This window comes from Cornus florida, unplaced genomic scaffold, assembly GCF_030987335.1.
Source record: "Cornus florida cultivar Cherokee Brave unplaced genomic scaffold, ASM3098733v1 CherokeeBrave_3.0.0_Hap2_Chr05, whole genome shotgun sequence".
Classification (NCBI taxonomy): domain Eukaryota; kingdom Viridiplantae; phylum Streptophyta; class Magnoliopsida; order Cornales; family Cornaceae; genus Cornus; species Cornus florida.
Window position 1 is genome coordinate 62,982,032 of NW_026775575.1, and position 144,179 is coordinate 63,126,210.

A 144,179-nucleotide genomic window follows, 5' to 3' on the forward strand; every position below is an offset into this window, starting at 1 on the left:
TCTGATTTACTTAAAAGTAGGATATTATTATTTCTTCTTTTGTTCTTAGTATTTAATAATGAACTTCTGGATTATGGATTTTTGGTTAAGGAGTCCTTGAGTTACAGGATTCCCGAGTTGTAACCGTTTAGAAGTTATTAAGGGATTTATTATTTATTAGTTTTTTCAGCGTTTTATTTTATTCTTTGTTTCATTTTGTAATCTGTGCTTGTTTAAATACTTTAATTGATTTGATATTCCCTGATTTTGTACTCGAACTTGATCAACCTGTATTCCGAAATTATGGGGTATCACACCTTACATCTTTTATCTATTCTCTCTCTAATCTTTCACACCCATCTCACTTTATAGAGTCTTCAAACCCAATTCCTTATTGGACAAGTATTCTCTAACTTGCCTACAAGGAGTTACCATATTAATTTTCAACTTTAAAATAACAAACTTTTAGCTTACACGTCTAACTGGTTCAACTTATCTTGAACTAGTTTAATTAGGGTTACAATCATGTCCAATTGGTTCAAGAAAAAGTTAAACTAGTTCCAAATAACTTGAAGCTGATCACTTATGCCCGAATGTTACTCGCACATTGAATTCGAGCCACAAAGCCCAACAATCTCCATCTTGGCTTGAATTTGGTCTTCACAAACTTCTCCATTGCTCCACCTCGAACACGAAATCTCTTCATAGCTTCACCTCAACTGAAGATCTCTCCACCTTAAACAAAACACTACGATGAAATGAGAAACACTAACATCAACAACGTTTTATTTCAATAATTCTAGTTATCCTTTATATTCGTGCAATGTCCTTGCAATATATTTAATTTCATCACTCACTTTCTGTAATGTCCCAAATTTTATTGGATTTTTCGGCGTTTTAATTTTATTTATTTCTTATACCTCATTTGCATGCCACGTGGGTCACGGGGGTCATTCAGGACTTTTTCTTGAGTTTGGGAGTTTTAGAAATGCATTTTGATCATTTTATGTATGTTGGGATTTATGGGATCATTGTTAGAATTTTCAGAGTTGGGACGACTTATGTACTCGGGGATTTCTTCCCAGTTTTTCATTTCTAATTATATATATATATATATATATATATATATATATAGATGATATTTTGAGAGCAATGTAGGAAAGTGGAGTAACTTTGAAGGACATTTAGGTAATTTGAGCAAAAGTTATAACTAACCATGAGTTGGCACTTGGCCCAAGGAGAGCCATGCATTCATTTTGAAGACTTTGCTAGCCTTTCTTCATCCTCATTTTCTGCCAATTGCTTTCTCTCTCTAACATTTTCTCCTTCTCTCTCTATATCTATATAAACATACACATCTTCCATGTTTCAAAGCCATATTTGAGAGTTTTAAAGTGAGATTTGAGAGAAGACCAAGAAGGGAGATTTGTTCTACTCGACGAGGGCTTTCATTTGACACCAGACTTGAGGGCAGTAGGAGGATTTCGAAATTTAGGGGCTAGTTAGCGTTTGTTTGGCTTGCATTCTTGAGCTAGGGATTTCTAATGCATTAAGCTTTGCCTTTCATTGAGGAATTTTTCTATGTTTCTTCATTAAATCCATGATGAATGCATGATTATGAATAAGTTGTTAGTTGAATGATAGCTTAAAGAAAACATGCTTGTATGCAGTGTAAAATGTGCCTTATGTGCTTATGAAATAGACTGAATTGGTTAATGTGATGTTAGAGATCTCCATTTGACTACTTATAGTCAACTATTCTCCCATATTTGCCTTGAAATGACCATTTTGCCCTTGTGTGTCCTTTGGTAAAGGTAGGGCCCGGATAGCGATTCGGGCATCTGGATTTGGGCCATTACACTTTCATTACTTTATTTTTAGCACTTTACTTTCAAGTCCAACACTTTAAGTTCCTTTCCTCTCAGTTATAAGGAAACTCCAAATTCTTTATGAAAGGCAAGAAAAAGCCCAAAAGGTAGTCATTCTTGACCTCTTCACTATTGTCTAATCTTGTAATCTTTCTACTGGAATATTGTTAAATACATTTCAATAACATCTCCATACATGCTAGGAAATGACACTAAACAAATACTAAAAACTAATAGCATTATTTTCTCTTTTATAATTTTAGAATTAGTTTTTCTAAAAAAATAAAAAATAAAATAAAATCATCTCAAATATGTTTAAGAATGAATTTGTCGTAATACACTTTCAAAGAGTAAAATAATTCTGATCCAAACTTAAATGCAATAGAATATGATGAATTAAAAATAATATTTCTCCCATAGTATAAGTTTGGAACCTAATTTTCATGACATTAAAATTTCGAACTTAAACACTTTTTGGACTATGACACCCCCAAGTATGGTTAACTGAACAAAGACACCCCTAACCATGATAAAAGTACGTAATTGCCCTTTGACTTATGAATTGACACACGTGCCTTTATAACCTTCTATTAATTGACCAAAATGATCCTCAAGAATGAAACAACGAATAAAAGCCATCATTTCAGCGATGGCTTTACTAGAATTTTTCTAAAATTCTAACAGGTCAATATATATATTAAAGGAATTTAAAGACAAATAGGGGGAAAAGGGCAAAAAAAAAAATTTATGAGATAACTATAGAAAGTAATTGTTGTTGGTTTCCTTGATGGAGTCGCCACAACCAACAAAGCTTGAGAGTTGTGTGTGTTTAGAAGGTGGCCAAGTTTTACATTTATAAAAAGCCACTACTACCTTTCTCTATATAAAATATAGATAGGGCGAGTAGGGATCGTCCCAAGGGATTTGATGGTGTATCGAATTGTGAACTATGGTAATTAGGGTTAGTAGGTCGAGTGATCACACAATTGGTTGGTTGGTTGATTAAGCTAAATTGAATTCAACTAAATAAAATAATATGAGGTAAACAAGAGAGAGAGGTCTTGGGGTGTAGAGATCACCACCAAGCAATACTGTTCTATACTACTAACAAGTGATCAATTGAGGGTAATGGATGTGTTGCAATATGATAAGGGTGTGTGTGTGCATTAGGTTGATTCAATTGGCAAGGATGACAAATCAAGCAAGTATTGTCTAAACATCATGTGAAGAGCACAATATATCTAAATAATAGAGCATATATTGTCTAGACAACATGGGGATAGCACAATAGATCAAAACAAGTCATTAATCCTTCTTTAAGCTCACAATCCACATACAACACAATATTAGAGGAATATGCCATTTGGACTCACAAGCATGGAACATCAAACATCAAGAGTAGATTGTCCTCCCATCTAACATTATACTACCACTACACTAAATCTACATTACTAGCATGAAAATAAAGCTATCTAGACTAGGGGAGAGGCACAAACCATCAAGAATAGGCATAAACCATCAAATGAACCAAAATAGCATTCATTAAGCATATCATCTTGATAATCTCTAGATCTATAACATCAATACACATAGACATGCATCAAAAACACTAAATCTAGAGATAAGCACATGAATATCCTACTCTATCATACATAGACATATGGATAGAATAGAATAGTCAATTAGAAGCATTAAACCATACAAACCATGAAATAATCAAGATTTATATATACATGAATATCAAGATGTATCATACAACACTAATCCCTCAATAATACACAAGATTATAGTATAGAAAGCATGTTTGGGGCTAACTCTAGCCCCAAGAAGATGTCTAGCCACTCATGGTAGTGATGATCCAACCCTCAAGGGCTAACTCCATGGCTGTTCCTTGTTGGTGAAGATCTCCTCCAATGGTGCTCTAGCTTCCTCCCTTCTTCCTCTCCAAGAATAGCCTCCAAGATGATTTTCAATGTGTGACAAGAGACTCTAGACTCCTCTCCAAAAAGTGTATCATATTCCTTATATAGGTAGGTCAAATACACCCTATGATGAGCTGTGGTCGTGTAAGGCATATTCTCCAATGATTGGGTGAAGGACGGAATAAATGAGCTGGACTTTAACTTTTTCTCGCTGGAGGAAGTTCGATCGATAGAACCTTAACTTGGATCGATCGAAGATGGGTTCGATCGATCGAACTACATCTTGGATCGATCGAACTACATCTTGGATCGATCGAAGTGGTCTAACTCCTCCGGATAAGGACAAGGCTGAGATATTTCGAAGATATTTATGGGGAAAAGGACAAAAGTGGTTGGTAGGCGTACAGCTGTGGATAAGATCAATCATTTGAATAGGACAAAATAGGGTTCGATCGATTGAAGGTGATGTTGGATCGATCGAACTTGGAATTTCAGCAAAGGCCAAGGTTGGATCTATCGAGAAGTACTATGATTGATCATAAATGTTCGATCGATCGAACTCTAAGTTGGATCGATCGAACTTTTCAGCTGCACAACTTTGATTCCTTTTTGCTCCTTTCTTTCTCCACTTTGCTCCCTCCTTTGGTTTATCTCAGGATTGCTTCAATTAAGCTCTTATTTGGCTGAGTTAGCTCAATTTTGGGATTAGTACCTGAAAATATAAATAACACGTAATAAGTCTAAAACGGCATAGTAAGATAGATAAAGGTACTAGAATGCTAAAGCTTAACGGGTTTAAATTCGCACTTTTCAGTGCTCATCACACCCCCAAACTTAAATATTGCTAGTCCCTAGCAATGAACTAAGAAGTAAAAGAACGAAATGAACAACTAAACAAGTATAAACTGGAAAGCAAGTAAAATGATAACACCATTTTCGCAGGGAACACGATTGCATTTAGCATATGCAACAAGCCTTTTAAACCCCTAGGTTACCCCTAATGGACGAGTGAAGTCTCGTGAGGGTTTCCAGAAATGGTACCCACAAACATTAAGCTCATTCTTTCAAAAGAGGCACCAATATTGCAAACAAGCATTGGGAGAAAACTACCTCAAGTATGTAATTTTTCAACCGTTTCCAAGCAATCTCCCAAAATCTCAACATCAAATAAGCAAGCATGGTCCTCCACACATCAAGAAAATGATCATGAAAATCGAAACAAGTCTAGAATCCATGTGAGAGGTCCGGCATCAAGTGTATTGCTATCTTAGCTAACTAGAGAAGTAATCACATCCTTACCCTCAAACTAGCACACAAATCTAGTACCGATCATCAAGATAAGAGAGTGGACCTTTTATTAAAGCTTTATTGTTCTAGGTGCGCTTATTCTTTTCACTCTATTTTTTTTTCTTTTTTTTTTATATTTATTGAGGATCAAAGATGGAAGTATTGTGCAATGTGTTGATCTCTTAAGCTTTCTAGAAGATTCATGTAGCGAGCTTTAGGTCAATGACTCCCAAACCAGATGGCTTTAGGGCATTAGGTGTTAAGACACCCCAACGGACTTACAAACTCAAATCAACTAGGCTACAAATCAAGACAACAACCATCTAATCACTTCCTACTTCTCACCTTTTTAGAGAAATCCTCACTTTTATTGCTTTTGCAACTTTTTTTTTTTTTTAATTTAATTATTAACCTAGAGTTTGGGCCCTCCACCTTTTGGCGCGAGAAGTTCACTGCTTAATGAGGGAAGAATCCCGGCTACTCAATGAAAAGGGGTTGTTATCAACCTTTATCAAGAATGAAAGCTTTCAATGCACTACTAGCCCAATTAGGATATAACCAATTCAATAATCAACAAAGCATGTACCCCACAATTGAATGCTAGCGTGCGCCGGTGCTAGTGTAGAATCCTAGAATGAATCTCAAAACAGTCACAAAATCAGGATGATGTGGACCACAAATGCAAGCAAGATATCAATCTTTTGAAAAAAATTACTCCTAAATGGCATCCTCAAGGCATACAAGGAGTATTGGACTCTCAAGTCAAGCAATTTTTAAATTTTAAGCAATATAGTCCTCAAAAGATCAAAATCATAGCTAGAAATGGACCAAGTATAGAAATATCCCTCAAATACACAAGACATGCTCAAAATTTGAATTTTAAAGTAACACTGAAATATACACCAATACCCCCAAACTTAAACTGCACATTGTCCTCAATGTGTGAAGAGAACAAAGGAAAGAGTATACCAGTGCTTTAGACATGAATGATCGGGATAGAAGTATCCAAAGTGGGTGGCATGGCCCCCCCAAACTTGGGATAAACTGTGGTCCTGAAAAGTTTGCACTCGGATAAACTCATTAGATAACAAGATAGGATAATCAGTGCACAGTGGACATGCAAGTGTAAGATAGGATAAATAGAGAATAGAGAGAGAGGTGTAAGAGTGGTCCTGAAAAATTGGGCAGCACTCTCTCACTGAAGTCACTGTGGTGTACCTGATGGAGTCAAACATACAAATATGAGATACTAAGAGACATCCATAATCAAAAAGCAATATATAGAGAATATAAAGTGCAGGTACATCAATAAAATAATAAAGTCGACAGACCGGCCGCAAAGTATAATACAGTAACAGTAACAGTATAATACAGATCCAGAATAAAAGAAATGAAAGCATAGAACAACTGGAAGTGGAGTCTCAGGAGGCCTGATCGTGAAGATCTGCAGTGGCTGGAGGTGCAGGTGCGGGTGCAGGTGCAGGGAGTCGACTGGAGAGATCGGCAAAGCAAGCCATGACATCCGCCCTGAAAGAGGTGAACTCAGCTCGGTGGGCAGTGATGTTGGCTCGCATGGCTGCTACGTCCTCCTCCAGTGTCTGCAAGCGTGCTCCGAATCCGGGAGTGGGAACTGGAGACTCCGGCAGAGATGCCTCTGAAGAAGACTCCCGAACTCGCTCCTGAGCAGCGGCTCGATTACTGGTATCATCGGCATCAGCATCATCTGCAGTATCGGCATACTCCTCCGCAGGTCGCTCCAGGTCAATGTCCATGCGATCGGTAGCCGGACCGACTGGTGTGTCGTTCGCTGCGATATCTGCTGCTGCTGGAGGTACCGGCTGTGCCTGGGCTGCCTCCTCCTCCTCTAGTTCAGCTGTTGCCTCTACAGCTGGCTCCTGAAGACTCCGAATAAGAGCATTGTAGCTCTTATTCCAGTCGCTCCTCCTATAGAAGCTGGACCGTGCAAGGGGCTCCTCATCTGGGGGCACTCTGTAGCGCTGGTCAAGAAGGATCTGCGTGATGAGGTGTCCGAAGGGCAGGACCTTGGACCGCTTAGGGTCCTTCCTGGAAATGAAAGAATTATACAGCAACCTCATCACGCTCCAGATGAGGACTGGGATAGATACCCAACAGCCCGTGTAAAAAGCGTAAAGAGCTGTCAAGTAGTCATGACGCCTCTGGATCTTGTGGCCCGCCATGTAAATGTTCTGGAAAAGAACTGTGTCAATGAACCAGAGGTCGTCAGGCAAGAAGGTCCTGGTGGCGAATGTCTGACCACCGGCATGATGGCCTGTCAAGGAGACAGCCATGTCAGAAAATGAAGGCCTATGCAGCCTCGGGTATGTCTCTGCAAGCTCAGGTGGACACCGGTGTGGGCACTGGCAAGCACGGGCCAGAGTGTCAACTGTGATGACAATCTCGTGGCCGTCCAGTGTAGTGATCATCTCTGCGGTAGATCGTGGCGAGGGCCGGAGATGCTGAAAGAATAGCCGCACCAGTCGCGGGTATACAAGGCCGGTGACTGGGGCAAAGATGGCTGAGAGGCCCCGCTGCATGATATCCTGATAGCCAGACCGGGTCAGGATAGACTCGGAGAAGTACTCAGTATCGAAGTATGACTCCTGAGCCACGGTCATAGCTGCATATCTCGGCAGCAACTGGTCACAGCGCTGAGCCGGTAGAGGTGGCTGCGGTGATGGCATGGCGGCTGCATCTGCCTGATGGCGTACAGGAGAAGGTGATGGTGTGAAGGCTGGAGGAGCCTGGGATGTAGATGGCATGTGGTCAGCTCCCTCCTCAGCCTCGTGGGATGGGGACTAAGGGGGAGTAGCCTGTGCAGGCTCCGCCTGAGCATGAGATGGCTCTGCAACCATCTTTATCTTGGGCCGTATATGTCTGCGGGGTCGCTGTGGCCCCGAAGATCTCCTGGCTGTACTCTTGTACTGCGGAGGCATGATCTGTAAAAAGACAAGAAAATTTCAATATAAGTCAGTGCCAGATATATAAGAATTTAAGTGCATAATATAAATATGTATGTCAAATAAGATAGACAAAATACGGATGACATGAATCTATGATGATGATGATATGTGAATCATGCTAAGCAATGTAGGTATGAAATGCATCCAATGTGGAATATCACAGGCATTGTGCATATAAAAATAGCATGAAGACGACACAAGATGAATGGAGTGTGTATGTATGATCTGTGAACTTTAAGTTCGATCGATCGAACTTTAAGTTCGATCGATCACAGAAATTTTTGATCGATCGAAGTGAAAAATGTTCAAAAGTTGGATCGATCGAAGTGAATTGGATCAATCCAACACTTGGATCGATCGAAGCATAAAAGTGCACAAGATTGGATCGATCGAAGGTAGTGAAATGAAGTTCACTACTTCGATCGATCGAAGAACAAGTTCGATCGATCGAACTATGCGAATGCTGAATCTGAGAAGTCGCAGATTTGTGAGATCTAGAGCACGGGGCCCACACAAACGTGTTTGTGGGCCCATCTACACACCAAACATCCCATCCTCAACACCCAAACATTCCCCAAATGCCAAATCAAATCAAAAATCCCCAATTTTGGTTCGGCTGAATGCATGTGTGAATATGTATATCATAATCATGAAATTGATGCTTCAAAATGGATGATTAATACACATACAACATAAATCAATATAGAAAATCATGAATCATGCATCGATTAAACTTTTAAATCAAGAAATGGCTCGCGGTTTACCTCAAAACCGAGAGGGATGAGATGAGAGAGAGGGTGCGAAGCCGCGGTGAAAATAAGGCTCTACCTTGCCGGAATTGGCTCGCCGGAGATGGGAAAGATGATTGGAATGGAGGTTGGCCGGATTGAGATGAGATTGAGAGAAGAGGGAGACTAGGGTTTGGTTTCCTTTTGAAGTTGGATCGATCCAAAGTGATCGATCCAACTCGGTTATATTTTTAAAAACACGATATGCAGAGTTCGATCGATCGAAGATGGAGTTTGATCGATCGAACTTAGGTCTCCACTCTTAATGGCATTTTTTTTGAAATTTTGGATTGTTTTTTTTTTTTTTTTTTTTTTGAAATAAATTTTGAAAAATCAAAGGGAATTAAATTAATGAGATGCAAATTTCGATCGATTGAAGAAATATTTCGATCGATCGAAGAGGATAAAGAATGTACAAGTTTAAGGGTTCAAGAGTTGATACGTGCTGGAACCTTGGATCGATCGAACTTGGAATTCGATCGATCGAACATGAAAAATTTTGAAAAGTCCCGAGAGTATGCATTTTGGAATTTGGATGCAGGTCCAAAATTTTTCTAAGTGTTGGGACTCATGATCGATCGAACCACATGTTGGATCGATTGAAAGGTAGTTCGATCGATCGAAATGGTTTACGATCGATCAAACTTTTGAAAATTTGGAGATCCCGAGAGCATGCATTTTGGAATTTGGATGCAGGTCCAAAATTTTTCTAAGTGTTGGGTGCAAAATGAGATCTGGATCGATCGAGTCCATAGTTGGATCGATCGAACCAAAGTTCGATCGATCGAACTAAAACTTGGATCGATCGAAATTATGCCTAAATGCTCAAAATGACTTGAATGCTCATGCAATCCCTTACTCAGTTCCTTCCAATGTATATAAACCACAAAAACGGTATCTATACTTCGCAAGAATAAAAAATGCAAGATAAAAATGAGGGAGGAATAGGGTTTTGACATCCTACGAATTTGGGTGCTAGTCTTTAACGTCTCTAGCAAGACCTTGGACTCTTTCAGCCCGGATCAAAGATCTTGCCATGCATCCCCTCCTTTTTGGGATGAGAGATGTTTCGAGTTACTCCCAACAAATGGTTCTTAGAAGAACTTGTTGGGGTAAACTCAAAAGACGTCTTGAGTTCCTTGTCAAAACTTTCCTTGGGCTTCCACGCCCTTTCACAACAAGAGTTCGAAATCACTTTTCTTGCATGCAATGCTGAAGATGAAGATAAAGGCTTTGAAACATTGTTCATGCACAAAAGCTCATTCCTTTCACAAGCAAGATCATGATATTCCTCTACCACATTAACCTCTTCTTCATATTTGTCAAATGGATTGGGTGTGGGGTTAAAGATGTTCAACTTCACTCTCATGTGCCCAAAAGAAATCTTCATTATCCCTGTCCTACAATTTATGTTGGCATTTGAGGTTGCCAAGAAAGGACGGCCAAGGATAACCGGAATTTGGTTCTTTGGATTGGGCACCGGTTCAGTGTCAATGACAACAAAGTCAACCGGGAAGAAGAACTTATCAATCTTAATCAACACATCCTCAATTATCCCCCTAGGCTTCTTAATGGATCGGTCGGCAAGTTGTAAAACCACCAACGTCGGTTTCAATTCACTTAGGCCCAATTTGACATAAACCGAATAGGGAAGAAGGTTAACACTAGCCCCTAAGTCAAGAAGTGCCCGGTTGATGACATGTTCACCAATGACACAAGATGTTGTAGGTGCACCGGGGTCCTTAAACTTTGGCAAAGTGTTGTGTTGTAGAATGGAACTCACTTGTTCGGTTAAGACCACTTTTTTTTATGTTTGGCTCTTGTTCTTCCGCTTTTAGGTGCATAAGTCCTTTAAGAATTTGGCATAAGCCGGAATTTGCTTAATTGCATCCAAAAGTGGAAGATTGACTGTGACTTGCCTAAACATATCCATTATCTCATTGTTCTTTGTCTTTTGCCTTTCTTTTGAAATGGACCCTTTCAAGGCGTCCGGAAATGGAGCTTTTTCAAAAACTCTTTCAGCATTTTCTTTCAAAGAATTTTCAACATTGGACTTATTCGATTCATTGGATTTCAAATCACTTTTCAAAGAAGAATCATGAATAACATTTTTCAAAGAACTTTTCTCAAACACATTTTTCAACACTGTTTTCAATGAATCTCTTTGGAAATCATCTTTTAACTCACAATTTGAGGGCTTCTCATTCTCAAAATCATGCACATGCAATGAAGGAGGAATAGTGTGTGGAACGGGACGGGTGACAACTTGAGGTTGTACTGGTTCACTCTCTTCTTTAGGCATTCTAACTTGATTGTCTACTACCCTATCACTTCTCAAGGTTGTTACCGCATTGACATGCTCAACATTATGCCCTTCCAATGAGGATTTGGTTTCTACAACACATTGTTGTTTGATTGGGGCATTCACGTGCGTCTTTCCCTTCTCTCTAGCATTAAGTGTTTCAACTATTTGCCCTACTTGGGTTTCTAGCTTGGCAATTGATTGAGAATGAGAATGCAACAATTGAGTATTTGCTTCTAGGGTGCCCAAAGCATTTAAAACCTTTTCCTCAAAAGCGAACCTCTAGAATTTCCTTGAAAATATGATTGGTTAGGAAAATGAGAATTAGCAAATTGATTTCCTTGTGAGTTATATGGTCTTGAACCTTGGGATCCTTGGTTTTGAAGTGGAGGTGGAATGTATTTCCCTTGAAAACCGCCTTGGGAAGAGTTCGAGCCCTCCCCTTGGTTTTTCCAAGAAAAATTAGGATGATTCCTCCAACCGGGATTGTAATGGTTACCATAAGGATTGTTCACTTGGTTCACAAATGTTGCATTAACTTGCTCAATGGGTTCATTTTGAATTTGTCCATAAGGACAATTAGAAGTAGAATGAAGAACACTAAAACAAGTCATACATGATTCATTTTGAGCTCTAGGAGAATGATTAGGAAAGGAAGACACTTGATTCGCCAAGTTTTGATTGATCAATTGATCAAACTTTTGAGATAAAGACTTCATCTCGGCGGTTATATCATTTGAGTGGTCAACTTGATGTAAGCCAACACTCTTCCTACCTTGAGAATTTCTACCATTCCTAGATGACAATGTTCTATGCAAAGAGTTTTCACTCATGCTCTCATAAAGACGCCACACGTCTTCCTCTTGCCGGTCTATATAAGAACCTCCCATTGAAGCATCAACCATGCCTTTATAATTGTCCGATAAGCTTTCAAAGAAGAATTGGACCAATTGCCATTTAGGCATGTCATGGTGAGGACACTTCCTAAGCAATTCATTGAAGCGTTCCCATGCCACGGGGAAAGTTTCTTCCTCCCCATGTGTGAATTCCCTAATGGCGGTTCTCATAGCATTGGTCTTCGAAACCGGATAGTACTTTTCCAAAAATTCTTGTTGCATTTCTGCCCAAGAAGTTATAGAAAAAGGCCTAAGGTTGTTGAACCAATACTTCGCCTTATCTTTAAGGGTGAATGGAAAAAGTTTCAGCCTTGAAACTTCTTCCGGCATGTCCGTGTATCGAACGGTAGAACAAACTTCAAGAAACTCATCCAAATACTTGTAAGGTTCTTCACTAGGAAGTCCATGAAAGTTAGGTAGCATTTGGATAGTTTGTGCTTTAATCTCATAATGGTGTGCTCTAAATGGTGGCAATTGAATGCATGTGGGTGCATTATACTCATTAGGCACATAGTGATCTCTCAATGCGAGTGGTGGATTAGCAACTTGAGGTGCAACATGGACACCTTGGTTATATTGAGCTTGATTAATGATGGGGGGTTATGGTGCATACATTGACCTTGGAATTCCCATTGGAATTTGGCCATGTTGTTGAGGAGGTTGATGAATGTATAGCCTAGGCATGCCTAATGGAACTTGCATATTATCATTTTGCACATTAGGGTGAAGAATGCCTTGTTGGTCTATGTGACCAAGGTCTTCAACATGATCATTATTGAGAGCATCCATTGGTAGATTGGTTCTATGTGAACTTCCTCTTCCCCTTGGATTCCTAATAGTGGATTCTAAATGCAAATCAAGAGGGACAAGAGTAGGTCTCAATGAACGACGACCATGCATGCACAATGCAACACGAATAAGCAACTTTCTCAACAATGCAATTAAACTTCACAACCACAATTTTCAAATGCAATGTATGTCAAATAAATGCCTCCACGTGGGCCCCTGATTTAACTAAGGAGATTAAGTAAGAAGGTCTCATAATAGTCCTTTAGCACTTCAACTCCAAATTTAAAAGCTTAACTTAGCAAAAAAATTTTTAGCAACTCTTCATTTTAAGCATTTTTCCTTTGCTTTGCTTTGCTCCTTAGCTTGGAAGTTCTTTGCTAGCTCCTTGCTCAATGCACCTTATTAATGAAGAATAAACTTAATAAGTAATCAAAAACAGAAAATAAAAAGAAAGTAAAGACACGATCAAAAGAGTACTAATCCTAATTAAATTTCACAATTCGACGTTGCCAATTTAAAATCCCCGGCAACGGCGCCAAAAACTTGTTGTTGGTTTCCTTGATGGAGTCGCCACAACCAACAAAGCTTGAAAGTTGTGTGTGTTTAGAAGGTGGCCAAGTTTTACATTTATAAAAAGCCACTACTACCTTTCTCTATATAAAATATAAATAGGGCGAGTAGGGATCGTCCCAAGGGATTTGATGGTGTATCGAATTGTGAACTATGGTAATTAGGGTTAGTAGGTCGAGTGATCACACAATTGGTTGGTTGGTTGATTAAGCTAAATTGAATTCAACTAAATAAAATAATATGAGGTAAACAAGAGAGAGAGAGGTCTTGGGGTGTAGAGATCACCACCAAGCAATACTTTTCTATACTACTAACAAGTGATCAATTGAGGGTAATGGATGTGTTGCAATATGATAAGGGTGTGTGTGTGCATTAGGTTGATTCAATTGGCAAGGATGACAAATCAAGCAAGTATTGTCTAAACATCATGTGAAGAGCACAATATATCTAAATAATAGAGCATATATTGTCTAGACAACATGGGGATAGCACAATAGATCAAAACAAGTCATTAATCCTTCATTAAGCTCACAATCCACATACAACACAATATTAGAGGAATATGCCATTTGGACTCACAAGCATGGAACATCAAACATCAAGAGTAGATTGTCCTCCCATCTAACATTATACTACCACTACACTAAATCTACATTACTAGCATGAAAATAAAGCTATCTAGACTAGGGGAGAGGCACAAACCATCAAGAATAGGCATAAACCATCAAATGAACCAAAATAGCATTCATTAAGCATATCATCTTGATAATCTCTAGATCTATAACATCAATACACATAGACATGCATCAAAAACACTAAATATAGAGATAAGCACATGAATATCCTACTCTAGCATACATAGACATATGGATAGAATAGAATAGTCAATTGGAAGCATTAAACCATACAAACCATGAAATAATCAAGATTTATATATACATGAATATCAAGATGTATCATACAACACTAATCCCTCAATAATACACAAGATTAGAGTATAGAAAGCATGCCTGGGGCTAACTCTAGCCCCAAGAAGATGTCTAGCCACTCATGGTAGTGATGATCCAACCCTCAAGGGCTAACTCCATGGCTGCTCCTTGTTGATGAAGATCTCCTCCAATGGTGCTCTAGCTTTCTCCCTTCTTCCTCTCCAAGAATAGCCTCCAAGATGATTTTCAATGTGTGACAAGAGACTCTAGACTCCTCTCCAAAAAGTGTATCATATTCCTTATATAGGTAGGTCAAATACACCCTATGATGAGCTGTGGTCGTGCAAGGCATATTCTCCAATGATTGGGTGCAGGACGGAATAAATGAGCTGGACTTTAACTTTTTCTCGCTGGAGGAAGTTCGATCGATCGAACCTTAACTTGGATCGATCGAAGATGGGTTCGATCGATCGAACTACATCTTGGATCGATCGAAGTGGTCTAACTCCTCCAGATAAGGACAAGGCTGAGATATTTCGAAGATATTTATGGGGAAAAGGACAAAAGTGGTTGGTAGGCGTACAACTGTGGATAAGACCAATCATTTGAATAGGACAAAATAGGGTTCGATCGATCGAAGGTGATGTTGGATCGATCGAACTTGGAATTTCAGCAAAGGCCAAGGTTGGATCTATCGAGAAGTACTGTGATCGATCATAAATGTTCGATCGATCGAACTCTAAGTTGGATCGATCGAACTTTTTAGCTGCACAACTTTAATTCCTTTTTGCTCATTTCTTTCTCCACTTTGCTCCCTCCTTTGGTTTATCTCAGGATTGCTTCAATTAAGCTCTTATTTGGCTGAGTTAGCTCAATTTTGGGATTAGTGCCTGAAAATATAAATAACACGTAATAAGTCTAAAACGGCAAAGTAAGATAGATAAGGTACTAGAATACTTAAGCTTAACGGGTTTAAATGCGCACTTTTCAGTGCTCATCAGTAATAATTCTAGGGGGACACAAAATTTCCTATATATGTAAAGAAATATAAAAAAAATTAACATATATACTATAATGGGTGGGGCTAGGGGGATACGTGCTCCCACTGGGCACACACTTGCTCCGCCCTTGCCCGCGTAGCTCGTGTCATGTATATACCACGTTCTAATCAACTTTAACCCTTTTACCCATAATAGAGATAATTAATGATGGCTTTTATTAAAAGTGTGACGCCCACACTTGGTTGGAGATATTAAAAGTGTCATAATAAAATGTTGATTTTTATTTGCTTTTTTATTTTTATTTTTGAGGGTCATTTTGGTAAATTAATAGAAGGTTATCAAGGTAATTTAATGATTCACATGAGTCAATTAAAAAGTCAAAGGACAAGTATGTATTTTTATCATGATTAAAGTGTCTTTGCTCAATTTACCAAAACTAAGGAGTGTTATTGTAAAAAAAATGCTTAAACCCAAACCTATGAATGTTAGTGTAATTTATCCTAAATAAAAAAACTAATTATAAACAGATAAACTTGATATTATTAATAATTATCCAAATTCTCAATTTATAATACTTATCCAACCTTTTGCTTAAAACAAAATCAAAAGATAAGGATGAAAGATTCCAAATCTCGGTTACACGTGCTGTTAATCGAGTGGGGAAGAATGGAAGTTTTGTACCTTAACGAGTCCAAGTAACATCCCCCAACCACGCTGAACCCCGTTTGGATCCAAGCTTCGCGTATTCAGGTAATTGGTCTCAACCGTATCCACCACACGCATCGCGCCGTAACAAAGTGGAAATAACAAACACTGAATTGACGAAAAAATCATCCACTTTTTCCTAAATTACAAGAACAGCCCTTGTGATTTGTGACCATGGATGATGTTACGTGTTGTGTAACTCGTGTTTCTCACATATCATACGATTATATGAATGTGTATACAAAACTATACAACACTTTAAATGCCAACAACTGTTACCACATAAACATGATTATGTATAATCATTATATTATTATTTTTTTTTCCATGACAATAAAATTTTTCTTTCCTCTTTTATCCCTATTTCAGAACATGACACAGAATTTTTCAATATAACTTTTTGAAAACACCATTTTATAAGAACATGTAAGAAATATATTATTAAAATTTATACAGTTGATAAGTATTTTAGTAAATAAATTAAAATATATATATTACCGTAAATTCATTATGGTCCCATTTGGCATGTATTTTGTTCCTGCTGTTTTTATTTTTTGACTACTACAGTGTCGATTTTGGTAACAAAAATATGTTTGGTGTGACCTAATTTTATTTTACACATTGTAATAATGGCCCTAAATCAAAATATCAAAAAATTATTTTTTTTTGTTTTAACAACTGTTAATGGTTCAAAACCATTGTTTCTGACATTTTCACAACAAAAATAACGTTCCCAGATGTGCTTTCGATTTTTTTTTCAAAACACTCCTACAGCAAAACCAAAACGCCAACAAATAAAACACATCCCAAACAAATCCTATATAAATAAAGATGAGAAAGCCTTTTTAATACCCTTCTTCTTTTTTTTTTTTTGGGTTCCCTCTCCTTCAAACCCGTCCAATCCACATTATACTTTATAAATTTTCTAAAATTTTCATTTAAATTTCATAATGATATATATCTTATATGGGGTTTATAAAATTGTCATCCCACCAAGAAGGGGTGATATTGCCATATAAAAAGAAAATACGCGGTGGTATTAGAGTTGGTTAAGGGACATATAAGTAATTTAGCTAAAGAATCGGTTCCTCACCACGTAAATCCTTATTTAAAAAATAAATAAAATATTATATTATATTTTTTTTTATTATTATTATTAAATTTTTGTTTCTGTATTTCTTGGTGTTTTCTCCTTGCTTCTTCCGCGGGTTTCGCTGTTATATGCAATACCAGCAATCTTCTTCTCTCTCTAAAACACACTCTCTCTCTTGTTTTCAACGGCATCTCTCTTTCTTAATAGCTGATCCGAATATTCGTCCCTCCCTACAAATCCATTTTTTTTTTTCTTCTCTCTCTATTTATTCGATATTATCTTTGTTGGAATGGTGGTGAGTTCATTCCTTTTCAATTGGTACAATCTCATATATGTATATACATCCATGAAGTCTGATTTTTTAGGGTTTCAAATTGTACTATTTGATTAACAAGTTCTGGATTTCGATTTGCATTCTGAGTATGTTTTTATTTCAATTTCTGATTATTATTATTTATTTATTTTTGTCAGTGTTGGGTGTGTGTTTCTTAATTGCTTTTCTCTAGACTGTTGATCACAATTTATTTGATTTTGTGTTTTTTTACCTTTCAATTACAACTCTTGATTGATGCTGACAAATTTCAAGAACACGATCATTCGATTGTTTGCAGTAATAGTTTGGGTTTAAAATTCTCTCTTTCAGACTCTTGTTCGCCGACCAGTTTAGATTCTGTTTCGGATTCAAAATTTTCAATCTCTCTCTCTTCTTCTTTTTTCCAAATAAAAAAAATAAAAATTGGGGAATTTATAGACCCATTATATTTATTAAATCTTGAATTTGAAAGCCTGTCTTATTAATTTTTAAATATGATTACAGTGTCAGACTCTAAAATATAATCTTTCCGAGTAAAAAATTATATTGACAATTTAACCTCTGGTGCTATCCCAATTGCAGGTTTATTGTTGTCGTGTTAAAAGATAACCGGGTTAAATTTTTCTTCAAATTATGATCTCTGTATATGTTATTTTATTTTTTTGTTTTTTATTTTTTATTTTTTGGCATTATAGTTATATATCCATTATTTGAAATATGAATATGAAGAACCATTTATAATTAAGCTCAAGAACCAAATTTTCAACCTTTTCTCATTTAATTATTTTTTTTATATCAAATTTGGTGAATTTTATGTTATTGAAGGATGGATTTGACTTGGTAGAATTTCTGTTAAAGTCTTATTTTATTTTATTTTTTAATTTTTATTTTTTGTGACAGAAGGGCATTATATGAAGTATATGGAAACAAAATGGATGAGTTTTTGCTGGTTTTGTTGGACTGAGTAGAACTTCTGCTCACTGAAGTTATAGTGGAAGCTTTGTGAATCTCAGTGGTCGTTTTTAGATGATACCATTTGATTGCAGCTTGTAGAGGCTGCAGTGAAGCATGTTGATTAATTTTTGGTTGATGTTGAATCAATCCTTCAATGAGAAGTGGGTTTTTGATGACATTTTGTACTTTATGCTACACTTTACCCTGGATATATGTCTACAAGCAAATGAAAAACCTTCTGTTTCAAGTGTAGAAACCTCTGTTTGGAGGTTGGAAGTCCACTGAAAGATTTTTTTTTTTTTTTTATCGCTATCTGCAAGTATAATAATGGAAAGGTGAGTTTCTTGTTTATGATTCGTACTTAATGATTTTCCTTTTAGTTGTGCCTTCTGATTTGTGTTTTATTATGCATGGTATTTTCAGGTATAGAATATTAGAAGAGCTTGGAGATGGAACTTGTGGTAGTGTATACAAGGCTATCAATATTGAAACATCTGAGATTGTAAGGGATACTTCACTTAGCAAATTATCAATTTTTATTTCTGTAACGGGTTATTCTTGTCTGCAAATGGATCTGTATACAGATGGCCTTTTTTTAAAAAAAATGTTAAAGAAAATCTCTAAATATAGAGTGAACACACAGATGACTGTGATTGTTCTAGAACTTTGTAAAAGTTTTTTTCAGTTATGCAAAACTATATATTTCTTTTCTTTTTTTTTTCCCCTCCTGTTTTTGGGTGTAAACAATGATTGAAACTAATTGAGCATCACTGTCTCACAAACCATTGATTATGTGTACTTCTATGATCAATGGATTTATTGGGTTCATGAGATATATGTTATTATGTTTGCCCGTTCTTGTATCCTTTTTAGCACTCATGAAAAATTAAAATTCTAGATGTTTTTTTCAAATATGAAAACCCATGGTCAAAACGTATAAGGTACTGAATTGCCCTAAACTCTCATATTTTCTACATGGAAAATTACATATTTGAGCCTTTAATCCAAGTAACTTTTTAGTGCTCCTTTGCGATCCTCTCCTGATTAAGGGTTGCATAATGGGAGTTATTAGAAATAGTTGCATCTCAAAATAAATTTTGAAGATTATATGAGCTGAATAATTAACATTACCTTTCTGGAGATGATGTGGATGGTGTAGGGTCAGTTGCCCAGTGTGATTGTTTGGTGCCCACAACAAAGCCTAATACAACTTACTACGAAGACTTTTAGGAGAACTTTCAGTAGATGATGAACTTCAGATCGCAATGTAGGTCATGAGTATGTTAACATACAAAAATAAATTTGAAAACTAACATTATGTAATATAACGGCAATGAAAGTGATAATTATGAAAAATTGATATTAGAATGAAATAATACTTCATTCAACAACTCTTAATCCTGGCTGTTTGGGATCAGCTTTTGTGAAGCCGTATCTTTGGTCAAATCACAGGGAAAATATTTTCAGAGAGAATAATATTAATATACAGTGTGTTGATGTGCTTATGATCTAGTAAGAAACATGAAAGGAGCCCTGAATTGAATTGGAAGACAGAAAGGGCAGTTTACTGTTTTTTCTCTTCCTGTCTTATTGTACCTGAAATAAAGCATACAAGAGAGAGAGCAATGAGTTAATAAATTCATGTCACATTGTTTTTGTTATGACAAACGCAACGAACCCAAGTTGAATTAATAATCACGACAAAAAAGTAACACGCCACACAAAGAACACAGATTTATATATGGTTCCGCAACAGCCTAACATCCACGGTTAGGATCCGGTGAAAGTTTTCACTATGTGTAAAATCGGAGATTACAAATTTTCAGCCCCTCTCTGTTTCTGTACGAATATCAGAGTCTCTTTTGTCTACCACTCCAAACCCTAAGTGCCCTTATATATCGGGCTACAAGAGACTAATTAGGGTCCACGACCCATGAGCAAAAAACGGGTCAAAAAAATTTGATGGACTTGGGCACACACAAGGCTCATCCAGCTGCGACCCGGCACCAAATTCGGGCCACAATATCACAGTTTTCCTCCTTCGTGATGGGTTCGTATTTGTTACTCTATGGCTGAAACTTTATAATATTTGCTTTATTTCATCTTTTGCCAGTAGTGTTTTTTTGTTGTTTTGTTCTTCTTTGAAAGTTGGTACTTTTGGGGCATTTATCTCCATAATGTGATTATTCACACTACTCACTTGTTTTTGGGACTTGTACACATGGTGGAGAATGACCCGCGATTGCTTTGTTAACTGTGTATAGCAATGATTTAAAGATGGTTATATTGATTGCAGGTTGCAGTCAAGAAAATGAAGAGGAAGTTCTATTACTGGGAAGAATGCATGAATCTTCGAGAGGTCAAGGTTAGATGGTAGAATAATGCAACATTATATACCAGTCTCAGTTAGATATTCAAGTCCTGCATATTGACAAAGCATATGATATCCATGGTGGCAAGGGTATGTGTGTATTTTAACTGATACAGGATTAATTTAATTTTTAATTGTTTTTTCTTTGCAGTCCCTACGTAAGTTGAATCATCCTAACATCATAAAGTTGAAGGAGATTGTCAGGGAACACAACGAGCTGTTCTTCATATTTGAATACATGGTACCATTTGAGCTTTTATCCTATTTTCAGCCGCTTCTTATGTGATTAGATTGTTTTTTTTGTGCAAAAGAACCTGGGTTCTTTGCTAAGCTTCCTTTTCTTTTCTTTTCTTTTCTATTCTTGTTCTTTTTTCTTTTTTCTTTTTCTTTTTTTTTTTTCCCTTTTTTTTTTTTTTTTTTAGCACATAATAATTACTACATGATGCTGTAGGCATATAATATTCAGTTCCGATTAGATTGTAGCATATTTTTGGACTTCATTAATGCAGCTTTTTTGTCAATTTTAACTAATGTGAATTCAAACTCATACATTATGCTGTATTATGTCATTTTTCAATGGAAAATATTTATGTGGCAATAAATGAAATTAAACTATTCAAAGTTGTTCTTAGCCTGATGGTTTCTTCTTTGGCTTCTATGTCTTGCTCTGAAATATTGATATTGAAATAAAGTCATCAATGATTCCTTGGTGTGATTTCAATTTGCTTAACAGCTGCTTCATTCTGGGCTTCATTTTCTTCAGGAATATAACCTCTACCAAATTATGAGAGAAAGGCAAAGACATTTTCCAGAGGAAGAGATTAGAGGCTTTATGTCTCAGTTGCTTCAAGGACTATCACACATGCATAAAAATGGATATTTTCATCGAGATTTAAAACCTGGTATTAAATTCACTTCAGTAGTCTACTTTGTGAATTTGTGGCATAAGATCTCTATCTATGTATTTATGAAATGAAGATTTTTCTGAAAACAATATAATCAAACATCTTTTCTGCCTTCAAGAGAATTTGCTGGTGACAAATGACATCATTAAAATTGCTGACTTTGGACTGGCTAGAGAAGTGTCATCTATGCCTCCTTTTACTGATTATGTTTCCACTCGGTGGTTAGTTGTTCTCAATCCTGCTGTTATAACCTTTTTGTATACATGTTTTCTGACTGATTATTCACTAAATTATTATAGCTTTATTTTGTAATTTGTTGGGATTATATCTTTGTGTAAGGTACCGTGCGCCAGAAGTCTTGTTGCAATCTTCATCATACACTCCTGCTATTGGTATGCATTATTTCATGTCCTTTGAATTGCAGAAGCTTCTTATTTCTTATTAAATATTAAAGAAACCGCCGCATTGCCTCTTATCCCAATTTTTGCAATGGGTCGGCATGTTAGATTACATCGTGTAAACGCTTCCTATTTGTCTTGAACTTGTGCCATTTGTGAAGCAGGCATTTTCTTTCTTTTTTCTTTTTTAGCTTTCAAGCAACCGAAAAATTCATAACCTATATTAATCCCTTTTGCTTAGTTTTGAACAGTTGACCTATTTTTAACTGAGACTGCTTAAGTGCTCCCTTACTCCATACCATCAGATTCCTAGGTCATTCATCATTTATTGCATGACTGTGTTGGTCATGCATTAGAACATGGATATATTATCCAAGACAGTTCCAAGTGTTCAATATTTTTGGAAAAAATGACCTAACATTGCATTAAATTGGTTATAAGATCCCAATAAGGTAGTAGCTAATATTATTTAATCATCCGCCCAATTTGTGCTAGAGAAGCTTATTCTGAAAAAGTATTCTTCAGTTTTGGCTTATTAATATGGTTTGTTGAGATTGTTCTAGTCACTGTTTGGTGTATTGATTTCTTTTTATAGCTGTCCTATGTCCGAGAAACTGTTTTACAAATAGCTTCTGGAACTTGATTGAGATTATTCTAGTAATTGTTTGCTTTCCTTGTGGACTGATGACTAACAAATGACATAATATACAGATATGTGGGCAGTTGGTGCAATACTGGCTGAACTTTTCACTTTGTGCCCCATATTTCCTGGTGAAAGGTGATTTTGTTTCCCTAGTACAGAGTTCATTCAATTTTCAAACATGGATATAATTCTTCTTCAGTTGACTAGTTAGGCTATTTTAACCCACTTGTATACGCACTTATGTTTGTAACTTGCAAATGGCCCTATATAACAAACTTTCACATGGATAAATGACTGTTTTGTGACTTCATTGAGATCATATATTTCTATTCATTTATTAGATCCTGCAGTTGTTGAGTTCTTTTGAACCACACTCAGCTGAAAATTTTGAATTAGGCTGGAGATAAATTAAAAAATCAAAGTAATCCTAATTCATTGAGCTGAAACTAGTGCATAGATGCTTTGTCCTATTCCAGCTTACAAATCTAGTTTGTTTCATGTACAGCGAGACAGATCAATTGTACAAGATATGCTGTGTTCTTGGTACGCCAAATTGGACTACCTTTCCTCCAGTGAGGAACATCACACAATTAATCAATATTAGTTATTCAGAGGTGAGCTTTTATTTGGACAGTGATTGGTTTCTAAGCTTCTATAATTCTCCTATGCTTCAACTACTATTTCTCTCCCTATCACCTCGTAATTTACTTTTTCATTTTTTTTATTTGTTCTGTAGATAGTGCCTGCCAATCTCTCAGATATAATTCCCAATGCTAGCTTGGAAGCTATTGATTTGATTAAGGTGGGTGCTATATGTACAATCTCGTCTCCTTTGCTAATATCCTAAGGTTGATTTGCTTCTAATTAACAGAGTAAACTCTGATGTGTTTCAATATTATTTCCATCTTGACCATGCATAGCAACTTTGCTCATGGGACCCACAAAGGAGGCCAACTGCAGATCAATGCTTACAACATCCCTTTTTCCATGTAATATGAGATCTCGAGTTCATTCTCAGTTTTCTTATTATAGTGTATTACATTTTCTGACATGTACCAATTGACAGGTTCCTATGCTTGTTCCTCGTCCACTTGGGGATCCACTTCAGCTGAAGCTAAGTGACATGGGTGAGATATTGGACTATACTGCTGGATATCCTGTCCACCTTACATAATTCAGTATGAAACATCGTGTGGTGCATTTTTCTTTCTCTAAATTGTTATTTCTACAGGAGCAAAGCCAAATCTTGAATTGAACTTATGGGATTTTGGCACGGAGCCAGATGATTGTTTCCTTGGCTTGACGCTGGCAGTAAAACCTAGTGTATCCAACTTGGGTAATAGAATTGTGTCTTGGTGTTTCAAAATTTATTTTATTGGTACGTTTCCTAAGACATGGATGGGGACATTAGTTGACGACTGTGGTTATGAAGAAATTATTAGATGGTCCTGGACCAAATGCCACTAGGTGATCTAGTCCGATCAAAACTCATGTTGAAATTTCTTTTTAATATTAAATACACCCTTTGTGTCCAATTTTCCTAGTTGGAGTGTTTTAATTGGTTTGGACCAGCTTATAAGTTATTAATTAAATGTCCCAACACACCTAAAAGATGAAAGGGAGGCAGGACCACCACTGGTAATGGCCCCCCTTCCCCGTTAATTAAATCAGGTTATCTGAGAATCATTCTTGATTGTTTTGAAATAAAAGCAGTCTTTGTTGTGATTTTAATAATGTCTGCGCTTGAAGAGTATAGCTCTCTAGATTTAGAATTAGTTGATTGCCCTTTTCTTTTGGTTTTCTGTGGTAATCCTCCCTTCTCTAGATGTCTTTGCACTAGTGTTTTGACAGACTTTTTATCTGATATATGGAATCTTCCCTGCAGACATGATTCATAAGGTGTCTACAGGTACAGCAGAGGTGAGTGTGTAGGGCTGCATATAGAAATGCTGCTGTACATACAATATATTGTGACGTGTTTTTTATTATATTCCTGATCATGAAACAAATTTCTTTCTTATATTCTAAAAGACTGAACAATATGCAGGATATACTGTTTTGCTCTGGTTTTCAGGATCACCCACAGCAGTCAGGTAATTGCTTTCCTATATTAGATGAGCATTTTTATTTTTTATTTTTTCGGTAAGTATACTAGATGAGTGTTGCCCAAAAGGGGACAAAAATAGATCTCCTTTAAGCTTATAATACATGAGAATTTCAAAATTTAAGAGTTTACACACTTGGCATCTTTAAATCTTGAAAGTTGTTACTCTCAAGAAAAAAGTTGCTGTTCATGCACCATTAATTTGATCAAGATCCATACTTTTTATGACTATTTTTAATAATAGACTTCACATCCAGACAAAGGACACAAGTAAGGGTTGCCATAGTCCTTGTTGTTCCTGAAAAAGAAAGTGAAAAAGTCTCAAGTCCTCTCATCAGGGGTGCTCATGTTAGTTCATGAATTCACAAGCTTAGAGGTTTTTTTATTTTTTATTTTTTTGTTGAAAGGTTGGAACTTTTCTTTTTTGAATTTATTTTTTATTATTGTTCACATCCCTCTTCATCTTTTTTCATTTTCTTTCTAAAAATGGATATAAACAATCGGGTTAAAAAGGTTGGTCTAGTACATTCGTTTTTGTTCTAGTATTTAAAATAATAAGGGAAGTTTAGGTAAGTACATTTTGTTGTGACTTTCACACTATCAGAAAACACAGGGTGTTGGAAATGCAACTCCAAAATATTCAAACGTGGAAGCACATTTGTGATCATGATTGTGATTATTGAACATATATGTTACCAGCATTGATGGTTACAAAAAAAGAAAGGGTTTTGCACTTTTTATTTTACTAAATTGGTGTTTGGCATGTCAATTCCCAGCTAGGAAGCACTGACACTTCTCTTAGGGGTGCCCATGGGGTGTATTGGACACTCGAACATGCTTGGGACAAACTGATAAAGTTCGGACACGTGTCCGACATGGCCAGAAGTGTCTTGAAATTTAATTAATTAATTATTATTTTTGTCTGGTTGAACACAACAGGTTTGGGTCACTTTTAGGACACGATATGGTAATTTTGTAATAGAATGTGATTCCAGTGAAAATTTAAAATATATTATTGGTTAACTAAAAAAATAATAATAAATTTTAGAAAATAAAAACATGCATCTAACTCAATTCCAAATTAATGATTTAATTCATGATAATGTGACTAAAACAAGTAAAAGTTAAAATATATTATTATTATTATTACGTATTACTGCCCTATCCCCTTTTTTTAGATTTGTCATATTTTTATGTATCACTGCCTATCCTTTTTTTTTTTAGATTTGTCATATCGCCGTTATGTCCAGTATTTGTATCTTGTTGTATCTCGTATCCGTGCTTCCTAGATTATCAGTAAGAGAAATATCTACATATCATAGGAAATGTACTACAATGGTAAAAGAGAGTTGGAATTAAACTTTTACTTGGCAACTCTCAAACGTTTACATGGTATCTCTCACTTGGATTTGAGAACACTTCATTAGAGGATGAAGGTGCAGCAAGTGTGTTTATTATTTATTTATTTATTTTTGGAAAAGTAAGAGCTAGTGTTATTATTATCTAAAAATGCCTCTAATTGATGTTGTACATGTTTTCAGCTAGTTAATAGAATCACTCATTTACCACCGGGTACCCGTTCCCTCCAAAAATAAAAAAATTGAAAAAATAGTTAAATTTATTTTGTCTTTTAAAGACATAAAGAACCTTTATTCACTGCATTTTGTTTCGTGAGATTGAATTTTTTTTTTTTTTTTCAATTCTTGTTTCTCCTAACTAGCTCTCTGCTTTTCAGTTTTTTGGTCACTGCTTGCTCCTGATCACAATAGAATTACCACACCAGTAGATTCTTCCTTGTCGTTATCATTCAGGTCAGTTCATAACATTCTTCTTCTTCTTCTTTGTTAGAGGTCAAGGTGGTTTATTACTTTATAAAAAAAGAAAAGAAAAAGACAAAGAAGCGGTTTATATGGTTGCCCCGTTCATTTTTAGAACTCTGTTATAGCACACCTTGTATAATAATAATACTAGTGCTTGCACAAACTTATTTGCGCGCACATTTGAATTTCATCTTTTGTCCAAGTCACTCGAAGCAAAATCATTATATAACAAAATCGTGTATGATATTTATGATGCAAATGTTATAGTCGAGGACATACCAGATAATAATTCAAGTGTATAGTTCTGTTGATTTCGTCCATGACCTTATTATACCGTTTATTCATCTCTCTCCCCATGGCAGTCCGACTCCACATTCAACAATTGGAGTTCAGCAATCAACAGGATTCTCCATTGCATCGTTGCAGCCTAATATCTTAGACCGATCGTTTTTGGCCATGTCCTCCCCATTCCAGCAGGGTCATTGCCTGTGAATTTGGTTGAGTTAGTTGCTGGTGCATGTGATCAAATAAGGAGAGGCCTTGTAGAGATTACCTGTAATTATTCCATTTGTTTTTTTCAAAAAAAAAAAAAAAAAATGGCTACGAGGATTATGTAACTATCTCTCTGTTTTTTCATTTTTCAGTTAAATTTTTTCTTTTTAATTCCTCCTTTACTTGAGGAAGGGGTAGAAGAATCATAATCATACATGCTACATTGATGTAGTCGCCCTTAATTTGCATTTATGCAAGTATATCAAGTTTCAGGCAACAAATTGCATTGGGCCTGTTTGGTAATTGTTTTTGTTTCTTGTTTATATTTTAAGCCTAACCATAAGTTGTGTTTGTTAAGTCTATCAATAAACAAAAACATTGTGAATTGGCAAAGTTCTAATTGTTGTCGGACCACTTTGCCTACCCGGGACAGACTCCAACCTCGCATTGTACTGGGTCTCGTTTTAATACAAGTTGTATCAGGTCGAGAGCTTTTCTTTTGATTTGATCTAAAAACTTAAGCTGAACACAAGTTGTATCAGGTCGAGAGCTTTTCTTTTTATTTGATCTAAAAACTTAAGCTGAACAATAGGATTTTATTTACTACCCTTGGTATTGGCATATAATTAAGGGTAAATTACAGAAAGAACACCTGAGGTTCTCATCTCCTACACTAATATTGAAGTAGGCGCTAAGTCAGGAAGGTCTAAGTTAACTAGTTAAGCTTTAGAGATACAGATGAATTTACCCATATGACCTAAGTGCACAAAAAGGTTCCATTAAAAGATCTGGAAGGTAGTTGGTATGTGTAAGTTACTTGTTTGCCCTTCCTCTTTCTCTTTTTTTCCTCTCTTATTTTTATATGCACGTTTACACACACAAGAACACAATCATAAAAATTCTTCCACACTTTTCACAGTAATCTAATGGTCACATTTCAAACTCACCTATATGCTTTCCTTTTAATACAAAACCACTATCATTATTTTTAGTTTCCAAATTTAATATTTGTCAATATAATTAATTATAATAATATAAGGTAAGTACTAAAAATAAAAATAATGATAGTATAATAATAATAGTATTAAAGAAAATATTAAGAAAAACAACTAATGTACAAAGAAAATCTGAAATTTTATAGAATAATAGTATATTTTGTCGTGAATCTGCTCATTACGTCAATAAATTTTTGTTATTATAGTAGAACTATAAATTGTTATTATAGTAGAACTAGAAAAAATATATTATGCGATTTATTATAACTGAGTAATTGAGATGTGTTTACAACTAGTTAGAATTTGTGACAAAGTATTAGAGAAAAATAGATTGAATTTTTAATTTTTAAATAGCATGCATTTAAGGATGTATACAATAATTTAAATTGTAATCTATTAATTTTTTTATGAGTGAAGTGTAGTGATTTGATCACAGATTACATTAAGTTGACCAAGTAAATAAGAAAATCTGAAATTTTATAGAATAATAGCATATTTTGTCGTGAATCTGCTCATTACGTTATGCGATTTATTATAACTGAGTAATTGAGATGTGTTTACAACTAGTTAGAATTTGTGACAAAAGTATTAGAGAAAAATAGATTGAATTTCTAATTTTTAAATAGCATGCATTTAGGGATGTATACAATAATTTAAATTGTAATCTATTAATTTTTTTATGAGTGAAGTGTAGTGATTTGATCACAGATAATAGAGATTTAATTTTTAATTTTTTATTATTTTTTAGTGGATGTTTCATTGTTTTGTAATTTTTAACTTCTTTTTTACACTCAAGCAGACAATGTCAACTTTAGTATCATGGATGTAATTTCTAACACTTAAAAAAAAATTTATGGAAAAAAAATTCTAATTAATGGTGGGACATGATTTATTCTAATTTTATTTTTTTAGTAATTACCTTTTATTGCTATAATTAATTGTCTTGGTAAATATTAAATTTAGAAGTTAGAAAGAGTAATAGTAGTTTTGTATTAAAAGAAAAGCTATACGTGGATTTAGGATGTGACCATTAAATTTAATCTAATGGTTACTATAAAAAGTGGAGAAAAATTTTCTTACTCTAAAAGGAGCAAGAGATCAGTACTCATCATACACATATATGCATATATTTCTCTCTCTTTCCTCTCTTATATTTATATGCATATACACTCACACAATAATACACACACAAGAACACATACACATATAAACATATATTTCTCTTTCTTTCCTCTCTTATTTTTATATTCAATTATACACGCACAATTATACACACACAAGAACACAATCATACACACATATACATATATATAACTCACCACTGTCGAGACACAGTCTCTCTCAAACCACCTCTTGCTCCATCTGCTGAATTCAGACAACCCTGCTAGCCTTGGAAAGTTAAGGTTTTGATTTGATACAAATATTTGTAGATAGATATATGTATTTTTAGGTGTAACGTGTTTGTATATATATATATGTATTTGCATGTGTAACGTCTCTATATATTAACCTGTTAATATAGCCATTGTCCAGCAACAGGCCCTTCTCCTTGATTAATAAATTAGAGAGAGAAGTTGTTGAGATGAATAAATTAGAGAGAGAAATTCTTGAAGTAGAGAGAGAGAGCAACGTCTGGTAATGAGAGGGGGGCAATGGCTATATTGATATTCAAGTGGTTATGACAATGATAAATAAGTGGGACAGGTGATCCTAATGGAAGAAGGGTATTTTTGTCCAGGTGAAGGCGTAATTTAGTTGACTTGAATGGACAATTTGGTCTTCTCAAAATAAGAAGGTTAATTCTATCCAAATTTTTTTTATCCCAAACTGATTTTACTCTCAACTAACAACTCACAACTCACAAGTGAAGATCATTGTGTAAGGTCAATGAAACCACATGGATAATTGACCAATATCTGGTATCACCTTCTATTGGTACGCACTAGATGAGAACCTGAGGGTGCTTTGTGTAATATACCCTATAATTAAAGATGACATACTTCTTATTAAGTAGGGTATAAGTGTATCTATAAATTACTAGTATATACAATGTGTATGCAAGGGTACTAGTGTATTCAGCAACATGGTGGTATAATTTTCATTATTAAATTAGAGAAATTATACAATGACGTCACTTTAATAATTGAATTTGACTTTATTTTATATATATAATGTCCGTGGCATTTAGGTCCTTGCAAAATTTGTAATTATTCTTCTTTTATTAAAAAAACAAAGAAGAAGATTTGGTTGGATTCTGATGCCGTGATAAAGTTTGTCTGTGCAAGTAGGCGTCCGCCGCCCAACAAACACAATGCCAAGCCCACACTGAAATACAAAGGGTTGCTTGTTTTTCAATGAGGAATCACATAAAACCATAAACCATGGCAAATATAGTACTAGAATAGAGTACATGGGGAATCACATAAAACCACTACTAGAATAGAGTACATGTAAATAATATGAAGAAAAATATGAAACAGTACATTTTTTAATTCTTGTGGGTCCTACAGTAGACTCACAAATCCGAGAATTGTGTTTGTGCAAATAGTTGTCGTGTCTCGTAATCAAATGTTGTACATACCGTCCATGGTTTTCATGCCCTTAACCAAATCTGTGACAAACTTATTCTGAATCTCCTTGTTCAAAAGAAACATTTTCCATTTTTCCTGATTAGCCCTAACAGATTTTCCTGGTTCTTTGTCAACCTCCACCATCAACTGTCTCAATGGCATGCAAATATCCTCTTTACAGAAATACCCATCTTCATCCCTCCTATTTACCTCCAACCCAGCTTTCAAGTCCCCAGCCACAAGCTTAGAGTTCAAGAACTGGTCCCCCTTATTAGTCAACATTACCAATTGACAATCATTTACTAGGGTTTCTATCACTGAGCTGCGCCCTGCATGGCACAAGCAGCAGCCCACGCTAACGTGCGCCAGGATGTGCTGTTGCTGCACCCACCCTGCATAAACTACACCTCTATCCTTCACCCTCTCCAAAAACCCTTCAGGCAGTGCACTGTCCAACTCCGCACTGCCGTCGACGTCGGCCGGAAACTTCAAAACCATAAAGAACGGTAGACCTGTGAGTTCCAACCCTAAAACCAGCTCTCTTATCTGATCATCTTTGAGGAATGCTTCACTTCCAAATGAACAGAAAACCACCGACTTCGCCGGAAACTGACCCAACCACTTATCCCATCTCTCCTCGAGCATGCCGGTGGGTGGCTCGGGGATGACCGGACCGGCCAAAAGGACGGGCTTATCGAATTGGGTGGTCACGAAATCGATGTAAGGTGCTTCCATTTCACGGCATGACTTGACAAGTATGGCATCGCACCCTTTGAGGCATGTGAGGACTCGATCATATACCGAAGAACCACCATGGAAGCTCTTGAAAACATAGAGGAAGTCTCGAGCTTCAAAGGTTCTCAGTGAGGTGACTGAGGTTTGAGGGAACCCTGGTGGAGGTCTCTTCATTTCTTCAAGAGTAGGGCTGGTTTTGAGCTGATCATGATCACTTAGCCTTCCGGGGATGGTAACAAAGGCGGTGCAGAGAGCGCCGAATATGGAGAAGAAGATGGTTTTGATGCCGAGTTGAGAGGCTAATGGTGGAAGCCATTGTTGTCCAAAGTCGTAGAAGACAAAATGGGGTGTGAGTTCGGACAAGAGGATCTTGATTTGGGGTTGCATTTGGTCCAAAGCAATCTTGAGGAGTTCAGAGGTTAAGGGTGTCGTGTCGGCAGTGCTGTCGAGGCCCGGAGGGAGGCCGTCAACCGGTGGGATTGTGAGAGGGATGATTTGGGTGGTGGGAGTGAGGTTGAGGGTGGTCTTGATCCGGTCGATATTGCCGGGGGCAGAGAAGAAAGAGACCCGGACACCATGAGAGGAGAGCTTGTTGGATAGTTGCACAAATGGATTTATGTGACCAAATGCCAAAAATGGGAACATAACTACGTGAAGCTCGAGCTGATTCACTACATTCATTTTCACTCTCCATCTCTCTGTCTCACCCTTTTTGTTCCAGAGTGTCTCTGTGCGTGTGTGTTTTTTTTGTGTTTGTGAAGTTGATGATTGTATCTAATGATGAGTTCTATCTATAGGATGCAGCAACCTTAAAAAAAAAAAAAAATTTATGAGTTGTGCAAGGCTGTTAGAAAACAGCGCTTTAACTCCTACACCAACCATTAGCTGCGCATTAATGTCTCATCAGATTACTCCTACTTAGTGATGGCAACGGGGTAGGTTGCAAAGAGTTTCTCCATCTCTGTCCCCGTTTAAATTTGGCACCCTTAAAATCGCTCTATAATTGATTATTTTTTCACCCTTAATTTCCATAATTAACCTCCTTGCCCCATTCCCGCTTGCCCCGCCCCCGCCCCACCACTGCCCTACCCCCGATTAAATTTGAGGGTTTTTTTTCGAATTTTTATTATTACAAAATCAAACCGTGAAAGAGAATCAAAGTAAAAACTAGATGATCAAATCAAACTGTGAAAACAAAACCCAACTATGAAAAGGTAGAACTTGTTACTTTTATATACATATATATATATACATATATATATATATATATATATGACTAGGGTCTTAGCATTGATTGGAGATATGTGGCCGGAAAAGAAGAGAGAGAATATGGTGAAGGACTAAAGGAAGTCGCATAATGGTGAGGGACTGAGAAGTGTCGATTCGCTTCATTGCTCTGCTAAGGCTGTGGAGATATGTGGCCGGAAAAGAAGAGAGAGAATATGGTGAAGGACTAAAGGAAGTCGCATGATGGTGAGGGACTGAGAAGTGTCGATTCGCTTCATTGCTCTGCTAAGGCTGTGGAGATCTGTGGCCGAAGAAGAAGAGAGAGAAAATCTGAAGACGGTGAAGGAATTCGCTTCATCGCTCGGCTAAGGCTGTGGAGATCTGTGGCCAGAGAAGAAGAGAGAGAAGATCTGATGGTGAAGGTTTGAAGGAGGCCATAGGACATTTCGTCGCGTCACTCATAGCTTCTTTCTCACTTCTCAGTCTCTCATCTCTCGACTACCGCTTTAGAAGAGATAAATGAGTAAGGTTTATTTAGAAGTGTATATATAATATAATATGATATATATATATATATATATATATAAATATAAAATATGTTAAATTGGTAAGTACAATAACATGGTAGGGGCTAATAGGAGTAACTCCGTATGTAGGGCGGGGGTACCCCTCCCCCGCCCTCACCCCGAATCTGGCCGGTTTTTTTCTCAACCCCCATCCCCACCTCATTTAAATAAACGGATCTCCAAATTTGCTTTAAACGGGGCAGGGGCGGAGCGGTTCATCCCCACCGGGTTGGGGTAAATTGCCATCCCTACTCCTACATTAACATTGTGATTTTGTCAAATTTTAAATTATTATACACTAAGAAAGCGTTTGAGACTTATTCTTTTGATCTCCCTATTTTGTCGTGTATGCTCACTAGATATGAACTGAAATACCCTTAGGTCTACATTGTCCTCAATTCTTTTTTGGCAATTATTTTTTATTTTTGATTATTATTATTATTTCTCTCTTCTTCCCCCGTCTTCTGCAATTTCTCTCTCTCCTTCCCATGTCTCTTTATCTTCTACAATTTCCCGCCACCACCTCACTCACAGCTACCATATTTCCCGCTACCACACCACCGTACACTTCTCCCCTGAGACCCTGTGTTTGGCTATTTTTCTTTTAGGTGCGTGCTAGGGTTTGTTTCGACCCAAAATATTGAATGGATAGCCAAACTATTCTTGAATGCGACCAAATCAACAAATCGGCCTCTAGATGGAGTTAGGCGATTGTTGGACGGCAAGGATAACCCATTCCTACAGGTTCTTCAGTGCCTCAATTAAAAGGACTTTTGACAAAACAAAATAAAATAAGGGCTAGAATTGGATGAAGGGAAACACTAACTGCATAAGCATTCATCAATCCCAAAGAAACTTATAAAATAACAATTGATGAAACACTTAAGTTCTAACGTCTATCTTATTTTATAAGTGAAATTCTTACACTAGTGATACAGGTCAATAATTGGATTCTAACAGCACTACTCCTAAGGAAAAAGAAGTACAATGCAAGAAAAATACTAAGTCTAAAGGCTACATTGTAAGAAAAATAATGCAGAATTTGTGTTGGTTGGGGACCTTTTGCACAAGGCCCCCCTTGGTGCTATTTATAGAATAACTCAGCGGCAGTTGCTCTCAGCAGTGGAGACTTCTTTTCAAATTCAAATACTATATTTGAATTCGAACCTCTTTTGTCTGAACCTTATCCATATCTACTTCAAAGGTATGTGTTCTTTTAATCTATATGTGGCACCCAGTATATGGAACTCAATCCTTCAATGACGTGGCATCCTTCTCTTGAATTAACCTCTTGCATATTTGCCAAGTGGACAAATTAATTAATAAATCACCACATGTAAAATTAAATTCCACTGATAGATCTTAACTTGGAATAATCCTCTGTTGCTACAACCAATTGTAACAAAACTAATCTTCCAATCACTAAACACCAGGTGGCTAAATCAAACCTTTTTCCAAATCAATCAACGTCATGTGGCCGAATAATTTTAAGGTGAAAACAATATTTCTTCAGCACTTTCTGCCACGTGCTAGTTTCAACACCTCATGCCCATGTGTTCTTTGTCTTCTAAAAACTCTGTTAATCACTTTGGCTGACTGAGAGTGCTGATTATTACTGGTAATCGTTATTTCATAATAGGGGTTGATTGCTATTGTAAATCGGCCACTAAATTTCGACCCCTCATAGGTTTGGCACCTTACAAATATTGATTCAGCCCTTCACCGACCAACACATAGACATTTTCACTCTGATTTTACTCAAGAGTATTATTAAGTGGCCGAACATAAAATTTTATTTTAGGGTGCAAACACCTAGCTCGCAACAGTTATACCAAGATGAAGAAGAAGAAGCCAATATTGGGTTAGTAGAGAAACGAAACACGATCTTAGATCATGTGACTTAGTTATAAAAATTCTTTCATCTGGGTTTTTCAATTGAAATTATACCAGAATTCATAAATTAAGTACGGTATTCATAAATTTAGGCTGACAAAGATTTAAGTCCAAGAAAAAGAAAATGGGAAAAAAAAAAAAAAAAAAAAAACCCCCTTTTTCATTTCTTCCACATTTTTTACACATGCAAATTCAATTTCCAAACAATATCTTATGTTAACCAGTGAAGAGATTAGTTTACAATCAAAACACTAACTAGCCCTAGTATTCAAAAGGGATTATTACATATAAATGGTGTTAATGGTCCATATTTACCATTTAATAAAGTCAAAATTAATTTCATAGTTTCGAAAACAATGAAGTTGACCAAAATGATGACTTAGACATAAAAAAACATTGTTTATTTGCCAATAGGTACCACTTTTAGGCACATGGGTACCACTTTTTTTTGCATGCAGGTACCACTTTTTGTCATCAGATTCCACTTTTATGCTGTACAAAAAAATTGTACATGCGTGCACAAAAAGTGGTACCTCTATGCTTAAAACAAAAAGTGGTACCTGCTTACACAAAGGCGAAGGAATAGTATTTTTCCATGTCCACATAAACATTTTGGTCAACCTCATTTTTTTTTAAACTATGAGACTTTTGACTCCATCAAATGATAAATATAGGTCATTAGTACATCATTTATATGTAATAATCCCTATTCGAAACCCTATAGCTAACAACATATATAAAAATAAAAAATAAAAAATAAAAAATAAAAAAATATAGTTTTCACTGATTCCACAATATAAAAGTAATCAAATGAAGATACAAAGACTGTTGGGTTTGTTATTTGAACCCAGTGGACGGCGATGAGGTTTTTGTGAGGTGGTTTTAGCTATTGATATTATGATGTCATGGCCAGCACCGATGGTGGCACCAGTGGAGGAGCGATGGTTGATGATGGTGATCTTAGGCCTAATGGAGAGTGGAGGGACATTTCGAGGGGTGTGCTCCTCTTTATGGCGTGAGAAGAATTAAACTTGGGGAGAGAGATTGTTGTAACCTAATTGCCATATTTGGAGGGTGATTTGTGCGTCTCCCAAGGTTCACAAGTCCTCTAATTTAGATTGATTTCTTATTTATTGAAGAATAATGATATGAAGACCGAAGAATTAACCCCGAATAAGCACCAAATTTGATGTATTTTTGTCCACCTCATCTACTTAAACAGTTTTCAAAAAATAATTATTTAATAAATGACAAGTATATCCTTAATGTTTCTCCTTTACGTTCTCTCTCTAAGTTTCTATCGTTTCACTTTTCTCTCGAAAATTCTATTCATTTTCTCTTTCTCTGATTTGGGTTCTGAATTTATTCTTTCATAGTTCTGTGCAATCCTTTTTTTCCCTCTCCCTATAAAAATTATCGCATCTCTTTCCCTTTGTGAAATTCTCTCTCAGATTTGATAAGAATTTATATCTTCTCCATATCTTTGTTCTTCCTATTACCGCCACCATCCATTTGTTTAATATCTCAAATACCTTCAAATTTGTTCCTACTCTACCATGGCCACCATCTTGACCCATAACCCACTACAAGAAATATGGGTTTTAGTGACAGTCCTTTAGGGACAGTCTTTAAAACTGTCCCTAAAACCTTCTTTTTTGGCACGGTCTTTTTAGACTGTCCCTAAAACCTTCTTTTTGGCACGATCTTTTTAGATTGTCCCTAAAACCTTCTTTTTTGGCATGGTCTTTTTAAACTGTCCCTAAAACCTTAAATAGCCCATCCCCAATTCCAAAAAAAATAGTGCGGCAAAACTTGGCGCTTAATTCCTTATTTGACGCTTTTGTAAGAGAAAAATTATAATATATAAAGTTATTTTATTTAATAAAATACTGAAAAACTACGTCGTTTAATATCATTACAGATCCATACACGTATCTTCAGTTCCAACCCACCTCAAGCCCTCACTCCCTCTTCCACCCTTGCAGAAGACTGAAGCTCTTCCACCTTCGCAGAAGACTGAAGCTCTTCCACCCTCTTCCAGCAGCACAGGCCGAATAACCCAATCGTTGTGACATCGACTCTTACTCTTCAGGTACAATATTTTTATTTTTTCAAAATTTTAGGGATTATGCCTCTTTCTTAGATTTTCAGAGAACCCCCATCTTCGATTTGACATTCATATAACCCACTTCGGTTTAATGATCCTTATCTTAGTTTTTTTTTATGCAAATACATGTTGTAGGGTTTCAAAATTGCAAAAGGCCTAATAATCGAAGGGGTAAATTACAAATCTGGAGTCGGCTTGTGGTCTGAGTCTGAATCACTGTGGGAAATATAGGTTTGAGATATCACGAGTTTGACTTGTTATGTGCTTGTTAAAGAACTCGTTATGTGCTTGTTAGACTATGAAATCACTTTGACAGAATTTGAATCCTGAATTCTATTTCTATTTTGTTTGTTGTATTGTGTTCAATTTAAGAAAAAAGTCACATTTGCAGAAGCGATTCTTTATTGCTTTAAAGAGAATCTCAGGCTTAGAGGAGGCTATCAGAATCAGAAGGTACACTATTCTGATGGAACTTTATAAACCCTTATATATATATATATATATATATAAGTTCTTTTTGGTACCATCATCATCTCTGTTCCACACATAAACCCAAATCTCTAAAATTCATCAAAATTGGTCTATTCATTTGTCACAGTGGCTTATTAACTTGGTATTCTTCAAAGAAACAAAACAACATAAAAGAATAAAGAGATAAAAAGATTTACACGTGTAATAAGATCTTATGAACTGATATATAGTGACAATAAAAGACAAAGGAGAGATTATTTTAAGAATGAGATTGATAAATTTTAAAAAGAGAAAATGGAGGGTATGTAATAAATATAAGGATAAAAATGAGAAAAATATGTCAAAATGTAAACAATAAAAGCTGATGTGGCCAACCACTTCAAATTCGGTGTTAATTCGAGAATTCCTTTTCGGTTCCCCTATCGATCATTACTCTTTATTTAATTATGGACGACAACAACAATATGTGACATTTATTATGGATAGTGGGTGAAGCCAGGATTTCAGTTTGTGGACTGGGCTAAGAAAAAAAAACAAAACAAAAAGGAAGAATTATTTAAACAAGTAGAAGAAAAATTGAAAAAAGAGAGGGGAAAAAAAAAAAAAAAAAAAAAAAAAAAAAAAACAGAACTTATAAGGAAAAAAATTAGAGTTTAATTTAATAAGGAGAATTTAACTTTCTTTTTAAAATTTTTAAGTAGATAGAAAGGAAAAGAAACAGAAAATTTTTAAATTTGTTAAGAGTTTGGTCAGTGTGAAAGAGAAAATTTTTAGAAGTAAATTTCTCGCGCTTAATTTTCCTCAAAATATTTCTCGAAAAAAACACAAGAAAATTTTACTTTCCCGTGAAAGTGGTGCCTTCATATCTTAGTTTTCTATTATGCCCATGCCACTTAGGTCAGTTCCCTTCTATTATAAATTGCTTATATAATAATGTAATACTATTTTAATTATATATGGTTTTATATGTGCATACAAAATTAAAATTTTATTATATTTTTTTCTTTCCATAATTAATAATGATTTAGAGTGATATATATATATATAAATCTGAGCAAAGTGTTAGGTGAAAAATTAGGATTAGTGTCTCTACACATACAATTTACAATTTAATAAGTACATGTACTTTTTTATACATAGACTTCTCTCGACTTCAGGACTCTAGATAATTAGATGCAGCAAACTAATTTAATTTTAATTATACATATATCAAATGTGGACTCTAAGTAATTAGATGTACTAAACTAATTTAATTTTAATTCTACATATATTAGATGTATCAAACTAATTTAGTTGAAACATTAATTGTATTTCGGTTAAGCTCAACTTTTTTTTTTTTTTTTTTCTATGACTAAGAGTATATATATTAACTTCAATCTTTTTTTCCTAAATATTTTTTGGAACAAAATTATTTATTAATTAAACTTGTACATATAATCACATATATAAATTATTAAATATCAGATTCATTGTTTCATTTTGAACTTAAAATTTTAATTTTGTTCATAATTCAGAAGATAGAGTAATGTTTCAAAAGAGTACAAAGTAATATTATAACTAAAAATGTAGTTTTGGTAACTGCAATCACTTTCTTTTCACTTTCATACTTTTCAAACTCACAAAATAATATTTTCTCGCAACTTTCTTGAAAAAATTCTTGCTAACCAAATGCATGATGGAAACTTGATTTTCTTTTCATTTCTTTCACTTTCACTTTCCATCATAATTTTCCATCTAACCAAATGGACCTTAGGCTCCAGTTTGGTTAAATGAAAATAAGTAAGAAAATAAATAGAAAATGAAAAGAAAGTGAAGTGAATAAAAAGAAAAGTAAGTTTCTAACATGCATTTGGTTAACATGAAAATTTATTCAAAAAAAATGTAGAAAAATATTAGTTAGCTAATTTGGATAACATGAAAGTAAAAAGAAAGTGATTATACATACCAAAACTACCTTTATGATTTCAAATGCTAAAAAAATAAATAAATTTGTGTTTAATTTACTTTTCTTTAATTAAAAGTATGATCATGCATATAACAGAAAATATAAATTCAAATATTATTTTTAAATAAAAAAAATTAAAAAAAAAAGCACATAATTTTTTAAGCTAAATTCACACAATTTGAAACCTACTCATGACCTGACTTGGTGTTGGTATTTTGGTACCCACTAGTTTAGTTAATGGACTTTTTTTTGACAAATAAATAAATAAATTTAAACTGGGTTTACTGCAAAATGTTTTAAATGCAATATTGCATTTAGTATTAATATATACCATGTGCGCGCGCGCGCACACACACACACACGTACGGTACCCTACCCAAGGGTTTATTCTCTTTGGTCCGTGAGCTAAGCTTTAAAGCATTCTCAATACAAAATGATATTTTTCTATACCAAAGTTATATGTTGAGATGAGTAACAGTGTCAAAATGTTATATTTTAGTAATTCTGTTCCAATGATGCATTTCATCCAAAATGTTATTTGGAGTGTATTATTTTCATTCACCTTCTATATTTTGAGAAACGGTACCGTATGAAAAAAAAAAAAAAAAAAAAAAAAAAAAAAAAAGACCTCTTAAAAAATTTTGAGAGCTGTTATATATAGTAATATTTTTAACGATCTCAAAATATAAGAGACCTTTTGAAAGCCAATTGAAATGTATTATTTTCATTCACTTAATATATTTTGACTTTAAGAGGCCTTTTGAGAGAGCATTGGAGATGCTCTTAGCCTAGCAATCTTTCATTGGTTTGGATCCAGGCCTAAAAATCTTCGGCCCAGTTAGTTTTTACTTTATCCAGTGGGCCTTTGTTCTTGACATCTTGAAAAAGCTTTTATTTATACTTTTGCGTACTCAATTTTATTTTATTTTATTTTTCTTTTTTTTGGAAAGTTGCGTACTCAAATTTTATTTTCATTTGATCTTGTGGCCCAAAAATACAAATTTCTTGATTCTTTCTGCACTATAAAATAATTTTTTCACAAATGAAGTGCAGAAAATGCAATGCGTACGGTTAGAGAAAACTAAATTTTCTTACATTTAAATTGCCCAAAAAATAAAAATAAAATAATCTATTTCTTTTTAGTGTTTAAAAATCTTCTCCTTTTTTTTTTTTTTTTTTTTTGGAAAGGTATTGCAATTGACTCACATACACTGCTGAAGCACGAACCCAAAACATTCCTTTAAAAATTATGAATCTGATACTTGATTACTAACCCGGTAGTAGAATCCAAATTCATCCCCTTGTAATATTTTGAAATGTTGATTTTATAACATTTATTTTGAAATTTCTCTAATACATTGATGAAATTTCACCAACATAGTAGTATAATTAATTTCATTATTAAATTAGAGAAATTTAATAATTGAATATGCGTGGGTTCCATCATTAATGATCCCCTGCAAGATTTTTGTTGGATTGTGATGAGATGATAAAGTTTTGTCACAGCAAGTAGGTGTCCCACACTACCCTTCAATAATTGACTGTTCTGTAAGGGAAGGGTTGTAACTTGTAACTACTCTTGATTGATTTTCAAACTAGAGACTGGCAATAATTATGGGATTACATAGTAAGTTTCTAGGCCTAGACTTCCAATAGGGGCGCACACAGTTTCAGTTCTCACGATTTTGGTCAGAACCGAAACTGAAATCGTTCACAACGGTTCCTAAAAAACGGAACCAAAACCAAAACCTTATAGTGTGGAACCGAACCGGAACCAAATCGTTTTTCCCATAGAACCGTTAACTGTTGATTTTTTTCCTTTTTACAGTGTTGTAAGTATGGAAGAAATAAATTAGTTGAGGAAATGGTACCTGTCTGTGCGCCTGGGAATAAAAAAACCGAACAAATGTGAAATTCATAGATTTTAATACTCTAAATTTGAAATTCATAGATTTAATAGAGAATATGTGAAATTCACAGATTTTAATACTCTAAATTTGAGGAAATAATCAGTAATTCTAGATTAATTGACAGTTAGCTCAAACTCATCACGGAGTGTTTGAAAGAATTGCAATTACAGAGTGGTGATACTGAAGAGCGCAACTTGTGAATTGGGCGAAACAAACAATGAGGAAGAGTGGGATGCATACAGGCTCATGGTCTCCTTCCTCACCTTATTACAGACAACGTTGCATGCAATAGAGAAGCAAAGAATTGAGAAATTTCTCACCCTATTACAGACAACGTGGTCTACAAAAAAAGCAGAGTCAATAGAATTTAGCAACACTTCCTCAAAAAAAAAAAAATTATGATTCTTTTAATTTGTATATATAAACAAATGAATATACAAATGTCCCAAATACAAAAGAACGTTAGAAGAATTTGTAGACTCTTAATAAACAGGTTTTTTGGGGGTAATTAAGTATCAAATACTGAGTTTGTGTTCACGAATTCTGTACCTGATTAATTAAAAAGTTTTATGGAAGATTGCTTTGCCCAGCATACATACACAATTGTAAATGCGCACGTATGTTAAAATACTAGAATTCCTTATTTTTCAACGAGGAATCACATAAACCACAACCATGGCAAATATAGTACTAGTAGTACATGTATATACAATGAAGGAAAGCATGAAAGAGTCATTTTATTCTCTTGTGGGTCCCATGCTAAGACTCAAATTCGAAAGCTGTGTTTGTGCAGTTGCGACTGCAGCTATCAAGTCTCGTAATCAAATATTGTGCATACCGGCCATGGTTTTCATGCAACTAATCTATTTCTTACATAGATTATCATCAGGCATTAAATCAGAGACACAAAGAAAACTAATTTTTCTTACATTTAAATTGCCTAAAAAATAAAAATAATCTATTTCTTCTTAGTGGTTTCTCTGTGTCTCTGATTTAATGCCTGATGGGCCATCGATGTTGCAACAAAATTCTTTATTTATTTATTTATTTTTTTAAAAGGTAAATCAATTGACTCACCTACATTGCTGAGAGTCGAATCCAAAATATCATTTTGAAAAGTATGAGTCTGATACCTTTAATTACTAACCCGTTAGTAGAATCCAAATTCTTTCCCTGCAATATTTTGAAATGTTGATTTTATAATATTTATTTTGAAATTTCTCTACTACATTAATGAAATTTCACCAACATAGTAGTAGTAATTAATTTCATTATTAAATTAGAGAAATTTAATACTAATTGAATATGAGTGGATATCCATCATTTAGGTCCCTGCAAGATTTTGTTGGATTGTGATGACATGATAAAGTTAGTCAGAGCAAGAACGCGTCCCACACTTCCCATGCTTCAATAATTGATTGTTCTTACTTTTGATGGATTTTCAAATTAACAATAATTATGGGATTACATAATACTGTACTCTCTTCTAAAAAGAATCTGTTCTCTTTCTTTTTTTTTTTTCAAATTGTGACTCTTCAATCTGTAAGAGTAATTTTTCAAAAAGAAACACTTTTTTTAAATAAATGAAATAAGATTCTAGAGCTAGACTTTCAACCAACACAATGCCACACACACACACTAAAATACTAGAATTCTTTATTTTTCAATGGGGAATCACATAAACCACAACCATGGCAAATATAGTACTGGAGTAGTCCATGTAAATACCATGAAGGAAAACATGAAAGGGTACATTTTTATACTCTTGTGTGGGTCCCACACTGGACTCACAGATCTGAGAATGGTGTTTGTACCGCCGTTGCGATTGCAGGTAGCATATCTGGTACTCAAATGTTGTGCATACCGGCCATGGTTTTCATGCCCTTAACCAAATCGGTGACGAACGTATTCTGAATCTCACTGTTCAAAAGAAACTTTTTCCATTTTTCCTGATTAGCCCTAACAGATTTTCCTGGTTCCTTGTCTACCTCCACCATCAACTGTCTCAATGGCATGCAAATATCCTCTTTCCAGAAATACCAATCTTCGTCCCTCCTATTTACCTCCAACCCAGCTTTTTAAGTCCCCAGCCACAAGCTTATAGTTCAAGAACTGGTCACCCTTTTGAGGCAACATTACCAACTGACAGTCATTCACTAGGGCTTCTATCACTGAGCTGAACCCTGCATGGCACAAGTAGCAGCCCACGCTAAAGTGCGCCAGGATGTGCTGTTGCTGAACCCACCCTGTATAAACTACGCCCCTATCCTTCACCCTCTCCAAGAACCCTTCAGGCAGTACCCGGTCCAACTCGGCACTGCCGTCTACGTCGGCCGGAAACTTCAAAACCACAAAGAACGGTAGACCTGTGAGGTCTAACCCTAAAACCAGCTCTCTTACTTGATCATCTGTGAGGAATGTTTCACTCCCAAATGAACAGAAAATAACTGACTTTGCCGGAAACTGACCCAACCACTTGTCCCATCTCTCCTCGAGCACGCCGGTGGGTGGCTCGGGGATAACCGGACCGGCCAAAAGAACCGGCTTATCGAATTGGGTGGTCACGAAATCGATGTAAGATGCTTCCATTTCCCGGCATGACTTGACAAGTATGGCATCGCAGCCTCTGAGGCATGTAAGGACTCGATCATAGACCGACGAGCCGCCATGGAAGCTCTTGAAAACATAGAGGAAGTCCCGAGCTTCGAAGGTTCTCAGTGAGGTGACCGAGGTTTGAGGGAACCCAAGTGGAGGTCTCTTCATTTCTTCAACAGTTGGGCTGGTTTTGAGGTGATCACGGTCACTGAGCCTCCCGGGGATGGTGACAAAGGCGGTGGAGAGAGCGATGAACACGGAGAAGAAGATGGTTTTGATGCCGAGTTGAGAGGCTAGTGGTGGAAGCCATTGTTGTCCAAAGTCGTAGAAGACAAAATGGGGTTTGAGTTGGGACAAGAGGGTCTTGATTTGTGGTTGCATTTGGTCCAAAGCAACCTTGAGGAGTTCGGAGGTTAAGGGTGTCATGTCGGCGGTGCTGTCGAGGCCCGGAGGGAGGCCGTCGACGGGTGGGATCGTGAGAGGGATGATTTGGGTGGTGGGGGTGAGGTTGAGGGTGGTCTTGATCCGGTCGACATTGCCGGGGGCGGAGAAGAAAGAGACTCGGACACCATGAGAGGAGAGCTTGTTGGATAGTTGCACAAATGGACTTATGTGACCAAATGCCAGAAATGGGAACATAACTACGTGAAGCTCTTGAGCTGATCCATTTCTATTCTCCATCTCTCTCTCTCTCTCTCTCTCTCTCTCTACTTCTGTGTGAGTTGGTGATGGTATCTAATGGAGTACTTGGTTCTATATATGTATATTATTAGGATGGAGCACAAAAATATTTGTGGCCATAACCACCACGGGCGTGGGAAGTAGGTCAGCTCTCCCTGATCTTTCCGGGCACAAAATTATTATTTTTTAAATTGGTTGACATGACGCATTTGAACAACAATAAGTTAAAAAGTTTTTGAAAATTTACAAGGAGCATTGCTACGAGAGAATAATTTTAATAAAATAATAATTCTTAAACTTAATAGTCTAATTCTTAAATTTAATAGTCTAACCTAGAATTAATCTTTATATCCATTGTAAATTGGGCCAAAATTTTGATTAGCCTTCTCTGTTGTTAGACTATTAGTTATAGATAGTATTGTCCTTTTTATCGATCGAATACTTGTATAAATAAAAAAGTTTTAAGTGAGAAGTGAACAATATATAGATTTCTCCACCAAATTATGCCATCTAGCAACCTACCAAAATGTTTTTGCTTGGCAAAAATACATACAACAAAAAGTGGGGTTATAACAGGAAACTATATGAGAAGTACAGTTATAAATGAGTCCATTAATGTCTATGTCTCGTAAAGTATTGAATTTAAAGTTCGAAATCTTTTAATTACAAATAATTTCTTAAAAAAGTGTATAAATATCAAATAGATTATTTGTCACATGTTGTAGCACAATTAATGAGTTGATTTGTCGGTCTATCAATGACTCTTTTCCTTCTATGGTTTGTTCATATACAACGACTGCAATGGGATATTGGGCTATGATTACTCCACGTTTATATGTTAGATATAATTGTTCCTCTTAAACAAGGATTGAGTCAGAAAATTATGTAAGAGAAAGGGAGACGATAATATAATAGGGGCGGTAGTATGATTTTGTATGTATATATATATCAAAAAAATTGTAAATTAACAAGATGCATTACTAAAAAGAAAAAAGAAATTTAGTGGGGGCAATTGCCCCTACTAGATTCTAAATGATTCTGTGCTAGCTCTTAAATATTATTATTTACAACATGCTTAACTCTCCGCCAATAATATGAGTTTTAAGTTGCATTCCATATATACAAGGACAGCCCTGGGGTAAGGCGACCATTCCGAGCGCTCTAGCTGAGCCTTGACGAGCTGAGGCTTTTTTTGAGCCTAGACTTGCCCTAGCTTTTGAAGAAAGGTCAATGAAAATGTCAAAGATTTGGAATAATTCTACCAAACAAATGGACATCTTATACCAAAAAGGTAACTTTCCAAAAGCGCGCCGATGTCCTGTAAGGGCCCACTCTCTCACATGGTATGATATTGTTCTCTTTGGACCTGAGCCCGCACGATTTTACTCTTGAGCTTTATCCCAAAAGGCCTCATACCAATTGGAGTGACACACCTACATATAAGCACTTCATATTTCTTTTACCCCTGCGATGTGGGACTGTGCACCGGTAGCTCACCAGTGTGGTAACCTGATAGTGTCTCGCACCAGCCCACAGCACACCCGCCTATAAGGTCATCACAATCCACCCCTCTTGGAGGCCCGACGTCCCCGTCGGCACACTTCCGGCTGGGTTAGCTCTGATACCATTTGTAACGACCCACTCCATCACATGATATGATATTGTCCGCTTTGGGCCTGAGTTAGCACGGTTTTGTTTTTAGGCTTTACCCCAAAAGGCCTTATACTAATTGGTTTGACACACCTACATATAAGCACTTCACATTTCCCTTACCCAAGGGATATGGGATTGTGCCCAAGGGATGTGGGATTGTACACCTGTAGCTCGCCAGTATGGTAGCCTGTCAGTGTCTCGCACCCACCCACAGCACACCGGCCCAAGGGTCATCACAATCAACCTGTATCTTTTATTTATTTATTTATATGAATATTTATTTATCTGGTTGACTTTTTAAGGTATATTAGCGATAATATGTTACCTTTTAAAAGCTTGAAATTTTAAAAGGGATCCTAAATTATCTCACCTACTGAAATCCTTCTCTTTATATAAGTTTCAATAGTCTATTGCGTAAAAGAAAGAGAATGAGAGAGAAACGAAAATACTGACATTACATTGTATCTGAAGTAGCCAGAAGGGAAATCGGTGACCAGAGATTTGCATAGAAAAGAAGGAGTTACGTATCCAGGCAAGTTAATCTTGTTTTGTACACTTATATATATTTGTGACTTGGTCTATGTGTATTTTTTATAAATCATTATAGCATTTGTTAATGGGTTATAGTATATCAATGTCATGTTAGTTTAGGATGGCAGCATTATGAATAATAAATTGTATGGAATTAAACATTTTTAATATTAAAGTATTCGTTACCTGCTAGTTATTTGTATAAGATTGAATGTGGAATCATGTTGGTAGAATTGTTGTATTTGTGACTGGACATGTATGGATATATACACACACATATATATAATATATTTATACACACGGTGTAATTGAATACACTAATTGATGAAATTGTTTCCTTATATAAGTATAAATTTTATATATATATATATATATATATATATAAATGAATATATAAGAATCTGATTTGGTTTAATTTTATACTTTAGCAAACCTCTATTTCTCATTCATAAAAGCAGATATAAAATTAAACCAAATCAGATTCTTATATATATATATATATATATATTTTATGCATGAATTAATAGTTTAAGTTTTAGACTCACTGTAATATTTCAAATCAAAGCCCTATGACTATTGTTAGTTTTAAGGTGAATGTTGGGAATCAATTGAAGGTAAAATAATCTAAATAGTTTGAGAAAAAGAATACAGAGATGGTTGTGGGAAATAAGACCCACTTTATATAGTGTCTTCTACATGAAACCCGTACTCGGCAGCAGAGAGTGGGGGAGAGTGTGTTGATGTGAGATAATGTTTTGACTATTGGAAATTACCATTGGAGTACACTTGCCAAGCTCTGTTGGGCCCAAACCCAGGTTCAACAAAAATAAAATAATATATTCAATTATTATTTCTTTATTAGTTTTACATTAGAAAATTAAGAAAAAAATATTTTAAATATTTCAAAAATTATGTTAAATTCCAGAATATTAGTTTTTAGTATAATGAACTTATCTGTGCTGAAATCCAGATTTTTAAATGACTGTTTGTTAGTTTTACAAAATTTAAACCTGAAAAAGTATTATTTTTTTCAGCACTAAAAGGGAGAGTACAGAAAAACTATAAAGAGTTAGATTCTGAAATTTTGCAGATTCATGTATCTAAGGTTAGGCTATGCCCAGAAATTTTGTACTCTCACTAGTTGGGTCGTTAGAGTTCTTTTATTGAATTAAATGTGTATTTTGGTGCTTTAATTATTAATTAATAATGACTTTCATAATTCACCATAATTAAAATTAATGGATGAGATTGAATTAGTCGGAGGGGTAGTCAGGGACTGACCCTATGATGACTTTTTGGGTATGGTCAGGGACCTACCTATTTGGGAGTGCACTACCCTTTTATTATGGCCATGAGTCTAATGAGCCCTTATTGTGTGGACGTGATCAAAGATCATCTGGGGAGTAGACGTACAATCCAGCCACACGTGTATTTTTGGTAGTCAGGGACTATACGATTCACACTACTTTATTGGATGGGAGCTCGGGGCTCATGTGAGATATGTGGATTTATTAAAAGTAAACGATGGTTATTTATTGAATTTATTTTTAACTGAGATATGTATATTTAATTAATGCACTTATTGAGTTGCTTATATATATGGAAATACAAGGTAAGGTTAGCTTGTTGAACGATGATTGTGTTTAGTATTTCTTGCTGAGCTTGTAAGCTCACCCCATTATCACATTTCAGGTGCTTGTAGAGTAGGAACGTGATGGAGACACATGACGGGGACGGATTTTAGCTCGTTGCACATTTATTTATTTTTACTCAGTTTTCCTTTATTATGATCATTGTAATAAAGTTAGTGTTTTATGAGATCTTGTTTAGTTGATTTAGTGGTTATGGATGTTTTTATTGTGTTAGAAGAAATTTCACCTCTATTCATTATTTGTATAAATTTGTCAGACTCTCATGTTTATTTAATTGAATGATGGGATTCATCGTAATTCTTTTTATGGTGGATATATGTTGAGTATTGGTGAAAGTTATACTTTAGATTTTATATGTAGAATAAGTAGTTCTTGTGTTAAAATTTGGGGTGTGACATGTCCCATCAACCAAGAAGAAAACCAAACCTATTACCCTGCAATTATTAATCCAGGAGTCTTCTTGATCGGAATCCGATTGATCGGATTATAGAAAACAGCTCGGGAGGTTTGTTCTAAGTCCGAAAATTTGTCTTTTCTGGTTCTAAAACATGAATCTATGTCCCAATTGATGACTAGCTTTATTATGGAATAAGTATACACAATTTGGTTCATTAAAACACTTTCATTTTCTTACCTAGCCGTAGAAGGGATAAAGCACGGGGACACCTTAGGCTACAAAACCATTCGGTTTTGTTTTGATTTTCAGCTTGCTTCATCTTGGATTCTAAGGTTTGTTTTTCCTAGTGAGGTAAGGGGTTTGTAGATGATACGAGGTGGCAACTTTGTGAGTGATAAAGTACTTTAAGAACTTTGATCAATTAAGGGAAACTACATAGCCATGCTGCAAGTAATTTTGCAGCAATCCTTCTCTCTCTGACATAGCTTTCGCGATCAATGACGCCACAACCTTTACCTTAGACAACAATTATTTCCTTGAATGTCAAAAGCCAAAATATGCTTGAATATCAAAAAGGCACTTAAATAATCAACGCACAGATAGGGTTTTGGTTTTGCACAGCAACTGGATTGCCCATCTAAATGGGTTTTAACAGCAGGTGTTTGTATGGATCGCATTTGGTGAGTAGGAGAATGCAATGGGCGAGGAAGTAGAATAAACACACAATAGTTATAATATCAATTTATATATGTTAGACAATAATTTGTATGGTAATAATAATTTATTCCTATACCCTCCCTTCAAAAGAATTAAAAAAAAAAAGAATTTTTTATATTTAAACTCTAGTTTATTTTATTTATATTATTTTTGGGCTCATGTGCATGCATGTATTGCATATAGAGTATTATTGACTATCCCATTACAGTTACATCTACGGAGAGAGAAGTTTTTCAAAGTTAAATTTTTTTAGAAAAAAATTAAAAAAATTCAAATTTGAAGTTGATCAAATGTCGACAATGTCATAAGAGAAATTGATTGGATTGGCTATTATGTCTATTGAAAAAATTATATTGAAGAAACTTGATTGAAGTATTTTAATTAATAATTTTACAACTCAAAATGCAAGACAATTACATTTACTTTGATATGAAGTTGAATTTTTATTTTTGTGACTAAGTTGTGTTAAATATATATATATATATATATATATATATATATATATATATATATATTATGTAAATTGGATTATGCTCTTTATAAAGCACCAAGACTAAATTTTGTTTTGTGTATTTTCAACATTAATATATTTTATGTGTTTATCATCTCATTTTAATGAAAATTATGCACTCTTATACGTGTTAAACCTTACAAAGGGCCTCGCATTTGAAGATTCGCCTAGGGACTCTCAAAATTTTAGGAATCACATGGCCAACCTGCATATATTTATATGTGTGTGTGTGTGTGTGTGAGTTTTATGCTCTGTTCGATAGAAAGAAAAAAAAAAATTGGATGGAAGGAAGAAAAGAAAGAATAGATGATACATCCCACGAAAGAGACTGTGTGTTTCTTTTCTTCTTTTTTTCGATTGGATAGAAGTGAAATGAATAAGGTCATAATTTACTATATTAGTTAGGAGAGAAGAAAATAAATTTTTTTAATTTTTTTTATCATTATATCCAATAATATTTTTAATATTATAATTTATAGAGATAGTAATATAATTTAAAATTTCTATAATAATCTACTTATTTTTCCTCATTTGCAAGCCATCATTCTTATTCACTTTTCTTTTCTTTTCTTGTATCATCTAGGTGAACAAAAGAAATTCATTGGTTCCTTCATATTTTATCTATAGACCTCTTTCTTCCATCCTATCTAACACACAGTTTAATGACATGCTTTGCTCTCCAAAGGAAAATGATAAACATTGTCAAATCTGGCCGCAACTGTTTGTCACGTGTTTGTCTAGAGAAATTAGATATAGGCTTATTCAAAGAATGCATATATATATATATATATATATATATATATATATATATATATATATCTATTGGGATCTATATGCCCTGGCATAGCAAATTCCTATTTGGATTAAAGTGACATAAGTTCATGACGTTTCTGAAATATTTATGTTTTTATACAATTGGTGAATTCAATGTATTATGTTTCGATTCATTATAGAATTGATAGTGTCCACTTGATTACAAGAAATATTTATATATATATGTAAGTGATGGCAATCAATGCATGATATATAAATAGTAATTATAAATTGTTTATAGTCGGTAATTATGGATGAACTTATAATTAATTCAGACTTGAACTGGATCCGCGTTAGGTTGAGATATATTGCGAGAGCCGTCGTATGCAATTACTCCCTATCATCGTCATGGCATTTGACTCTTGAGCATGAGAAAATTATAGACTCTTTTATTAATTAATAATTACTTTGATTTGTTCGGCGGATTTTTCGGGATCCTTAGACCGACACTTTGGGTAGTTATATAATTAATAGTTAAAGGGTTATATTTTTAATATTTACATCATTGTTACTTGTATTTATTTTGTATTGATTATGGTTGATCACAAAGTAAATTCGAAGGCCTTCGTGTGTTTTTAGATAAAATGATTTATAATATATTTATTTATTTAAATTATTATTTTTGTCAAACAAATGTTTTATTGTGATCGAACCAGAAATAATCAAAGGTACCAAAATAAATATATTAATTAAGTAGTCGGATTGATGGCTTTATTTATCCGATAACTAATTATGCATAGAGGGGTCAAAGTGTAATATTGACTTAGAGGTTATTTATTATTTAATTGGAATTCAATTAATTTCTTTTAGTGGAGTAGAAATTAATTTATGAATTAATTGAATTGGGTCCATGAACCGGGCCAATTATTAATTCATTGTAGCCAATAAAATAATAGGCCCAATGGATTCTCACTCATAGCCCAACTTGATATTAGAATCATATTAGATTTGAGACATGTAAATTAGAGATTGAGAAGGATTCGTTATTTCCTTTTCTTTACATTTATGTTGCCTATAAATATACATGGTCTATGTATATTTTGGTGGATGATTTTTAGAAGAAGGAAAAATGAATTTATTTTTTCTCTCTAGAAAATTGGGGTTTATGTTCTCATCTAATGGAGGCTCCCACAAGCCTAGTTTTCCAAGGTCATTCATGGAGGCTTATGAGTGATTCCTAAAGGCAAAACAATTACCAAGAAGATAGAGATCCAAGGAGAAGGCATCTGATCGGTTGGTCAATTAACATCAACCTTCGCAATAGCACGAATCATTGTAAAATAGGGCTATTGGTCGGGTAAGTCGAACCACTGGGACTGCGCTAGTCTAATACAACCTAAATGTCTAGAATCATTCTAGAATGATGAGGGAGGTATAAAAGGTTTGTGTTTTTGTCACTAAACTAAGAAATTGAAATGCATAAAACAATAAATTGCAATTAAATTAAAGGAAGTGAGATACAAGTAGAAAATACTAGGAAGATGAATCCACACTACACCCTAAGTATATGCTAGACTAAGGCTAAATTGGGGAGGTACAATGTATAAAATGGTCATGGAATATATATAGCAACACTATGTTACCATATACTATTGGAAAAGTTCATTAAATCATTAAACAAGAATAATCCCTCAAAAATTCATACATTTGAGCTACCTAAACTAAAGTGTAGCCCTCAACATATTCACTCAAGCAAGAACTATCAAGTTTATAACCAAATGATAAAGCACATGAGGTAGGAAACTAGCATAACCCATCAAAGGAAATTCCTAAGCAATGGACTATCCATCTTTCTAACAACATGCCTTGAAAACAAATCATAGTTTGATTCCCATTGTCACTATGAGAATGCAAGCAATAAGATTAATACAAAGATCATTAAGACAAGCAAAAGAAACTCGCATTAATCATTTAAAAGTGTTAGAGTTCATTACATGAGATGATATGCTCTAATTATGAAAATGCCAAAAGTATACATCATAATCCCCAACATAGCCTAATCTAAAACATAAACAACAAGGGGAGGCTTCATCACCTCCCTAGGTGTGTTTTAGTTACCCATGACTACAAGGAATGAAGAAGAAGAAGAAGCCTCCATCTCCATTTTCGAGCTCCTACTGTAGCACTCAAGAACACCACCCTCTCTGCTCTCTTCTCTCTCCTCTAATCTTGTAAAAAATATGTTAGATAGATATGTGTGGCCTTTGGTTGCCTTATCTCCTCCAACAAAGCCCTCTCTCTCCTCCAAAAACATTCCCAACTACTTCATAAGAGAGGGAGATTCGAATTGAGGAAACCAATGAAGCAAGTGGCTGAAAATGAGGAGTCCCGAGCTGCATTCTGGTCAATTTTCGAGCACTCGAAGGGTGGCCTCGAGCACTCGAAATTAGTGTAATGTGCAACATGCTCTTCTTGCTCAGCACTGACCCACTGTGGAAGAATGACCATAACTTTGTGCTCCGAACTCCAAATGCCAAACCGTCTGAATATTTGGAAATCTGATTCATAGCTTTAGAAACTTCATTTTTGGTAGAGATCCAATTCTCAAGTCTAGTTGGTCGAAAATGGGGATAAAGGCTGTACTTCAATGCTGCCAGGCAGTTCTGCGCACCTCTGGTAACAAGGCCATATCTCTCTGCTCCAACATCCGAATGATGAACCGTTTGAAGATTTGGAAAGCTGATTTAGGGCTTTACAAACTTCATGTTTTGATGGGAGTCCAGTTCTCGAGTTTCCTAGGTCAAAAATGGCAAGGAAATCCAGGTTCTACTGCTGCCAAGCTTCAGCCTTGAGCACTTTGCATTCAAAATTTCAACAAAACATCATTCTTGCTTCTTTTAAGCCAATGAACCTGAAAATAAACAAAAATGCACAAATGAAGATAATCTACATAATAAAATCAAATAATGGACTTAACTAATGCAATTTAGGGCGCTTGAATATGCAATATTCGACGCTTATCAGCATCTTGCTAAGGGATCTACAATAAGTGAGAACATTCACTTTAGAGGAAAAATTTAAAGGTTTACTCAGACCTTTGATATAAGTATTCAATCCATTAATTGAATGATACATCATATTTTTATTTTTGCATAAAACTTGTCTCTATGTGATGAATCAAGATTTATGAATTAAAATCCCTTGAAAAGTTTTTAAAACTTGTATATTTCCCAACAGTGGTATCAGAGCATGGTTTGATTCATCACTAGAGATCGTGATTTTATGAAAACCATCATTCATGGATCCAATTTTAATATGCATATATATTTATTTATTAATGTATGTTGATGTATGAATTAATATATTGATATATAATGATGTATGTATAATTGTGAATGGATGATGATGTGTGTTTGGGTCATGGATGAAGCTTATAGGATAATTGAATGTAATTTTATCTTTGGATGAATGTAATTAAGGCTTTGATTTAGCCGTTTGAAAGATCAATGATGTAATTTAATTTTTTCCATTGTATTTCAAGTTGTAAATATTTTTAAAGCCATGTAATATTCATCAAAGGATGCTATGAAGTTTCAAGAAGGTCCAAAAGGGTTAAATTATACTTCAGTAATTTTCTGAAATTTTGGGGATTTTTCTGGAATTTTTTGAGGCTTAATTTAATTTTCTGAGATTTTTTCTGATTTTTCTGGAATTTTTCGGCGTTTTTCCGATGGCCGGAGCATCGCCGGCGGCGAGAAAAGGCGTCGGAGGAGGCTGAAATCAGATGTGGTGCATAGAGGGTGAGCCTGGCGCGTGAGGAACACGCACCAGGAGGTGGCATTTGCATCACATGCTGGCGCGTGCATTGCACGTGCCAGCCAAAGTTGTATTACCTCCACACGCGTGGAGGCGCGTCCAACGGGCCCCTGGCGTGTGCCTGTGCTTGGGGGCGCGTCCCATGCGCCCCAAGCGCGTGCCAGCGCGTGGGGGTGCATGTCTTCACCTGGTGCATGCCTTAGGCGCGTGTAAGCGCGTGTGGGGCCCTCCGGGCGCGTTCCAAGTGCTGTTTTGCCTCCGCAAGCGCGTACCAGCTCTATACAGGTGTTTACAAGTCGGTGGTGGACCCTCGCACAATACTTAGAGCAATTAAATGTTAAAAGCTGATTCCATTGGCCATTTTATTTGCTTTATTTGTCATTTATTTAATTATGCGATGTATGAAATGCATAGAATAGATAATTGTTAATTAGTTATTATTCATGCATTGGATCCATGATATTTAATTAAATGACTTGATTTATATTTATTAAATTATGAAAATTAAGTGGATCTGATTACTAATTAATTTGAGGGCACTTATTGGGAAACACAAAATTATTTTTTGTAAATTATTTTTAAAGTGTGCTTCAAATTAAATATTAGTAAATCGTTTAAAGTTCAAATATTTTCTAAATTTAATTGGATTAAAATTAAGACGTTTTGCATGCATTATATCATGTAAATGAATAAAATGAAAACCCTAATTATGAATGATTAAAAATTGAGTGGGAGCGGGGATTTTTATACATTGCCCCATGGCCTTCTTTATTAACACCATTGTAATTAGGTTTTCAAAAATAAGGCCCCACGCATGATTTGAAGAGTCTTAATATTACAAGAATGGTTATCTCATGAAAATAATAATATTAAATGTTCATTGTAATTATTAAAAATAAGGCCATACGCATGATTTAAAGAGTCTAGATTATAATGACAAGATATTTAATGTTTTATTTTTCATTAGAGTATTAATAACGTTATACACTCAATCTAAAATCAATAGTGTTAGCTCCCCAACGGAGTGATCTATACTAGGTGATTTTAGAAAGGCTAAACATAATCGGGAATCATTTCATATAGATAGACAAGGCATTGTCTTAAGAGATATGGAAATGATGGGATTTGTCCGCCAATAGCAATAATGAACTTCGCCAACCGAATAAGTTATTGGCGTATTGGTTATTCGATTTTTCATGCAGTGGTTAAGGGACCCACATACTATTTTAATGGAAGTGCTCGCCTAATAGTAAATGAATCTCAACAATAGTAATAATGAACTCCTCCAACAGGATAAGTTATTGACATATTGATTGGTTGATTTATTATGCTACAGAGTTGAAGGACCCGCATTAATTAAAAAGGATTGTTCACCAATAATGATAATAATCTCTTGTTCGATTGAGATTTATTGTATTATGTGGTTAACAAGCTCATTTTAATTTTAAATATGCATGACAGTATTAATAATTCACCTTGCATATTGTATGAATGCATTTATATTCAGATTAATTATGTATAATCTAGTTTATCTGCTTGTTTACATATTCAATGTAACTGGACCTCATTTATAATGACTGGAAAATGAACTTAGATATTTTATTCACAACGTAAGGGTACAAAATGTATTGTATAATCCTATACCTAATTCATTTACTTTAAGATACTTAATGAGATGTTTTGGTGAGATTAGATAGAGTATATGCCTAAGTACTGTGTCAAATTTAAATATCATCAAGATAGCTTGAGGAACTCCAGTTTTAATATCAGATTTTGAAAAATGATTGTTTATTATTTAAAAATTAAACTGGAGGTCAATAGGGCTGACTTGAATGGTAAGTTTCAAATTGACATGATTATTGCCTTGTTACCAAACTGGTTCGGTTTTTAGAGTGAACTACATAAGGAATCAGTTTGAGTTCACACTTGCTGATATTCTTATAGAATTGGTAACAGATGAAGGGATAATCAAGAGTATAGGTGTTCCTATCAATCTAACCTAGTCTATACCATCTTCTTCTAGGCCCAAGTGGACGGGCAAAGCAAAGAAGAAGGATGATCATAGGACTAGGCTAGCACAAAACATGGGTATTCAAAAAGGTTAAAGGAAATAAGGCAGTATATGTTGAGGGCGAAGAAAACTGTTTCTTTTGTCGCTAACTAAAACACTAAAGGACGAATTGTCTAAGCAATGATGTGGCATAGGAAAATGTATATTTAATCATTGAGCCATGTTATGTGGTTGTATCTATTAATTCCTGATGGATAGATTCTGAAGCCACTAAACATGTTTGCAATTGTTGCAAGGATTTCAGGAATCCAGAAGCCTCGATAATATGGATATATATTTATACTTGACCTGATGTCAAGGTTGTAGCTAAGTCAGTGGGAGTATTACATCTGAAATTAGAGAGTATGAGGATATTAGTATTAGAGAATTATCATTATGCACAGAAGTTAGACGCAATCTAGTTCATGTTTCACTTGTGGTTTATAAAACTGTATTGTTATTTTGTAAAACTGGTTTTATAAAATTGAATAGATATGCGATTGCTTCTGGTGCATTGAAATATGGTTAATATACTATAATCACAAGTTCTTAAGATTTGCAAGACGTAGAAACTAATGTTGCATCTTCTAGATTGAATGTTAAGAGAAAATTTGTTATTCCTGACTCATTGTATTTTTAATGTCTATTTTTGGGTTGTTATCAATCAAAATGAGATTCAAAGATTGGTCAAAGAAGGTTTATTACCTAGTGAGGCAGAGGAGCCTAAACCAAACTTGTGAATCCTGTTTTGAAGGATAGATAACTCTAAAGGCTTAATCAGCCAAATGAAATAGACATAAAGAACAATTAGAGTCGGTACACACGGACACGTGTGGTCTTGTGAACATCCAAGCAAGATTACTCACGTTTTGGATAAATTTACCTGTTGCGACACAAGTCTTATACTTTTGGTATATTCCGAGAGGGTTAAGACTGATGTGGAGCACAGATTAGGTAAACTTATCAAGACACTTCGATCTGATCGAGGATATGAGTATTTCTTGGGATAGTGCAAAGACTATATGGTCAATGAGGTTGTTGTGTACCAGTGTTCCGCAATTGACGCTAAATGCATTTAGGTGTCAAATAGGAATAATAGAATTCCACTTAACATGGTTAGATCTATGATCAGTTATGCCACATTATCTCTTTCATTTAAGAGTTTAGCGTTAATGACATTGATGCGCATTATGAACTGCATTCCATCTTAGTCTGTCTCAAGGATACCGTTGAGCTGTGTTTTTGACTAAATCTTAGTTTGAATCGCATGCGCATATGGGGTAGTCTTGCACATGTGCGCTTGATATGGACAAGTAAGTTGGAAACAGATCATACGCATGATAGATTTGATAACTACTCTAAAAGTCACTAGGACAGATTATTTTATGATCTCAATGATAAAAGTTGATTGTTTACACTCACTGTTTATCCATAGGAGAATCATATTATGAATCAAATACCTAGTAGCATAGTGTTAGAGAATATGGTATGAGTACTAGATGTACCACATATGAACACACTTTGTATAGAGATTTAGAATTATAAATGAATTTCCTATTGATGCGTCAGCATCGTCTAGTACACAGATTCCTTCATCGGTACATTGATGTAGTGGGAGGATAATTATATAATCCGACAGAATCATGTTTTTAGGTGAGACCGTTATGGACATCCCTGTTAAACATGAGTTGGACCCAGTAAGTTACACGGAAGCGTGAACCGATATGGATACAGATCGTTTTGGCGAGTTAATATGAAATCAGAGTTGGAATCTATGTATTCTAATAAATTCTGGGATCTTGTAGAACTTTCTAGTAGGGTGATTCCTATGGAAGACAAGTTAATCTACAAAAAGATACCAGAAGATTTCTTAGTGAATAAATTATGAGTGTACAAGGGAATGTCATTATTTTTCTGATTCTATATATATTGATGACATCCTACTCATATAGAATGATGTGGAAGGTTTGTCATCAATAAAGAGGTAATTGTTCAATTACTTTTAAATGAAGGATTTTTCAAGATGTAAGCTATATTCCTAGGATCAAGCTTTTGCAAGATCGGGTTAAAAGGAAAATAGGCTTATCTTAATAATCCTACATTGATAAAGTTTTGACCAGGTTTGGTATGTATAACTCAAAGAATGAGTTTTTGCTTTATTAATATGGATTACTCTCTCTGGGAAGTAGTTTTACAAGACTAGTAGAGGAGATTGAGCAAATGAGACTGGAACTATATGCTTTGGCATATGGGAGTCTCATATATGCCATGGTCTATACCAAACAGGACATTCGCTACATAATAGGGATAGTCAGTAGATATCAGTCCAATTTTGGACTTGATAACTGGTCTGTTGTGAAAAATATCATTAAGTACCTAAGGAGAACCAATGATATCATACTCATTTATGGATGTGATGATATGGTCTTAGTCAGGTATGCTAATTCTGATTTTCAATCAGAAGTAGATACTATGAGGTTCATGACTTAGTGTATGTTCACTTAATGAAAGGGAAATCAGTTGGTAGATTATTAAGCAGATTTCAACTACTGACTCAAACCTGCAGGTGGAATATATTGCAGCCTTAAAGGCGGCAAAGGAAGCCTATTGGTTTGATCTCACTGATTTAGAGGTTGTGGAGCATGCTAGCCTGCCTATCGAGCTATATTGCGACAATAGTGTAAAAGTAGTCCAAACCAATGACCCAAGGTTCTATAGAGAAACAAGATACACTGAGAGGAAGTATCATGTTCTACATAATATTGTCCGGTAAGAAAATGTACTCGTGGCTAGAACATTGCATTGGAACACAACTTTGTTGATCCATTAACAAAGGTGTCATTGATCAATAATTTTGATTATCATCTGGATAACATTGGTGTTAGGTGCAATTTGAATTGGCTATGAGGGCAAGTGGGAGCTGTTAGGATTTATACGCCCTGGCATAGCAAATTCCTATTTGGATTAAAGTGACATAAGTTCATGACGTTTCTAAAATATTTATGTTTTTATACAATTGGTGAATTCAATGTATTATGTTTCGATTCATTATAGAATTGATAGTGTCCACTTGATTACAAGAAATATTTATATATATATGTAAGTGATGGCAATCAATGCATGATATATAAATAGTAATTATAAATTGTTCATAGTCGGTAATTATGGATGGACTCATAATTAATTCAGACTTGAACTGGATCCGCGTTAGGTTGAGATATATTGCGAGAGCCGTCGTATGCAACTGCTCCCTATCATCGTCATGGCATTTGACTCTTAAGCATGAGAAAATTATAGACTCTTTTATTAATTAATAATTACTTTGATTTGTTCGGCGGATTTTTCGGGATCCTTAGACTGACACTTTAGGTAGTTATGTAATTAATAGTTAGAGGGTTATATTTTTAATATTTGCATCATTGTTACTTGTATTTATTTTGTATTGATTATGGTTGATCACAAAGTAAATTCGAAGGCCTTCGTGTGTTTTTAGACAAAATGATTTATTATAAATTTATTTATTTAAATTATTATTTTTGTCAAACAAATGTTTTATTGTGATCGAGCCAGAAATAATCAAAAGTACCAAAATAAATATATTAATTAAGTAGTCGGATTGATGGCTTTATTTATCCGATAATTAATTATGCATAGAGGGGTCAAAGTGTAATATTGACTTAGAGGTTATTTATTATTTAATTGGAGTTCAATTAATTTCTTTTAGTGGAGTAAAAATTAATTTATGAATTAATTGAATTGGGTCCATGAACCGGGCCAGTTATTAATTCATTGTAGCCAATAAAATAATAGGCCCAATGGATTCTCACTCATAGCCCAACTTGATATTGGAATCATATTAGATTTGAGACATGTAAATTAGAGATTGAGAAGGATTCGTTGTTTTCTTTTCTTTACCTTTATGTTGCCTATAAATATACATGGTCTATGTATATTTTGGTGGATGATTTTTAGAAGAAGGAAAAATGAATTTATTTTTTCTCTCTAGAAAATTAGGGTTTATGTTCTCATGTAATGGAGGCTCCCACAAGCCTAGTTTTCCAAGGTCATTCATGGAGGCTTATGAGTGATTCCTAAAGGCAAAACAATTACCAAGAAGATAGAGATCCAAGGAACAGGCATCTTGTTAAGGGATCTACAAAAAGTGAGAACATTCACTTTAGAGGAAAGATTTAAAGGTTTACTCAGACCTTTGATGTAAGTATTCAATCCATTAATTGAATGATACATCATATTTTTATTTTTGCATAAAACTTGTCTCTATGTGATGAATCAAGATCTATGAATTAAAATCCCTCGGAAAGTTTTTAAAACTTGTATGTTTCCCAATAATATCTAGGAGAAAGAGACTATGATATGCGTATGCATAAAAAGAGAGAATGGTACAAGAACATAATCATGCTATCAAACTTTTCAGATGAGAATCAGTTCTAGCCTCTTCTCTGCAACAAACTTCTGGACAAAAAAAGAAAACACTAAATTAAATTATATTACGAAAATAATAATATTAACTAAATTATTATGAAAAAAAAAATTCTATTGAATCATTCTTTGTCCACTTTTTAAATCTGTCTGAGGATTTTACTTTTTAAGAATTCACTCTATTTTGGAGACCGAAAAAATGAGAATTTGGCCTATAATGAGGGGTCGAGTAGTTGTCTTTAACCCTTCTTTAATTTAGATATGAAAAATCTTGTAATAAGCCTCCTTAATTTGGCCTATGTGGAAAGGAGGACAAAATATAGTTGTTTTTTCATTACAAAATTTTTCAACTAATATTGCATTTAGAATAAGGATGGCAGTGGGCGGGGATTGCGATCCCCATCTCCATTCCTGTTTAATTTTTTCACTTCATATAAAATCGTTCCAAACCCGTCAGATTTTTCAAAGCAGCCTCATTTACATAATCGATTTTCCAAAATTGCCTCAAACGAGGCTGGTCCCAACGGGATAGGTACTTCCAAATATAAGGGTTTTAAGAAAACTTGGATTCCCGATAGATTTATTTCAAATTATACCGGCCATAAAACTTGAGAAAAAAGAGTCATTTTATATGTCAGTTTCCTATTTTGTCCTAAGTGAGTTATTTATCAATCCTCTTCTTTCTAAATATTTCACAGAAGTTTGTATAGCCTATACATTTACACACATTTATTTTTTTAATATTTAAAATCATAAGAATAATTTTGGCTAGTAAAATTATTTTCGTTTCTCTTTTATGTTATTCAAACTAACAAAGTATTAATATTTTTTTTTAATACTTTTTTTTGAAAAAAAAAAAATTCTCCTAATCAAATACACCTTGAAAACGTAATTTTACATTTTTTTTTTTTTTTGTTATTTTACTTTTCATCCTAAATTTTTATCCAACCAAACCAACCCTCCGTATATATAAATATGTGGATGAGGAGCGTGGGCAGTATATATGTATTTATATGTGTGTGTGTGTGCGCGCCCGCGCAAGTTTGATTTTGGTGGTTGGTCATCAAAGCGACCATAATACTCCCTCAACAACCACGTTTTCATTCCTCAACTGCCACGATACATGAAAATTAAAATAATGTCAGGGTCCCCCTACATTTCATAATTTCGTGTTAGCAGTGGACTCTTGTATGGGTGGTTGCTCTCTCTCCTCCTGTTGCTCTCTCGTTATCTGTCTATTTTTTTCTGTTAAAAAAAATAAAAACAAAAATGGTTGTCCATTGTAGTTGTACAACCAACTTATGGATGACATATATCTTAGGCATACCCTGCATTTATAAAATTAAGGCTTTGAAGTTAAAATCGAGTTTGTAAGGTGGGACGTGTAAAATATTTTATAAAAAATTAATGAATAAGTTATTTTTATTATATATTAATTTTATTTTATTTCGTAAATATTTTTCTTCAACCAAGCATTGTAAAGTATATAAAATATCTTTTAAAATAAGTTATGAAAAAAAAAAATTATAGTAATGTGATAACATATTCTCCATTAAATTTACATAAATTTACCTTTAATTTTTTAAATTAATTGTTTAAATAAAAAGATTTAAGTAAAAAACTTTAAAATAATTTAAGTAATTTCTTAATTTTTTAAGAATTTATTGTATGAAAAAGCAATTATTTTTAATTTAAGTAACTTATTAAATTTTCATGAATATATTGTATGAAAACGAACCCCCTTTTTTTTTTTTTTTTTTTTTTTTTTACAGTAAAAAAGTTTAAGCTGAGTATATTAAGTTTTATTATAATAGTAAATTCTTAATAATAAATTAATCATTTTAGAATATGATAATTACAAATCTATTTATTTTTTCTATTTTATGATAAATTGATACTAATAATAAAATTAAGGTAAATGGTATATATAGCTAACATTTAGATTTTTTTTTTTTAAAAAAAAAAGAAAAAAAAATTAATAAGAAATGACAAATTTAATAAAAAAATGGTAAAATGATCTTTTGTGATGTGATTGTTCTTAATTGTAACAAATTAATAGTTCAAGAGAGTAATTTGTAATTCAGAAAGATTATTTACAAAAAAACAATAATTAAGAATTTTTTTTTTTTTTTACACTTTGCTCCAAAAGTTTATGAATATGAACTTTCTTATCAACCAACCTTCTCCATGTCAACTGTTAAACATAATTTTTTTTTTTTTGTTAAGATACAACTATCCATTTCTTCCTTCTCATCTTCTTATTAGGGGTGACAATTCGTGTTCACTGGTTATAATCATATCGTGTCAATCTAAGGATGTTCTACTGAATAGCTCAACCCGAACACGATCTGTTTAATAATCGTATCAGAAACTCTCAACACTAACCCGATCTGTTTATTATATGGGTTACACGTGTAACTAGTTTAATGAATTGTTTAATAAAATCAAATATTTTATTATTTAAATTATTAATAATACTCTATCAAACATTAAATACTAGAAAAATATAAGTTTCAATCCAACCAAATTACTAAATAATCTCTAATCTACAAAAGAATAAATTATAAGAAACAAGTTTAGATATTTATTTTGGAACTTAAATAGAAATTTGTTTATGACACGTATAGTTAAACGGGTTATACGAGTTGAACCTTTCAACCCAAACACGACACGATTAACTAAATGGGTTAATCACGTCGACCTGTTTACGACCCAAATCTGTTTATGATCAACCCAAACCCGTTTAAGTCGTATCGTGTTCGAGTCGTGTTGGCGGGTCGTGTCAAACTTTGCCACCCCTACAATCATCTATATATGTGTGCCCTTACTTTTTTTATTATTATATATATATATTCTTATAATAGCACAAAATACCATATATATCTTTTGTAATATCATAAAATACCCCTCTGAGTTTGTTATCAGCCTTTAGGTGCAAATACAAGCAAGAGTTGAACTAAACCATGGTTTATATCCTCTAATTATCTTCTCTATAATTTTACTTCAACTAAAATTTAATTTTATAATTTTTCTTCTATTAAAATTTCACATACATAAGATTGGCCTGAATCCATATAAAGAATAATATATATATGTATGTGTGTGTGTGTGTTGTAAGATTATTTCTTATATTTGTGCCCCACGTGATTTAGACACGTGATTTATTTTTATTATTTGGTGATTAAGTAAATAGATATCATATTAATATTATATTATTTGATCAACTTATAAATTACCTTTTTGGTAATTAATTATTGGAAAAGTGTTTTCTTATTTATTCCTTACTTTGATGGAAAGTGGAATTAAGGTTACTAAAAAGAAAACCGATCATCTCTCTACCTTTATATGAAAGTGCATATATCACATCAATTATGTACGCTAATGAAAACAACACGTATAATGTTTATGTGTGCAAAAGGTCAAGAGAGATAAATCAATTTCCACGCTTTGCCTATTATTTGGAGTTACAGCTTAGTTCGTTATTAAAGGATCTCGACCTCGACGTTGGACTTGGAAATTTGCATTCATTGATCGAGGTATTTATATCTAACTATGTTTATTTATGCATTATAGGAATGCGAGAATAATGAAGTTCTAAGATTTTGGGATTCATATTTATTTGTGATGAATGGCTTAACACGAATTATTAAAGTTTACACGTGGTATCAGATCTTAAGATTTAGAGACTTATTATTTTTCTTTAACATTGCATAAATAATATTTAATATATAATGATGATTGATATATAATGATGATTGCATAATTGAATAATGTATTGTTTTGAATCCACACTGTGGATATATTTTTATCAGTATTTTCTGTGGGTTTGTTAGATCAATTTTTGTGCGCTGATTTTGGTTTCCATACATAGATTTTTGAATTTTATGTAATTACATAAAAGTCAATTACTTAATGATGCATGTATGCACATGTATAATAAGATAAAGAAGTTTCATTTTCGTACATGATTTTGAAAAGTAATATGTGTATTATTATATATTAATTTTAATATCAATGGATGAATTTTGTGGACACCAAACTAACTTGGTAATCTTGATTTTTGAGCTTGATATAATTGCTGAAAGTTTTAATAGTAGCTTGTTGCTATTTGACAGAAGTTCATTGTTTTATCAATTATTGTCCGATGATATGAACGATTTTATTTTTAATTATCTGAAAAATAATAAATAATTAAATACATAAAGTATATATATTTATTTATTTTATTAGAAATTAGAATTTCTAGAATAATATTTGAGTCTAGAAATTTGACTTTATTGGACATGCAATAAATTATTATTTAGTACCTAAACATACATACATGATGGAGAATCAATTTTAAATTGATTCAATTATGATTTTCAAGTCTGAAAATAAAAATAATATATTTTATTATATATATATAAAGTAAAAGGATATTTTTATTGAATTTTTGGACTATTAAATTTTTGGGATTGAACCTACTTAAATTTAAATCGATCAGTATGAGTATGTGTACATAATGTTAAATGGGAAAATTAATGGTGATCGAATTAGTAACTAGTTAATTTAATATTCATATTATGTGAGGGTTAGTTGTTACCAAAGTGGTCTAACCATAATGATTGATGAATATTAATTTTAGTAGTAAACATAATTAATGATGAATTAATCACTATGTAATGACCCGGGTTTTGATTCAACCCGTCACTATAGTGATGAACCGAAGATTGACCCAATAACGGATCCAGATGCGAAAGCAAGAAACAAAACGATGGTCTTCCAAGACATAAAACATCTTAAAGACCCTAAGATGACCCTCCATGAGGTCACGGAATTCAAAGAAACAAGGTACGGAAGCAAACGACCGGAAGAATGACAATTAAGCCCCTAGGGGCAAGGTAGTCATTTCTAAAAGTATGAATTCAGGTGTCATCGAGCACACCACTGGAAAGACAATGAAAAACTAATCAAGATGGACTCAAGAATAGCATGATTCGGAATCTGGACGAAGGAGAAACAACAAGATGAAGAGAAGCGAGCAAAACCTTTTAATTAAGGGCAAAGTGGTCAATTTGCAATTAAAAAGGGAGATTTGACTCTAAACAAGTCAAATGAGGTCCACACAACCTAATCCAATCGTTTCATAACATTCCAAAAGGTTTTAAGAACTTTGGACAAGAATCCCACGAAATGCCCCTTCCCGGTTGAAGTAAAAACTTACACCCTCTCACTAAAACATGAATAACTCTCACCACAAATAGATTTTGAATGCATGGTTGGTGTAATTGGAAAACTGACTTCAAGCTCATGAATTTAGGCTCAAGAATCACCCCATTTGGGTTAGAAATGAAGAAGTTATGTCCGTTTGAGGTCGGAACAATAGTGCTGAAACTGAACTGAAGCAACTCTCGGGATCAGGCTATTTTGGTAGACCGAAATAACCCATTGGACGACCGAAATGACTTAAATCTCTGCTGAAAACAAGTTTTTAAAGCTTGGTTGGTTTGGTACACCAAAAGGAACCATCGGTCGACCGAAATGAGCCATTGGTCGACCGAAATGACCCTAAATGCTGACTTTGGCTACTGGAAAGTGAAGTTTCAAGGTTCAAACAAAACCCAAAAGGCTTCGGTCGACCAAAATGGCATTTTGGTCGACCGAAATGACTCGAGAAAGTGCAAAATTTTCATGTTATGCACTTAAGGCTGAAAATCTACTTGAAATCCCCTATGGCATATTCAATTCACAAAATATGCAAGTGTGTGATGATGTGAACATGCATACAAGTGTAATATGGACATTTAAATATGTTACAATGGCCTACGGCCTCATTACATTCCATTTACAAGATTTGACATATCAAACCTCTAAAGTTGGAAAAATTACATTTCAAAGGTAAAACTTAAAGTTTGCATACATAGACTTGAACTTAAAGGTTTGTGGCCCTTGGCCTCATGTCACACATGTCAAATAGATTGAAAAGAGTGTACTTATGTACACTTTACATACATAGAATCAAGAATATAAGTTTTGTCATGTGAAGCCACAAATCACCCAAGCAATGAAATCTTCAAGTCTTGAGTCCTGTACCTGAAATATGCCCCAGTAACGTAGGGGTGAGCAACATAAAGCTACTCGTAAGAGATGAGCATGCATTGACCTATCATTTTACAATTTATATCATCTTAAGGTGAAACATGTTAAAGGGCTCATGCCACCTAGCGTCTATGTCAAGATGTGACTCAGGGAGCATCATAAGCTACCTTAGAGTATAAGCAATAAGAATCATGATATATATACATATATGAAACCAGTCAAGGTTGGAATAATCCAAAGAACATGACAAAAGGACACTAGAATACAAGGATCACATTATGAATGCAATTTACATGGTTGGAACATCTTGATTAACACAATGGGGATAATACACGAAATCATGAACATGGCATACCATCTATGCAGTTAAACAAGATTGGAGCATTTCATAAAATATGAAAGGATTCTTAAATCTTCAAGGTATGCAACACTTGACATTTAAGGAATGAAATCACGGATGAAGCATAAAGTCTATGCAATGGACAAGGATGGGATATTCCATAAAACACAAACAGGAGAATACATGAAATCAAGAACAGGACATAATATCTATGCAATTAAACAAGATTGGTGCATTTCACATAACACGACAAAGACAAGATGTGAAATCAACCAATGTGGAAACTCGGATATCGCCCGGATTAAAACCGTACTCTTGAGATCACTTTAGGGCTACTAACCCATGGGTACCTTTCCCCTAGTGCGCACTATAGTGTAGGAGGACATTCCCCCGTACTAAGACTGAGTCCTAGCCATGTCAATTCTTGATTGATATCTCCAAGTCCTAAAATCAACAAGTTGTGCAAACCAAGATAGTATCAAAATACAAGAAATGCATTAACCACGCTTCATGCACAACCAAGATTTTGGAACATACAAGTCATGCCCTAAGTTCTCAACTACAATGGCATGTGAAATGTCATGAAATCATAGTATGCATCTATATAGATTAGAACCAAGATATATAGCACATGCAATCCATTGAAGTAAATATACCACAAGTCTAAGATACATGATTCATTAAGTACATTAATGAAACCTAGATACAAGGAGTCACGATACTTGATAAAAGATAATAGTTCATGAAATTCAAGTCAAGTTCACAAGTTTAACAAGAATTCATATCAAGGCATGATTAATTCGATGGAAGCATATAAGAAAATTTAATCTACTTAAGGATTAAATTATCAAGATTACAAGGCAAGTCCAAATGTTTTACGAACAAATCATGTCAAGGATCATGTCAAGGCTAAGTCTAATGTCAAGTTACTAGTTCCTTTCATGCAAGACACAACCATGTGAGATAAGTTCCATACAAAGGAAGCAATTTAATATAAGTTTCAAAAGTTATCCGATTATTCTCGATTTGACACACGTGAAGGAATTTGTCAAGGAAATCGTGAAAACAAGTTAGGAACCTAGTCAAGTCCATGGAATCATTGAATGGATTTTAATTAATTCTATTAATTAAAATTTATAGTTTTTGAAAGTCTTCCAAATGATCTCAATTTAATGTATGTTATATAACATGTTAAAACTTGATTTAAAAGCACAATACAAGTGGATTCTAAGCCAGATACGGCCATGAGTATTAAATTTTAATACTTGAAAAATAATAAATGAAATGTTTCAAAACTTAATCAAATATTCTAGATTTAATATATGTGAAACTACATAGCATACACATCATGAATACCAAGTCGGAATTCCAATAGAGTGAATAGTACACTCGAAATTAATTAATTAATCAAATTAATTAAATATTACTAGATTTCAAAACATCTCCGATTACTCTCAAATTTACCTATGTTGAAGAGTGAATTAAAGCCTAAGCTAATATGCTAACACACATTGATTTCAAGTTAGGTAAGGCCATGTAAATTAATCTTTCACTAAGGATAAATATTAAATAAAATCCTTAATACTTATTCAAATATACTCAATTTAATATATGTTAATAACCATATTATGGAGTAATATAATATCATGCTACATGTTCAAAACAAGTTATGAGCAACCGGGAAAATCAAATCCAATACAAGAAAAATAAATAATAAAATTTCTAAATTTCATATTTAAGCACGTAAACAAGTGGTATAAGTATCAATATCATGCTATATAGCAAGAATTAAATCTAGAACATCCCCTACCTCAATTTGAGATGAAATCTCAAAGGCCCATAAAAAAAAAAAGTGCTCTGAATTCGACGATATCGAGAGGTTTTGTCGGGGACAACACCGTGAACAAGAATCCGCAAGAAGCCCCATGAAAATCTCAACTTGACCTCAAACCCGAACTCAAGAAATCGTCAGAAATGAGTTTTAATAAGGGCATTAGGTAGAACACGTCGAGGAGAATAATAAACGTTAAGGCCGAAGGATTTCTACCAAGGAAAAGTGGACCAAAAGAAGAGAGAGAAGGTGGCAGCTATGGCTGCCATGGATTCCGGCCAGAAGAGAGGAGAGAGAGAGAAAAATGTAACTTTTTCTCTTAAGGCCTCCTATTTATAGAAAATCTCAAAAAGTGCCCCGAAAGGTCTCCGCCGGGTCTGGAAAAGTAGATTTTGAGAAAATACGCTCAAACGGCAAAACTCCGTGAACGAAAAAGATTTCAAATGAGAAAATATGAATAACGGAAGAAACAACGTCAAAAACTGAGTCCCGAGCAGATAGATATGCCCCAAACAAGTTCGGCGGTAACCGGGGTTAGAAACTCTGAAACTGGAGAAAAACGACTAGAACGGAATTCTATGAGTACACGACTCAACGAAATGTGAAAATGAATCCCGTACGAGGATCTAAGCACCAGACAAGGTATTTTGCAATAACTTTCGTTAATTGCACAATGACCCCTACAAAAAGGGTTAACTGCAAAACTGCCCCTGAATGAAAATATCTTCCAAAAGATATTTTCTTAGATACCCCTAAAATAAAATATCTTCAACAGTTATTTATGAAAAACACCTCAAGAAAAGAAAAGAATTCCAAAGAATTGTGGATCCATGTCCTTATGGACACCGGAAGCAAGCAGAGTACTTTCTTGAAAAAGTGAAGATACGTATTTCGTGGAAACCACTCAAGATCAGGATATGTGAAGTCAGAAATCAACTTTGAGCATGAAAAGTGAGGTTTTGCCAAAAACTGACAAACGGGAATAAGACAGAATAGGGAAAAGGACGAAATAGTGCATAGTGTCCGAAAAGTGAAAAGTTGGAAATGACTAGGTCCCCAAAGGAAGTTGTCAATTCATGGAAATGAGTCTCAGAAATCATTTCTCAGCTCTCTAGATGACACTAGGCGACGAGAAGCTAAACTCAGAAAAGGAAAATTAAACGAAAAAAATTCATTCGTAAAATTTCAGAAAAAAGGAAAAGAAGGAAAATTTCCGGGTCGTTACATACTAGCTAATTTAATATTCATATTATGTAAAGGTTGGTAGATACCAAAATGGTCTAACAATAATGATTGATTAATATCTATTTTTGTGGTAAACATAATTGCAATATTTCATGAATTATGATACTTATGATTTTTTGTGATATTCATGAATATTGAGTTTATTTAATTATGAGAAATAATTCCCTAAAAGGAATTGATTTTCAAGTGATTAAATGAAAATTAAGGGGTTGTTTGTATTTTTTAATTAGGTAGATATAGGAAATCCAAAGGTACCTTATATGTTTAATTAAATAATGCATCACCAATAAATGTATATATATAAATACAAATAAGTATCATTATTAGTATTTTATAATTGTCACCCAAAGGGGTACTATAGTTATACATTGTATTTATATTTTTAAGTTATACATACGTGTTGTTAACTCAAAACTTTATTGTTGTAAGCATTTTATCTTATTATGTTTGTTTTATTACATCCCCTAATTTGCATGCTACATCTATTCTGATTCTCAATAGGACTACTTTTCATAATGGAATGAGTAAGTTAAGTTCAAAATTTACATGTGCTAAATCTTGATTTAGCATTTTTAATTAAGAAACCTACTGTTATTATTGATAAAGATAGTGAGGAAGAAAATATTTGTAATGTTTTCGATTTTCACCGTTTTTCATTTTTAGAATTTCTGTTTTTGCAAGGGCATTTTCATTTTTTCTCATTTTGTGTACCGAACACCGTGGGGTGTGTCGGGTGTGTCTGAGAGTTGGTTGGGACATTCCATTAAGTTGGGGACTCTTGGATATGCACCGGTTGTCATTTCAACATTTTTTTCCGTTTTTCGGGCCGAAAGGTCCCGGGTGGGATCCACTACCAGAGTTGTTGTGTCACGTGTTCATTGCATCCCATGCATAATTATTTTTGTGCATAATGGTGTTGTTGAGAATTAAATTATGTGGGTTAAATAGTGTGGTTGGAATTATCATGAATATATATAAATGGAAAACAAATGTGGGATATTTTGAGTTAGTGGTGGGGCCCACTCCTCACTCATATTTTGTGTGGCTAAGAGGCCATTTTTGTGACGACCCTGGATTTTTCAACCCAGTGTATCCTCAGATGACCCGAAACGGATCCAAAATGCGGAAGCAAAAGAAGGAAGGTAACCTCTAGAGATGTACGTCATCCCTAAGGCACCAAAATGACTCCATATGAAGCTATGGAACTCAAATGAGCCAAGCAATGAAACAAGAACGTCAAACCCAAAAATAAATGAACCAAGGGAAAAATGGTCATTTCATACTAAAATGGGTGCCACCGTGCACACCATTGGAAAGATAATGAAAAATTAATGAATTTAGACTCAAGAATCACCTGATTCGGAGTCCGGACGACAAAAATATCAAGTTCTGAAGTCGAAGGGAGGGAAACCCTATCCCGGTTCCAACCAAAAACAGACACTATCTTACTAAAACTTAAATATCTAGAGCTATAAGAAGAATCTGAAGCTCTAATTAGTACCATTGGAAATCTTATTTCGACGCGGTCAATTTAGACTCAAGAACGGACCAATTTGGTTAAAACGAAGAAGATATGATAGTTTGAAGTCGAAGGTGCAGTGCTGAACCAAGACACAAACACACACCCATATGAACAGTACCTCGAGCGCTCGTGCAAGGACTTCAAGTGCTCGAATGGCACACACCCAAGAGCCAAAACTCTCTGCCCTAACTTCGAGCGCTCGAGCGACATCTTCGAGCGCTCATTCTGCTAAAAGCTTAGCAGAAATCTGAGTTTGAAATGTGATTTTGAGGACTTTCTGGGCCTTTTTGAAAAAAACACAAAGAAGAAACTACCCTCAAAATCATGTTTTCTGGTCAACCATTTCAATACCAACATTTATTTTTTATGTGAAAACCCCAAAATGCCCTTATGCTCAGTTTAGGCTCAAAACGGCAAAAATGTGAATTTGCACCAAACATACATTTGACCCCAATTGCACTTTTAGGCTGAAACGAATATGCACACAAACGTCATAAGTGATTTTGAGCACGCAGGAATGGTCCATGGCTCCCGGAAATGGCCGATACAAAATCCGACCCCCCGACGGCCAAAATGGCAAAAATGAATTTGAAATGGAAATTTTGAAAACCAAAATTAACAAATGATTGAAAATTACCGTTTGGCCCTTGGCCACACTTCATGCATGATTAATGAGATCCTACGGAAGAATCAAAATAGAATTTCCACACTCGATGCAAACATGGTGAAACAATAACTCTACATTTTTTTTCAATATTTTCATAATATATCATGAAGTCAAAACTACATAGGATACAAATACATGTGATTGGCCTCCGGCCTCATCTCATACATGTCAAATACATTGTAAGGAGTGCACTCATATACACATTACATATATAGAATCAAATATATACATTTTGACATATAAGGCTACAAATGGCTTTTCAAGCCAACCTTTACAAGAAATGGAAATCTTCAAGTTCACTAATCATCCAAGCATGACGAGAATCGCAACCTTGATTCTTGTACCTGAAATATGCCCCAGTAACTTTGGGGTGAGTAACATAAAGCTACTCGTAGGAAATGAGCATGCATCGACCTAACTTTTTACAATTTTATCACCTTAAGGTGAAACATATTAAAGGGGCTCATTCCACCTAACGTCTATGTCAAAAGGTGACCCATGGAGCATCCTAAGTTATCTAAGATTATTTCTAACATAAATCACATCTTTCATGCAATTCCAAACAACATAGGAACATGCTATACAAGCAATAAGATATAGATTCTCAAAGTTATCAACTTGAAATCTAAATGCTAGAATAACCAAAGTGGGTCATGCCACCTAACGTCTATGTTCCAAATGAATCTATAGGATCATTTCTAAACCACATTTGAACATATAAGGCATAAAGTACTTAACAACATCAAAGTTCACAATGATTCACTAAAATCATAAAACATAGATGCGCTGAACAATATCAAAATGATTCACAAAAATCATAAAACATAGATGTACTTAACAACATCAAAATGATTCATTAAAATCATAAACGTAGATGTACTTAACAACATCAAAATGATTCATTAAAATCATAAACATGGATGTACTTAACAACATCAAAATCGCCAATAACCAAAACCACAAGTTACAATATAAACATGATTGTTAACTTGGAATTGAATGCGAAACCAAATAGTGGAAGACTTATATATCTAAGCTCGGAATTCTGCCGAGACCTCAATGGTTATTCCGGGCACTAACCCGCAGGGAAGACCACCCTAAGTGCGCACTATCTCAATTGGGGAGAACTCATACCTCCCGCACTATAGCCAAACTTTAGTCATGTTACTAGTAACCATGTCCCAAGAGAATCCAAAATAAACCAAATAAGTTCACAACTTATACATAATTTATATAATGCATGAAAACACCTTCCATGTACAAGTAGGTTGAAACCATACAATCCATGCCTTAGAGTTTCAATTCTAAAATGGCATACATAATGTCAATTACAAAGTGTACAATTCATTACACAAGGCAACAATATTTTTCATAAAGAAAACATGTCCTCATGAATATAAATATAACAACAAAGTTATCCAATGCTTAAAACACAACAAAGTGAATATATAACAAGTTCAAGTCCATGATTTGAATATAGAAACAACTTCTAAAATACCAATAGATCCATGGAGTCATTAGATAGAATTTAATTAAACAAGATAATCAAATTATCTAGATTTCAAATCAAATTCGAATAACCTCAAATTAATATATGTTAAACAACATAGCATGCTCATTACATATATCAAATCAAAAGTGACAAATGAGCAAGATAGCATCATATAGAATTTAATTAATTTAAATTAATTAAATCTCTAGATTTCAAAAGTTATTTAAATGATCCCAAATTAATATATATCAAGCACCAAATCATGGTCATACCATATCTCAAGTTTAAAATGGAATACAAGTAAAATACAATTTACTAGAATTTAAATCAAATTAAATCCATTTAATCCCTAGATTTGAAAATTCATCTAAATCATTCCAAATTTATATATATCAAAGATCAACTTATGGCCATGCCATTTACCAAGTCTAAAATGAGTTATATGCAAGATATGATAAATCAATAATTTCTCAAACTAACAAAAGACGTGCATACAACTTATATAAGCATCAATAGCATGCAAGAAACAAAAATATAACCCTATAACATCCCCTACCTCACTAGAGAAGTGTCTCTCTAGAATCCAAGGCAAATCAACACAAAATGGTAAACCCTTCAAGGATTATGAAGAGGAAGATGAGGGGAACAAAAAGTATTCCCAAGTTCAAGCTTGGAAATCAATGGAATGCTCTCAAAAATCAAGGTCAAAGCTTAAGGCTTTTAAGCTTCATCCATGGAGGCTAGGGTTTTGTGGTGAGGAAGAAAGAGATGAAATGTGAAAAAGTGTGAGTGGAGGAAATAGAAATCCTCCACTCACTATGTGATCCTACACCATGGTCAACACACACATCTATGGTCAATTGCACAAAAATCCTTCTTTAAAACCATAATCCCAAAGTGGCCCAAAGATATTTGCAAGACTAAATTGTGAACCTACACTTGTCACCAATCCATGGCTCCTTCCTAGGCTTAATCCCACACCTACACTTGTCAACCATCTAAGCCAACAAGTGTACCAATCCTAGGCCAACAAGTGGGTGAATCTCCACCCTCCACATGTCCTCATCCAAGGCCTCAAAGTGTTTCCACACACATGTCAACAAGTGGACCAATGAGAGTGTGACACTTGTCACACTTTCCAGAAATTGCAAAAAGGTCCTTTTTGAAAATATCTTCCAAATTAAATTGCAAAATAGTCCCTAAGACGAAAAATAATTTATTTACAGTAATTACGCAAAAACCCCAAAAGTTAGGAAAATTACAAAAAGGTTATACATCTATACTCTTTACAAGAAAAGTAAATACTTAGCATGCTTTTCTAGGAAAGTAAAAATACACATAGCATGGAATTTAAATATCGTGGATGCATGCAAAAACTGGAATCAAATCCAAACACAAAAAGTGAGGTTATGCCAACAAGTGACAACCGAGAAAAAGACGAAAGTAAATAATGTCACAAAAGTGAAAATGTGAAAATGACTCGGTCCTCAAAGCAAGTCATCAATCCACGGAAAAGAGTCTTAGAAACCATTCCCAAGTACTTAAGATGACACTAAGTGACGAGAAACCGAACTCAGAAAGGAAAAGATCAACGGAAAAAAAAATATCCGTGAAAATTTGAGAAAAAGAAAGGAAAGAAAATGACCGGGTCATTACAATTTTGGCCTCTCATTTTTCTCTCCCTCACGGCAGCTCTCTCTTCCGCTCTCTTCATTCTCTTTTTCTTTTTCTTTTCTCAAGCTTTCAAGCTTGATTCAAATCCAACCAATTGGAGTTTAATTATGCCATTTGCGGCAAATCGGAGAGCTCGTCGAGGCCGTGACTTTGGTGTAAGCAATTCATCATTTGGCCACCCTTGGGAAATTCAGAAATCTAAGGATTTTTGGGAGTTTCCATCCTTTTGAGGTAGGGGTTCCTTAATACACAAGTTTTGTCTCTTTATTGAGTAAATTTCTTATATTATTGCTATATGTTTAAAATTGCAAACTTTGATATAGAATTAAGGAATTGAGAATGTTTTACTTGTTAAAGTATGAAGTTGTATATGCATATATGTTGAAATTGCTTATGAATGGTTCTCGTATATACATTATACTTGAGATGATGATGTCTTTGATGTGTTGAAACTCCAAAGTATGCTAAGTTTTAGTTGATTATTATAGGTGCCATGATAATGTATTCTTGATATAATAACGAAATTGAGATTTTGATGACAAGAGTTAGTACATTGCATATCATGGCATAAGGAAAGGATTTTGAAGAAAATTTGAAAGGAAAGGTTGTTTTTTTTTTTTTTAGAGTTAGGTTTTCTTCTAAAGAAGGGAAATGTTTTCTTTAAAATGAACCGGATTTTGCAAGTTTGGGGCTAACTTGACCTAGAGAGAGCGCGGCCCGGTTTAGGGCTTGAAAAAGTTGGTACTAGACCTTTAACGGTTGCTAGGCATTGCCAAAATTGGAACCGGGACTAGTAATCAATCTCGCCTCCATAAAATCAGTTAGCGGGTTTCAAAAAGTGTAGGTTCGGTCGGTGTAGACCAGATTTGGGACCGATGCATTACATTCCATTCTATGCATACTCTTTGGCGGAATTGTGACAAGCGTTGAAGCTATTTTTTTTTTTTTTTTTTTTGCTAAGTTGTTTCTGGTACATGAATCCCCTTAACATGACCCCGACATCGTTTCAATCCCATTATGTGTTGTTTGACTTATGGGAGTCCAAAACTAATGCCTTAAGTAACTTTTACTGAGCTTTATGCTCATCCCAATACTTTAACATTTTTCAGGATCGGGAAAAGAATTGGCGGATGACAACCCTCCACTACTTTAGGCTGGATTGGAACCTTCATTTTGTTACCTTACGGATAGAAACTTAACTAAGTGTATTTGTGTACTATTGTAGCAACAAGTGTAAGCTACGAATTGTACATTATATGAATTTTTGTAACCTTGTAAAAGACTGTGATGAACCATGTATGACTATGTTGCTAACGTACTTAAATGGGCGTATCTTTAACAGTTTTGCACGTGTTGGGATAGGATTCTCACAATGTAAAGTTACATAGGAGGCATTAGTACATTTCCAGGTTTATAGCAATTTTCTGCATATTGCTCAGCTCGCAAGGCCATTTTGGCCGACCGAAATGGCCACTTCAGTCAGCCGATCATTCCAATAGGTCCAGTTCTTGTAAAGGTCATAACCGGCCGACTGAAATGGCAATTTTGGTCGACCGGTACAAAAATTGTTTCGGCCGGCCGAAGCTCCACTTCGGCCGACCGAAATGTTATTGTTTTTGTGAACTTGTTCCTTATTCCGTTTTAATTGAGGTTGAGCCTTGGGATCATTGTTTAGAGTCCCCATGTAGTATAACCGTGGTGTAAGAGTGATCTTTTGACACTAAACTTGATGGTATTTAATTAGGTAACTTCGGGTTCAGGTAAGGACCCAGTTAGCGATTCGGACCTAAGGGCTCTGGTCATTACAATATTCTCCATAAAGCTTAGGGGAGATCGAACAGATTAAGCATTATGGTTCGAATAATTATTCCCCATAGTGATAGTGGTAAGGAATATTTGACCAGAAGAATGTTTTCATATTGTAAATAAATATCTAAAACGAAAATTATTAATTAATATTACTACTGTGTTTTTTTATTGGTACTCGTACCATGTATGAATATAATTTTGAGATGACTAATGTTGCTGCAAAATTAATAACCTCAGGGATAATTGTGGATGAGAATTTTCTCGTTCAATTTATTCTCAATTTCTTGTCTACTCAGTATGGGTCATTTCGAATTAACATTATTAAGATAAATGAAAAGTGAAATAATTGACCATTATGTTAATTTAGTAGCAGACAAGGCTTAAGTAGCAAGATAATCACTATATTCTTCTCATGACTCAAGAAGTTAGAAAGAAATTTGGGAATAAGTTTGAAAAGGTGTTAACTGAGCAACACCCAAAATTAAAAGATTTAGGTCAATCTACTAAAAGAAAGGAATACAATAATGTAAAAGTGTCATTTATGTATTAAACACTTTTAGAAAGATTGCATGAAACATAAAGGATGATTCGAAAAAGAATAGTAAGCCTTTGACTTTTGCATATTTCAAATTACTTATTAAAATTCTTTTTAATACATGATAGGTTGACTTAAGTACTAATGTTTATATTTCTAATAGATGCAGGGATTACTTATGGCCTAAAACACAAATTTAAATGAGAATTTCTTATTTATGAGAATTGGGAAAAAGTTTTGTTGAAACCATAGACATTTTGTTTAGCCTTAGACAATGGATTTTATTTAATTTGTTTTAAAATCTTTATATTTCTTCAATTTCCCATAATTTGATTTAATTCCAAAACTTTATGTTAATGATTTTGCCTTTAAGTTTGATAATGATGTTTATTCAAAAAATTCAAATTTGTGAGTTATGGTATTATTGTTGATGATTTCTGTAAATTCAAACTTGATAGTTTATTTATTAAAACTCTTTTGACTTTGCATCATAATGTTAGAATTAAGCGTAACTCAATTAATGAAAATTCATTTATCTTGTGGCATAAAAGACTGGGACAATATTCAGTGAAAGGTTAGGAAAATTAGTAAAGAATGTGATTCTTCTGAATCTAAACTTTACTAATTTTGGTGTGTGTGTGTGGATTGTATTAAGGGTAAACAAATCAAACACACAAAAAAATGAGTCACAAAAAGTACATAGCTTCTTGAAATTATTCATACAGACATTTGTAGGCCTTCTGATGTTCTATCTTTTGGTGGAGAAAAATATTTTATCACTTTTATAGTTGATTTTTCACGTTATGGATATATCTATTTATTGCATGAAAAATCTCAAGCAGTGGGTATTTTTGAAGTATACATAAATGAAGTTGAAAAACAACTAGATAGAAAAGTGAAAATCATAAGTTTATATAAAGGTAGTGAATATTATAGAAAGTATGATGAAACGGGTTAATACTCTAACCGTTTGCTAAACTCCTTGAAATGTATGACATTTATGCTCAATACACTATGCTAGGCAAGCTACAGCAGAAATGTGTAGCTGAAAGGCGTAATTATATTCTTATGGATATGGTTAGAAGTATGTCAAGTAATTTCTTATTACCCATAATCTAAAGGGTACAAGTTTTACTATCCTAAACATAATACGAAAATTGTTGAAACCGGAAATATCAGATTCATTGAGAATAGTGAAGTCAGTAGGAGTGATAAAAATAAGAATGTGATCATTCAAGAAGTTCAGGTACAAATTCATTTACCCATAACTTTTAAGGAAATAATTGTTTCTTCAGTTGTTGAACCGTATAACAACGAAGAACAATTTAATAATCAACAACTCCATGATGAGATTGTCACAAATGAATAGATTGTAGAAGAACCACAGAGGAATAACATTAAGAAGGTCTCAAAGAAAAAAGAGATCTGCTAGTCCGGATGACTATGTGATATATCTGTAAAAATCTTATTTTGATAGTGAGATATCTAAGGTTCTGATTACATATTCACAAGTCATTGACAATAATGATTTTACTAAATGAATTAGTATCATGAATGAAAAGATTATAAAGAAATCTTCTCTACAATATTTAAGAAGGATTGTCTTAAAAATATCATGGCATTAGTAGCTTATTATGATTTAGAGTTATATCAAATGGATATGAATACAACTTTTATGAATGGGAGTTTACAAGAGCAAGTCCGTATGAAACAACCTGAAGGCTTCACATTAGAAGGTAAATAATATATGATTTATAAACTTAAGATGTCAATATATGAACTTAAACAAGCTTCCTGACAATGGTATTTTAAGTTCAATGATACCGTTATTTCTTTTGGTTTTAAGGAAAACACTGTTGATCATTGTATATACTAGAAGGTTAGTGGGAGTAAGTTTATATTTCTGATTTCATATATTGATAATATTTTGTTTGCTAGTAGTGATCTTAGTTTATTATATGAAACTAAAAGTTATTTCTAAGAACTTTGAAATAAAAGATATGGATGAGGCATCCTATGTGATAGGAATAGAAATATTCCATTATAGATCACGTGGATTTTTAGGATTGTCTCAGAAATCATATATTTAAAGAGTTCTAGAAATATTTGGTATGGAACTATAATGTTCCTGAATTTTGTCATTTTCTATTTTTGGTGTCTTTTCTCATTTTGTGTGTTGCGTTGGCGCCGAAGGGCGTTTTAGTCATTTTTTTGAGCCGAGGGTGCTAGTGATTTTTTTTTTTTAATCATTTTAAGTCATTTAAGAGTGGTGGCGTCATTCTAAAATTTTTATCGAGGTCGGAACGATTTTTGGGTTCGGGAACTTCTCCCGATTTTCTCATTTTAAGTGAGGGGTATTATGGACATTTCACTCATATGTTTATATTCATATATTTACATAATTGGGAAGATATATTGGAGAATAGGGGAGGCATTAAATGGGATGAGCAAGAGTAAGATTGGAATTTCACCAAGATTAGAGACCATTTCTTGTTTAACAAATGGCACCATGAGAACCACTTGACCAAGTGCAAGACCAACTTTTTTTCCCCTTCTCTTCTATTTTCGCGTATCCCCTTCCTCCTCTTTATTTTTCACTGTCTCTATACTCCACATCTATGTATCACATTCATGCCTATACAAATTCAAGCTTTGATTTGAGGTGTTTGGAGTGAGCTTTAAGGAAAATTGAATTGAGATTATTAAGGAGCTTGAAGAAGGCTTCCATTTGGCACCCATATTGCTAGGGTTTGGAGAGATCAAAATTTGGCTTAGCCTTAGGCCTTGTTTGGCTAATCACTTTGAGGTAGGGGTGTTCTAATCCACTCAATTTTTTATTTTTGTGAACTATTTTCTTATATTTGATGTATAACTTGCTTCTTATATTTGATGTATAACTTGCTTCTTATATTGATGTTTAACTTGCTAAATTGAGTAATTCCTTGAGTAATTGCTATAGTGTTATATGTAAACCTTATGTATCCATACGAGTATTCATGCAAAGGTGATTCATGAGTTGTGATTGTTGGAGTTAATTGAAAATCATGCTAAAATGGTTGTGTTTTCAATTTCATTTGCTTAGTTACTAAAGTTAAGTGTTAGTAAGCATGTTATAATTCTATTAGAAACTTCCTTGTTAAGCATGCTATATTGTGAGGTTGAATTGTATGGAAATTCTGTATTGTCAATAATTCATACATTATCATTGGGAAAGGAAAAAGGGGAAGATGTTCTAAAAACAAGTGAATGTATTTTTGGAAAATGTTTTGAAAAGTGTTTGCGAAAACCGGACGCCTAGGAGGCGTCTAGTAGTCCGTATTGTTAGTGTAGTCTAGAATGGAGTGTGGTTGAGCTAACTAGGCTGGATGCAACGCCTTGGAAGTACCTTGTGGTCGTGGATAGTTAGTCAACCCTCCATTCATGACGCCTTGGAGGTGCCTTGGGTCAGATTACACTAAAGGTTTGAAAATTGAAACGTAAATGTTTCGGGTATGGGAAGCGACATTGCATAGCATTGCACTTCATTAGACTATATGGCGTGGATGTATTTGAATGATAATTATCATTTGCTAGTTGATGTAATTGTTGCCATATAAACCCTGTGTCATGATCCCGTTTTCTATCTTACCTATTCTTATGTGGATTCACGGGGTCGTAAGAAGTGTGTCTTAGATACTACCTACTGAGCTTAGGTTCAACCCGTTGTTATTTAATATTTTTCAGGTTCGGGAAAAGAATTGGCTGACAACAATCCTCCACAACTCTAGACTGTATTGGAGCCACCATTTTGTTGCCTTTGTATAAACTTATGATCTAGGCTCTTTTGTAAAGATCAAGTGTAGTGGTGTAATGTTGTAGCAACCAATGTAAACTATGGACTGTGAACTATATGAAATTTTTACTCTTTTGTAAAAGACTATGAAGAACTATGTTTGATTATGTTGCTATTGTGCTTAAATGAAGATCAAAATTTGTATTTCAATGGTTTTGCACGAATTGGGACAGGTTTAGACTTGATTTAGGTCACCAAGAGACCAAAGGGGGTTCCCATGTACAGCTGCACAGTTTTTAGACCTTCTGGGCTAAATATTTAGGTTCTGGGCATGTTGAACCGGTTTAACATCTTTGAACTAGTTCAAGGGAGCATTTTGGTTCACATATGGGCTCACTGCCCATCTTGAACCGGTTCAAGGTCCTTGAACCGGTTCAAGTCCTCCAGTAGGCACAAATTTGCATTAACAGCTCAGCTTTTGATCACTCAACTTCGGATGGTCATAACTTCTTCGTTCTAAACCCAAACGGAGTCATTCTTGAGTTCATTTCTAAAGATTTTGAGTTAGCTTTCCAATGATACCAATCTCATCTCCAAATTCCACCCATGTTGAGAGTTATAGGCATTTTAGTGAGACGGTGTCGAAATTCTCTTCGAACCAGAAAGGGGTACTTTTGGGAATTCTTATCGGATGACCGTAGAACCTCACCGTGCATCATGAAATAACTAAAATAATTGTTTTAGACCTCATTAGGCTGGTTTTAGGTCTTATTACCCACTCATAAAGTAAAATGACCATTTTACCCCTGGTGTGTCCTCGAGTTTAGTTAAAGACCCAGTTAGCAATCCGGATCCCCCGGTTTGGGTCGTTATAAGAACATTGTTCAACCAGTATTGTTCTATACATAAAAGAGGATAAATTCAGCCTAATGCAATACCAAAGAATGAGTTAACGAAGGTAAAGAAACGAAAAATATTCTTTATGCATTTATTCTGGAGTTTGATGTATATACGAGTTGGTAAGGGGTAAAAGATTATATACTCGCACTTAGAAAGATATTTTTATGAAGATGTGAATAATAATTAATTCACAATTAGTTATTTCTTCCTTTTGGCTGGAGGAATAATATTATGAAAAAGTGTAAAGTAATTTATTATTACTTTATATATTATGAATTTTTTATTTGTAGCATGCTTTGAGGTTGCAATTTATGATTGAAGAATTTATTTTAGGACTTGAAGTTATGGATACCATTTTCAAATTGCTGAAAATTTATGTTGCAATTGTTGATCTTCTTGTATGAAAAATGATAAGTATTCTAAAATTGAAATACTTTATCATTAAAGAAGATGTTTAGAAACAACGAGTATCTATTGAACATATAAGCACACAACTTATGATTGCAATCCATTAACGAATGGACTACCACCCAAAACATTTATGGAACATGTTGAAAGAATGTATCTTAAATGTAGTCAATGATGATTATTTTTTAATTGTGAATTGCTTAACAGTGTTTATATATATTTGACATTTTGCGCTTATTAAATGTGTTTATGATATTTCCTATTAATACGTATTACTTTAATGAGTGGTAATAAGAATAGTCTTGGAAAATACATTATTGTTAGATCATTATTAATACTTCTCATTTATAAACTATGTTGAATAGGTTACTAGTGCTGTGGTACATAAAAAGGGATTGTGTCATTTAGTGATATATAACCGCCATAACTCGCATTGGTAATTTATTTACCATGGTATTTATGATGACCAACTTAAGGACTCAATCTGATTTATGGTGCACACTAATGACTATTTTACTAAATCACTATAGAAGTTATCATATGACCAAGTGGGAGACTATAAAAATATTTCTTATATTTGTGCCCCACATGATTTAGATACGTGATTTATTTATATTATTTGGTGGTTAAGTAAATAGGTATCAGATTAATATTATATTATTTGGCCAACTTATAAATTACCTTTTTGGTAATTAATTATTGGAAAAGTATTTTCCTATTTATTCCTTATTTTGATGGAAAGTGGAATTAAGGTTACTAAAAGGAAAACTGATCCTCTTTCTACCTTTATATAAAAGTGCATATATCCCATCAATTATGTACATTAATGAAAACAACATATATAATGTTTATGTGTGCAAAAGGCCAAGAGAGAGAAATCAGTTTCCACGCTTTGCCTATTATTTAGAGTTGCAGTTTAGTTCGTTATTAAAGGATCTTGACCTCGACGTTGGACTTGGAGATTTGCTATCATTGATCGAGATATTTATATATAACTATATTTATTTATTCATTATAGGAATGTGAGAATAATAAAGTTTTAAAATTTTGGAATTCATGTATATTTATGATAAATAGCTTGACACGAATTATTAAAGTTTATATGTGTGTGTTAGAAATGGATACCGGCAACAATTGAAAAAATAAAAAAATAAAAAAAAATAAATAAATGATGATGAAGGGAAAAAATCATTTAGGTAAAGATTAGTAGTTTATATATAAATATGAATTGAGGGAGATAAGGAACGCAATAAAAAAGGCTTAAACTATTAATTTTGTCTTAAAATGTTATTGTGTTTTTAATGTTTCTTAAATATAGGAAGCAAGTAATGAAAAAGTGTGTGTGAACTGTGAAGTAAGCGACTGCTTGAGTCGAATTTAGTGCTGAATTTTGGGCCTGAACTAAAATTGGCCTGATTACCAGTTTTATGGTTGGGCCAAGATAGCTGTAATGGGCTAGACTTGAACTTTACGTTTTGGATCAAACAGTGAGTGGTTTCTGGGGTGTGGGCTTTAGCATTCCTCTTCCCACAGTACAACAATACACCATCTCTCTTTCTTTTTCTTTCTATGCTAAATAAATAATATACAACCCTCTTAGAAATATATGTTAAATTTTTTGGAAAAAACCATCATAAGATTATATTCTTAATGATAGATTAAACTATAGATAAAAATAAAAAATAAAAGATAGGAAAGAAAAAAAAGAAAAAAAGAAAAGAAAAGAAAGAACTTGTAATGAAATTTGGTCTTTAACCAACAACGACTGTAATATAATGGTATTTCTTCGTCTTCTAAAATACAAAATTTGGTTCAATGTTGGTACGAGCAAGACAACTCAAAGTCGGTTGGCAATTTCTACATCATGTAGGATCAAACCATTCTTAAACTTTGAAATTCTACTTTATATTAGCATAAAAAAATATATATTAATATGATTTTTCTTTTTTATATTTGGTTAATATGAAAGTGTTGGGACTGTTTTGTTGGTGTATCAGAGCCCGTGGACTCCAAATGTCAATTACCAAACTGATCTCAAATGGACTCAATTGTCCTATGCGAAAACAAGGCTAAGTTTGGCATAAGAATTATCATTCCCTATGGGTTCTTGATGCCTCGGCATGAGAAAATTTACAGTTTCAGAATTTGCAAATGGAAAAGAAGACGAATTTAAAATAACAGTATCTTAAAATCCAAATAAGCCATCATCTTCGTCATTTCAACTTCCACGACCAAATCAATATTTGATTCAAAGCATATTAATTTTATTGCAATAATTGAGTAAAAATGAACTAATACCTATCGTGAAGACTAGGGCTGCAAGTGAAGACTAGGGTTACAAATGAGACAAACTATTCATGAATAGCTCAGACTTGACTCGTTCATTAAGCAAATGGACTGAGTTCGATTAGGAATCAAGCCAATCTTGAATAATATTGGACTCGACTCACATAGGCTAGTATATGGTAATGAATATAGGCTTGTGAATACGCATAAGCTTGCATAGGTAGGTTCGTTTTGTTAATAAACAGGAGCGGGGCTAATGATTCCACCCCCCCCCCCCCCCCCCCCAACCCAAAAAAAAAAAAAGAAAAAAAAAAGAGCCTAAAGATCATGAATATGAGTTTAAATTGAGCTAAAATGATTTGTTACTAAACGAGTTGAGTTTGGATTTTTGTTCTTACTTGATATTCTGAACGAATTGAGTCCGAGTTTTCCAAAATCATGACTAGTCAAGTCCAAACTTAACTTTTCTAACTCGTCACGATCCCAAGCCGAGCCTAAGCTGAGCCCACAAACGACTTACCTGAGTTCGAATAGGCTCAAACTTGATTTGGCTTGATTCATTTGCATCCTGGTGAAGGCGGCTTGCAAAAAGTTAAAGGCTAAACAGTGACTACAATCATTTATTGAGTGAAAAGATTAAAACTATGGATATGAAAATAAAATGGAATGTGAAGTGTAAACTTGATGCGGTCAAAAAGTTAAAGGCTCTTCATATTTGTAGGCAAACCTAAACAGTAAAAGGAAGTTTGAAGTAATTGAGAAGAAGCCTACTCTTGTATGATCATCGCTCGGTATGTATATCTGGTAATACATTATGAGATAATTAGAGAGATTTGACACTAGTAAAAAAATAATAATAATAAATAAATAAATAATAAATAAATAAATTTGATCCTCTATGGGATGGTCCCTTACTTCCTATTTCTATGCTATCTGACTTTAAAAATAAATGTCAATTTATGTAATTGAACAACTTGTCCTATTTAGACCTAATCAGTCTAATGTATACCATATATGTTAAGCCTATATGCCTCAGAAGTCATGCTTCCAAAGATCTGACCAAACTGCCTATCAAATCAGTTCACTACCAGCCCAACCTAAATATCATGATTCTAGTGGCTTCTTGGCTAAATTCCATTCAAGTCCTATTTAAAAAATTTAACCGATCTAATAAAAATGTGGAGAAATTTTACATCACTTCGAACAATTTCTATGTGTGAAGAAATTTTACATGGTTTTGAATAATCACAACCTACAAGCAAGTATCTGATAACTTGCATGTCAGATTGTGATTGGCCGAAACCGTTTAATAATCTTTCAACAATGAGATCAAATCGGTCAACATTCTGTATGGCCTTGTCATTTCGTGACAATCAAAGGCGAACGGAGAAGGGCGAAAATAAACGTTTTCTGAAATTGTAAACGTTTTCATGTGGAGGCATCAAGAACCCAAAGGGAATGGTAGTTCTTATGCCAACACAGCCTTGTTTTGCGGTAGGCCAATTTATTTCTGTTAGTGTTGGGAATTCATTTAGGTATGAAGCTTTCATAGGTCTATATGCAACATGCAGATTTTAGATGATGCCATATTGTAAAATAAAATAATAGTTTTTTTCTTAATTTATTTATTTTTATAAAATAGAGTGAAATGAAGAAAAGTAAAAAAGAAAACATGTTTTTATTATGAGTATAAAAATGAGAAAAATGATTCGCCACTTTCTTATCTTTCTTCTTTCTTAAAATCCTCTTACTTTTTGAAATTTTCATGAAAACACAATACATGTGTTCTTTTTTTCTCTTCTCTTTTTAAAATAAAATAAAATATTCTTCTCCATATTTGATTTTATATGAGATTAGCTAGAGGACCTAATAAAAAGCCCCACAATTCCAAAGAAAGACATCACGATCCTTGTGAAAAAAATGATTTGTTGAGACAGATTAAGATAATAAAATATCTACTAAGATAATCGGAAATTCCAACCAACAAGAATAATGCACCTTAAAAAAGGATAAAGGTAAATTCAAATCACCAAATATACTTGATCAGTTGCAATATTTGGAAGGCCGGCTTTCATTCTAGGTATAGTTGAAAAATAAAATAGTAGTGATACTCACATCGAATATTTGGAGTGAATTATCTAACGGAATAAATTTTAATTGACTATTTATACTAAATATAACTAAGTAGAGGGCTATACTTTCTTATTTGTTGCAAAATTGACCAATTAAAAAAGTAAGTCTAACAATTTAATGTAATTATTCGGTGTAAGAATCATTTTTCAATAGGCACATCCGGTGAGTAAATGATATCAATATATTTAATAATGTTATCCCCCAGTCACACACATAAAACTGTGGTGTGGTATGCATTCAACTTTTGAACTATTTATCATTTTTCAAATAGAAATCATCCTTTCATATATTTTTTTTTCTTTTTCATTCCATCTTTATGGAAGGATCATAACTTTGATTTGTGCCGAGGGGTAAGAAATAAAAGAAATAAAATTTTTATCTCAACACCGTTTAGTAACTGTTTTTAATATATATATGTGTGTGTGTGTGTTTTTTTTTTATATTTGAACACCATTATTTTTTTCCTAGTTGATATATTTGAACACCATTATAGGTGTGTGTAAACCACATTTTTCTATTTCACTGTTTTAAATCCTCAGACAGCCTCGCCTTTTTATAATATGAAAGTAAGAAAAAAGATATTTTAACTTGTTTTCGTTACTGTAACTTAATTACTAAGGGTGCACATTTAAACCGTATAACTGTTAATTCGATTTGTGCATGTTAGTTCAATTTCACAAGCAGGCAATTCGGTTACAATTTTAGAATTAAGATAATCATGTTCATCATTTCAATTCACGGATTCTAGTCTTAAAAAAAACCAATTCGAAAATTATAATATATATATATATATATATATATATATATATTATAATTCTCATACGAGTATTTAAGGGATTGAACCTTCTTTTACTTATCGAAATTTTTTTTAAAAGTATTTAAGGGTAAAAAAATAAAAAACAAAAAATAAAAAATAAAAATACGTAGGTAGTTCATGTTTTAACGTGTACAATTATTAAGCCTAAAAAATAAAAAAATAAAAATGCGTGTGTGTTTACTTTACTATCCAAAAAAAAAAAAAAAATTTAGTAAGCCTAAAAAGTTCGATTGTTTTGGCCTCCCATTGTTGAATTGTTTTGGACTTTGTTTTATAAGAGGTCAACATCTGAACTGTATGGATAGGTTCAAATTAGTTAAGTCTAAACTGTGTGATTAGAATTGTTCGGTTTTGATTTTTTTTTTTGTTTTTTTTTAACCATTGAGATCGGATTGTTTCCAAAATGTTATTAAATTTGTTAGCCTAAAAGCTCTCTAACCAAGCTTTAACACAGTAGTTTTGATTATTATAATATATTAATGTGTAATTTAACTATTTAGTTGAGTGAGCTGCAATTCAGATTAACATATACACTCATGTACGTAAAAAAGGATCATCTCGCAATCAAGGAACTCAATCTCATTGAATATTATTAGGATCACACACGCAATATTGGCAAATCTGGCACACACTACTGGCAAATAAAATAGATAAAAGTAAACACACGAACATATTGAGATGTTCAATAAATTGCTTACATCTATAAGTCAAGAATAACTATATTTACTTTAAAACTTGAGTATACACTATTTTTTTTCTCACAAACTCAACTCGCTATTTCTCTTCTCACAAACTCAACTCAATTTTTCTTTTTCTATAATTATTTATTTTCTCTCAGAAATCTAATCTCTCACACTTATTATTTATAGAGTCTTCAAACTCAAATCGTTGTTGGATAGAATTTCCCAACTTGCCACAAAGAGTTACCATATCAATTACAACTCTACAATAGCAGGCACAACTTCTTTCCTGAATGTTCATTTTTCCCCCCAAATCTTATGGCTTCCAAAACGGAAAAGAAAATTGTCTTTCGCACATATCAGGCAAGTGCAACCAATTCCATTTATTTGAATCACCGTTCCGACTATTTTACCCAAGTTCAATCAGTTCCATTTAAGTAGAACCAGTTCAACTTTTCCAGAATGAGATTCTTCACCAGAATTTGAGCCATAACTCTAACAAATATCAGAATTCAAGGCTTAGGCAGGTGAGTTGATCCATGGAACAAAAGCTCAATGGTTCTCCTTGAAACATAAAGATTAAATCTATAGAGAGCAATGACAGAGCTTTTGACAAACTCAAGTAATGAAAAGATCAGAACTTGAAAGCTCGTCTAATAATCAAGACTTGGTAAGTTAGGATTGGGTGAGTATTAGTTAAATGTAAATTTATGATTTAGTGATTTCATCTTAAAACCTCAATCCTTTAACCACAAAATGTCTAGGACCTTTAAACCTTCATGCATATTAATTTAGGTCTTTAGGCATATGAACTAAGGACTTTAATTTATGACCAATTAAGTCCTTATGATAAGTTGTTGTTGTTGTTGTTGTTTATTATTTATTTATTCTTATTTTTTTTTTTGGCAAATTAGGGAATAGGGGGGACTCGAATATAGGCACACCCCCCACTTGGGGAGTTGGGTACTCTACTAACTAGGTGTTACAGGGTCAAATCACACTATGATTTTTTTTCCTCTATAATGGCACTTGGGGCCACCAAGTCTCAGCCAACACACAACACAACACATACAATACAAAAATATAAAGATAGGCACACACAGTTTACAGAACCAAGTCACAACCTTTAATCTTATTAAACATAATACAAAAGACACAATTTCGTACAAGGAACCAGGACTCTCATTGCATACACTACAATGTACACTCGCTGCTAGGGGTGGCAAATTACAACACAATACGAACACGAACACAACACGAGTTAAAAGGATTTGAGTTTGGCATAAACGGGTTCTGGTCATAAAAGGGTCGACACGATTATTTCGTTTATTTAATCGTGTCGGGTTAGGGTTGAGGGGTTCAACCCGTATAACCCGTTTATGACCCATTTGAGTCAACATGTTATAATCGTAAATATGACATATGTAATATGTTACCTATTTAAACCCAATTACTATGGATAGTTAAGTTATTTCAATATAAACCTTGTCTATGTCTTCTGACAATATATTGTGACAATTTTGACAATTTTATGAATATTTGGTTTAATTGTGACAATTTTTTTTCTATTATTTAGTATTTGATTAAATATTAAATATCTCGTTTTGATAACCAAGTCATTAAACGGGTTAACACGTTTATCTGTTTAATAAATGTGTTGAGTTAGTGTTGAGAGTTTTTGACACGATTATTAAATGAGTTGGGTTTGGGTTTACCTATTTAGTATAATACCCTTACATCAACACGACATGATTATGCCCCATGAACATGAATTGTCACCCCTACTCTCTGCCTAATCCAAGCCCCCTACATCCCAATATATAAGCACTCTGCAAAACTGCCCATAACTGGTTAGTATGTGTTTATATCTAGACACAACAGATAAGGTTGACAAACCCAACCTTCTAGCCAACTAACCCAATCAAACTCTTCCAACACACCATAAGAAGTTTCTTCCCCAGCCACCTATCTGTGTCAGATATATAGATACATATATTCAGTTGGGCATCCCCAATTTATAGGAAACTAACCAATAACAACATGCCACAACAATAACTCAAATAAGCCATATAGCATATCTGTATATGCTATTACAACTGAATATAAGTTACAAGGCATCTTCGGAACAACTGATCATAAGGCACTGATCATATCTCAACTGCTCCCACACGCCTCCTTCTAATTGGATCCTTACTTGATAGGCACACCTGCTGCCCGCCAAGTGATATGTGAGTGCCATAACCTTAGCCATGGTTCATGAGCCACACTGAGTTAAGCCAACAAGTCTGAACCCACATACAAGTGTCTCTGGGTGCACGCTCGTGTGCACATTTCGTGGGCGCGTTGGTGCACGTCCATGTGCAAGCTCGGGGGCACGCTAGTGCATGCCATGTGCACATTCTTGCGTGCGCTAGTGCACGCCCATACGCGCATTAGTCTATGCTTGTGTGCCTGTGCTGGTGTACACCAGGGCGCGTTAGTCTATGCTTGGCCAAAGCCTCTAAGTAAGGCATGTTATAGCTGAGCTGATAATTACAACCACAGAGCTTTAACTCCTGCTACCTAGCTCAGCTAAGGTAGTTAGCAGGAGTAGACATCACATATAGTCGAGGAGTCATAATGGCCCATATTGGACCCCTCTGGACCTTCAAACTAAATTCCGTTTTCACCAATAATCTTTTAAGGCCTCAAGGTACTTCCTATTAAATTCCCGAGTCCAAACTCCAAACTTTACTTTTCATCATAATTATGAAAATGCCCCTGAGCATTCTCTGTGCACGCTGAGCATCCTTTTGTGCACACTGAGCATCTTTCTATGCACGCTAAACATCCTCTATGCATGTTGACAGCCTCTGTACACGCTGACAGCCCACTCGGTGCACGTTGAGCATCCTCATGGCTGTTCTGTAATAAAAATTCCTCCAAAATATGGCACAACAGCCACTTTAGCTTTCATAAAGAAATCATTCCTAAGGATTATATCAAAATTATCTAAGGGTACAACCATAAGACTGATTTTGCCCTCCCAACAACCAACTTTCAAAGAAGTGGCAATCATGCCTGAGATAGGCTTGGCCTCTGAATTCACAGCCTTTATCTTACTGGAATTACCAACTAACTTTAAATTAAAGTTACTTTCCTATGCGCAATGAAGTTATGAATGACCCCCGTGTCTACCATAACCAACACTTCCATGCCATTTAGAGTCACTTAAATGAACATGAGTCCTTTCTGGAGCAAGGATTGCTCTTGAGTAAGAACATTCAGCAACTGCAGAGGATTAACTCGGGTTGGACCGTCCGAGTCTGAATCTTTTTTCGAAGTCTCAGCGACAATAGCACTCAACTTTTCCCTTTTAGGGCATTCTCTAACATGATAGGGACCATTACAGATAGTTAGGCTTTGTCCCACTGCTATTACTCCCTTTGTTGTAATCTGCCTTCGACTTGCCAAAACCCATATCTTTATCCTTCTTTTTGTTCTTGTCCTTCCTCTTGTCCTTGAACTTGAAGGATTGACCTTTGTCTTTCTTCCTCTCCTTAGACTTTTTCTTGTCTGTAATTGTAGATCCTGTAATTTTGAAATCTACTAGACAACCTGCCGCTATCACTGTAGTAGGAGGTTCCTCACACCTTGCCTATGGAGTTCTGCCTGAGTCCATGGTTGTAATCCAGACATGAAATTGAACAGTTTGTCTTCCTCTGACATATTTCGAATGTCCAACATCAAGTAACTGAACTCATTCACATAGTCATGAACTGTGTCTATGTGCTTCAATTTTTTCAGAGATTCCCTTGCAATCCATGCAGTGTTCTGAGGCAAGAACTGATCATTCAATTCCTTCTTTAGGGTTTCCCATACTTCAATCCGAGACTTGCCCCGCAAAAGCATCATCCTCTGTCTGTGTGCACCACCATAGTTTTGCATCACCAGACAGATACATGCTTGTAATGGTTACCTTCTCGCCATCAGGGATCCGAGCGGCCTTGAATTACTGCTTTATGTCCCACAGGAAATTCTACAACTCTTTGGCATTTCGGTACCACTGAAAGACTTGGAATCCGGCACCTTGATCTTTTGTGAAAGAGGATCTCCAGCGCCTCTAAAACTCCCATGAATGTCCCTTTTCACCAGGGACACTTCATCTTCAGTGTCCTTCAGATTCTTCTTGAAGACATCTATTTGATACTCAACATCGTCCATAATACGGGTAAATTGCTCTTTAGTGGCCTGCATGAAATCACCCATACCTTCATAATCGTTCTTCAAGATCTACACTTCAAAAACCATGTTTTTTATCTGAATAACAAGGCTCTCTGCATCATCTGCCTCTGTTTCTGTAGGAAAACCCACATAGTTCTCAAAATGGGATATTTTCTTTCTAGTATTGTCTCCAACCATCGTAGAACAGGGCTCTGATACCAATTGATACAAGATCAAATCACACTATGAGTTTTTTTCCTCTGTAATGGCACTTGGGGCCACCAAGTCTCAGCCAACATACAAAATATAGAAATATAAAGATAGGTACACACAGTTTACAGGACCAAGTCCCAATCTTTGATCTTATTAAACATAATACAAAGGATATAATTTCGTACAAGGAACCAAGGCTCTCATTGCATACATTGTAAAGTACACTCTTTGCCTAATCCAAGCCCCCTGCACCCCAATATATAGGCATTCTGCAAAACTGCCCATGACTGGTTAGTATGTGTCTGTATCTAGACACAACAGATAAGGTTGACAAGCCCAACCTTCTAGCCAACTAACCCAATCAAACTCGTCTAGCACACCATAAGAAGTTTCTCCCTCAACCACCTATCTATGTCAGACAAATAGATACATATATTCAGTTGGACATCCCCCAACTTATAGGAAACTGACCAATAACAACATGCCACAGCAATAACTGAAATAAGCCATATAGTATATCTGTATATGCTATCACAACTGAATATAAGTCATAAGGCATCTCTGGAACAACTGATCATAAGACACCGATCATATCTCAACTGCTCCCACATGCCTCATTCTGATTCGATCCTTGATTGATAGGCACACCTGATGTCCACCAAGTGATATGTGGGTGCCATGGCTTTAGCTATGGTTCATAAGCCACACCGAGTCAAGCCCACAAGTCTAAACCCACTTATAAGTGTCTCTGGGTGCACGCTCGTGTGTACGCTTGTGAGAGCATTGGTGCACGCGCCATGTGCATGCCTATGCGCGCGCTGGTGCACACTAGTGTGTGCGCTGCTGTACGCTGGTCTGCCTTGGATGTTTTCCACCTAGTGCGACCACTTTGGGGTAGTGCAACCCGTGCCCATGCACGTTGGACAAGCTCTCTATGCAAGGCATGCTATAACCGAGTTGATGAGTATAGCCACCGAGCTTCAACTCCCACTGCCTAGCACAACTGAGGTAGTTATCAGGATTCTGGCAAGAGTAGACATCACCTATAGCCGAAGAGTCATAACGGTCCAAATTGGACCCCTTTGGACATCCAAACTTAATTCCGTTTTTCACCAACAGTTTTCTAAGGCCTCAAGGTACCTCCCATTAAATTTTTGAGTCGAAACTCCAAACTTCACTTTTCATCATAATTACAAAAATGCCCCTAAGCATCCTTTGTGCATGTTGAGCATCCTTCTGTGCACGATAAGCATCCTTCTGTGCACGATGAACATCTTCTGTGCATACTGATAGCCTCTGTGCACGCTGACAGCCCACTCGGTGCACGCTGAGCATCCTTATGGCTATCAAAGGTGCCACTAACCTCCATTTGATGAACCCCATGTTTCAAACAAGAGCCTAAATGATCCTAAGACATGGCATGGCCCTGAATTGCTATGTCTTCTCTTAGACAAATGTCAAGGGGTTAACACTAGGCCTCTAGGTAATGCCCTTTTGATAAGTCTTGTTCTCTTCATTATATGGTGTATCATTTAGGGAAATTTGCTACATTCCAACACATAGATTTTCCTTAATTTTTCTCTTATGTATAGATGCCTTAATGAGATAGTATATTTCTATATGTCGTCTTACCCTAGCTTCACAGACGGTCTCTAATGTCATGACTTTATAGTTCAAATATGACTGATTAAGCCTAAAGAGAATCCTTTTAATTACTTTGATTTATCTTTCCTTCCCAATGTTTGTTCAATAATCATCATTACTCTTACATATCAACTATAAAGCTATCCATAAGATCACTTCAATATTTTAATGTCACAGTATACAATGATACGTGATGACTTGTGATAATTACCCAAATGGATCTTTTATTGGAATTATGTTGAAAGCCTCATTAATTTGAAAAGAAGTTAAACTTTGAATGACACATGCACTACCAAGACGCCTCTCAAAGATTTCTTACACGAATGCCTCTATTTTCAAATTGACTTCCTCTCCAACATAGCCTTACACGCTCTAACCGTTAAAATTTCAAAAGGGCTATAAATACCTTTTTCTTTTCTTTTCTTCTTTTTCTTTTTCTTTTTTTTTTTTTTTCCTTTCTACAGCGATACAATTTTGAGAGCAATAGTGTAATGACTTCCATTATCTCAATATATGAGTTTGAGTGAAACCGATTACAAAAATAAATACTAAAGTGAGAAAGAGTGTGAGTGAATTTGAGTACATAAACTAGTACTTATGTGATACTGAGAGTGAGTGAAATCGAATGTATAAGCCAACACTCATGTGTGACTGAGAGTAAGTGAAACATAGTACATAGATCCATACTCTTGTGATGAAAATGAGTGAGAAATTAGATGTAAAGACCCCTGATCAATTCCTATTGATAGTTGAAATCTCTCATAAGATGAACTATAATAATATACTTATACATTCACGTTTATGAGGTTCATCACATACACCTCGATTTGAGCATATTTTTTTTTCGATAACTGGGGTTTTCGGGGCTTTGCCTCAACTAATCCACGGGACCAGTGCAAGGCCCCTCCCCCTCGGATCGGGTAAAACTCAGACTATGTCCATGAGTGTGACTTCTAAGTAATTCTTTACATTTTTGAGGAATTGATCCTGAGACCTAATACTTCATGAGACATCAGGGCCTAAGTCTTTTCTAACTAGGCAAACCCCTTGGGTTGAGTCGAGTTTTTACTATGAATTACTTCATCCATGACTCTAGGTGAGAGCTATATTGTTGTATCTGTCCATTAAGAGACATTCATTGTATCTAGTTACTATAATCTTCTATCTATACTTGGAAGAAGTCCAGATTGTTCACTTGGCAAATGGGTTACTCGTGGAGCATTGTATATAGGTTAAAACTGAGCTCTTAAAAGAGGAGATGACATTTGACATCTCTAAAAAATGAAGGGTCGAGTTTTTAAGCCTTAAAAGGCATGCATTACTTTTTAGTTTGTTTAAAAGAGGTTTATTTGATTTTCACCCAACGAGAAATAGCTAGTGAATCTTTAAGAAATACTCTTGAGGCATGGATGTAGGTGAGCATGCGTGGTACCAAACCATGTAAATCTGAAAACAATTCTAAAAAATTAAGAGAACAGAAAATTATTTTCAGAGAACTGTAAAAGACAGTTCTCTGAAAACTGAACCAAGCTGAGTTTTTTATATAGTCTTCAGTTTCCTGAAAACAAAATACTATTCTCAGAGTTGCAAAGTAAGCAGGCCCTAATGTTTCTTGATTTTCATTTCTCTAACCCTTACATTTACTTGCCCAATTAATACCTTTATTATATCATTATGTACGCGTACTGTTTTCATATGCTAACACAATTAATTAAATGTCAAAGCTTAGTTATCTCTTAAAGTAAACCAGTAAGGCATAATGTGTATATGCTTAGGTTTGCAAGCTTGTCATTTATTCTCTTCCTTACTTGTTAAGCTTAAATATCTTAAACTGACTAATAAAAGTTTAGTCTTTTGCATAGAGGGAATTGGAAGGAAAAGAAGAGAAAAGAAAAGGAGGGATAATGATTTTCGTGTTTGATTTGTTAACAAAAACATAATAGAAAATACTTGGAGGGATAGTTTATCCTTCAAAATGTCTCTTTTGTTGTTCGTCCAAAAGCGGAAAGATTTAGATAAAAAAAAAAAAAAAAAAGGGAAGATTACAATTTAAGTGACACTTTCATAGTACTAAAAGTAATTTTAACATTTTAGTAAAGAAAATTTAAAAGGCATTGGGTCCCACTAAACATTAGAGTATGATAGTAAATTTATTAAATTATTTTTCTTTCTTTTCTTTCCTTAACTTTTTTCAAATGAGAATATTATTCTTTCTTTTATTTTCGTTCATAATTTATCTAAACATCAATACATCTAACTACTATGTGGTATCTTTTTTCCTGTTTATCCAAACAAAGCTTTAGGTCATTGAAATGAATTGAGTTGAGATTATTTAGTTTAATTTTAAGGAGTGTGGGCAATTAAACATGGCAATTGAATTACAAAATGATTGTTGTATCGTACATAAATTCATTAATAAAGGACGAAGGATAAAAAAAAAATTTGTGTAATTTATATGAATTGAGTAGTACGAGCTTAACTTGATTCGCTCATGTAATTGAAAACTTAACTAGATTACTAGGTCCTTATCGAGGCAACAAAATTGATCCAATTCAAACTGTGCCCACTTCCTATTTAGTACTATAGAGAGATTATATTGAAAAAGACAGTATAATGTAAATACTATTTTTTTTTTTTTTTTTTAATTTTTTACAATCAACCAGACATCTTTCTTATTATTATTATTATTATTATTATTATTATTTGATTTGAGACATTGTGCAATAAACTTAGTTACCAAATATATTTTTTATTAGGGTGATTCGGTCATTTTTCTTCTAATTATAAATATTTCTATATAACAGTGGAGCAAAATTCTCCCCCAATCATGGTGCCTCCTTTGAATATTGTACATATTTCATATATTCTTATCTTTATCATGCCTATATATGCTCACTGTACTCAAGTCATAAACAGATCTGAATAATAAAAATGTAACCCTTAGTGGCGCTTTATCCATGGATGTAGGTCTTAGTACCAAACCATGTATATGCCTGTATTTTCTCTCTTTCCTTTTCCTATTTGCATTTCTTATTTCCGCATTCAAAATTTTAACATGGTATCAGAGACACAGGTTTGTTGTACCCTACTCTAGATCATTATTCCGCACAATCCATCTTTTGATTTTCTTTGAAGTTTTTCCTTTATAATCATATTATTGTAAAACAGAATACTTGTAAAGCAAGTCTTTACTATTATTTGTTTACATCTCTTTTATAACTCACCAATAAATAGATGTGGGTGTTTGTAAACACAATTAATAAAGTTCATAATAAAAAGTAATGTAACCTTTTGGTTTTGTGTGTCGTGGATATAAGCTCTCTAGTGATTGAACCACATTATGTTCGCGTGTTGTTCTATCTTATTTCTCTCTTCAATTTTTTATATATTTTAACATAGTATCATAGCCCCTTTCTAGAATTTGAGGGGGAGTATTGAATTATTATCATGGAGCATATTTTTTTATGTCTACGCATTCCTTTTCGGCTTTTCCCAACGTTGTTCTGGCCATTTCCCGGCGTTGTTTCTACTTTTCCCGGTGTTGTTCCGGCCATTTCTTAGCGTAGTTTTGGTCATTTATTGGCTTTGTTCCAGACACCTTTTCATCATCTTTCAAGATGTTTTTTTAGCAAGTTGGGCATTCATGATATTCATATTCCAACTTGAGGGGGAGTGTTGAAATATATAAATATTTCTATATAATTGTGGAACAAAATCCTCCACCAATCATGGTTATCTGGTCAATTTTCTTCCAATTATAAATATTTCTATACAATGATGGAGTAAAATCCTCCGCCAATCATGGTGCTCCTTTGACTATTGTACACCTTCTATATATTATTATCTTTACCATGCCTATATATAGGCTTATTGTACTCAAGCAATATACTGATCTGAATAATAAAACTGTAGTCCTTAGTCATAGATTTAGGCCTTAGTACCGAATCATGTATATTCCTGTACATGTGTGTGTTTATTTTGAATATTCAAATGAATATATATATATATATATATATATATATATATAGGCATTTGGTTGCTTATAATGAAAAGTCACTTATGGAAAAAAAAAAAAGTTATTTATGTTAGGGTCTAAAATTATAAAAATTGACAATTTAGAATTAAATTGAAAAAAGAATTAGATCAAACTTTCAATTTCAATTTCAATTTCAAATTACCAATTGAAATTATTTGGATATTATTTCATTATAATTGGTTATCATTTATTTTGTATTGAGAAATAGTAGAATACTATTACTTGACCTTGAAAAACAAAAGACAAAACTCATAACAAGAAGAAGAAAATTGAAAATAAAAAGAAAACAGAGTTCCATTTCGAAAATTTTGGTCCACATATTTTCAACTTTTATCATGGTATATAAACATGATAGCTACCTTTGATTGGCATAACTGAAGAAATCAAGTAGGTAATATATATATATATATTTGGAATGATAAAAAATTAACATATTTTCACATTACACCTTTTAGTCTTTGCAAAATTTCTTGCCAAGGGTTGTGAGTCACTCATACCCTGTCAATCTTTCAAAGTGACGTATTTTATGTCCTTACACGTATAAATAAGTGTGTGAATTTTTAAATTCGAAAAAAAAAAATTTAATTTTGAACTCTAGACTTTTCAAATACTAAACTTGACAAAAAATAATTGAATTACAATTAATTAGTAGTTAATTTGCTTAAATTATCTTTTTTGAAGGTCATTCATTTTTGGAGTTTCAATTGATTTTTTTTTTTTTTTTGACAAGTAATTTTAAATTTTGTCACCCTCAAAAATTATAATTTAGTATTTATTTTTTCTTGCCCGGATTTAAAAATAAAATTAATTTTACAATTCAAAAGCAAACAAGTGAAAAACCCTCCTGTAAGGTGTTACTACAGGCTACAGCAGAGCGGTCTCTCTCTCTCTCTCCACGTCTGGATTCTTCATTTTAACAACATTCTCTCTCTACACTCTCTCTCTCCTCTTTTTCTCTATAAATACGACCCTGTCCCTCTTTTGAAGCTTCTCTTCCCTTTTGGGGTTTTTTCTGGAGGCTGAGGGGGCGAGAGAAGGGGCAATCCTTTCTGAAGATAACTCAAATCAAACATTGAGACTTCGAGGATCTGAGAACACGTACAGAAACCCATATTTACACACACAAAAATATATATATATAGAGAAAGAGAGGTACACACAGAGAGACACCTTCGCATATTTGTTGCTTTCTGTGCTCTCTCTATTCGATCTTCTGTATCTCTTCTCGTAATGTCTACTTTTTATCAGACCATGTCTTAAAAACCCAATAGTACTTCACGTTTTGTCCGTTGATTTATTATAATTTACACTCCCCACCTTCGAGCCTTTCAATCCCTTCTTGCAACTCTTTGGGTGTGTTTTCAAATTGGGTTTTTTTTAAAAATAAAAAATATATATTTTTATGGGTTTGATGATTTAAATGTAGGGTTTTTCTTTTTTCTTCTTCTGTGTTTCGTGCTTGATTTGTTTTTGTTGATTTGATCTTTTCAGATCGCTACTGGAATTAACCCTAATTGCATTTTTAAATTATTAGGGTTATTATAAGAATAAAAACCAGATTATTGTTAAGAACTGAGCATTGCAATAGTATAAACATTGGTTAGTTGAATCTTGTGTAGTGTTGGAGTTTCTGGGAGTTCATATTGTGGATCCAGTAGCTCCGGTTGTGAGTCTGCAAATTGAATCTGCACAAGGATTCGATGAAGATTGGATTTGAACAATGGAATCAGATGGGTTTTAGAGTTTGCACATGTGGTTTTTGAAGAGTTGACAAGTTTTGACATTCCAAGGTTATGTTGGTTACCTTTACCTTATAAGTTGTTGATGTTATATAGTCAGGAAATGATCCTGATATTAGTTTTTGATAATGGGCAGGTGATGGTTATCTATCCACCTGGTAGGACAGACAAAGCATCAGATTGCTATAGGCACTCTTCATTAGTTACTGTAGATTTGATCAGTGCTTGTTTCATTTTTGCAATCTCTGGTTCCAACAGAAGGAGTTCATTGTTTAATTTTGGAAATTTTGATTTGGGGTCGATTGGAGAAGATCATGGAGCTATGTTCTAGCTGGAGATGACATGTTGCATGGACAAAAGAGCTGTTTTTGGTCTTTTTCCATTTTGGAACAGCCTTACCGGATACTAGATAAAGCTTTTCAGTTGGTGGAAGGTGTCACTTTTGCCATTTCTGTGATCACGCGTGCAATGTCTCGCTGCTTTCCATTTCCGCCTCCAGGATATGAAAAGAAGGCTAGACTTGATGATACAAACTTGCTAACAAAGGTTTATACATACAATCTTTTTAATTGATTGCCTTTGTTAGCTCTACTTATGTTCATTTCATTGTTCTACCCTTTTGTTTAGAGTTGCATTATTATCATGTCATGGCTTTTACTACAACGATATTTGCTTGGAAAGTAACATCAAGGTTCTTAAGTTCACTGAGATTTTCGACCCTAGATAAAAGGAAACATTGGAGGACTATAATGAGGAAATTTTGGTAATAATAGGAAGGGTGTAACTTCTCATTGAAATTCCCTTTGGTATATGCATGATGAAAGTTAAAATTATTTGAAAAGAAGAAGGCAGAGAGCTATTAGTTTAAGCCTTTAGGGAGAGAAATCATGTTTCATGGAGCATTATTTATAAAACTACATTTTTAAAGTTTTGAATCATGTTGTGTGGCAATATTTGTATTTTCATTGTCATTTGTTATTTTTGTGGTAAGATATACGTAATTTAGTTAAATGAATTAAAAATAATTTTGAGGTATATTAATATAGTAAGAAATTGGCAAATGAGGGCATTTCCTTTAATCATATCTCACACTAAAAAAAGTGTAATTAAGATCTTACCTGTAGATGTATGCTAATAAATTACATCAATTCACAAGTTTTTGGGAGAAAAAGTAAGTTGATACAAAACTTATTAATACTCTCAAATTGTAGTTTCTTAGGATGTTTTTTTTCATATGTGCATTTGTTTTATACCTTCTTAAATGAACTATCCATGTTCGTGTCGTGGTAAAACCGTTAAAGATTGAGCTGCCAAATGTTAGAATACAGATTCAAATTTGAGAACATGCTCAAAACTTTGGCCTATCAATTATCCAGTTTGTCCTCCAGCATCCCAGTTAATGATTGTTACACTGTCTAATAGAAGAAAAAAAATAGAAAAAAAAGTCCTTGTTACTAGTGTATGGAGCGGTATTTAGTGGGGAATATGGGATACTTGTTTTATATTAGAGTTGGTGTATCAAATACGATTCTTAGGCTTGCTCTTACTCGATATGCATATTTGAGTTGGCATAACATAGGAAGAATGCACTCTTAAGTTGTTACCGTAAAAAATTATGCAATAGTAATGTATGTAATGAAATGTGTTAAGAACAATTCTAATCCGGTCTTTTAAAGTTGTATTATCATATTAGTTGCCCTTTATAAGAAGGATCTATGCCCATGTTGGAGATGTGTGGCATCTTGGATATAATTATTAAAAATGAAATTCTTAATTTCGGACACAGTGCCGACATTGTTGGGACACTTGCCAACATTTGAATAACAATACTTAGATATTTGAGATGTAGATTTCTGTTACTGTGCTAAATATGTAATTGTAAAGAAAAATCAAATTAAGGGTTTGTATAAGATTTCTTGAAAATTTTGACCATAATTTTGTCTGTATATGCATAGACATATCTATATACATACACATGTTCATTCACGTTTATGTCTTGTTCCTGCTAAATTTTTGTCTATGCAACATAGTTGATTATCAATTGATGCGATTCTTAGTGTGTATATATAAAAGGCCATGTATAACTTATCATAAAATGAACTTAAGTTGTATAGCCAATAGTTATATATATATATATATATATATATATATATATATATCTTATTTACTATGTCTATGTCCTACCTCGTGAACATTACAACCAATAAATCGAGAATCTTTATACATTTACATTAAAAGTTTCTATTTTTACCCAAACTCACAAGAAAAGGTAGAATTGAGCTTCCTAAAGGTAGAGTGAGGAAAGGATCTTAGCCACCGGGATAGGCTTTCGTAAAAGCACCTTTAGGCGATAGTTTCTTGATCAACTATCTTAAAGAAGTAAAGCCACTTGCCTATCACATTCGATATTGTTTTAGAGTTCTTGTTCAAAATATTCCATAATACGCCTTAGCACCTTTCTCACAAAAGTATAGGTTCAGGTAAGCCCCTGCAGCATGTGGAGCATGCCGGTCCACCTCCTATCAATGATTTACTGTATTTTCCGGCAGTTTGGTTCAGCTACAAAGATCTCAGATGCGTTCCTCAGGGTTGGTTTACTAAGCTGGACTTACGCGGAGTGCAAGTCCAGCTTAGTGAAACTCGTATACAATAGTTCTAATATAAATATATATTTCTTATTTACTATGTTGTCCTAGTTTTTCGGATTTACTCTGTCGGCATAACTGATCTTGTCATTTTGGCATCTCTTGTTGGTGTTCATGCTTTTATAGTTTTGCCATCGACATGATCACGTGATTTTAGGTTGGCTTTCTCTTTACATTTTTGGTTACGGTATCTCATTTTGGGCCTAAAAACAATAATAAAAATATATTCAACATGAGAAAGCCTCTATTCCAATTATCTCGGTTCAACCTTAGCCGCTTAATTCCGCATTGCCACTTTGTTATCCTTGTTAATTTACATGCCTGCAAGGTGGAGGTTGTACATTAATTGTTTGCTACAATCTCCGCTCTCGAGGTGTATAAATTAACTTAGTTTCTTTTTCTGTTTTTAATTTAATTAATGAAAAGCATATTTTGGTACTAAATCAGTCACATGTTTGGAAAAGGCTACTCTCTTGATTGCAATTTCATAATTAATAGATTTAATTATCTTGTTTCTAAAGTGTTTCTGGTGAAATGCTGAATGGTGTACCAAATTGAATTTATTTTTGGAATAGTTTTAATTATCTCATCTACTATTACGAAGAAAGTTGATTTTTACGTGCCCATAAAAAAAAATGAAGTTGGTTTTTAAATGAAAAGGAGAAATTGTGAGTGTATGATGTTGCCAATGTTAAAACTTTAGAAGACATGGCATTATTATAATGCTCTTACAACTACTTATATGGCCAACCGCTACACAGTCTAATCTTACATGGAAGTTAAAGTTAAATTGAGCATGAAATCACAGACTGATATTATTAGCTGTTATAATGTCCACATGCAATACGTTATACAACAAACTGACTCTAGTGCAATAAAATTCTTACACCAACTTGGTACTTAAAGGTAACAATTGTCATGAATCAATATAATTAATAAGAAATAATAAATATATTGATCAACTTTGTTACGTTTACTAATATATTTGGATTTTGCACTAGGATAACTTTAAACTAAGTTAACAGTATTCATTTTATATATATGACGTATATAATATACATTTATGAAATTCATTTAGAGTTTGGTCTTTAGTGCCCGTTGTCTTTGCAAGGGGCTTGCCAAACAACAGGGATTTTCCCTAGGGTGCATCAAGGTGCTTTTGTGGTAACTGGTAACTCACCTTACAGTTTGTTAGGTTAGTGTCTAAAAGTGTTTTTGGTGACAGTGAACCTAATTAGCTAGAATGCTGATACACAGTCCGATTCTGACTGTTCAGCATTTCCAATTAGTTGTTAGGAGAACATGGCATGGTCCTTTCTGCTTTGCAAATTTTTTGTGAAGTACCAGAATCTTTCTTAAACTTAGTCAATTTTTGTGGAGAAATTGCTCAAACGGGAAGCTGCTCTGGAATATTGGAATTCCACTTGACTTTCTTAATGATCATCTGGTGTCATGTAATTCAAAATTGTTTGTTGTTACTACTAATTTATTTTATTTGGAACACTTAATTTATTTAGTTCTACACACTGAATAACCTTTATGTTTATGACTCCATTTTCCAAGGTTGGTGATAACATTTAGTTATGATACAGCCTTAGAGTTTTCACCCCCTTTCAAATTAACTAGGTAATTCTTTAGACCTATTTTAAAATAGTCTTATATCTTCTGTTTTGAGAAGTGAACTTATTGATGCTTATGGTCTTTCTACTGTCTTGTCTAGGTGCTTCTTGATTGGCTTTACTTAAGATATTGTTCTGCACATTTGCATGTATATAACACTTCTGAATAGGCAAGAAAAATCTGGGAGAAAACCTGAAAATGAAGTTTTTATTCTTTAGAGATTTGTGTTCATCCAATTCTAGAACATTATAATACGATAGATGTGGCAGTTAACTTGAAATTTTGGTTATGCCACTTTTTGATCCCTTACATGTTTAGCATATTTATCATTATCATATGATACGTATTTCTTACCTACTGCATGCAAAATGATCCTTTGACTCTGATAGTTAATTATTAAAGATCTGTAGTGTTTATCTTTTGAGGAACAAATTTGCTTCCATTTCAAATGAAGTTTTTGTTCTTTAGAGATTTTTGTTCATCTCATTCTAAAACATTATAATGCATTAGACGTGGCAGTGAATTTGGAAAATTGGTTATGCCATTTGTTCCCTTACATCTTTAGCATATTTATCATTATCATTTGATAAATGGTTTTTAATGCTTGTAACAGAGAGGCATTTCTTACTCACTGAAGAAAAGATAGGCATCTTGCGGCATGCAAAATGATCCATTTGACTCTCTGATTGATTTATTAATGATCTCTAGTGTTCATCTTTTGAGGAACAGATTTGCTTCCATTTCATATTATTATAATCTCATTAACTATCATATTGCAATTAGACTAAAGCTATTCATTGTTGTAATTGGTGAAAAATTTGAGAATAATATTAATCATTGAAATTAATGCGCTGACATTGGAATTTGTAAAGAAAACTAAAAAACAAGCAATCGGAACAAGCTCGCCTTCTTTATTTAGATTTTTTTTTTTGGGTAGGAGTGTCAAAGGCATACTTGAGAGCTTTGTTATTTGGATTTAGGTATGCATGTTGGGTATTGGTTTTTTTGTAGATGCATGTCAACCGTATGTGTGGGACACATCTTGTATATAAAGGCCTAAAGTAAATTGGTTAAGAAATTATTGTTAATGAGTTGAAGAAAAAAATTAGTAATATCTATTATAGCTAACATGTTTCCCAATGTTATTGGTAGTAGAGTCTAATGGATATAAATATAATCAATAATAGCACCCATGAGAGATGAAGTGAGAGAAATTTGGCTAAGATGTTTTGGATTTTTATTGATGCTAAAATCTACTGGAGTTACCTACCAAAAGAAAAAGAAAAAGAAAAAGAAAAAAATCTGGATTTAAAATTTTATATATAATTAGTAATAGCACCTCTCAGAGTTTAAATGAGATATAATTAATTACGATGGTTTGGAGATGTACAATGAAGATCCTTGATTACACCAGCCGGTAAGAATGATGTGATTCACTTTAAGGGTAAGTGTGATTTAGCAGAAGGTATAACTTGAAATAGAGCTAATGACAAAACATGATTCAAGTAGAAGAAGGGAAATAGTTGGGACAAGATCTTTTTGAGTTAATTTTTTTTATTACATTTTGATTTAAATCACTTGAAGGTAAAAGAATTTTCAAGGCCCCTTTGCTTCGATTAGAAGTCTAGTTCATTATTTGATTTATCCTTTATAAGCTATTTTTAGATTTTTGCATCTTCATAGATTATGTATCTCCAACATATCTTTTTCCTTTTGACAACTGCATAAAAACTCACGAATTATTTGAATATATTTATTCTTACAATATATGTTGCTTGGATCCAGTCTTGATGTGGGAGTATCTCTAGGTGTCACATCGAACCTCAAATTTTAGGACGTTGGAACTTGGCTTAAGATGTATCCAAGTGTTGGGTACTGATATGATAGACATGTCTTGTTCATCTAAATATATTATAGGTTATGCAATATTGTATTGTATGATGATATTGTTATTCAAGGACATATATGAGTTTAGATTAAATTAGATGTGGTGGTAAAGGGCGACTCCACTAATCTCTTCATATGAGAAGTATCGACATGTCCATGTAGGACACAAACTTCATACTCATAATTATATTTCAACAAGGGGTAGGGGTCAACCTGCCAACGGGGCTGGAACTCAACATGAAGTAAGTGGGCTTTGGTTGACTTGTTGTGTTCATGTTGTAATTGTGTCAAACTTGATTAACCATTGAGATAAATAGGTCGTGTTTGGGTATTGCACTCAGTTTGATTCGCTTAATTAAATGTGCTAGGTCAATTGGGATATACAGACTTGTTTAAATATGTGTAAGAAGTAGTTATATGTAAATTACACGTACATATGTGTCAATTCATAATAGTGAAACTCTGAACATAAGTGTTTACTTTATCTGCATAATTTTTCATTTGTTATTTTAGTTCTATCGGCTCATCTTTTAATATTTTGCATTATTTAATGAATTTACGTAAGTTATTACACAGGGTTGTGTTGTGTTACATGTTACATGACCTAACCTAACCTATTTATTAAACAGTTTACATGGATTGTGTTGGGTTACCTGTTAAGTAGGCAGGTATTCAGTATCAAGGGTTCTTGATGCGGATAATAAACAAGTTGTATTCTGGTTGTCACATATTGGTGCTAGATAGAATGGAAGAAAGAGGAGGAAATACAAAATTTTTTTTAATAATTCCCGAGTCTTGTATGCATGTCATTTCATGTTTAACTAACATAGTTTGCGGGATCTACTCCTCGTTTAGCTGTACAGATGTATATGATATCATCACCGCTGGGGATACCTAATGCCTCTTTGCATCACATGAAAGCACTCAAATGTCTGTTAGTTAGATCTTCCACTTTCAAATTGATCTGTAACTGGTATGGCTCAATCACAACGCCAAGTTCAATTACTCCTCACAGTCTCGCAGATATAAAGCCTCTATCATTTCAGTTCTGATATATCTTGATCTGTTTTTCAAATACTTTGTAGTGTAACATAACTCGACTCTACTCTCTGAGTCTCTATAGAAAACAGAATAGATAAGCTCTCTTTATGCTATAGGAGGATTCGGAGAGGACACCAAAGGGAATGACATGTATCGACATTTTTTATTTTAGATATGGGGAGCACTATACATAGATAAAGAGTCCCTGTAACGTAGATTGCACTCATGAACTGCAATGGGCCCCAAGCTCTTTTGCACACAATAATATTAAGAAATTTGATTTGACATGGGCAATTTTGAATGTAGTTCTATCAAATTCCGTACACTGTCCTATACTCCTACACTTGGATAAGAAATCTGAAAATCATCTCTACAAACTAATTAATAAAAAGTCCTGAAACTCATATTCTTTCTTTCTGTCTTTGGAGATAAAGATTCTTAAAGAGATGATCTGCAATGGTCCTACATATATTAAAGACAGATTTAAGTAAACCTTTGCTCAGAGTTTATGCCACAAATCTGGGATCAAATTTCCCCGAGCATGAACACCATACTGACCTGTTTGTTTTCAAAACAAAAACAATAAAATGTAGGAAACCCTACTAGATTGATGACCCGAACCCACAGGAAAAGCATCTCTAATTAACTGCTGTCCTTATTAAATTATAGAGTTCTATTTACTCCCCTTTGCACATATAATGATGAGGTTTGATATATGATCCTCATAGAAGGCACAACTGACTTTATGCAAGTCAAAAGTTTCTCAGTTGGGGAATGATTGGCATATGAAAAGGCTGTAGGAAACAATTTCATCATTTGGTAGTTAGTCTATATACTTGGGGACGAGGTGCGTAGTTGTTGCTGAATGCATAATGCAGTAGACCACTATTGCCATCTCATTGTCGTCGTCCTTGCCTTAATCCCATATGAATGGGGTCGGCCACACCACTATTGCCATCTCTATTGTTTTATTATCCTCTTTTGTTCAGTCTTTCAAAGAGGAACCGAAATGAGCACTCACTTCTTCATAAGCATAGAGCCATTATGGTTGGCCCTAGGCTTGTGCCCCTTTTGGTTGTTTCACGTATCTCTGAGGTTTTCGTTAATCAGGTCAGGAAATAAAATCTGAAGTGGAAAGACATACAAGTATAGGGAGAGAAACAGAAGATATATATAGCGCTTAGAAACTTAGCAGTGATCAATCATTTTATTTCCAGATGTTGTTATTGAGAAGAACTAACATTGTAGGAGAGAAATAGATAAGAACAGAGCATAGATAATGCCATAAACAAGCATCAAAATCTTTGTCAACCCTAAACCCTTTAACCCTTGCTGCCAAAGCCTCTTGCTTGTCATGTTATAGATCCATTTGCTAATTATACGAGAGAGGAAATAGAGAACACAGAAAAAAGAAAAAAGAAGAAAAGGAGGGAGGGGGGCGTTGAAAGGTGAAGAAAAATGAAAAACTAAATCATCGTATTGGCTGGGGTGCTTTTCTAATCTTATTACACATTATAGAATGTTGATTTTGCCCATGAAAGTTGTGAGAGTGTAGATTTTATAGCCCCTGGGCACTTGAGAGAAATTCCAGTAAGATAAGTGAAAAGAGATGGTGGAAAATAACTGAATGTGTACAAGAAGAAGTATCGGTAAAGAACATGGGGTTGGTTCCTTTTCGCCACTTTGTAGACTTCTCATTATTTCACGCAATTGTCTCGATGTCATCATTTCCAGATTCTTTTTTTCACGGGCATGTGAAATCTAGACTACCTAGCATTTTCTGTCCTTAGTAGCCACTTATAGAATATGCTGCTATATTTGATAGACAGGCATGTAATATAATACTCAACACTCTCTAACACAATATTTTCTCACTTCATCCACCTGTCCTAGAAGATAAATCTGTGGGCTTCTTCTTATGGCCTATCTACTTGATGCAATGGGCATAGTTCATTTTCAGTATCATATTATCTTTTTGCTACCAATGGTGATCATGGGTTTGCTAACTTGTGTAATTTTGTATCTTCTAGTCTTGCCTGCCCCTAAATTTTCTACACCCATAGCGTTTCTCTGTAGATTCAAAATGTAATCAACACCGTCACTGCCATACAAACTAACTGTGAACCAACGGATGCCATTTATTGTTTTAAATATATGCCAGAGAATTTATCCATAACCAGAATGAAATGATAGAGGCTTAACTTTCACCACTATTTTAGTGTTACAAGAAATAGATTTCTCATGATTCTCACACTACCTTGTGTCAAAGATGTCCTTGATAATGTTAACTTATTATATATACATATATTTTTGTGTGTTTTTATTCTATAGAACCCAATTGTTGAATTCATCGTCTATATTGATTTATGTGAACGCATATGTGCTACATATTCTATAGATGCTTTTATGACTCCATGGGAAGCAGACATTTCTACTACTTTTGTGTGTATGTGGCTTGTTTGAGTGCATTTGCTATCTCTTAAACTGACTACTTCATGTCACCGTGCATTTGCTATCACTAATTCTGTTTGTATTACTATTTTTGATAAATTGGTAGTCATATATTATATTGCTTGTTAAATGGATTGAGCTCTTAGTTGATGTCTTTTTATATTTATGTGTGTGTGTGGGGTAATGCAAATTAGAATGTTGTCATTTCTTGTTCTATATTTTTTGCGTCCTAGTATTTTTTCTTTCAGTCATCTGCATTTGTACTTGGTGGGTTTCAGAGAAAAGGTATTAAACACTCTGAACTTATCTCAAAAAGATTAAAATCTGGGAAAAAGACAACTCTTTGCAAATACTACTTTGCTTCTAATCCCGGAACTTGACACCCTTTTTGTTTGATTTGAATCTTTCTTCCTCCTGAACCTTCTATCATTTTGTTAGTTGACATCATTAGTAGTAATGCACTACTAATTTTCGTTTCTCATATATTATGACAGATTGTTTATGTACATGTGAGTCCTAATTCAAATACTATTTCAGGAGAAACCCAAAGAGAAAAAACGCAAGGATAAGAAGGACAAAGAAAAGAGTGAACGTAAAGAAAAGAAGGACAAAGGGAGCAGCGAAGAAAAGCAAAAAGAAAGGAAAGACCGAAAAGAGAAGCACAAAGACAGGAAGGACAAGGATAGGGACAAAGAAAAGAAAAGGACCTCGGACGAGAAGAAAATTGTAGGGCCACCAGAGTGTTACAATGGTGGGAAGCTTGATACAACCTGCCTGCAGAATGGTGAGACTAAGGATTCTAAATTTTTGCAGGAGTTGGGCAAGAGAATCAGGGATGAAGGTGGAGCAAGAGAAAACGAGATGGTTCAGAAGAGTGCTGCCACAGAACAAAGAAAAGCTGAACTGCCAAGGAAGGTGGTGGAGAACCATATTGGCAATTCGGCAGAAGGAAAAGAGAAGTATAAGAGACAAGATGATAAAAGGGCTAATGGACAAACAGACAAAGTTGAGGCAAGAGGTATGGAAAGTGCTGCTGTTCAGAATTGCACCAAGATGGATCAAGAAAGGGTTGAAGGAGTGGTTATACCAGTAGACAATGATGCCAAGAAGCAGAGGGAAGGGAAAAAGAGGAACAAAGACAAGGATAATGATAGTAGAGGTGATAGAAACAAGGATAAAGAACGAGGGAAGAAAAAAAAGTCGAAGAATAAGGATAGGGATAAGGAGAGGGAAAAGAAGGAGAAAGCAAAGGAGAAGGAATCAAATAAAGAGAATCCCGAATCAAGAGAAAGCTGCAAAGATTCTTTAGATATACACAATATAAAACCTTCATACCTTTTGAAGGAGAACAAGAAGAGTTCTACCAGTGATGGAAATCTTGGCAAAAGAAAGGAGCAGGCTATGAATGGATTTTTACATGGTAAGTTCTTCCCTGTACTGTGCATTGAAGTTACTGCTGCACCTCTATAGCCAGCTGGTGATTGGATACACATACTCTGCTGTGTGTTTGTTACCAAGGCTGGCAATAGAGTCATTGCAGCATTTCAGTGGTTCGGTACCTGGATATGCTGTTGTTGCTGCATATTTTTTATTTTTTATTTTTTTAATAGATCTTAAAAAAAAAAGTTGTCCAGCTAAAATTTGGTAACTACTGTCGCTGTTGAGGCTGAAAATGACATCTTTGACAGGACTTTTTTAAGGATAAAATTCTTGGTTCTAAATTTATCTACTCAGCTTAGTTTTTATGTCAACTTATTCTTTCAACTTTATTACAGACAGTGACACTCGGCCCAATAAGTTATCAAAACCTGTATCTTCCTTCCATCAAGACGTGGAACTTGGAAGGAAATTGGAACCTTGCCAAACCACACTCCAGTTTGCATCTGAGAGTCCGGGGGCAGCCAATAACCTCAAGGTGGAGAGTAAAGTTTCTTGCTCTCACCCAGCCCTGGAAAATGGTAGAAAGCTGGAATTGCACCAACTCACCATCCATTCTGCATCGCAGATGCAGGGGACAACCAATAACCACGTGAAAGATAACAAGGAAACCAGGATTAATGGTTCCATACAGGCTCAACAACCAAATGTTTGCTCAACGAGGCCCTTGTTTGTTTCTATACATTCTAAGGCAAAAGTTGAAGCATCGGTGAGACCTCCACACCATAAAGTGGATAATAAGGTTTCTTCTTCTCACCCAGTCTTGGAAAATGGGAAGAAGTTGGAAGTGCACCAACTACCGATTCAATCTACATCAGAGATGCAAGGGGCGGTCAATAACCACAAGAAAGAGAACAAGGAACCCAAGATTAATGGTTCAATAGCGGTACAACAACCAAATGTGTGCTCAATGAAGCCTTTGTCTGCTCCTGTAAAAGCCAAGGCAAAAGTTGCAGTGAAACCTCCACACCCTGATTCCAAGTATTTGAGCCAAATTCTTTATGTACCCAAGATTGAAGCATGGTCAGATTTTGATGACCAAGACTGGTTGTTCGGCAATGATAATCTCCAGCTAAAGAAGCCTAAATTGGATTCTTCAAAGGTTGATGGGACACCGAATGTGTGGGATGAAGTTCTAAGGATGGAGTCTGCAGATGTTACTGCGCTGCCCTACGTCATTCCTTACTAATTGGTATTCAATGGATTCAATTCCCCTCTATCATCCTCCAAATTGGCAACCCCTTCCCCTCCCTCATCCAGGAAGCTATGCAGAATGGCCTCGAGGTTAAAGGGTTATGCTGCATTTTCCTTTTATTACCCTCCCAGATCAGTTCAATGATTCAAATGTGCTGGTTTCTGACTGCATTAAATACAATTGCTTGATCTCCTTGTCCTGTAAGTGTTTCCATATGGATTCAGGTTTCACAACGGCTGCTTTGCTTCCTTTCCTCAATTGGTGCATTTCTGCCTGACTGTGGTCATGAAAGGGTCGGTGGAAGAAGTCTTCTTTGGCTTCACAGTTAAGATCTGATGAGATGTTCCGACTCAGTTGCTGAAGCACGGCTATATTGTTGAAGAGTCGGATGGTTCGGTATACTAATTCTTTGAGAATTCATACAACTGAAATATGATAGAATTGCTGTGGTGTTTTTTGCACCACTACAAAATTTTGGCATGTAATATATAGATCTCATAAACTGATTTTTGAGTATATAAAAGAGAAAAATAGAGAAGAGGCAGTCTCATTTCATGTATCATTTCTTTTTGGCGTCAACTTTCTCATAAACTGATTTGAGTCTCATTGTATGTAACCTTTCTTTTTGTCTTCAACAATTTTCACAAGAATCAACTCAATTACATGTGTATGCGATATATCATGTAATACATTGGGTTATGATGCCTAATTTGTTGTCAAGGAACCATGAATGTATGATATTGACTTGATTAAAGTTTAATGCGTGGTCCCATCATGCTTCTTAATGCAGAGGATTATGATTGTCAAATCAAAATTCAATTTGGGGTTCATCGTTTGATACAACAGTCAAAATTCAGAACGAACTATTCAAATTAACAAGTTCGAAGTTTAGGTTCAGAATCAGCCTCTGTATAAATAATTTACCACTGAAAATAATGTGGAATGTCAGGTCTGTTCCAGTCTTCTGTTTTTTTTATCCCCACAGATGCTCCAAATTGTTGCATCTGTGAATAGTTAACAAAGTAGAAATTTACATTTATAGCATTGGGTGGTACATTGCAAAATTTCTTGGTGCGATGGCATGATGAACTAAACATGAAACATCGGAAAATAAATAAATAAATAAATAAATAATAAAAAAAATTGAGAAAAAAAAAATAATGAAACACTGGACCTGGAAATGAATGAAAAAACTTGGATTTGGTAAATAAAATGAGTTAAGTAGTTGGAGCTGGAAATACACTTACAAGATTTTGAAGCATTCCAATTCACGATCTGGGTGGTTTTCAAGAACTCAAGACGATAAAGATGCAAATGTTGCTACAAAACTAAGAACGAATGCTCTACACTATTTTGAACTAAATTTTCTCCAATTCTAAGTCTCCAATTCCATGCAACCAAACATAGGATAGAATAGTTTCAAGCATTCCAATTCATGATCTGGGTCATTTTCAAGAACTCCAGATGATAAAGATGCAAATGTTGCTACGAAACTAAGAACGTGTGATACACCACAGGCTGCTAGCAGTAAACCATGAACAAAAATCAAGCCCGTATAATGTGCATCAAAGCATGATCATTTTACATCGAGAATGTGCTAAAAAACCATGAACGAATGCGCTACACTACTTTGAACTAAATTTTCTCCAATTCCAAGGCATCAACTCCATGCAACCGAACATAGGATAGAAGATTTCCAAGCATTCCAATTCATGATCTGGGTCACTGTCAAGGACTCAAGATGATAAAGACGCAAATGTTGCTACGAAACTAAGAACGTGTGCTACAACACTGGCTGCTAGCAGTAAACCATGAACAAAAGTCAAGCCAATATAATGTGCATCAAAGCATGATCATTTTACATCGAGAACATGCTATAACACAGTCGAAATCTGGAAAGAACCACTGGTTAATATAACTACCAGCATTCATGTATATTCAGAGATCTGGGATACCTAAAAGAATAAGAGATAAAAAAAAATATTATATATATATATAATATATATATGTAAGAAGGCATATTGTGACCAACCCTTTCAAAATCAGATGGCCTGCCATGCATCAGTTGACAAACTATACTAATGAAAACACAATACAGATGACCCGAATAAATGCTCTTTCAGCCAGGGTCGAGATACGAGACACTTCAACAACACTCAAACCATCTTTGATAGTCTTGTTGGTGAAGAAAATCTTTATGCTATACATATTACATATGTAAAGTAAATTAAAATTGCCGATTTCTCAATCATCATATTACGCAATCTCAAAGTGAACTCTGGGCAAGACCCACATTACCGGGCATCCCTGAGATCTGCTTATGAATTGCCCCATCAAGCATGTGTCAGGACTGAGCCAAAGAGCTGAAAGAACCGAATAAGGCATACAGAGCAGTCCTGAAATTTTGTTATTGCGGTATTTGGATTAAAAATCATCCTTCAATGGTAGAGTTCGGAATGCTTTGCAAAAATATTGCTCTTGCAGCAGGGTCTGTTGAAAAACGACCTAGAACAGCAATAGTAGCTGTATTACTTCCAAACTTCTCGATCCCTCGAGAGACCATACAAGTGTGGTTAGCCTCCACTACTACCATAATGTTTCTGCCTAAAAGTGACGAAACAGTCTCAGCAATCTGCCTGGTAAGTCTTTCCTGAACTTGGAGCTTGAAACCATGGAAATGTACTACTGACTCTAGAAGGGATTTTCCAATGGGATCGACTCCTTGAGCGCAACAATATCCTATATGTACGACACCATGAAAGGGAAGTAAATGATGTTCACACTGGGACAAGAATGCCAAATTTAGCTCAGAATGGATCTGTTCATTGTTGTGACCGACATCCCCATTGGACTTAACAGGATCTATTCTACCAAGAGCAAACCCATTCAACTTCATCTCCAAATTAGACTTTTTAAAAATCATCAGCCACTTGAGATAACGAGTTGGAGTTCCTACAAGCTCTTTTCTTGTTGGATCTTCACCCAAAGACCGAAGAATTGAAGCTACCGCATCAATCATTCCTGAATTGGTTGGTCCTATCTTGGAGGAAGACGGAGATGGGCACCAAGATTGGTCAACAGAGTCTCCGGAATGAAAATTCTCCACATTTAATCCTCTGCATTTTAGAAGACTCAGGAAATCCCCCCAAATGTCTGCCTTCTCATTTTCAAAAGCTCCTGAACCTGAAGAAACCATTACCTTTGCCCATCCTTGGCAGTTTGAGTCAAGAAAGGGCAATGCAGAATTTGGGAAGTGAATGTGTAAACACTGAAGAATGACAGCAACACCTGTTGGCTTGATGCCCTGCTGCAAACCTGAGCACACTTCATCTGCCAGACGCTGTGGTACTTGGAGCCGTTTCGCAAAGACATCAGCTACCCGAGAGAGCTTGCTCAGGCCAACAACTCTTTGCCCTGATGGGACATAACCTATGTGACACTTGACCCGGAATGGAAGCAAGCAAGATTCACAGTATGAAAAGAGATCAAGATCTCGGACTATAACAAGCCCACCCGCTCCTCCACCGTGACCGACTCCACTTTCCAATCCTCCTTCAGGAAATAAAGCACCTTGGACAATGTCTTTTACCTTTTGTCTATAACCTGAAAAGGTAGAAAAAAGATATCTCAATCAGTAATACTTAGTTTGGAACTCTGAATTCAAAGTTTTTAATTATACAGAATCATGTGCTTGCTATTATGTTTACACAAAATAGTAGATCAGAGGTTCATTTTTCTCATCAACCTTTTTTTTTCCCTTTTACTTTTGCTTTCAACAAACTTGGAATTTCCAGAAGAAAATACTGGCATAATTTTTTATTTTTTTTGGTAGATAGCACAACATGAAGATACGCAAAGAGTAACACGGAAAAGCTACATAAACCTTGGACACAAAAAACAATTATCTAAACAGAACTTGAAAGAAATGTTAATTGGCACGATTGCAAGGACCTCAAGAAGACAAAGTTGAGCCTAATACAATCAATATCAGAACCTGTTTGAAAGGGATCAGCCAGGTTCACACTTTCTTGTTGGGCTTAGCGCGAGAGGGGTCCTTTGACCAAATGATACTTTATGAAATTAAAAGGATCCAAATTCCCAATTTTACGCACATTTGTCATGCATATTTGGCTGCATTGCTGGGAGTTCTCATTCATATTAGAAAATAGGAAGAACTGTTATTTTCCATATCATTTATATTGAACAAAAAATGATGTGAATTATCTAAAATGTCCACAGAAAAATCATGAACGTCCATTAAATACCAGAAACTTGAGGAAACATTTGCTATAAAACAACAGATCACATGAGAATATATATATATATATATATATACACACATATATACATAGGGAGGCTGAATGAATATAAAACAAGTTACCAATTACTATTTCAAAATAAAATGGGACAAAACAATAGTTATATCATGAATTAAAAGTTCAAAATTCATTAAGCGAACCAACAAATAAATTTCATTTAGCCAATCCTAACAACCTTACCCCAAAAGAAAAATGAGAATAAAGCTGATAATGTCCAAAGGTGGTGTAGCCTAATGGTACTTGCTCGCCTTCTTAAGGAGAAGGTCGAGATTTCAAGTCCCTGTAGGGGCATTATGGGTGTGTGAGTGTGTTCCTTGCCAATGAAAAAAACAAAGCTGATAATGGAAAATGTTGCTATTTAATGCTTCATTCCTGTAAAAATAGACGTGAGAAAGATGACCCACAAATGAAATGTTACATCGTCATTCGTTGGTCTTAATAATAAAATTACAGGTAAAAATGACTTCTGGAGTTATCTCAAGATTCTCAACAAATCTTATACTAGTTAGTCTAGGCTCAGTTATCTGGTTTTCTGCATGAGCTTTCAAAAACTCTACAAGGCATTATTTTATATTGAAGATTCCCAATGATAAACGAAGAGACCTATAAACCACAATTCCACAAGTTAAAATGAAGCATATTCTTTCTTAGTTATTGTATTTCGCTTTCTGATAAGTAAAATTTATTAAAGATTGCCAGAAAAAGTGAGGTAGCAAGTAGCAACCCATAGGGGTAATGTGGTTTCGATTATGGAAAAGATCTACAAGGCCTTCCACAAGACAACAACATTCTTACTGCCATCTGGCGATTACTATGAACTCTATGAACTATCACTCACAACATACAATCTAGTGTGCAGTAATAGTCCTCCCACAAGTCACAAGAATCCTTCTTGACATCACTAAACTTCATTGAGGAGTGCCATAAGGGCCATTCCTGCTACAGCATGTTAATTTCCAACTAGTTCAACCAGCATCCGGAAAGAGGCAGAAACCAACGTAAATAAAGGGTTAGTAGGGAATTACTTCATGCCATGGTTACCTAAACCCACTCAGTAAGGGATTCCACGGCGTCATCTCCCGCAAAGGCACCTTCCCCTCTAACTGAGCCCCCAAAATAAAGCAAGAACTACAAATCAACAAAGAACATTTGAATCCACCAATAATTTCAGACTAACAGGTTCTTCAATATAAAGATCTAGATTAATGACCTAATTGTCAAGCATTCTTATATAATAGGAAAAAAGAAAATACAGAATATAAGGACTTATTGCAACTATTTGTTATGGGCACTAGCTGAATCCCCCATCGACAACATGGAACTGAAATTTAAGTCATAAAAAGTTAATGTAAACCGTAATGGATACGCGTAGAGACACACAGGATTCAGCAGGGAAATGCTTTACACCATCATATCACCAAACATTGAATAATTTGAGACCAAAAGGTCATTATCTACTATTGATTCAACCAATGCTGAATGCTGTAAAGAATAGACCAGACACAAAACTAACTTTTGGCGTAACTTGAACAGAGTGAATTCCATGAATCAAAGAATGACCCCTTAATATTCAGAAACATCTCATCAATATATACATCCAAGTAATATATTAGTCAATATAATGCTCTCCATTCCACCAGCCAAAACTGAAAGACACTAACAGTAAACACTAACATTTTTTACTTTTTCTTACTGCAGGAAACCAGATTACCAGCTGCCAGGTTTCAACAACAATAACATTTATAATAATCTACATCAAACCCATATATACCAATCAATGAATAAAGAGATAAAGATATTAATTTCCCATTTTGTCCAGTTCTTCAACCAAAAGGGAAAACCTTTAGACCCCATAAAAAAAAAAATTTAAATAAATAAAATAAAATACTGTAATATAGAGTCACAGGTTGTGCATGAAACAGGGGCCCACACCTGTGGTTCCTTCCCGAAGGGCCTTGGCGACGCGAAGAGGGGTCTTCCTGAGGCCTTCACGATTGATATCTTCACCCAGACCCTGCAACAGAACTTTCACAGCATCTTCAATGGCCACCGTCTCTGGTTCCTCATCAAAACCCACATCAACACACCCACCCACTTTCACTTTACTCTGTAGCTCCACATTCAATTGCCCCTCATTGATACAACTCATTTACAGACACAAAAGGTCGAACAAGTCGGACCCAAATCACAAATCAAAGTTTTCTACTTACCCAGAAGGAGAGGAAGAGGAAAGGGATAACACAGGGACTAGTGTGTTAATGTATTTATAAGTATACAAACGTAGGGTTGGAGTTGCTGTGTGGAATGTGTGGAGGCCTTCTTTCTTCCAAGTTTTACTTCTCAACATAATGTGGGACCCAGAAAATAATGGTACTTTTCCACGGGAATGGGGGATCTGGGTTTGTTATACCTCCGTCACTTTACGGTGATGGTAATGGTGATGGCGGTGGTGGTGGCGGCGGCGGTGAAAAAAGAGACAAGAGGAGGGCGGTGGTGAGGTGGTTTGGCGGCTGTGAAGTTTTGGTACCCGCCATGAGACGATTTATGGAAAAGGGTAAACGGGAGTGGAACATGCCAAGAAAGGAAAGACGACTCAGCAACTTTACATTTACAACGTAACAACTACTTTTAAATGGTTGATGTAACAAATTTAAATCAAAAGTAAATACTGTATGTTTGAATTATTTATTTATTGTATTGCAGACAATGTAATAAATTGCATGGGCTTTAAATGACGTGTATATTAAACCACATAAATTAAATGAAAATTGAGATTTGATTTCAAATCTGATGCGGCAATAATTGAAAAGATCTTAAAGATTTTTATTTTAATATTTATTTTTATATAGGAGCAGGGCCTGATGCGGTTTATACCCTTATCACCACCATCATCCAACATTTTGTTGGCCCTGAAGGTGCTAATAGTGAACGCAGTCGTGAACTTCTACAGAATCTAAGATGTCCATCTTTAACTCATTTCAGGTGGTATAAGGATGTCGATATATGAACTTTTTATGAATATATGAACAATTTATGAACAATTTTAAACAAGAGTTGAACAGACTTACAGAAAACTTTCTTTATTGAAACTTCCAAGCTAATACAGATACAGAGAAATATTACAAGAGAAAGAAGAGAAAATTGAAAGGTTACATTGAAGGGAAACTTTGCCCTCTATTTATACATAAAATGGACTTGAAATTAACATTTTGAAGTCCGCATAGTGCATGGGATCGTGTGCTGGAATAATGCAGTCGGTTGGCCCACCACTAAGTGCTGTCGCCTTATCTGATGGAAAGTAGGCATCGGACAAAGGTCATACTGTAGAACCAAAGACTTTTGGGTAAAGTTCGTTCGCTGCTTCTGTCGGCAGGATAAGAGGAATCTTTACTTTTTGGGTGGATGTGGATTCATCTTGTCCTTCAAGTGTTCGGTGAGAGAGTCCCAATAGTCTGCTACTGTAGGCTCATCTTCAGAAATAAGATCTTCATTGGGATCTTGTGCATAACCTGCTAGACAGGAAAACTGATTACCGTCTTGGCTGGTCTGGCTAGAGACTGACACCATGGATGCATCATCTCTTACTGTAGGAGTGGAGGATTCAAAGGATTTAACAAATTTAGTCCTCATAAAGTCCATGCATTTAACCATTAAATCAGCTTCGGTAATTAATGGTTGTTGTTTTCTGATCATATCTTTAACAAGATCAAATGGGTTAAAGATTTCGGGTTCCGGAATAGTTAACTTTGGAATCTTATCCATGTATTCCATTGTTTTCTTTCTGATCTGATGGAGGAGGGCTTGGATAGGCTCTTGAGTCATGCCTGACCACCATCTGTAAGAAAAGATCCTTTGGAGGACCGGTAACTTGTCAGTGGTATAACCACATTGGAAATCCCATTTCCAAATCCAAGGGATTCCAAATTCAGTAAAGAACAATAGGGTGAATTTTCCTACAGGAATATTATCCTGTCCCCGTAATTGAGGATGAAATTGTTGCCATGGCAAGTATAAATGACTGATTGATTCAGGCAACATATCCAGATCTGGGCCAAATATAGCCCACCAGGGTATAACCCAGTTTGGGAAATCAGCCTTAACTGATTGGGGGCATATCTTGAGGAACCAAGAATGCTTATGCTTCAGATTTTGATAAAAGAACGAATATGTCCAAGCTGAGATATAATCCCAATAATTGTAACTGTGACCATAGGATATTTTCCTTGGCAAATTGGGATTTAATCCCCAGTCACTAGGCCGTATAAGCCTCTTAAAGATAGCTTTACTATAACTAAGAGGACTATCTTTGGAATTCGGAAATTGCTTCGTGTGGCTTATCTCCACAGAGGAAGTTTCAGTAAGAATGGCTTCATAGATATATCTATGGCGACCATCCGGTGCAGCATATTGTTGAGTTTGGAAATATCTGGATTTTATTTCCCAAGGATCTGGCATCCATTGCTCATCTTGAGAATCCAGTACCAATACTGTTTGAATATACCTTTGATTAGGTATCCATGGAGTTTCTTGTTCAAGAACCTCTTTCATGGTTGGTTTCTGTTGTTGTTGCTGGGAACTACTGCTTCCTTTAGAAGGAGTTTTGAGTAGATCAACAACATGCTCCAAATATGGAAACTGATCATCAGTGAGTGGTATAACCACTTTGGCCTTAGCCTTGTTTTTGCCACGAGCCTTTGGAGTATTACCACTCCGGCCCTCCCATGGGGGGGCTGATTCATGAACCCTGCAAAAATTCACGAGTTAGAAAATCAGGTAAAGAATTAGAACTGCCTTTAATATATTCAATAGAAAAATCAAAAGCAGATAAATCAGCTTGCCAACCAGCAAATATCTGTTTGGAAACTAAATTCTTTACATCTTTTTCCAGTACTTGTTTAGCAGCACTACAATCAATGCGTAACAAGAATTTCTGATTGATTAAATCATCTTGGAATTTATAAATGCATTTAACCAAAGAAAGAATTTCCTTTTTTATGGTTGAATAATTTAATTGTGCATTTTTCCAAGTTCCTGAAGTGAAGCGAACAAGCTCCTCTGTTCCTGTGTTCGGATTTTTCTATTTAAGAATACCACCGTATCCGATATTGGAGGCATCTGTTTCCACAATTTTGAACCATGAAGAATTAGCTAGAGCTAAGCAAGGAATTTGTTTGGCTCTGAGTTTAATCTTCTGGACTGCCTTGGTGTGTTCCAAAGTCCATGGGGAAGGAGATTTCCTTAACCTGGTATACAAAATTGCGGTGTCCTGTGCAAGATCTCTGTAGTGATTGCGAATATAATTCAAGCTACCCAGAAATCTTTGAAGTTGAGTTTTATCCTTTATTTCATCTGGAAATTTAGAAGCAAACTCAATACTGCGATTAATAGGTCTAATTTTCCCATCACAAATTTCATGACCAAGAAATCGGACCTGAGTTAAAAACAGTTTTAGTTTAGGAGCAGAAACTACTAAACCACTTCGGTAAATGATATTTTTGAAAATTTTCAAGTGTTTATAATGCTGATCGATTGATTTTGAAAATATGAGAATATCATCAATATAAACAATAGAAAATTCAGTAAAAGGATTAAACATGTCATTCAAAATATGTTGAAATTCTGAAGGGGCATTTTTTAACCCAAATGGCATCACTGTCCATTCATACTGTCCGAAAGGTACACAAAAGGCTGTTTTGTACCTGTCTTCTTCTGCAATCTGTACTTGGTAATATCCAGATTTAAGATCAAATTTAGAAAAGATTACAGCAGATTGTAATCTATCTAAAAGATCTTTGATGTTGGGAATTGGGTATCGGATCCAACTTAAAGCAAAATTGAGTGGCCGATAATCAATAACCAATCGAGGAATTCCTCGTTCTTTTTCAGCATTTTTATTGACATAAAAAGCTCTGCAACTCCAGGGGGAGTAGCTAGTAGTGACAAGCTTCTTAGCCATTAAAGAGCTGATTTCAGTCTTGCATAATTCCAAGTAGTCAGCTTTCATGTGGCTGGGACTAGCTTTCGAAGGAATCATGCGATCGGTAAATCCCTTTTCATAGGGAAAAGAAACAATATGCTTCTTTCTGGCCCAAAAAGCATTAGGAATCTCACTACAGATTTCCTTTAGAAAGTTTTGTCGTAGTGACTCAATTTTCTGTTGCTCAGTGGGTTGTACCAATCTTTGATTAATTGCTAAGGATGAGACCTCCTTTTGCAAATAATTCAGTTGCTTTTCCTTAAAGATAATGTTATCTTTAAGAGCATTGATATGCTTATTTACGGGTGGGGTCAAGAACTGGAAAGTAATTGACTGGCCCTGTAAGTTAGAGCATATTCCATGAGAATCAATTTTCTCAATTGGCATAATCAAAGCTAAAAAGGGAGTTCCCAAAATAACTTGTTGTGCCATATTCCTGATGAGTAAGAAAGTAGATGGTAGACAAATACCTTCTTTACAAATGAAAACGTGATTAAGTTTATACTTAATCTGCATCTTACCTCCACTTGCACTGGTAAGACCTTGAGTGGTCTTCTCAAAATATTGAGTAGGAACCAATCCTTCCTGTATGCAGTTCATGTCTGCACCACTATCAACTAAGGCGATTGCATTAGTGATTGTGTACTCCTGATTAATTACCAAATTGATAGAGACATACCATTTCTGGTAAGTAACTTGATTCAAGAGTTGGAGATAATTAGGACCTTCTGATTGAGGAACTTCATCATTGGATGATGAAGTTGGAATTGCAGATTTTGCTTTTAAAAGAGTAATTTCCAAATCCATCGTAGTCTGACGAGACTTTAATTGACGAATTTCTTCTCTTAAAAGATTAATCTCCATTCTAAGATCAGGGAGATTAGTAGGACGCGACGTTTGTCCTTGGTGTTCTAATCTGCTTAGAACTTCTTTCATGCTGTAATGATTTTCTGCTCGCAGAAAATCTGGATTATCCGTGTCCTCATTAGATCGTGCCAAAGCAGAACCTATTTCAAAGACTTTCATCTTGATTTGAGGATCCTGGATATGATCTATAAGATCCAATAAGGATTGTTGAGTCGAAGTCAACACATTTAAGCTTAACCCATTCATCTCAACAATTGCCTTATAATAATCATCATGCGAAGGATTACAGGAACATCGAGGATTTTCAATCTCTGCTTCAGAGGAAGAAGAAGACTGTAATTCCATGACAACATTTCCGTAATCATTTGATGATTCTGTTTCAGAAGAACTAGTATTAAGTAACAATTTACTTAATTGAAGTCTCAGTTCCTCTTCTATGTGAAGACTACTGAGTTTCTCCTTAGTTCTGCACTTGTTTGCATAGTGGCCAATACGTCCACATTTGAAACATTTAGCCTCAGCCTTGGGCTTTCCTTTACCCTTTGCTTTAGGAATATATTTCCTTTTAGGCCTAGAATACTGTCTAGAATTATCCTTTTCCTTTGAATAATTCTTTCTTTTGGAATACTTCCTTTTATAAGGTTTTTCGACCTTATTTCTTTTCCTAAGTTTAGGATAAGATAAGGGAGTCTGGTAGGCAAACTGATCACAAAATTCACCTACTTCCTTTCTACCAGTTAATCTTTGAGATTTTAACTGGGATTGTAACTTCAGATCATTACAGAGGGCTAGACCTTCCTGGATTACAATGTTCACTAATCCACCATAGGTATAGTTTCTGTAAGGGATAGAGATACCATTATTCATATCTCTAAGCTTTTTCCTGATTCTTTCAGCAAAGAAGGTTGGTAAACCATCTACAAATTTGGCTTTCCAGTGCTCATGATTTGCATCATTAAGTTGGAGAACCTTTGCCAAGAATACATCCTTATACCACCTGAAATGAGTTAAAGATGGACATCTTAGATTCTGTAGAAGTTCACGACTGCGTTCACTATTAGCACCTTCAGGGCCAACAAAATGTTGGATGATGGTGGTGATAAGGGTATAAACCGCATCAGGAGCAGGGCCTGATTGTTGAGTAGCTTCATCTTTAACAATCTTGGTTGCAGAGAAGATTTCAGCTTTCTGAATGTCAGTGATAACATTATCCCACCATCCTTTAAGGATTCCTGTAAAACCAGCAACGACAAACTTAGCAATGGTCGGGTCAGTATTGTTGTTGATTTTACAAACTTGGCTATACATCAATATTTGATGAATAACCTCGTAAATCTGATAATCAGATTTGCCATCTATGTTCCATTCATAAATGGTCTTGCCATGAAAAGATTTCTGTGTATGGAAATAATCTTCTTCATACAAGATATCTTGAGAAGACCACTCAAGGTCTTACCAGTGCAAGTGGAGGTAAGATGCAGATTAAGTATAAACTTAATCATGTTTTCATTTGTAAAGAAGGTATTTGTCTACCATCTACTTTCTTACTCATCAGGAATATGACACAACAAGTTATTTTGGGAACTCCCTTTTTAGCTTTGATTATGCCAATTGAGAAAATTGATTCTCATGGAATATGCTCTAACTTACAGGGCCAGTCAATTACTTTCCAGTTCTTGACCCCACCCGTAAATAAGCATATCAATGCTCTTAAAGATAACATTATCTTTAAGGAAAAGCAACTGAATTATTTGCAAAAGGAGGTCTCATCCTTAGCAATTAATCAAAGATTGGTACAACCCACTGAGCAACAGAAAATTGAGTCACTACGACAAAACTTTCTAAAGGAAATCTGTAGAGAGATTCCTAATGCTTTTTGGGCCAGAAAGAAGCATATTGTTTCTTTTCCCTATGAAAAGGGATTTACCGATCGCATGATTCCTTCGAAAGCTAGTCCCAGCCACATGAAAGCTGACTACTTGGAATTATGCAAGACTGAAATCAGCTCTTTAATGGCTAAGAAGCTTGTCACTACTAGCTACTCCCCCTGGAGTTGCAGAGCTTTTTATGTCAATAAAAATGCTGAAAAAGAACGAGGAATTCCTCGATTGGTTATTGATTATCGGCCACTCAATTTTGCTTTAAGTTGGATCCGATACCCAATTCCCAACATCAAAGATCTTTTAGATAGATTACAATCTGCTGTAATCTTTTCTAAATTTGATCTTAAATCTGGATATTACCAAGTACAGATTGCAGAAGAAGACAGGTACAAAACAACCTTTTGTGTACCTTTCGGACAGTATGAATGGACAGTGATGTCATTTGGGTTAAAAAATGCCCCTTCAGAATTTCAACATATTTTGAATGACATATTTAATCCTTTTACTGAATTTTCTATTGTTTATATTGATGATATTCTCATATTTTCAAAATCAATCGATCAGCATTATAAACACTTGAAAATTTTCAAAAATATCATTTACCGAAGTGGTTTAGTAGTTTCTGCTCCTAAACTAAAACTGTTTTTAACTCAGGTCCGATTTCTTGGTCATGAAATTTGTGATTGGAAAATTAGACCTATTAATCGCAGTATTGAGTTTGCTTCTAAATTTCCAGATGAAATAAAGGTTAAAACTCAACTTCAAAGATTTCTGGGTAGCTTGAATTATATTCGCAATCACTACAGAGATCTTGCACAGGACACCGCAATTTTGTATACCAGGTTAAGGAAATCTCCTTCCCCATGGACTTTGGAACACACCAAGGCAGTCCCGAAGATTAAACTCAGAGCCAAACAAATTCCTTGCTTAGCTCTAGCTAATTCTTCATGGTTCAAAATTGTGGAAACAGATGCCTCCAATATCGGATACGGTGGTATTCTTAAACAGAAAAATCCGAACACAGGAACAGAGGAGCTTGTTCGCTTCACTTCAGGAACTTGGAAAAATGCACAATTAAATTATTCAACCATAAAAAAGGAAATTCTTTCTTTGGTTAAATGCATTTATAAATTCCAAGATGATTTAATCAATCAGAAATTCTTGTTACGCATTGATTGTAGTGCTGCTAAACAAGTACTGGAAAAAGATGTAAAGAATTTAGTTTCCAAACAGATATTTGCTGGTTGGCAAGCTGATTTATCTGCTTTTGATTTTTCTATTGAATATATTAAAGGCAGTTCTAATTCTTTACCTGATTTTCTAACTCGTGAATTTTTGCAGGGTTCATGAATCAGCCCCCCCATGGGCAGGGCCGGAGTGGTAATACTCCAAAGGCTCGTGGCAAAAACAAGGCTAAGGCCAAAGTGGTTATACCACTCACTGATGATCAGTTTCCATATTTGGAGCATGTTGTTGATCTACTCAAAACTCCTTCTAAAGGAAGCAGTAGTTCCCAGCAACAACAACAGAAACCAACCATGAAAGAGGTTCTTGAACAAGAAACTCCATGGATACCTAATCAAAGGTATATTCAAACAGTATTGGTACTGGATTCTCAAGATGAGCAATGGATGCCAGATCCTTGGGAAATAAAATCCAGATATTTCCAAACTCAACAATATGCTGCACCGGATGGTCGCCATAGATATATCTATGAAGCCATTCTTACTGAAACTTCCTCTGTGGAGATAAGCCACACGAAGCAATTTCCGAATTCCAAAGATAGTCCTCTTACTTATAGTAAAGCTATCTTTAAGAGGCTTATACGGCCTAGTGACTGGGGATTAAATCCCAATTTGCCAAGGAAAATATCCTATGGTCACAGTTACAATTATTGGGATTATATCTCAGATCAGTCATTTATACTTGCCATGGCAACAATTTCATCCTCAATTACGGGGACAGGATAATATTCCTGTAGGAAAATCCACCCTATTGTTCTTTACTGAATTTGGAATCCCTTGGATTTGGAAATGGGATTTCCAATGTGGTTATACCACTGACAAGTTACCGGTCCTCCAAAGGATCTTTTCTTACAGATGGTGGTCAGGCATGACTCAAGAGCCTATCCAAGCCCTCCTCCATCAGATCAGAAAGAAAACAATGGAATACATGGATAAGATTCCAAAGTTAACTATTCCGGAACCCGAAATCTTTAACCCATTTGATCTTGTTAAAGATATGATCAGAAAACAACAACCATTAATTACCGAAGCTGATTTAATGGTTAAATGCATGGACTTTATGAGGACTAAATTTGTTAAATCCTTTGAATCCTCCACTCCTACAGTAAGAGATGATGCATCCATGGTGTCACTCTCTAGCCAGACCAGCTAAGACGGTAATCAGTTTTCCTGTCTAGCAGGTTATGCACAAGATCCCAATGAAGATTTTATTTCTGAAGATGAGCCTACAGTAGCAGACTATTGGGACTCTCTCACCGAACACTTGAAGGACAAGATGAATCCACATCCACCCAAAAAGTAAAGATTCCTCTTATCCTGCCGACAGAAGCAGCCAACGAACTTTACCCAAAAGTCTTTGGTTCTACAGTATGACCTTTGTCCGATGCCTACTTTCCATCAGATAAGGCGACAGCACTTAGTGGTGGGCCAACCGACTGCATTATTCCAGCACACGATCCCATGCACTATGCGGACTTCAAAATGTTAATTTCAAGTCCATTTTATGTATAAATAGAGGGCAAAGTTTCCCTTCAATGTAACCTTTCAATTTTCTCCTCTCTCTCTTGTAATATTTCTCTGTATCTGTATTAGCTTGGAAGTTTCAATAAAGAAAGTTTTCTGTAAGTCTGTTCAACTCTTGTTTAAAATTGTTCATAAATTGTTCATATGTACATGTTGGTGTCCCATAACGCTGTTACTCCTTTAGAGTCTTTGCGTAATGCATTGGGACACATACTATCAAGGACTTTGTAATGGATGCGATAACATTTCCTGAACACTGGACGATTTCTAATGCCGTCCCAGCACAGCCAATTGCTAATCATAGCCTAGACTGTGTTATTCAGGACCAAGATGGTGATGTTTTTCTGAATTTCAGAAAATCCATAGATCTATCCAGATCTACATCATCTAAAGGAAGTCACCTTCCTTATCATGTTTCTTGTCCTCCTTCTTGACATTCGATCTCGTCGGATTACCGCAAGGAAGACCTCCCTGAAGCAGTTGGTTCCAAGCTCAAGCTGAAAGGAATACAACAATCTCCGAATCAAATTCCAAGAGGAGTATACGAGAAAGCCCCAATAGGTATGTCTCGCCGCCAATTTGGAATTGAATTCAGCCCAACTCCATCTGAAATGGGAATCGGAAATGAATCTGTCAAGGATCAGTTTGAGGATCCCACAGACATCAACGACCCTCATGAATATTAGTTTTAATGGATTTTGTCCCTGATAGAATTGCCATTAATGCTGAATTTCAACAGGACCAATATAAAGAATTCAGAAATTGGTATTTCAAAAGTTTTGACCAAAATCAATTACAGCTTTTTAAAACCCAATTTTATGAATTTCTACAAGAACGCAAAATGGTTATACCTTTTGTTTCTTGGTTCTACATGACCAATCATTCTCTTGTTAATATCAACATATTGGATGATTTTCTCAAACCATGGACCACATCTGAAGATAAGGTTTTCCACTCTGTCCATCCTCCCCCTGAACATTTAATTCTGAAAAGAATTGACCCTGACAGTGGGGCGAAAGTGGAAACCAAGGCTTATAGCCAACCCAGAATAATTGATCCATCCTGTAATGCTACTAAAAAGGACATTTCTAATGTTTACAGGCAGAACAATTATACCAATGTTTGCTTAAAAACGATAGGGTCCCAGCTTGGGAGACTTGAAACAGGAATTGACACAGTATTAAATACAATTAATACTAAGTGTATTACTGTTAAAACTTCTCCTCCAGAAGCTTCCTTATCCAAAGCATTGGTAAAGCCAGCAATTGAAGTTCCAGGCTTCAATCTTACACATCCTAAAAAGAATGAAGAATTTCTTACTCTTCTTACTCAGAAAATTCAAGGACTTAAGATTCAGACTTTGTCCCATGAGGAATCTGAAATTGGTTCTGATTCTGAGAATGTGTTACCTCATATTGAGGTATTCCAAAATGATTTTCCTCAGATGCCTGAGTTAAACAGAATTGTCTATGATAAGAATATCCACTCTAATACAGCCCCTGCTCCGAGTCGATATTATTATCCCAGACCCACACCTCAAGATATCTTGTATGAAGAAGATTATTTCCATACACAGAAATCTTTTCATGGCAAGACCATTTATGAATGGAACATAGATGACAAATATGATTATCAGATTTACGAGGTTATTCATCAAATATTGATGTATAGCCAAGTTTGTAAAATCAACAACAATACTGACCCGACCATTGCTAAGTTTGTCGTTGCTGGTTTTACAGGAATCCTTAAAGGATGGTGGGATAATGTTCTCACTGACATTCAGAAAGCTGAAATCTTCTCTGCAACCAAGATTGTTAAAGATGAAGCTACTCAACAATCAGGCCCTGCTCCTGATGCGGTTTATACCCTTATCACCACCATCATCCAACATTTTGTTGGCCCTGAAGGTGCTAATAGTGAACGCAGTCGTGAACTTCTACAGAATCTAAGATGTCCATCTTTAACTCATTTCAGGTGGTATAAGGATGTATTCTTGGCAAAGGTTCTCCAACTTAATGATGCAAATCATGAGCACTGGAAAGCCAAATTTGTAGATGGTTTACCAACCTTCTTTACTGAAAGAATCAGGAAAAAGCTTAGAGATATGAATAATGGTATCTCTATCCCTTACAGAAACTATACCTATGGTGGATTAGTGAACATTGTAATCCAGGAAGGTCTAGCCCTCTGTAATGATCTGAAGTTACAATCCCAGTTAAAATCTCAAAGATTAACTGGTAGAAAAGAAGTAGGTGAATTTTGTGATCAGTTTGCCTACCAGACTCCCTTATCTTATCCTAAACTTAGGAAAAGAAATAAGGTCGAAAAACCTTATAAAAGGAAGTATTCCAAAAGAAAGAATTATTCAAAGGAAAAGGATAATTCTAGACAGTATTCTAGGCCTAAAAGGAAATATATTCCTAAAGCAAAGGGTAAAGGAAAGCCCAAGGCTGAGGCTAAATGTTTCAAATGTGGACGTATTGGCCACTATGCAAACAAGTGCAGAACTAAGGAGAAACTCAGTAGTCTTCACATAGAAGAGGAACTGAGACTTCAATTAAGTAAATTGTTACTTAATACTAGTTCTTCTGAAACAGAATCATCAAATGATTACGGAAATGTTGTCATGGAATTACAGTCTTCTTCTTCCTCTGAAGCAGGGATTGAAAATCCTCGATGTTCCTGTAATCCTTCGCATGATGATTATTATAAGGCAATTGTTGAGATGAATGGGTTAAGCTTAAATGTGTTGACTTCGACTCAACAATCCTTATTGGATCTTATAGATCATATCCAGGATCCTCAAATCAAGATGAAAGTCTTTGAAATAGGTTCTGCTTTGGCACGATCTAATGAGGACACGGATAATCCAGATTTTCTGCGAGCAGAAAATCATTACAGTATGAAAGAAGTTCTAAGCAGATTAGAACACCAAGGACAAAAGTCGCGTCCTACTAATCTCCCTGATCTTAGAATGGAGATTAATCTTTTAAGAGAAGAAATTCGTCAATTAAAGTCTCGTCAGACTACGATGGATTTGGAAATTACTCTTTTAAAAGCAAAATCTGCAATTCCAACTTCATCATCCAATGATGAAGTTCCTCAATCAGAAGGTCCTAATTATCTCCAACTCTTGAATCAAGTTACTTACCAGAAATGGTATGTCTCTATCAATTTGGTAATTAATCAGGAGTACACAATCACTAATGCAATCGCCTTAGTTGATAGTGGTGCAGACATGAACTGCATACAGGAAGGATTGGTTCCTACTCAATATTTTGAGAAGACCACTCAAGGTCTTACCAGTGCAAGTGGAGGTAAGATGCAGATTAAGTATAAACTTAATCATGTTTTCATTTGTAAAGAAGGTATTTGTCTACCATCTACTTTCTTACTCATCAGGAATATGGCACAACAAGTTATTTTGGGAACTCCCTTTTTAGCTTTGATTATGCCAATTGAGAAAATTGATTCTCATGGAATATGCTCTAACTTACAGGGCCAGTCAATTACTTTCCAGTTCTTGACCCCACCCGTAAATAAGCATATCAATGCTCTTAAAGATAACATTATCTTTAAGGAAAAGCAACTGAATTATTTGCAAAAGGAGGTCTCCTCCTTAGCAATTAATCAAAGATTGGTACAACCCACTGAGCAACAGAAAATTGAGTCACTACGACAAAACTTTCTAAAGGAAATCTGTAGTGAGATTCCTAATGCTTTTTGGGCCAGAAAGAAGCATATTGTTTCTTTACCCTATGAAAAGGGATTTACCGATCGCATGATTCCTTCGAAAGCTAGTCCCAGCCACATGAAAGCTGACTACTTGGAATTATGCAAGACTGAAATCAGCTCTTTAATGGCTAAGAAGCTTGTCACTACTAGCTACTCCCCCTGGAGTTGCAGAGCTTTTTATGTCAATAAAAATGCTGAAAAAGAACGAGGAATTCCTCGATTGGTTATTGATTATCGGCCACTCAATTTTGCTTTAAGTTGGATCCGATACCCAATTCCCAACATCAAAGATCTTTTAGATAGATTACAATCTGCTGTAATCTTTTCTAAATTTGATCTTAAATCTGGATATTACCAAGTACAGATTGCAGAAGAAGACAGGTACAAAACAGCCTTTTGTGTACCTTTCGGACAGTATGAATGGACAGTGATGCCATTTGGGTTAAAAAATGCCCCTTCAGAATTTCAACATATTTTGAATGACATATTTAATCCTTTTACTGAATTTTCTATTGTTTATATTGATGATATTCTCATATTTTCAAAATCAATCGATCAGCATTATAAACACTTGAAAATTTTCAAAAATATCATTTACCGAAGTGGTTTAGTAGTTTCTGCTCCTAAACTAAAACTGTTTTTAACTCAGGTCCGATTTCTTGGTCATGAAATTTGTGATTGGAAAATTAGACCTATTAATCGCAGTATTGAGTTTGCTTCTAAATTTCCAGATTAAATAAAGGATAAAACTCAACTTCAAAGATTTCTGGGTAGCTTGAATTATATTCGCAATCACTACAGAGATCTTGCACAGGACACCGCAATTTTGTATACCAGGTTAAGGAAATCTCCTTCCCCATGGACTTTGGAACACACCAAGGCAGTCCAGAAGATTAAACTCAGAGCCAAACAAATTCCTTGCTTAGCTCTAGCTAATTCTTTATGGTTCAAAATTGTGGAAACAGATGCCTCCAATATCGGATACGGTGGTATTCTTAAACAGAAAAATCCGAACACAGGAACAGAGGAGCTTGTTCGCTTCACTTCAGCAACTTGGAAAAATGCACAATTAAATTATTCAACCATAAAAAAGGAAATTCTTTCTTTGGTTAAATGCATTTATAAATTCCAAGATGATTTAATCAATCAGAAATTCTTGTTACGCATTGATTGTAGTACTGCTAAACAAGTACTGGAAAAAGATGTAAAGAATTTAGTTTCCAAACAGATATTTGCTGGTTGGCAAGCTGATTTATCTGCTTTTGATTTTTCTATTGAATATATTAAAGGCAGTTCTAATTCTTTACCTGATTTTCTAACTCGTGAATTTTTGCAGGGTTCATGAATCAGCCCCCCCATGGGCAAGGCCGGAGTGGTAATACTCCAAAGGCTCGTGGCAAAAACAAGGCTAAGGCCAAAGTGGTTATACCACTCACTGATGATCAGTTTCCATATTTGGAGCATGTTGCTGATCTACTCAAAACTCCTTCTAAAGGAAGCAGTAGTTCCCAGCAACAACAACAGAAACCAACCATGAAAGAGGTTCTTGAACAAGAAACTCCATGGATACCTAATCAAAGGTATATTCAAACAGTATTGGTACTGGATTCTCAAGATGAGCAATGGATGCCAGATCCTTAGGAAATAAAATCCAGATATTTCCAAACTCAACAATATGCTGCACCGGATGGTCGCCATAGATATATCTATGAAGCCATTCTTACTGAAACTTCCTCTGTGGAGATAAGCCACACGAAGCAATTTCCGAATTTCAAAGATAGTCCTCTTACTTATAGTAAAGCTATCTTTAAGAGGCTTATACGGCCTAGTGACTGGGGATTAAATCCCAATTTGCCAAGGAAAATATCCTATGGTCACAGTTACAATTATTGGGATTATATCTCAGCTTGGACATATTCGTTCTTTTATCAAAATCCGAAGCATAAGCATTCTTGGTTCCTCAAGATATGCCCCCAATCAGTTAAGGCTGATTTCCCAAACTGGGTTATACCCTGGTGGGCTATATTTGGCCCAGATCTGGATATGTTGCCTGAATCAATCAGTCATTTATACTTGCCATGGCAACAATTTCATCCTCAATTACGGGGACAGGATAATATTCCTGTAGGAAAATCCACCCTATTGTTCTTTACTGAATTTGGAATCCCTTGGATTTGGAAATGGGATTTCCAATGTGGTTATACCACTGACAAGTTACCGGTCCTCCAAAGGATCTTTTCTTACAGATGGTGGTCAGGCATGACTCAAGAGCCTATCCAAGCCCTCCTCCATCAGATCAGAAAGAAAACAATGGAATACATGGATAAGATTCCAAAGTTAACTATTCCGGAACCCGAAATCTTTAACCCATTTGATCTTGTTAAAGATATGATCAGAAAACAACAACCATTAATTACCGAAGCTGATTTAATGGTTAAATGCATGGACTTTATGAGGACTAAATTTGTTAAATCCTTTGAATCCTCCACTCCTACAGTAAGAGATGATGCATCCATGGTGTCAGTCTCTAGCCAGACCAGCCAAGACGGTAATCAGTTTTCCTGTCTAGCAGGTTATGCACAAGATCCCAATGAAGATTTTATTTCTGAAGATGAGCCTACAGTAGCAGACTATTGGGACTCTCTCACCGAACACTTGAAGGACAAGATGAATCCACATCCACCCAAAAAGTAAAGATTCCTCTTATCCTGCCGACAGAAGCAGCCAACAAACTTTACCCAAAAGTCTTTGGTTCTACAGTATGACCTTTGTCCGATGCCTACTTTCCATCAGATAAGGCGACAGCACTTAGTGGTGGGCCAACCGACTGCATTATTCCAGCACACGATCCCATGCACTATGCGGACTTCAAAATTGTGATACCCCCTAATCTTGGAACACGGATTGATCAAGTCCGCGCACAAAATCAAGGGATATCAAAACAATTTAAGTATTTAACAAGCACAGAATACAAAGATGAATAATAAAGAATAAATAAACCGCTGAAGAAAACTAATAAATAAATATTACTTAATGATTCTCCAACAATTACAATTCGGAAATCCCATAACTCAAGGATCCCTTAAACATTATCCAATAATCCAATACTATTTAAAAGTACACAAGATGAATAGACGAATGACAGTCTCCCAGCTGCGGATCCTCAACCTCGAGACTGGAACCTCTAATAACCTGAAAAATAAATCGTGGGTTAAACCCTACGAGCAAGTTCACTCTACCAGGCCTCTGAAAACCAATAAGCAGATCATCTCTGATCAAAACCAAACCTAATAAAGTTTTAACTTTAATAAAGCACGATATACATGTCTATATATAATTATATATACTATACTAATCACATCCATTAATAGGTTTATTAAATTTCCATACCTATTAAATAATTATTAAAATAATATTCATACCTAGACCAATCTACCATTTCATTTTATAAAAACTCCTTTGACCTTAATCCTATCCTAGTCAGTTGTTTAATCATTTAAACAACAAATTATAATAAAAGAAATACTCTATTTAATCCCAACCCGATAATGATTTTAATTGTTTAAATCACATATCCAAAATCCAAGTTTTGACAAATCATCCACGTCTTCCCCAATATTATTTTATTAATGTAAAATAATACACTAACCAGTAAGTACTAAACTATTCTCATTTAAGAATATCTAACCCTAATCCAATCTATACATACAACAACTATAGATGATATTTTAATCATCTAACACATAACAACGTAATTATGTTTTGGCAAATCAACCATGCCATTGTAAATATTTTTATTTATATATTGGCAATTCAACCATGCCTCCATAAGTATATTTATTTATACATTGGCAATTCAACCATGCCTCCGTGTATGTATATTTATACATTGGCAATTCAACCATGCCTCCACAGGTATATTTATTCATACATTTAATTAGCAATTCATCCATACTTTCCATATATGTATTCTATTCATATAAATATTTAGGTAATATATTTAATCATTTGACAATTCATCCATGCCCACACTTTAACCATGAATTAACTTTAAAATTAACAATACGCTAAATCATACATAGCCATCACATGCATATTATACGCATATCATTAATTTAACAACCAGCCTATTAAGATATGCCAAATAAGAATGATAATATTAATCATCTTAAATGATTTATATATATATATACCTACACATATGTTATTTAATGTATTTATGTGTTTAACACCTTCTTTAATAATCCTTGATTATTTAAAATCAATATACATACATACATACATATATATATATTCATCCTTCCATACAACTCATAGACAAATTAAACTATATATACACATATATAAATAATTATATATATATATATATATACACTTCCTTCCATAACAAATTATTAATTTATTATATTTACACAAATTAGTGCAACTAAATATGTCAGAAATAGTTTCCTTTAAATACTCCATATTAGTTTAAATAGTTTTCCGACACTTTCTCACTAAAACATAAATATCTCCTAGTAGGATGGGAATCTGATAATAAAATTGGTACCATTGGAAAGAAGACGAAAAATCCTTGAATTTGAGCTCAAGAATGACCCAATTTCAATTTAAAATGACTAAGTTATGACCGTTTTAATTTCTAGTGTCGAATTAGGCCAACATAGTTTCCCACGCGCGCCCACGTGCTTACTATGCACTTGCACGCGCTGGATTCAAGCCTCCTTGTGTGCTGGTATTGGCTAAGCTCTTTCAGCTACCGTGAGCTCACCACACTGAATCCATCACTTCCTTTATGCCGCATCCAATGGTCATAAATGAGTGCGCAAATGAACACGCTCACACTAGATTATTTTCTATTAACTATAATAGATCTAAGGTCCAGATCAGCGAGTGCACCATCTTCTCATGGTCTGCAATACACCAAATAATCCCATAGTTGACCAGACCACTTCTATGGTCCAGACACACATGCGCACCAAAGTTTTATGCGTCGCGATGCACCATATCAATTCACATAAGTTTAATTAATCAAATGGCCCTAACTGGCGTATACACCCTATTATCCTACACCGCGCCGCACTGGATCAATTCTTTATTGTACCGCCGCTCCACATGCGCCAGTTACCTAGTATATATATATATATATATCCTAACAAATAATAGGAAAATAAATCCTAATAAATTCCTAAAAATATCAGAAAAATTTCAGAAAATTACAGAACAATTCTAGAAAATAAAGAAACCATAATTAACTCTCTTGGGTCACAAATCCACCTATAGATTGATTTTAAAATATACATAACATCTATATATATCAATTAAAATCCAAAAATCTAAAAATCAAATATAATAGTTTATACTTTTTAATTATTCCGATCTAACCATAATTTTTAAACAAATAAATTTAATTAAAGTCTTGATACTCAAGGTGAAATCCTTATGAGTTCTAAGAGGAAAGTTAGAGAAAACTCGCCTGAAGGTTTCGAAACGAAACCGACGCTTTAAGCTTTAATTATCTCTTCCAATTCCGACGTCCTCCTTTTCAGATCCGACCTCCTCCTTGTCAGCCCTTCTTCTTCCTCTCTCTCTGTCTGTTTTATTTTTCTAACGTGTAAAACCTTTAACCCTAAAGCCTTATGTGTATTTTTATACACCTTAAATTCCAAATCCTATTCCAACTAGTATTATGAATTAAAATAATAATCTTTAAATAATTTATATCTATAAACATGTATATATATAAATATATATTCCTTCCATAATTAACTCATTAGTTAATTAAATCATATATACTTATAAATATCAATAAATATATATCTATATATATATCTTTCCATAACAATTATTAATTAATTATATTTATATATAATTATATATATATATATATATATAAATATAATTGATACAAAAGTGATCATTTAAATAATTAAATAACCACGGACCTTCATTAATTAACCCAATAAGGTTTCATACAAGCCCAAGACCACATCTTTTGGTCCAACTTTCCTTAAACCCAATCCAATTAATTTAAATAAATAAGATAATTAATTAAATACCGAAATTAAAATAACTAATTACATGAAGCACATAAACAAACAAGAATTTACAACTAAATCATATAATACTAATAAAATCAACACACCAATAATTCAATCAATAATCAACCACACAAACAATCAATCATCATACATAATCACGAAATATAACTTAATTAAAATAAGATAATTAATCTAGCACTCAATAAAATAAAATAAATCATTGAAAAATAAAATAAAATAATTAATCCTAATTAATAAATCTTTTAAAATTATCGGGGTATTACATTCTTCCCCCCTAACAAACGGAATTCCGTCCTCGGAATTCACAAATCCATGAAATAAAAACTTTGATTATTTAATTTCAAATTTCATTATTCCTTTTATCCGTGTGGAAATTAACCCATCCACACATATTCATTATTAGCAGACACATCACGTAATTAGCTAATTCCATATTTATATAATTGATAAATATAAGTACACACTAGAGACTCTCACTGGACTAAAGCAGTTTCAACCGGATAGTGGGTATCTCATGTAAAACGCACACAAAGGTGGTTACGAGTCCTCCTTCTACCAGAGCCCACACATCCTTAAACCCAGCTACCCATCTCAATCGGCAATATACGCCTCCATCCTAACCACTGATCCTGAGACTCAAGCTTATATCATGGCCCATATATGTGTGTGTGTATATATATATATATATATATATATATATATATAACCCATTATATCCACATAAAAGTAAACTATCCAACCATATTATTTCAATGGCATACCATCCAACTATTCCGTTAACCTGACACGAATAAGTAGGACTTAACGCTATGGTTAATCCGTTCCCTTATAAATATATAGGTAGGACTTAACTTTTTTGGTTAATCCGTCCCTGAAATGCCACCGTCCCATACCGGTGTATTAAACCATACAATTCATAAATAAATAGGTAGGACTTAACTATTCCGTTAATCCGTCCCTAAAATACCTCCATATTATTTTATTGGTGCATAAATCCATAAAACCCATACTTCAAAATTAGGGGAAGACTCAATGATTTACCAATACCTTCTAAATCGGTGTCTTACCATTTTCCTGATAAGACTCAATGATTTACCATTAGGACACACTAACGGACCGAATATAGAATACAATGAATCCTAAACTTAAGCTCTAAGTAAAAGAGTACACAACGCGGAAGTCACACAACGAAAGACACCCTAGGGACACTTGAACCTGGAGTGCTCTGATACCAACTGTGATACCCCCTAATTTTGGAACACGGATTGATCAAGTCCGCGCACAAAATCAAGGGATATCAAAACAATTTAAGTATTTAACAAGCACAGAATACAAAGATGAATAATAAAGAATAAATAAACCGCTGAAGAAAACTAATAAATAAATATTACTTAATGATTCTCCAACAATTACAATTCGGAAATCCCATAACTCAAGGATCCCTTAAACATTATCCAATAATCCAATACTATTTAAAAGTACACAAGATGAATAGACGAATGACAGTCTCCCAGCTGCGGATCCTCAACCTCGAGACTGGAACCTCTAATAACCTGAAAAATAAATCGTGTGTTAAACCCTACGAGCAAGTTCACTCTACCAGGCCTCTGAAAACCAATAAGCAGATCATCTCTGATCAAAACCAAACCTAATAAAGTTTTAACTTTAATAAAGCACGATATACATGTCTATATATAATTATATATACTATACTAATCACATCCATTAATAGGTTTATTAAATTTCCATACCTATTAAATAATTATTAAAATAATATTCATACCTAGACCAATCTACCATTTCATTTTATAAAAACTCCTTTGACCTTAATCCTATCCTAGTCAGTTGTTTAATCATTTAAACAACAAATTATAATAAAAGAAATACTCTATTTAATCCCAACCCGATAATGATTTTAATTGTTTAAATCACATATCCAAAATCCAAGTTTTGACAAATCATCCACGTCTTCCCCAATATTATTTTATTAATGTAAAATAATACACTAACCAGTAAGTACTAAACTATTCTCATTTAAGAATATCTAACCCTAATCCAATCTATACATACAACAACTATAGATGATATTTTAATCATCTAACACATAACAACGTAATTATGCTTTGGCAAATCAACCATGCCATTGTAAATATTTTTATTTATATATTGGCAATTCAACCATGCCTCCATAAGCATATTTATTTATACATTGGCAATTCAACCATGCCTCCGTGTATGTATATTTATATATTGGCAATTCAACCATACCTCCACAGGTATATTTATTCATACATTTAATTAGCAATTCATCCATACTTTCCATATATGTATTCTATTCATATAAATATTTAGGTAATATATTTAATCATTTGACAATTCATCCATGCCCACACTTTAACCATGAATTAACTTTAAAATTAACAATACACTAAATCATACATAGCCATCACATGCATATTATACGCATATCATTAATTTAACAACCAGCCTATTAAGATATGCCAAATAAGAATGATAATATTAATCATCTTAAATGATTTATATATATATATACCTACACATATGTTATTTAATGTATTTATGTGTTTAACACCTTCTTTAATAATCCTTGATTATTTAAAATCAATATACATACATACATACATATATATATATTCATCCTTCCATACAACTCATAGACAAATTAAACTATATATACACATATATAAATAATTATATATATATATATATATACACTTCCTTCCATAACAAATTATTAATTTATTATATTTACACAAATTAGTGCAACTAAATATGTCAGAAATAGTTTCCTTTAAATACTCCATATTAGTTTAAATAGTTTTCCGACACTTTCTCACTAAAACATAAATATCTCCTAGTAGGATGGGAATCTGATAATGAAATTGGTACCATTGGAAAGAAGACGAAAAATCCTTGAATTTGAGCTCAAGAATGACCCAATTTCGATTTAAAATGACTAAGTTATGACCATTTTAATTTCTAGTGTCGAATTAGGCCAACATAGTTTCCCACGCGCGCCCACGTGCTTACTATGCACTTGCACGCGCTGGATTCAAGCCTCCTTGTGTGCTGGTATTGGCTAAGCTCTTTCAGCTACCGTGAGCTCACCACACTGAATCCATCACTTCCTTTATGCCGCATCCAATGGTCATAAATGAGTGCGCAAATGAACACGCTCACACTAGATTATTTTCTATTAACTATAATAGATCTAAGGTCCAGATCAGCGAGTGCACCATCTTCTCATGGTCTGCAATACACCAAATAATCCCATAGTTGACCAGACCACTTCTATGGTCCAGACACACATGCGCACCAAAGTTTTATGCGCCGCGATGCACCATATCAATTCACATAAGTTTAATTAATCAAATGGCCCTAACTGGCGTATACACCCTATTATCCTACACCGCGCCGCACTGGATCAATTCTTTATTGTACCGCCGCTCCACATGCGCCAGTTACCTAGTATATATATATATATATATATATATATATATATATATATATATATCCTAACAAATAATAGGAAAATAAATCCTAATAAATTCCTAAAAATATCAGAAAAATTCCAAAAAATTACAGAACAATTCTAGAAAATAAAGAAACCATAATTAACTCTCTTGGGTCACAAATCCACCTATAGATTGATTTTAAAATATACATAACACCTATATATATCAATTAAAATCCAAAAATCTAAAAATCAAATATAATAGTTTATACTTTTTAATTATTCCGATCTAACCATAATTTTTAAACAAATAAATTTAATTAAAGTCTTGATACTCAAGGTGAAATCCTTATGAGTTCTAAGAGGAAAGTTAGAGAAAACTCGCCTGAAGGTTTCGAAACGAAACCGACGCTTTAAGCTTTAATTATCTCTTCCAATTCCGACGTCCTCCTTTTCAGATCCGACCTCCTCCTTGTCAGCCCTTCTTCTTCCTCTCTCTCTGTCTGTTTTATTTTTCTAACGTGTAAAACCTTTAACCCTAAAGCCTTATGTGTATTTTTATACACCTTAAATTCCAAATCCTATTCCAACTAGTATTATGAATTAAAATAATAATCTTTAAATAATTTATATCTATAAACATGTATATATATAAATATATATTCCTTCCATAATTAACTCATTAGTTAATTAAATCATATATACTTATAAATATCAATAAATATATATCTATATATATATCTTTCCATAACAATTATTAATTAATTATATTTATATATAATTATATATATATATATATATATATATATATATATATAAATATAATTGATACAAAAGTGATCATTTAAATAATTAAATAACCACGGACCTTCATTAATTAACCCAATAAGGTTTCATACAAGCCCAAGACCACATCTTTTGGTCCAACTTTCCTTAAACCCAATCCAATTAATTTAAATAAATAAGATAATTAATTAAATACCGAAATTAAAATAACTAATTACATGAAGCACATAAACAAACAAGAATTTACAACTAAGTCATATAATACTAATAAAATCAACACACCAATAATTCAATCAATAATCAACCACACAAACAATCAATCATCATACATAATCACGAAATATAACTTAATTAAAATAAGATAATTAATCTAGCACTCAATAAAATAAAATAAATCATTGAAAAATAAAATAAAATAATTAATCCTAATTAATAAATCTTTTAAAATTATCGGGGTATTACAAAAATGTTAATTTCAAGTCCATTTTATGTATAAATAGAGGGCAAAGTTTCCCTTCAATGTAACCTTTCAATTTTCTCTTCTCTCTCTTGTAATATTTCTCTGTATCTGTATTAGCTTGGAAGTTTCAATAAAGAAAGTTTTCTGTAAGTCTGTTCAACTCTTGTTTAAAATTGTTCATAAATTGTTCATATATTCATAAAAAGTTCATATATCGATCCATAT

The 144,179-nt window shown here is 34.5% G+C and overlaps 4 protein-coding genes and 1 pseudogene across 11 annotated transcripts; 2 read left to right on the forward strand and 3 right to left on the reverse strand.

Annotated features, from left to right (window-relative positions):
* The first annotated feature begins 17,201 nt into the window (after window positions 1-17,201).
* On the forward strand, window positions 17,202-27,413 carry LOC132306633 (serine/threonine-protein kinase MHK). 6 transcript variants are annotated; one of them, XM_059804093.1, is made up of 18 exons: window positions 17,202-17,405; window positions 18,324-18,712; window positions 18,801-18,879; window positions 20,674-20,742; window positions 20,900-20,989; window positions 21,512-21,650; window positions 21,772-21,874; window positions 21,993-22,045; window positions 22,763-22,829; window positions 23,200-23,308; window positions 23,431-23,496; window positions 23,615-23,683; window positions 23,761-23,821; window positions 23,926-24,072; window positions 24,580-24,614; window positions 24,742-24,787; window positions 26,534-26,609; window positions 26,981-27,413. In XM_059804093.1, exons 2-18 carry the CDS (start codon window positions 18,705-18,707, stop codon window positions 27,108-27,110), a joined length of 1,347 nt encoding a protein of 448 aa, XP_059660076.1. In that variant the 5' UTR covers window positions 17,202-17,405; window positions 18,324-18,704; the 3' UTR covers window positions 27,111-27,413. The 6 variants fall into 6 exon arrangements, 5 of the variants coding, with proteins under 5 accessions (XP_059660076.1, XP_059660077.1, XP_059660079.1 ...); XM_059804094.1 differs by having other exon boundaries at window positions 18,327-18,712; XM_059804096.1 differs by having other exon boundaries at window positions 17,203-17,405; window positions 23,926-24,030.
* Window positions 27,414-30,487: 3,074 nt separating this feature from the next.
* On the reverse strand, window positions 30,488-32,440 carry LOC132306634 (anthocyanidin-3-O-glucoside rhamnosyltransferase-like). The gene has a single exon (XM_059804098.1). The coding sequence runs from the start codon at window positions 32,089-32,091 to the stop codon at window positions 30,670-30,672; it is 1,422 nt and encodes a 473-aa protein (XP_059660081.1). The 5' UTR covers window positions 32,092-32,440; the 3' UTR covers window positions 30,488-30,669.
* Window positions 32,441-43,188: 10,748 nt separating this feature from the next.
* LOC132310182 (anthocyanidin-3-O-glucoside rhamnosyltransferase-like) lies at window positions 43,189-44,805 on the reverse strand (annotated as a pseudogene).
* Window positions 44,806-100,537: 55,732 nt separating this feature from the next.
* On the forward strand, window positions 100,538-114,185 carry LOC132306635 (uncharacterized). Of its 3 annotated transcripts, none has more exons than XM_059804101.1 (5): window positions 100,538-101,400; window positions 101,486-101,895; window positions 111,531-111,719; window positions 111,807-112,413; window positions 112,769-114,185. In XM_059804101.1, the coding sequence occupies exons 2-5, from the start codon at window positions 101,692-101,694 to the stop codon at window positions 113,617-113,619; spliced, it is 1,851 nt and encodes a 616-aa protein (XP_059660084.1). In that variant the 5' UTR covers window positions 100,538-101,400; window positions 101,486-101,691; the 3' UTR covers window positions 113,620-114,185. The 3 variants fall into 3 exon arrangements, with proteins under 3 accessions (XP_059660084.1, XP_059660083.1, XP_059660082.1); XM_059804100.1 differs by having other exon boundaries at window positions 100,539-100,762; window positions 101,230-101,400; window positions 111,531-112,413; XM_059804099.1 differs by having other exon boundaries at window positions 100,539-101,400; window positions 111,531-112,413.
* Window positions 114,186-115,587: 1,402 nt separating this feature from the next.
* LOC132306636 (GTP cyclohydrolase 1-like) lies at window positions 115,588-120,371 on the reverse strand. Its single transcript, XM_059804102.1, has 2 exons — window positions 119,877-120,371; window positions 115,588-117,228 (listed from the first exon to the last, which is right to left on the reverse strand). The coding sequence occupies exons 1-2, from the start codon at window positions 120,091-120,093 to the stop codon at window positions 116,057-116,059; spliced, it is 1,389 nt and encodes a 462-aa protein (XP_059660085.1). The 5' UTR covers window positions 120,094-120,371; the 3' UTR covers window positions 115,588-116,056.
* Window positions 120,372-144,179: the final 23,808 nt, after the last annotated feature.

Coding starts and splice junctions, on each gene's coding strand:
- LOC132306633 (XM_059804093.1), top strand. Junction 24,788..26,533: donor GGATCACCCACAGCAGTCAG/GTAATTGCTTTC, acceptor TCTGCTTTTCAG/TTTTTTGGTCACTGCTTGCT. Junction 26,610..26,980: donor TCCTTGTCGTTATCATTCAG/GTCAGTTCATAA, acceptor TCCCCATGGCAG/TCCGACTCCACATTCAACAA.
- LOC132306634 (XM_059804098.1), bottom strand. CDS start 32,091: ATGAATGTAGTGAATCAGCTCGAGCTTCACGTAGTTATGTTCCCATTT.
- LOC132306635 (XM_059804099.1), top strand. CDS start 101,692: ATGTTGCATGGACAAAAGAGCTGTTTTTGGTCTTTTTCCATTTTGGAA. Junction 101,896..111,530: donor ATACAAACTTGCTAACAAAG/GTTTATACATAC, acceptor ATACTATTTCAG/GAGAAACCCAAAGAGAAAAA. Junction 112,414..112,768: donor TATGAATGGATTTTTACATG/GTAAGTTCTTCC, acceptor ACTTTATTACAG/ACAGTGACACTCGGCCCAAT.
- LOC132306636 (XM_059804102.1), bottom strand. CDS start 120,093: ATGAGTTGTATCAATGAGGGGCAATTGAATGTGGAGCTACAGAGTAAA. Junction 117,229..119,876: donor CCTTCGGGAAGGAACCACAG/GTGTGGGCCCCT, acceptor CTACCTTTTCAG/GTTATAGACAAAAGGTAAAA.